Here is a 126,217-nt window from a genome sequence, read left to right as displayed (position 1 = left end):
ATTGAACATTTTGAAGCTAAAAAAGACTACATGGCAATAAAACACAACATGATCAGATCCACTGAAAATGCCTTTGATTTTGTTTAAGCATAACATGTACTGAAAGTACAACTATCATGACTGATCCAAAGCTTTCTTTGGTGCCATTTTGTCCAGTGCTGCTGCAATTCTCGTTTTACCCTCAGCTAGAAGAGACCCTCCACTTTCGACATAACTGAAGCTCTTGGAATTTATGCCGTGGCAAAATAGATACTCCGCATTTGCCAGCATTTTTTTTTTTTTTTTGTGGTTTCCACATTTCGCTAGTCTGTCTCGGCCATCGTGAGTAGGACGAGCCTTGGCTGGGTCAAGACACTGCTGCTCAGCTGCCTGAGCTTCCTCACCAGCAATGCGCTCTTGGTAGTTTTTGTTCGACGCTCGTACTGCTCTGAAAACCTCTGGTGTCACATTGAAGCAACTTCCATCTCTTTCAAAGCACTTGGAGAACGAAACAATGTGCCTGATGACATTAACATGTTGCATCATCAACTGAGCCCTTTCATTAAGGTGCTGGCGGTTCTCTCTGAAGCCACTTTTCACATCTGCATTTCTATGTGGAATGCAAAGCAATGCCTTCACTAGCCTGGCCAAGAGAGGGAATTTGGTTTTGTTGTCACCCTCCTTCTGCTCAAATGCTGCCAATACTCGCCAATCCGTGTAGACGGATCTGATTCGACATGTTCCAGCTGGAGGCGCATGTATTCATCCATCAAAGTAAAGACATCGCAGGGTTTGATCACTTGCGGCAGCCTGCTAGCACCCTAAAATGAGAGCAAGAGGACTCCTCTTCCCTCAGCTGTGGGCTTAAGAAGTGCATGCAGGCTCTGCAAAATGACGTCGAACGGCAGCTGCGACAGGAGGTACTCAGTGCATTTTATGTAAAAGCTTAGCAACCAACCTAAATGTCAGTTTCTCTCCGGGTTCCCAAGACGAAATTGCACGCTCTGTGGCATCTCCGACTTCTACTCTCGCTTTCCAATTTGCAGGGGACTACGTTTGCAACATCAGCAACTCTCTGGCTTTCTTCGCGCAGTAGGACTCTCTCTAAATGAAGCGTCCACCCAGCTTGTGAACGAGGGCAACCCTCTCATCATAGAGTAGGTGGGCCAACTGCTCACTTCTTTGAAACAGACAAAAAATCAGTGGATCTTCGACCACATTCTTCACAGAGTAGCTTTGCAAAGAAGGTTTTATCAAAAAAAGCCCGCATCTTCCCACGGGGGGAACTCGAGTAAATGCGTCGCATCTACTCGAGTCAAGCAAAGCGTCACGTCAAGCGAAAGCCAAGCATGGACGCCCTTGAATGAATTCCGAACGCGCGCTCCGCCGCTTATATACGTTGAGGGGACTGCGTAAGCCGGTCCCAGTCGACGACGTTGGCGTACTTGTAAAGCGGCGTGGACTCTAGGTGTTTGAGCCAAGCGCGGATGTTGCTTCGCCGGAGAACGGCACACCGGTTATATGCGCCGCGCTAGAAGGAGAGGAAATCGCGGAATAGAGAGTACAGCACATGCGCCGGCCCCAGCGCGTCTGCCGCGGCTATGACGCAACGTGCCGCAGCTATGACGCAACACAATCCAACACAATCCACTTTAATCCAATCCAAATCCAATCCAAGCCAATCTAATCCAAGCCAATCCAATCGAATCCAATCCAATGCCCCTCGTGAGAGAGTTCGCTATCGCCTCGACTCGACGCGCATGCGCAGTGAGCGTGCGGACTACGGACGCCAACGCGGGTGACATCGTGAGTTACTGAAATGCTCTGCATTTAAAATGCTTTCCTGAAGTGCTCCCTTAGCTGTCCTCCTAAACAACATGTTGTCAGACAAGATCACTTTCTTCAAAGACGCAAAGCCGGTCCTAAAGTAAGCCATGTTGAACTTTCGTCCCCTTTCCCGCTAGCTACCCTTTCAATTCCCTCTCCATCTCGACCCCTCGGAGCTAGTCACGTGAACTTCTTCCAAGCTTTATTGCAAAGGAGATAGTAAGAGATTCCCTCCTCTTCAACGCCCATGGCGTAAAGAGGACTCCTCAGACCAGACCGCGCCACATCGAAGAAACCCGTCAAAACAAAGCTTCGGCACAAGATTGGCGCAGATTGCTCGAAATGTAGCAGGATGTAGCAGGATTTACCTTTCGTCGCAGTTAAGCGCTATTAGCGCAGCTATCACATCACTGCTACAATGACAATCTTGGTATATTGCTATCGATAATTGACTGCTGTCGATCTATTAATGAAACGCTACCGTTTATTGGCTCTCACAAAATTGGCAGCAGTTATTGATATCACAGCGCTAAGGTTACCAATATTAATGTTGATTGGCTAAAAGAGACGTGACTTAGCTCCCATCAAATCTTCTCATAGAAATGCTGAAGCCAAAACCATCCTCATAATTAACAAGTGATATTCTGAAAAATTAATGCTGGTGCATGCTTAATCACATTCCTGGTAGATTTTCAGATTTTATTAAACTGCTATTAGACTGCTGCCAAGTTAGCATATTATTTCCAGGAGTGGAGTGCAATGAATGAAATGAAGCATCTTTCACCTCTTGCAAGTAGCTATATGCATCCAGAGTAGGAAGGTTGCCTGAACATAATGCCAATGCCACCAACAGTGATCAATTTCCTACTAGACTTGACTTCACAAGCTTAAGGAATTGCTAAGCATGCTTTCTGGTAAATGCTACTAGAATGAATGAAAAAAAAAACCATGCTACTTTTCTGCCAAACTGTGGCAAAGATGATGGTAGCAGAGGATGGATTGTAGTTTGCATGATAGGACGGCTGCAGTTGAACAAGATGTTTCGCAGCATTTTCATAAGGCATCTGCTTTAGACTGCTCTGTTGGTTCTATGGCCGGTATTCAATGGCGTGGAATGCATGCAGGCAACCATGCGAGTGCGCCGCCATATCTGTGGCCAAGTGTCTGTTGCTAGGCGACATTGTGCACACGGCCCCCAGATCAGGCACCCCTCTTCTCCTCCATGCAACCGTGTGAGTGCGCCGTCACTCGTTACGTCGGGCTCCGCAGGATGGCGGTACTTGTTCTTGTCCGTGGCGCATCGGCCATGTCTGTGGCCGTTTTGAGTGTTGCCAAGCGAAGAAATAGACCGCGAAACTTCTCAACGAATACCGTCTATAGCTAGACGGTGCTATAGGCAGCGGGCGTATTGATAGGACAAGTTATGCACACAATTGCGCAATTGTGGCATTGCTCCCGCTGATAAGCTTTGATATTCATAAATCGGCATCTGCAGTAAAATGTCTTGCTTCTTTTCCCAAAAGACAAGTGCAATGCATCCATCCTACTTCCAAGCTTTCCTTCATAACGAACTGATGTTTCCCCAAATGTTAGTACAATGCGTACAATTCTCAGTTCTTTATTCCCTCTTCTCACTGTTGTTATGCCCAGCTGACACAGGCCTTGAAGGAGGTTAGACTGGGTTTCATTCCGAGCACCTAATTCAGAGGTAACCCATTGGGATGTGTTGCAATTTAAGTGGGGATCGGCTGATTTGTGGATGTTGAGGGGAGGAATTACTTGGTTAATTACGGCAATGAAGATCTGCCCAGGTGTTAGCCTCCCTCGCTTTGTTCTGACCAGTCCAAAATGACCAAAAGTCTCTGGCTGCTCTGCAAGGAAGCACAAAGCATGTACACTACACGCAGTCAGAAAATATGTGGACGGCCAAAGTTTACCTTAATTAAACATGCGCGTACTTCCAATTGCAGGTTACCAACTTTCAGCCAACTCGTAACGCTGGTAGTCAGCTTTGCTGAAAGTCTGAGCAAGCAACTTAAAATTAGTCACGCACTGTCACAACAAGTGCCTTCCTGAACTTTTCCACACTTGCCCCTGCGTTCAACCATAAGCTCTTCTATTAGTGGACCACACCTCCTGGAGTGCTACACAGAATCTCCCTCGTACACCACCAGCCCTTGTTTACAGCACCTTATAATCACATTGCCATACCTGCAAATGTTACCGCTGCTATGCATACCTTGACACTGCCAAAAGATGCTGCCAATTAAGTCAGCAGACAGCAGTATCTACAAATCTGCTTACGAAATGCCAGTGCAAGACCAGATATTCAGAACAGACAAAATTGGAGAACAGCACGAGTAAAGCGTAGCTGGGGCACTGCCCCATGCCTGTGTGTGCCCTTTTTTTTTTGAGGGGGGAATAGCATGCCTCACAACACCCCTTATATCATTCAGGCAGTAATGTGCAACAAATTGCCGTGGTTGAGTACAATAACTGCATTAGGTGCGTTACTTCATACCGTGGCGACAGCAGAGAACAAAAACGTCGACCAGAATATCCAAGGGAATCAGACACCTTGGCTCCACATAGGAGGAGCCTTGTTCATGATGAAACAGTCAGTACACAGAGGCATGTTTATGCAAGTACAGGACCTAGGCATCGCGAATAAATCAGAGGCACATAGCGCTTGATTTGGTTCAAAGTTAGCTTCATTTCTTTGTATTATCAATGATCGCAAATAAGGGCTCAGATTCACTTTCCTCTCTTTCTCAAGCATGTGCACAGTGCTCCAGTTTATCTAGTTTTTCGAGGTTCCTGCAACCTCAGCCAGAGTGTTTGAAGTCCTGATGTTCCCCAACATTGTAGTCGTGCTGTGCAATTTGTTTCTTGAAGTTGACACAGTCACCACTGCTCACACCATGCCAGCTGAGATACGAACGCAACAAGGAGACCGTTTTGCCAACTGTGTCCACACATCCAAACACCCCTCTCCTGCCACATGCTCACAAGCCTAATACAAAAATAATTGGAACAGTGAGGAATATTGTTTGAAGTAAAACTTGACTGCTGGTTCTATTGCCAGGTTTTTCTCACCAAGCCTTCAGCTAGATTGGACTTTCCCCCAGCCACTGCTAAAAACCTTAGCTACCCAAAATGTAAAATTAATGACGTAGGCCACAGCATCTTTTTCAGGGTGCTCTAAGGCCCGCACCAAACTCCAGGGAAGAGCATTAGAAATTTCACAGGCCAGGCCTATTTTGTGGAAACTCATCCTTTATTTGCAGCGTTCCATAACTAAATGCTGCGGCTCCTGTTCCAGACTCCTGCTTGAAATGTGCAGAATTTTGTCAAAACGGCAGCTGCTGCCTGCGTTTCTTGAACCGTGCTCGTTTTTCGCTTCCCCCGCGAACCACCAGTGGCCAGCAGTACGGCAATCCTGATGAATATATTCAGGGTGTCCAGATACAGTGGACCTGCAAAAACGAGGCGTGCAGGAAATGAGCATCGCTCAAAGCACATTAAGTTCACGCAGTAGAAACCCCCCAAAATAAAACTGACACAATATGTATTGACATTTCACCATACCCATAACCTGTTGCAGCTTGCCCCCTTGGTGATGAAGCTTGTACACCATAACAGGTGGAGCAGTGGTGGAAGGTGGGCCGGCAACTGCTCCACCTGAGCAGCACCTTTTTAAAACTACTGTCGGCAAATCAAGAATCACAAAAGTTTGTGTCCCCAAAAAATGGGAGGACTAGGCACAAGATGTTTCATCCAAGTTCCAGCGTCTGTTTGGGTACAGCAGGAGCATGTCCCACAAAGGAGGAATGTGGGGCGGCTCTCCTTTAAAGTTCCTGAAACATTACTGACTGCCCAGAACATGCCATGGAGTCATTGCATGTTCTGGCCAGTCCACAAAAAAATGTCCCAATATCATCTGTCACTCCCCACGTGGGACACAGGCGATAAGTTACACAATGCTGGAAATGTGCAGCCCAAATGGACCTAAAAAAATGTTCAGCAATGGTCTGCTTTAGAATCACCATTTCTCTGGCAGCACTTGCTGGGCCAACCTGTCAGCGGCTTCGTTTCCTAGCACTCCTACAAGTAAACAGGGCTACTGGAAGCGAGCACTAAGGCCATTTTCATTTAGCCGCTGGAAGAGGTGGATGGAGTATTGGCATGCTCCGTCTATGGGAGCTCCATGCTGCCAACAGTTGTAGACCACATGCCGCACTCAAAGTTGCTTAATCACTCTAATCATCTGTGCAAACACAGACTATGTAGTACTTTCATCTTTCTCCTTCCCCCCATCTCTTAATGTTTCATTTGCAAGCCTTGTAAGGCCATTCGTAAGACTAGTCACCAGACGCCTTTGCCTTGTCTTGGAAGCACGGAGCAAGAACAATACAGGAGGGGAAACGAGGCTTCCTAGTGCGGCCAGATAATGTCACAAGCGCTCATCATAGGTTAAGCTAGAGGCATCTGCTGCAGGTGAAGAAGCTGCGCGGTCGCTGCGCGGTCGCTGCGCTCGGCATTTCACTGCGCAGCCACAGAATGAATTACGGCTGCTATCATTTCGTCCATCAGGTGCCGCTATCCTCTCCTTTGCCGTCGCAGCAACAAAGCTTTGCAGTCACCTTGATTTGCATTGTGAAATTTTCTGGTCGCTCGCCCGCACTTGCCGCAATGGGCCATTCCTCCTTTTATATATTCTTGCTCTGCGGTGGGAACACAAAAAAGCTACTGTACTGTCTGCACCACAGGCATTGTGAATTTACACTTCAGCGTGTTGAAATATTCACGGAATCTCTGGGCGGCGGCATGTCTGCGAAAGATGCTCGCTGAGCTAGCCTGTCCCTTGTGACACAAGCCCCTCCGAGTTTGGGTAATTCGCAGGGGGAGGGACAAACACTTTATTGCCGTCACTAGCTCAACGACCATTATACATCGCCCCACCACAGTCCACGTGCCATGTGACCGCTTCCCATCCAGAAAGGCAACGTTTGTCAGTCGGTCATCTTTGTGCTGATCATGCTGTGGCAAGAGAGTTTCACTGCGCATGGTGTCTTGCCTGCCACCCTCCCCTCCCCCCTTTCCTCCACCCCCGGAGTTGGCGAGTTTCCTCGATTGATTGATTGCAGGATTGAACGCACCGATGCTACACAGGCAATGAGGCGCGCCATAGTGGAGGGCTTAGGATTAATTTTGACCACCTGGGGACCTTTGATGTGCACCGAAATCTCGAACACATGGGCGTTGCCTCCATGAGAAAAGCGGACACCGCGGCTGGGAATTTAACCCACGCCCTTGTGTTCAGTAGCACAAGGCACGTGTTCTCAGAACTGCTTGTTCCCTTGCGCATGTAAGGTACATGCATTACGCCCGTACACTGTGAGAGGTAATTGACTGGCAGGTGACTATGAGCAACAGCTATCCACACAAGCCTAGGCCCTCCCCTATGCAGGTAGAGAAGTCTCTGAGAGGGAAAGATGCCGAGGTTTTATAAGGCCGAACTTTGGCAAAAATAGGCATTCTTGTCTGAGCATCCGAGCTAGGCATATGCTGGAGAGACATAGGGGTGCTCATCCAATTGCTAGGGGGATACATGGGCCCCCCTAGCTAGACAACAAGGGTTCATGTCAGAAGTTAGGGGTGCGATTGCATACTGGGCAACTAGACTAATCCCATGGCAAGAACAGAGTTCCTTCCGGCCATTACTCAAATGGACTATGTACATTTGAAGCAAAAGAAAGTTGAACTTTGAGTTTCAGGTGCCTAAGTGATCTGTATGCACTTAGACCCACAGTTTGCAGTTTCGAGTCTTTCTTTTCTTACTAATGTGCTTAGTTTTTAACAATGTAAATTAATGTATAAAGTCTTCACTTCTCATCGTATCAAACCACATCTCGAATTCGTCAATCAGCCTTATCTTCAAAACTTCCCCATAGTCCTACTATGCCTTCTGCCAAATCACCTGAAGCCCAGAAGGTTGGGTTCCCGATTGCCACCAGAGGAAAAAAAACCCTACTCTCACACTGAATGTCCAGTAGCGCAAAAAATGGCCAAATAGTGCCAATGGTCAAACACCTAGGAGCAATGATTGGTGGCTCACTCCAATGTGGTCACTGCAACATATACAGCCATGGAATGGGAGGGAAAATATTCAACAGCCACACGTGTTTATCGGAACCCCTGTTCACAAATTCCCATGCAGAAAGAGGAGCTGCTGCACGTGTTCTGGAGGCAGCGTCGAGCTGTGACAATGTTTTCAGCAGTGGAGAGCTTCTCACTCAGCACTTGCGTGGCCAGGGTGCTCACGCTGCAGTGCTCCTGTTTCGCACTTGTTCGCCAATACGCCAGTGGATCTTCACTCCTGCTGCAAATCGGCTCTTGAAAGTACTACCAGAACTCCCTGCTGCTACTAGAGGCATGAAGCTGCTTCTGTCCCGATGGCATTGCCAGCTTTTCAATCATTTCCCATATGGGGGGGCGGGTTAGTGCACTTTTTAATGGGTTTTGAACGTACATAACACTGAAACAGCCTTTCAATGAAGTATTTTCTACTAGAGTATCACACGGCACGAACTGTACTACCTTTTTACAAGCCATTTATAAATTCTTAGGCTGTATGCATAGATAGCATGGAGTGCTGTTGACAACATCGAATCGAAAAACTAAGCAATCGTAAGGCATTTTCATTATCATGTGAATGCTGAAATTATTATTTTTGTAATCCCAGAAAGTTGCGCAAAGCGAAGTAACAGTCGTCGCACCTCACCAGCCCTCCCATTTCAATTCCCAAGGTGCGCATTCATTATGATCGCAATTTGAATAACCTTGGTATGTTTAGCCACCTCCCTCTTGGCATGAAATTTCACTTCAGATAGATAAACCATTATTACTAGCGTGCAATAATAGCCCGTACCGCTGTCGGCCACTGCGTGAACATTTTGCGGCGATGTAGCCTGCGCCGCCACTTCTGCAGTGTCAATCGTCCCATTTCCGCCACTCGCAAGCTCGCTGTCAAAGGCAGCAATAACTCAGCGTTTTATTATAACACCGCAGAGTCCCACCGTGCCTCTCACTCGAGGCCGAAACACGGCAAATTCACGGGCCCCACGTTGTTTTTGATGAACTCCCATTCTTCGAGTCACGCAACTTCCCTCAACAGATCAAACGACTAAATGAAAACCCAGCCACCCCCATAACCAAAACCACAGTAGAAATCGGTGAAATCTGCCTGAACCACGAGCAACTGCTTCGCCCGATGGCCATGTTTTCCAATATTCACCACACCAAGATGGCGGCGCCCAGTAATGTCGTTGCCTTCTTCTCATCAATTTTCACCAGTAGTTTGTCACCAGAGTACACATACGTATTTTTTCTACAGGACTTTGCAATTGTTTTCCATGGGAAAACTTAAAAAAAAACTCACAGAATATAACATGTGCAACCCGACATGGTGACCTTCAAAAAACTATATTGGGGACAATTTTATGCGGGTTTTTTATTGAATGATCAATCAATTAAACCTTTACAAACAGGATCACCTTGGGGCTGCTGGGAAAGTATGCCGCCAGTAAGCATTTTTCCCCACTGAAACTGGCGGGAGCGTTAAAATCCTTGGCTCTCAAACTGTTTTCGAGCAGTTTGGCGCAATTTTTGCAATTTTCAAGCTTTTGGAGCAGCCTGGCGCAGGAAAGCAGATTTGTATCAAAAGTGCGCAATATGCGCAGCTGTCTCACCCCTGCATATGCCAGTGCTGCACTCATTTGTTTATGGCACAGCTGTTAAGGGTTCCGGACAATCACAGGGTGCTGGGGTTGACTTCTGCAGCTCAGTCTGCACAATTTCCAAACGAACCATTCCTTGGGCAGCTCCAGTGAAAAAGATGTTCTTGAACCTTGGGTCGCAATCAGTGGCCATTTGTTGACTGCAGCCAGCGAACCTTGCTCTCATGGCTTTGAGCATGTTGTTTGCAAACAGATTTGCTCTAGACTCAGTCCTTCAGTATCATTTCTGTTCCATACGGAAGCGGGACTGCAGAAGACAGTAGCATATTTTTGCCGATTAAAGTATGTTGCTGCTGATGCAATCGGATCAAGGGCCTGCTGCACGGTCTTGCAAACGGGGAGCATGGCTTCAACTTACTTTGTGTTGATGTTTCGAGGAAGCACTGTGCTTTTCTTAGCATTAAGAATGGATGCCACAGGGAGGGGAAAGGCCCGGCTCATGCTGACCAGACAAAGTGATAAGTTAACCAGAGCTTGAAATGGGGCTAGTTGGTTTCTTACTCGGAACATTGCTGGCGCTAGGCGGGACAAGGACGACGAATTACAGACAACTGGTAGTGTGCGCTCCAGTTGTCTGTAATTCGTCGTCCTTGTCCCGCCTAGCGCCAGCAATGTTCCGAGAAAGTGATAAGAACGCAAGCCAAACTTTTTTTTACAGTGTTCAAGATGAAGAAGCCCGGTGCACAGCACAATGTACAGGTCCGCGCAGAAGTAAATGGAGCACGGGAGCGGTGGCCGAACTGCATCGCTGCGCCGCGTGTGGGCGCCGACGGAAACTAAGGAGCGCCAGTTTAAGAGTGCGCTCGCACTGCCCCCGCCGCCCTATCTGATATGTTTGATCGTCGCTCTGCTGGCGGGTCGTACCGGGCGTGACGGTTTTCAAAAGGCAGCGCTGGGCTATAGAGGGGCGCTGGTTGCATTGCCGCTCGCATGTATCAGCGGCGGCCGAATCGGCCGCTGTTGAGCGGGACGAAGCTACGCGCGCTCGGAAACGTGCCTTGTGGCGCGCTCTAAAGGGATGAATAAAACTGTAGCCGGCTGCGGTTTCCCATAGGATGTTTGTGATATATTTCATTGTAGGCCAACAATAAGATCTCCCTGGACAATATAGAAAGCGCATTCGCTGAAATGTTTGTAATCCGAAAAAAAAAAAAATCCGCTTCGATACATTGTTTTTCTTAATTTGGTTTTCTCTAAAGCATTGCTGGCACTTAGTTCAGGCCTGTTTTGAAGAAGGGAAATGATAAAATGCCGATACGGCGGAAATTTCCTCTGCGGGAAGCATGCTGCCTATATATATTTTTAACGAGTGAAGAAGGAGCTGCAGCTTTCAATCAACTCCTTTGCGCTATTATATCGATAGTAAGGCAAACAAATTATTGTTATTCTGAGGCTTCGACACGCGTCTTTAAAACAATAACTGCGTCCTTTCACTCTGTGAAGGAGGATGACCAGCGGAGCTGTGGTGCCCGTAGTGTTAGAGTCGTCTTAGCGGCGAAGTGTCACGTAATTCGTTTCCGGGTAGTTCTTGTAAAACAAAAGTTACAACCGTTTTCTGTAACCGTGCTCCCTTCGTAGATGGGCATGTATTGACAGCAGACCGTAATTCTGTATCGTTTACAACTCCACTGTGAACTCAGGATCACGTTAGAGCCGTTTTCTGTAATCATGCTCCCTCGAGGCGGCCATCAATGCAGCCCGATAACGTGCGCTCGCTCCCGCTCTCCAACACGGCGCTATATCGGCCCGCGATGGAATGATTTCTCAATAAGGAGTCACGCAGTATTACCTAAGTCTCTCCTGCCGCCGCTACCCCTCTGGCCACATATCTCTCGTCGGTCGCTCCCTCCCATTGGACCACAGATATCCGTAGGACATCCGTTTTACAGCCGAACGTCCAAGTCCCGCGCTCGACGTCTCGTGGATGTACTTCAGATATATTTTTCTGGGAAACGTGAACATCCGTCCAATTTGGTTAGACGGACGTCCTTGCTACGTTTGTGCTATGGTCCTAATAACGTCCGCTGGACGCCCGTCGTACGTCTGAATGGTTGCAGCAATATTACTCGATCATGTTTGTAACTCATCGTAATTAGCCTCGCATTAATTATGTTAGGGAGGCAATCAATTTGTAAGCTCAGAAAACAATTGTAGTAGCTGTAACCCTCGCGCCTTTCGCGCACAAATAAATCGTTGCGGCCCGAACCCGAACGAGTCAACTTTACATAGTTATGTTCGAATTAAAAAAAAATGACAGCAGATCTCGTAAAGTTTTATAAAAACAGTTGGTTTGATATGCAATGTTGTATTGTTTGATTTGCTGCTAATTAGGCTAAAAAGTTTTTTTTTTGTGACTAAAGTTTTTCATCGTTTTTCTTTTGTGCGATGCAAAGCCAACACTGGTCAAAACACGTCAAGCCTTATAGCCATAGCCATAGCCATAGCCATTCGCGTTTGTGTGCGATTTGTGAAGCGCCAACGAACTTCGAGAAAGAAACCCCGCTGCTTTCTTCTAGACATCTTTTTCCGTCCTCAACGGAGGGTAAGACATTTTTATAAGTGTCGATAAGTGGGGAGGGGGCTGGGAAATCGTCTTTAGCTTTCCGTGTACTGCAAACGCCGTACTAACTGTACGCTGTGCCGAAGTTAGGCATAATTGGCTTAGCGCGTTTTCAATGACAGTGTAAAAATGCGCTCAGGGAATCACCTTTTCTTCGCAAACATAGGCGCGATAAATAAGTTATACCGTTTTCTTAAAGCTATCAGCGGTACGTGCCCGTACTCTTGTTGAAAGAAAGTCGTTGAGCATGCCCGCGTTCGCATTCAGCCCGGCGCTACCTACGACGTGGTGTGCGCAGTGGCTACTTTTTTTTACGTTCACTCTGGTTTACGTTGCGGAGATGCTTTATGCGTTGGCCTTGAGGTGAAATGTGGCACGGTGTCACGAAACGTGTAAGAAGCCGTACGGTGCGTTTAAGGTTTAAGGTAGCGGGGGGGAATAGACCCATAATTGATAGACGCCGTCAATGCGCGTAGGTGAAAAGCATGCATCGTATCGAAACGCACCCCACTGACTCTGCCAAGTTCGGAGTTGGGCCACTTGGTATATTAAAAATACTAAAATATGATGGGTGGGGGGAGGCATTTAGCCTGGCCAATCAGGCTTTCGGTGAGTATAGTTACGTCCCTCCGCAACTGCCAGTCACCGTGTGAATGTATTGTGTATTGGCCGCGAGGCCCACCACTGGAGAGGCTGCCGCTGCGATCGTTTTGACGTCACTTGTAGGATCACCGTTCCTATCTTGCTGCACAGTTTGCTTGCAGCGCGTGACCCTTCGCTTAAGAAGCGCGTACTAAAAGTATTTTCGTCTTAATTTCCGTCGTTTGAAGTTAATTCTCAGTGCGTCAAGCACAGTTTGACGTCATGGGGATTTTATAACTCTATCAACTGTGGTACATTCTCCGGAAACAACTTAAGCGTGGTGGCGTATGACGTATGCGACCGAAGCGTAAGCTGCGGCTCGTTTCTCCGATCAACAATGTCGACTGCGATGATCGCCAAGCTAAGTTTCTAGATTTCCCTTGTTTGCAACAAATGTATAAAGCAGGAAATCATGAAGCGTCTACTGCTCGCAGAAGCACACGCACCCGCCGTGCCTGCCCGCACGGCCAACGGAGCAGCTCGAACCGACGCAGGTCGCGGCAGCAACAACTTGTCGCCGCTTCTTAAAATCACACTAGTTGTGGAAAAGCAATTCCACAGCGGTGAATGTGGATGTTAGAGCGGTGAAAAATTGTGCTAGGTAGTGTCATCAGCTGTGGTTTTCAAAGCGATGCACGAATATCTGCTGCGATCTACGCGGTCCGTTCCCGGAGGTGCCGGGACCGACCTCCGGGCCGCGGTGCGGCGAGCGGCCGAAGGATATGATGCCTGCACGCAAGCATCGGCCGAGGCCGTGGCAGGTGTCTTGATCATCGATTGCTTGAAACGGCATTTACCGCGGATACAAAGTTACACATACAAGAAAGGGGGTGACAGTGAAGTGAAAAGTTGTATTAGGGACTCTCATTCGCAACTGTAACGATAGCGGCGATGAAATATCTGCCGCAACGTTAAGCCTAAAGTTCCCAACATTCGATTACGTGCATCCGAAGCCGGAGGCATGCGGTTCGAGAAGACTCTCTCGTCGCGGGCGTGCGTGTTGCGTTTGGGTTCCCCAATTACTTTGGGGGGCCCCCACCGATCGGTTCTCCTGCTTTAAAACTCCCAATTACCCCAAATCATTAACGACTTGTTTCGCCATACGCAGCCTCGCCTTCTGTGAGCAATCGTGAGTTTCGAAATTGATGCTAGAGGAAGGCAGGCTCACTGTAAACAGACGAGAGCCCACGTTGCAATTATACATTCCCACGCCGAAGTCCCAATGAAAACTAAATACAGCCATGTCCAAACTCGCTCGAAGGCATTAAAAACTCGCGTTCATACCATTCATACATTGTGGACAAGTTGTCGTGAAAAGTAAGCATATCAGTCGTGCAGAGTACAGGTTACGGCAGTTAATCAAATCCGGGAGTAATCATGAAAAACATTGTAGGGGAAATATGCACTGCTTAAGCCAAACTGCGCATTATAGCAACACTTTTAACCATGGGCGGCGAAGCAATCCGATCACCGTTCTCACGTAGTCATTCATTTACCAGGCAAGGCGAGCAGTACGCGCGGTCAGATCACAAGTGAGCGACGCGCTTCCGTCACTGTTACAAGGTGTTTCCTTTCACACACAGTCTCGTACATGTCATGTCACTATTTCATAATGAATTTACAGCGTACTTTTCTCGGCATCAGTTGCATCGTCCTTGGCGTTAGCTGGCTGCGTACGAGCTGTTGGGCGCGGCGGCGTCGCCAGGAAAAAGCGAGTCGCTGATTGCTCGCCCAGAATTATTCGGGTTGCACACAACTTTTTTGGGTAATTTGCACATCAAATCCACGAGGAGGGGTGGGTGGGGACGGTGACCACCGACACACACACACAAAAACACGCGGCCGCATACGCACAGGAAATGGGTTGTAGGCTTATAGCAGACGACAACCCGACCCGGCGTCCAACAAGTGACGTCATTCGTAGGTGGCGCCACGGTATGTCCTCGAGGCCAATAAAGGCCCATTCACACTTGCGACAGGAGCAACAAAAGCGGTGCTGATTTCTTTTCTTGTTGCTGCGATCTACATTAGCTGTAGATTCTAGCCAACCAAAATAGTTCAAGAGCAGGCTAAAATTCTCTTTGTGTGTCTAATAATGTAGCCATATATAGGACTACATAAACCATGAAGTTTGAATTTACATGTATTTGACTTCTGTCGTGTGGCTCCAAAAAGAAACCTGTAATTGTTGCTTTTGGTTTTGCAGGCGCCGACCGAGGAGTTGGGGAAAAGTTTGAGCCAAGATGTTCCTGGCATGAAGCGTGATGGGCACATGAAAGGTTGTACTTACTTTGGCAGTAAAGCATTAAATAAAGAATTTTCAAGCTTTGTGACATTGTCTCATCTGTTTAGCATGCCGTACTTTGCAACATGTAATCTATTTCATTCAATATATTTGTTTTAGCAGCCTGCTTAACTGTTCAATACTTCATTTTCAAGCTAACTCTTTGTTCTTTAGTGTGCATTGATGGAAGTTTTGTCTTTAGCAATTTAATGAAAATATCCCAAACATACTCGGTATTGATTCATAAAGCTTAATAGTGTAGGTTTCAGTTTTCTAGTAAACTTGAGAACCTGTACTTGCTGTAAATTTCAGTGCTTTATTGATAACATGCCTTGAAGTACTACTCCAGCTTTAAGAATACTCAATACAAAAGCCCCTTCTGTAGCTTGTTTTGGCAAAACCCTAATTATAAGTGCTTGTACCACACGCGGTGTGGACCGACAGCTCCACACCGTCCATATTTTTCTTGGCAAGAGTGGGAGCAGGAGGAGGAGGATTGACAGCATCGTAATGTGGTGTGGGGCCCTCAGAAGAGTGGGAGCAGTGATGCTTGCAGTATCATAATACAGTGGAAAGTTGCGAGCTTATTGTAACTCCTTTTCAATACAGAACCATGTGTACACTGTGGGCTGCCATGTTGAAGCATCCTGTTCACCGAGGTAACTGCCTACTACAACTTATTCATATTTATGTTGACACAACAGCCTGCAGTGTATGTATAGTCCTTACTGAAAAGTCGTGACGATAAGCTTGCAACGTTTCACTGTATTATGCTTCTGTAACATCCCTGTTCGAGCTCTTGGCAAGAGAAATATGAATAGGCTGTGGAGTTCTGTCCACAGAGTGCATGGGGCAAGCATTTATAATTAGGGTTGTGCCAAAACAAGCTACAGAACAGGATTTTGTACCAAGTATTCTTAAAGCTGGAGTAGTGCTTCAGGGCATGTTTACGAACAAAGCACTGAAGTTTACAGCGAGTACAGGTTCTCCCTGATTCGAAAAATTTAGGACTAGAAGGGGACGTCCGGCGGACATCCAATATCCGCATTTTGTTATCCCCTGGACGTTCCCTGTACATCTCGGTTTGGAAATGTCCGATTTTGAATATCCGCTGGATGTCGGGAAATCCGTCTAGGACGTCTGTCGGACGTTCGTAGGATGAGCAATTCCTTTGCATCGGACCATCCCACGGACGTCCCTAAAACGTCCGCTGGCTTTCTGCGGATGTCTAAAGGACATCCAAATGTCCGACACCGGATGTCCAACGGATGTTTTATGGACGTCTGTGGTCCACTAGTCTCCTCCACAAGATACATCCCTCCCAGTTCCCTTCCCCTAACTGTCCCCTCTGTGACTGCCCTGACCCTCTCACTCACGCCATGAGGGCCTGTACTCTCAATCCCCATCTCCAGCATCGCACATTGGGAGAACGCGCTGGGCAGCTCGCAACCGGGGATGCAGCTATTAATTGTTGACTCAGCCGCCACCGCCACCACCAGCCTTCGGCCGCCGGCCAACATGCGTTCCTAAACTAACTTCCTTGGAAAAATGAAGTGATTTTTCTCTGTATCTCTGGCTCCACAGATGGCCATGCTTCCCTGTGCAAGAGATATGTGGGAAAGCAAGCTTACAAAGACCAAGCTTACACCGATCTTCTCAAAGACGGTTCTACGTCTAATCACAAATGCATTGTTTGAGGACATTTTTGCAGGGACAATACAGCCGTATTTTATGAAATCTCAATACCCTAAAACCGTGTTTATGCTTTTGTGATTTTTTTTACACTGGGAACCAGTTACTCTGAGGCGTGAACGCCTGCTTCGGAAAAGGTGACGCGATATTACACACGACTGTCGTAAAGCCCAGCCCTAGAACAGCTGCGCTGTTAAAAACACCCTACCTTACTCTGTAGCAGTGCGGGAATTGTTTCAATTAGGCCCGCATCTGGGGGGGTTCTGGAACAAAAAGGAACAATTCCGGAGTCTTACTTTTTTGGATAACGTTAGTTTAGATTTCTAAGTAAGGTCACATGATGAAGCTTGCATTGCGATCTCGTAACTAATGGGTTTTTTTCTTTACTGTTATTTTTAATTTGGTATTCTTTAAATACCTTTCCTAGTTTTTAAGATTTCTCATCATTATTTTTGTCCACTATCACTCGTCCGCGACTTCAACACGGGATTTCTGCACACTCAATATGCAGAGTTTAATTTACTTTTTATTCATGCGTTGTTCGCGACGATGGTGAAAGTGTTACAGAATTCTCTTCTGCTACCAGCACATGGCCGTCTACACAAGGGAAACGGACAGCCCCATGTTTTTTCGCTAGAATAAAGCTTGAGTCCTTCCAAGTTTCATTCAGCTAATGATCCATGAAGCTAATTTCATTTTCCATGAAGAAAGTTTCATTCAGCTAATGATCCTAATCAAAAATTACAAACATAGGTATTTTATTCGTCTACTACTTAAAATGCGCCCACCTTCGTTAGTTATCTTTCTTCACAGAATGGAAGGGCCTATCTTTCTTCACAGAATGGAAGGGCCCTAGTTTTTTTTCAGTCGCTTTTCGAGGCGCTGTTGCCTTAAAGTGACCCCCCTTTTCGCGATATATTCGCCTTACATATTTGTACCTAGGGGCAGGAAAGACGCAACGCTTTGAGCCGATTTTTTTTTTTTTTTCTGGGAGCGATTTGGAGCAAACTGCGACTAGAACTGTTGATAAAGAAGCAATTTTCTTCGGTGGTCCGAACGATGTTCCACTGATAGGTACAGATGCGATACGATAACTGAGCTTGAGGTATAAAAAGGCAAGGAAAGTTAACCTGCAGTGCGAAGACAATGCTGCTGAGAGTACCGCACAGCGCCAGGCTGGAAATTATAAAATACTGTAGTGAGGGTGTTCCCCAACGAGAGATATGCCGAAGGACCGAAAGATCTATGACAGCGGTCAACCGTATAATACAAGCATATCGGCAAGAGAACGGCCGAATCGACGACGCCCCACGGTCCGGAAGACCCCGCTGCACTTCCGAAGAACAAGATCTGCTCATCATTGCCGCCATCACGGATGATCCCTTTCAAACAGCTAGGAAGATTCGCGACAACGTGTCGTTGGACATCAGCGAAGCCACAATTAGGCGGCGCCTGAATGAGGCTGGTTTGAATGGCTGTATTGCAGCCCAGAAACCTTTCATCACCGAGCGGCAGAGGGTGCAGCGCCTGGCATTCGCTCGGGCACACGAAGCCTGGAGTCTCGACGACTGGGGAGAAGTGGTTTTCAGCGATGAATCCACATTTTCCTCCAGGTGGGACCAGCAGCGCCGCGTCTGGAGGCCATACAACTGCAGGTATGCCCTTACTTCCTTCTGGGAGGCTTTTTCAAACCGAATTGTTGTTTCTCATGCGGCGAAAAACAACACTCTTCATGTGATGAGATTAGGGCACGGGTTAAAGACCCCCAAGCGGACGAATTATTTGTAACTCTCCACGGCCGGGCACTCCATTGCACTGAGCGGGAGTTAAAGCCCCCATTTTTATGTTCATTTGAAACCGAAGTTCTTTGCCAGACCTTTCACAGCGAGTAAATGGCTGCGCCAGAAACTGTATGTAAAATTAGGAAAAACGTAGTATGAAGAAGTTCAAGGGTGAACAACAGCTTCTCAAGGACCCGTTCTAAGGAAAAAGGGGACTCTATCAACATTATAGGTAATTTCGGAAAGAGATGTTACGAGGCACAAATAGAGATCCCCGTTTTAGCCAGGGAAACAGAAAATGCCAGCTTCTTTCTGAGATACGCGAATGCGTGCAGGCCAGTGCACCTAGTGCCGTGGCATTTGTAGGTGCAGTGTCATCGCGGTGCCAAAAAGGAAGAAACTGCGCCATTTACCACTGCAATCCAGTAACCCGTGGTCGCGGTTGCACATTGTTGCGCTACTGAACTAATTTTTGGTGAAGGCGAAAGCGAAGAGCGAAAGTGTGTCGAGATCAGGAAGCACGTAATTGATCGCTCGGAAGAAAAATATTAAATGCAATGTAAAGGAGGGGCCCATGAGGCTCATTTCCGATTTGAATTTTGCGGTAGCCAGCATTAAGGAAGCCTCGATATTGCTTTTTTTCGGCAACATGCCTTCCGGCCCGGTAAATGCATTTGGCCTTATTTTAGCAGACCTCCGCATAAGGAAGTTTTCTATCGACAATATTCACAATTTGTTTGTTCGATTTGTTTAGATACACTCCTTCAATAGACTTCTTATTTGCGCGACTTTACGGAAAATTCATATTCAAAAGAACATAACACGCTTTACCTCTTAAACAAATTATGGTAATTTGTACCGTGAACCAGTGTGTTCCATGCAATGGTATTAGGCTTGTTTGCGCGTGACTATTACATTTTTTATTACCACTACAAATTCATCCTAAGTAATACGAAATACAGCGTACTCGCACGAAAAAGAAACCATTCCTGAAAGCGCAGCTAAACTATTGTTGATCTTTTTTTCATTTCCCATCTCTAGCCCTCCTTACAACGTGCCCTCATCCATGTTCACGACTGAAAACAATTTATTGCATGCATTTCAAAACTTTTCATTGGCCAACAAACCTTCATTGTTAGTGCCCATATGTTTTCTGCAAGGTTGCATTTTACAACAATGGCTTTCCAATGCTTTTTCTTGTTTCTTGCCAGATACCAGCCTGGATATGTGTCCAATGTCCTTAGCAGCGGTCGGTGTGCTGTGAATGTGTGGGGAGCCATCACCAGGGACGGCCTTGGCCCACTCGTTAGGCTTCCAGAGCCCTTCAATTCGGCTGCCTTCTGCGACGTAATAGACCATACGCTCATCCCTTATGCCCTGGACAGGCCCTTCAAGGAGGGCTGCTACGTTTTGCAACAAGATCAAAGCCCCGTCCACACTTCAAAGGCCGTCCAGCGGCTACTGGAAGGGCGCTGTGTGCGTTTACTCGAGTGGCCCCCGAATGGGGCCGATTTGAACCCTATAGAGAACGTGTGGGGGGCCATGAATCACAACCTTGCTCATCTTAACCTCACCACAGTGACCGCCGACGATTTGTGGATGGCTGTGCAAGCGCAATGGGAAACTCTCCGCCAGAAGGCTGGCTACGCTGAACAACTGTACGCCTCGCTGCCCCGCAGGATTCGAGACACCATTAGGGTGGACGGCGCCTTCACCGGCTACTGAAAGTGCGAACTGAATGAACGTAAATTAATTTGTAACATGTCGGTTACTTTCATTTTAATTGTTCATGTGAAATATTTTCATGCATTGTTTTCAAAACATTAAATTATTTCATTTATTCAAGTTGTGAATAAATTCAAAAGTCGAGATTGGGGCGTTGCCCATTTCTGTTCACACACCATCCCGAATACGGGTCTAATTGCAACTACCTTTGCGCTGCTACAGAGTTACACAAGGTGTTTGTAACAGCGGATCTGCTCTAGGGCTGGGCTTTACGACAGTCAGGTGTGGTATCGCATCATGCTCCTTCCGGATCACGTTTTCCCACCCCGTAAAAGCCAATTCCCAGTATGAAAAAAAAATCGTAAAAGTATCAAAAAGCTACTAGGCCTCGTATTTAGAGAGGCCTTTATTCGCCCCGAGCGCGAACACAGTCGGCCCCTGGCGGCGGCGGGACGAACCGCTCCTAGTGTGGATGGCGCTCTCGCGTCGTCTGCTTTTTCACGTTGCTCGGGCGCAAGATGCTTGCTGCACCCGACAAAACAACCAATATGTGTGCTCGTTTGGCAGTAAGCAATGACATAGTTACCTCTGCTTGCGCATTTCCTCTAGAAACGCAATAATCAGCGGCCGTTGCGGGTTAATGCGCTGGTTTAATTCCAAGAAACATCTTTGCCGTGGTCACCGCTTGAGTGTGAAACGTGTTATAAACATTGCTTCCACACATTGCACTTTTCGTATTGTTGAGTGCAGTCGTCTGCCGTTTCGGGGACGTCGAAGGGTGCTTTTTGAAGGTGGCGTGGAGATTATTTAAAGAATAAAAGTTTAGTACGCAAAACGGCTAAGAAGCAACAAGACCTGTGCATACGCGTGCAAATTCCACACCCTTGTAAAATTGCGCTGTGTCCTTATAGAAAGAAAGGAACAAAAACATTTACACTGCACACGACCCGTGCGCTATCGCCCATACACCCGCAAGCGCCTGTGTGATCGTGTCCTTCCCGTACCTTTTCTAAAACAAATACCATTTTTGGGCAGTCGTTGTTTATACTGAGGAGGAGGAATAAACATTTATTCAACTGTATGGAGTTGCTAATTTTACGTATTATTTAAAATACGTTTCTATGGATGCGCAAGAGTATTTAGGAGGGATTTTTAAGTAAAATTAAGCAGTTGTGAGTTTGCGTCTGTCATGTGGCATTTCGTGTGTCATTTTCATATATATCATTTTCAAATCCGGCATGAATCACCTTGTCCAGAAACGTGTCTCACTCAGCATAAGGACCGGGCGGCCGTTGTATGGCACCACCGTCGTTTCAGCGAACAGCGCCGCCCGTGGCGAACCGCTCGTCAGTGGAATGCCGGTGGCGGTCAGCGCAGCGTAGTTGTGCATGGCTTTGTCGTTTTTCGGCGGTGCGGCTTGCAAAGCGTACGTAACCCCGCGGGCATTTTTCAGATCGGTAAATCTTGAGCGTGGATGTGACGTTTTAGAGGCATGCCATGTGTGTTATTTACGCCCATACTCAGTATTTACAAATAGCAGACGACGCTCAATGCTCCAAGCTGGAAGTGAAAATTCGTTGCTTCATGCAATTTTTTCATGCCTGCATGCAGTTTCGCGAATCGAGAAGTATATTGCCGCTAAATGCTCCCACAAAGCCGGTGTGTGCAACCGATCTAGGAATGCTGCGGCACTGGCCTTGGGCAGTTGACGAAACGGAGTCGACGTCGTGCACAAGCGACAGACAAAGTTGGGGGGTGTCTTCCAAGATTTACCTCAAAACAGAAATTGTGACGGACGACGCTTCCGTAACCATTACCTACGGCTGAAACGTGTTTAATTTCACAGAAATGCTCTTACTACAGTCATCGGGAATCGTTGATAGAATAAATACCGCATGATAGTAGAACGTTATTGCTTGTCGTGGAGAAGCATTGCTTTACAAGAATTGCAATGGTTGCTGGCTAGTTGGTAAATGCTTTTTCAAAAACCAATTCCTGCGTGGCTGAAGGACGCAAGACAGGAGGGTGCCCGAAACCTGTACTCAGCTTGACAACTGATTGCTGCGGTCGGTTTACAAGCTGTCACCTACGATTGAAAAATCATGCACACCTCTGTCTAACGACGATGATGGTTTATCGCTAAGCTCTATCGTATCGGTTTCCTTGGTAGCATTCTGGATTTATACTTTGACTATTTAAGCGTCGAATTTCACCAGCACGCAGTTTGCTCTTTTGATCGCAGCGTCTTTGACTATGACCATTTCCCATTCGATTTCGCACGAAGAAAGCTTTGTGTTCAACCATCATAATCATTATATACGGAGGGCTAGATGATTTTTCTGTTTAATTTTGAACCTCCATGCCCCCTCTCCAAATCTAAACTTTTTCCATCGTGTCGGAAATGTGTCTGTGGTGGAGGACTCGGGCTCATGCACCCATATTTGAGGCAACTAATCGCGCATTTTTGGTGTCTTCACCAGGCATTACACGATTTTTTTAGGTACTCTGTAAATAATACTTAAGCATTAAAAAACACCGTCTGACGTTAACACTGCCACATTTTTTTAACTATCGGTACCAGCCTTTATTCTACGCAGGGGGTAAAACGGGAAGGGGAGGAGGGATGGTTTGTAGCTTGGGCTTTTGAGTTGGTGAATAACTTTGGCTCTTGATAAAATGACCACCACAAACGTGGGATTTCCACTTGGGCTTTCAGGCTCCCATGCTGTCACAGTGTCGCTCACCAAAACCGAAGGTACAAACCTTACGGTTACAGAAAGTGTAAACTACCGCAACATTTCTGCCTTTCTATTTAAAGCACACGTATCGAGGTATCCCAGCGCTAAGCTGGCGTGGAAACCGTAGTCATTGAAACCGTAGTCATTGAATTCTAATATTGTTAATAGTTTTATTCCTACTCAGATCGCGCGGAGCCAGGCGCAGAGCGCTGCGAAAAGCGCTCGTGTCAATGTAACCCTTCCCCAACTTTACAAGCATCCAATAAGTTTGCGTAGCCATTTAGTGCGTTTAAGAAGAAAATAATACTAATAATAGTAGTTTTATTCGTACTCAGAACGGGTGGAGCCAAGCGCATATCGCTGCAAAAAGCGCTCATGCCATTGCAGCCTATACCCAAGTTTAGACGCGTCCGACAAGTTTACGTAGTCATTACTGCATCTAGGAACCCAACACACCTGTCTAGACTTCGTTTCATCTCACATGTCTGCTCACAACGCCACCAAAACATACAAAGCACCGAAGCAAACACGACAAAAACAACGGGAGGCTGTGTAGTCCAATGCACCGGCTCATTCCACTGACGAGCGGAGCGCCGAGTGGTGGCGCCACCCGTCCAGCTGCCCGGTCCCTATAACCAAATGCCTAATACGGTCACGTCTTAACCTCTTAAAGGAGCCATGAAGAGAAAACAAAAGTTTGTTTTATTCGAAAGATTAGGTGTTTCATAGTACCCCAAGCGCTTTCCCGGAAGCAAATGATGCTTTATTCACTGAGAAATAAGGCAATTTAAGCCAAAATTTTAAATCTCCCGCTAAAATTGAACATTCCGTGACGTGTACAATGGCGTCATAGAGCCGGTCCACGAAACAGATACTTAGTATGTCGACTCCGTATTGGCGGTGAGCGCGAGCACAGGCGGCGCTGCGAAGCGCGCCTCCGTGACGTCAGCTTAGGGATTCTCGCATTTGTCGTCTGCTTCACTCAGGATCGCTCTCCCTGCTGTTTCTTTGCGCTCGGTCAACGTCTGATGCTTGTCCGCACCAGAATTGGCATGTGGGTAACTTTTTATCATAATAATAGGCTTAAACTCGCATACACTAGCTCATGGTGTCAATTAAAGTATAGTTTTGAATACCGCTACGGGAGAAACATTGCCGGCGCCACCCCATTCCTTGCGAAGCCAGTCCTGTGCAGAGCGCGAAGAGTCGGAGCTAGGCGTCAGCTTCTCATGTAAGCATTCGAACAAAAGGAACAGTCAGCTGCTAATAACCGACAACAGCGAAAATGGAAGACCAAAACAAATTCTAGGCATTCAGGGCTGTCGGCTTTGGCAGAAGGCATCACGATTCCCGGTAATCATATGTAAGGTAAAACAGTTATTGCAACCTTGCCGAACGCTCGAACGCGTTTTGTCACATCGCTTTACGTTGTCAAGGCATGAAAGTTTGCCGACATGCACTATAGACTGCAAAAACTGTAGGTTGAGTTCCAAATAACCCAGTGTGTATATACGCGCGTGCTGATTCTATACCAGGCATCTAACCAGTATGGAGGTTCATTGAGCAAAACGGGTCACGTCTTCGTTAAATTTATAGTAACACATATTGTTTGTTAAGACCTGGAGGTATAGTTCGGAACATTTTGCACAGCCATATCTTCCCGATATTCGGATATGCGTTATAGGAAAACTGCAGTCAAGAGGAGGAGGAGGAGTAAGGGGAGGAGGGGAAAACTTTGTTTAACAATTAAATCGATCTGGTTAGTGGGCCGGGTCCTCAGTCCAGGACAAGAGAGTAAAAGTAATTTTCTTCAAATCATAGAACGCCATCCCGAGTAGAATAGGATTTGTTCTTCGTGCCTGGAAGGGTTGAAAAGCAATAAAGAGCTACTTGGAATTCTTCTTCGGTTTTGAGTCTTGTAATATAGGCAGGTATACTATTTATTACGTTAGTTAGCGAGTATATCATGCCTTCAACACCGTAATCATGTCATCATTGTTCGAGTTGAGAGTCAGTTCGTTATGATAACGATATAATTACGATAGAAATTCGGAGCACAAAAGCCGCCTTCGAGTTCTGTGGACCACGTTGTTTAGGGCGCGATCACGGTGGCGTAGCACAAACCTTCTCATTGTATTTGCATGTGAATAAACAAAGCACGCTGCGGATATGCACCTTCTTGCACGCAGCCGTAATGAAAGCCAATTTGTGAAGAAGGGAATGTATGCCATACAAAATGAAGGAAATATCCACACGACCTTTGTGAGGCTCCCAAACATCCCGAAACCTCCTAATAAGAAGTTGGTGACGGTGCAGAAAAATTAATGCGTTGGGCAGAAAAAAAAAGCAAGAAACATTAATCCGATACAGACAACAACGAAAGAAACAGAAGAAAGCCGCTTTATTTCCTGCTGTGCGATGAGCGTGCAGAGGCCGCTGCTGGGTACGTAGTATTAGACTGTTGAGTCTTCATAGGAGCATCTCAAAAATACTGCAGGGAAGCCTACGCATTTTGAATACTTATCGAGAAGCTCTGATCGCTGATCCTCGCGAATAAGATAGAAAGGACGAGTTACACACGATCTTCTGACTGATACTCTGAAAAAATTTGTTCTCTATCTCTTCGTGTGTTGCAAACTTTTGGGGATACAGATTCAAATTATTCAGATGCGTCAGAAGCTGGCAAAATAACTGAGTCGCTAGAAATACGCTTTTTAACGCACTACAGCAACGAAGCGGGCGATTTCTAGACCAGGCACTGTTGCCCCTCACAAGCAGAGTGTAGCAGACGACAGCGGCGCGAATCCCTAAGCCGACGTCAGAGCCAGGGGGCGCCACTCGAAGATCTCACCGCCAATAGCACCCACACGCGGGAGTCGATCGAGACGGCGGCCATTTTAAAAATACTAGTAAAACCTAGTGCACCTGCAGCCTTAGTCATGGAATCGCCTGATCCGGAGAACAAAACTCTCGCCGAGGAGCTCGGGCTTGCATTTAACAACCTCACACCACAAAAACGCTCAATGCTTCTAAGTGCACGAGCGGCAAGAGTTGTGGGATACGCGGTGGACGGGAAAGCGACCATTCCGCGATAGCCACAACAGACGAACGCCCAGCCGTCGGCACCGCTGCCTCATCAGCCCCGTCGCGACGGACGAATATAGACTGGTACGTATGTGCCGTATTTTGATTACGGTTAATAATAGTTCAATTTCAGTAGCAGTATCACTTATGCCAGTTGGCCGGTGTCGTGTATGGAAAGCCGTTCGCGCGAGCTCTCTGCTTCGACCAGAAAGATACGAGCGTCAATGCGCGGTGTTTACGGAATTTTTTTTCCCAAGGTCAGAGCGATTTGACGAAGTCGGCGACGAGCGCCAGCATGTCCCAGCAGTGAGCTAACGTAAGGGTCCCTGCCGTAACTGAACAAACTTAAGGTTTCAGTGGTTGTAAACTGGAAACGAGCTCGTAACGACAGCAGCAAGCCAACACCATTCGAAACTTACGCAACGACTGGCACTATCTCGTCACTTCTTGCTGTTCCTTACTCCCCTCGTTTCTATTTTTACCTTTGCTGGTTGGCGATATGACGGCCAACCTCCTGTGAAGGGATTACGATACGAAGCAAGGTCGCGGCTGTGCGTGCTGGAACGGTTCGTTGGCCCCGAAGAGCCTCGAACCCGAAAATTCGTCTGCGCGACGGCGAGATGTCGAGCTCGGCCGGCGCTAGTTTTGTATTGGCGCACACGCTTGCGAGTTCGTTCGAACCTTCAACCGTTTACTCCACCGTTCTTTGTCATAAAAAGAATGTGCAGTATGTTTCGCGGGCATTTAGCTCGCTATGCAAGCTGTAAGCCCTGCCTAACATGCGTTTGCTCTTGCCGGCCTCCGCCAATCGCAGAGCATTCCCAAGTGACATCACAGGTTCTGTTGCGGAAAATGAGCTGGTGGGTCGCATGGTCATTTCCTTTTTTCCTAATTATGTAGCTTATTTGAGCAAAGTTTGCGTTATAAGTGGTGTCGTTATGGTTCTAACGAGGCAATCTTTCGAATGAACCAAACTTGTGTTTTCTCTTCATGGCTCCTTCAAGGTGGACCTAATATTAAAGAAAGAGGAGAAAACGCGTAATATAATGCACGTTGTTGCCCACGTGTGTGAGGGGCGTGTGCCATGACTCGCTGTTTTTATTTTTTATTTTTTCCCACAATGCTTGCTTTCAATACAATTTTGAAAAAGGCGAGCCACAATTCCTGGACAATCCCGGACCAAAGGAGGGTTAATCAGTTTTGAAAATACGTACTGCTTTTTCACTGCTACAGAATACGACGCCTAGTGTAGTTTCGATTGTAAGTAATACTGATAACCATAGTTTGGCTTTTCGCGTTACATGCGTTCTCTTCTCGCTGCTCTTGCAACGTTAGCAGGACCCCCCCCCCCTTCCCGAAAAAAAAAAAACGAAATGCACAGAATTTCTTTTTTTAACCAATCCTCAAGAATTAAATGCCAAGACAAAGGCGATATTCAGTTTACAAAACAAGGTAGTTACCGGGAACCGTTGCGCTGATTCGCAACGAGAAATAAAAAGGAAATGTTTTACTACATCTGCAACAGCGCAACTTCATTTATTGCCATCTTAAGGGTTCGTAAGCAGCCTTAAACGCAAGAATGCAAACACATCTCGCTGTTGCAGGCACCTGTTAGATTTTAAAAGGAACGCAAATGGTCAAGAGAGCAGCCGTAACGGAAAATTTGTGCTCACTGTGAGGTCCGAAAAGCTTGGTTTGCACACTGTAAACCTGCTTGTCACTTTGCGAAAACCTAGCTAAACATGAGATGTTGAGTGTACTGCGTGCGTTGACAATTCAATTTGCAAGTTCACTTGCGACGAAAGCCGTAAATAAGTGATCCGAAACCGTTATTGATCAAACCTTCCTTCAGAGTCACTAAAATTTCATTTAAAAGACCCGTTAGAGCGGTTACATTTATATCTCTGCGCTGATCAAAATTCAGTAATTTCATGTTGCCTTTTGAACACACAAAAAATATCGTAAGCTCTTAGAAAGAATTTCGGGGCAGTTAAGTAGTGTTACCATTTCAGGGCATCCCACAAATGCAAGAATGCGATGCTACCAGTGAAAGCAATTGAGACTGCCGTTGTAAACTGAATTTCAGAGATCGAGGCTTCTTGATTTGTTTCCATTTATTTATTATTATTTGTTTCTTCCTAATTTGTTTCTATTGAAGGCTCAAAGCCATAGTCTGGAAAGATCGAGCTTGCTACGAGCCACAGCGTAAAAGTTCATTGTCACAATTACGGCCATTCTGATATCCCCGATGAGTCGTCGCTTTTTTTTGGCATAGTAATGAAAACTGACTGCCGCTTCTATGCTATACATTGAATGTTGAGGAACCGAACTACAGCATACCACTCTTGTTTGCACCTTTCGTGCGCACATACGGCGGGACAAAGGCACGAAGTGCGCCCACAGTGTGCATTCTTACGGGCCGCTCAGCGGAGCATCCACACTAGCAGCGCGACGCTGTTGCCACCTACATGTCGAGCTCGCTGCGAATTGGCCTCTAGAAATTGCTGCCAGCAATGCAAGTGTGCGTAGCGGTGAAGCCAAATTACAAAACACGGTGGCAGGCTTTTTTACATTGCCGGATATGCAGTGAAGCATGCCCGTTTACGGCGGGAGCATGGTTACAGAAAACGGCTCTAACGTGATCCTGAGTTCACAGTGGAGTTGTAAACGATACAGAATTACGGTGTGCTGTCAATACATGCCGATCTACGAAGGGAGCACGGTTACAGAAAACGGTTGTAACTCTTGTTTTACAAGAACTACCCGGAAACAAATTACGTGACACTTCGCCGCTAAGACGACTCTAACACTACGGGCACCGCAGCTCCGCTGGTCATCCTCCTTCACAGAGTGAAAGGACACAGTTGTTGTTTTAAAGACGCGTGTCAAAGCCTCAGAATAACAATAATTTGTTTGCCTTACTATCGACATAACAGCGCAAAGGAGTTGATTGAAAGCTGTAGCTCCTTCTTCACTCGTTAAAAATATAGGCAGCATGCTTCCCGCAGAGGAAATTTCCGCCGTATCGGCATTTTATCATTTCCCTTCTTCAAAACAGGCCTCAACTGAGTGACAGCAATGCTTTAGAGAAAACCAAATTAAGAAAAACAATGTATCGAAGCGGGATTTTTTTTTTTTTCGGATAACAAACATTTCAGCGAATGCGCTTTCTATATTGTCCAGGGAGATCTTATTGTTGGCCTACAATGAAAATATCACAGACATCCTATGGGAAACCGCAGCCGGCGACAGTTTTATTCATCCCTTCACAGCGCGCCACAAGGCACGTTTCCGAGCGCGCGTAGCTTCGTCCCGCTCAACAGCGGCCGATTCGGCCGCCGCTGATACATGCGAGCGGCAATGCAACCAGCGCCCCTCTATAGCCCAGCGCTGCCTTTTGAAAACCGTCACGCCCGGTACGACCCGCCAGCAGAGCGACGATCAAACATATCAGATAGGGCGGCGGGGGCAGTGCGAGTGCACTGTTAAACCGGCGCTCCTTAGTTCCCATCGGCGCCCACACGTGGCGCAGCGATGCAGTTCGGCCACTGCTCCCGTGCTCCGTTTACTTCTGCGCGGACCTGTACACTGGAAACCCTCAGCATTGCAGCTCGCTATCTCCAGATGTTTGAAAAGGGAAAGGGCTGTTGCACAAAGTTCGAATAGGTGTGCGAGGGTTCCCTATCTTCAAAGGTGCCCCAAGAGCAAGGGCAGTTGTGGTTATTACGTGAGTGCAAAGGGAACATGCAAACAAGAAGGTGCCTATTTTTCCTTTTCTGTGTCTAAGTTAGGTGAGAACAGGGACCACCTACTGCATAGGATGGCTAATTCTGTCTTTTTTTTTTTTTCTTTTTTTCTTTTTGCCGACACGTATACGTCTAAGAGAAGAGCAGGGAGCACCTGCTACATAGGATGGCTAAATAAACTGTAAGCAAATAACTTGCACGGCCTATAAACCAAGCATAAAAATAATATGAGAGGAAGTAGTGCAAGGTGCCAATCATAATATGTCATGACCTTCTCAAATTGCCCACCTGATCGCACCCTTTTCAAGGAATGGCTAAAATGTGAGAGACCAGTACCACTTTCAGAACAATGTGCTCCTTTCCAAAGTGTAACATCTGTACGACAGTAACTCCCCACGCAGCGGAGAAGCATTACACCTGTGCCAAAGGGGACGAAGCATCACTGCATGCTGCATGAAGAGCTGCGAGTAAGCGATGGCGGTTCACAGCAACGCAGTAACCGCACTGTTCAACACAATGCGGCGCTGACTGGCTGGCTACTCAGCCCAAAGTGTACTATCCTTACATGCGTCACACTGACCGCAGCACTCTCCCTCCCCTCCTCCTTTCATTTTACGATCTCAAGTTTTGTACCCTTTTTCCCTTTGCTAATTTTTTCCATTTTCAACAGGCACTGGACTGAGCATGCATTGCAGAGGTGTTCCCAGCCTCTGTCAGCTGGAATGTGTCTACAACAGATTACAACACAAATCCAACAGATTATACTAGGATTGTTTCAAAAAGATTACACTGAGACTGTTTTTCAGCCCACAGCATCTGGATGGAAGCAAGCTGCTGACGGCAATGAATTGTCTTAAACCTTTGGGGGTCAAATCTTTTTGCCAAATGTGACCCCCCAGGGTCGATGTTTTTTAATGCTGATTTAAATTCTTCGGACGAATATATTTTGAGAAAAAATTGTAATATTTTTTAGGGTGACCATACAGTGACAAGAAAAATTCTAAAACGTTTAGCGGGCACAAGAAGGGGCAGAAGCGCACAAATTGGATCAGTTTCGTGGCCGCAAGCAGCGGGAAGCGCCCAGAGGACGAAACAAACTAGCCGCTGTGAGCCCGCGTGTCACCGGATGAGCAAGCGGTAGCCAGCACACCCCTGTAGTAAAGCATAAAAAAAGAAGAAAAGAAAAGAGGAGCCACAGGTGCAAGGAAGAAATTTCAAGGAATTCCACAGTGTGGCAGCACATGCAAGCGAAAGAAACGATCGAAACAGGCGCTTTTTAAAGATAGAAGCGATGACGTACATGTACGTCATTGACCCTGAAAGGGTTGAGATACATGCATGGGGTTGCGGTCTGCAACATCAGTTTCAGGTAAGTTCGCAAACTGAGGTGAAGGCGAAAGCATCGAGTCAGCTCAGTGCGACAGACCGTTTGCATCTAATGCCATCAGTGGTGGGGGAAAACAACTCAGAGGCAATGAGGCTTTTACTTACAAAGCAACAATACTGAATCCTGAGATGGAATGAGGGCATGGCTAAGAAAGCTATAGCAACACCACGCAGCTTGCTACCAGTATTTGGTCATAATCTGCTCGACATTAGCAGGTATCCCGCAACATGTGTGAACAGTCGTTTGAAGCAGGATGCATAGAGTTAAGCATCATACACCCTGAACTTTTAACTTCTCTGCCGTGTGCTCATTGTATGCATCTAGTCAAGCAAGTCACTACCAAGTTTTAGTTCCTTTCATTCCAAGCTAGCAATAAACGGAATAGCCCTGTTGAGCCTTCAATGTGCAGTTACCAAGTGGTGTCACCATTTGGTGCAGCTCAGTTTTAACAAGCTGGCTATTTGGCTGAAGAATGCAAGCTTTCTTATATCCATGCAACGAAAGCATTGCTCAGGAGTGCAGTTGACTTAAAGGCCAACTGCACTCAAATTTTCATCAATGTAATTACAATGTCACCTAACAGTACAAATAAAAAAATTAGCAGTGGCTTAGCTCGGCTATGCCAGGATATACGTAGTGTGAGCTAAGGTTCAGTTGGTTATTGTTAGCTTTCCTGGTTGTCTAGGATTAGCATGATTATCATGCTCACTGCTGCTTCAATGACACACACACGGTATACGCATTATGTGAGACATGTATATTTATCAAGCGGCTCCAGCGCAGCGTCACCAATCGCCCCAGAGCTAAGCTGGAACAGGCGCATGCCGGTGTTGCTGCGACGCACGAGTCATCGGTTCCACACCCGGCCACCCCTCGCATTATCATCAAGTAGACCGGGCCGCCACGTGCGGAACGGAGGTCGGCAAAGACGTTGGACACGTGGGATGTGTGAGAGACACAGGGCAGCGAGCAACTTTCTGTGCGCCGTGTGACGTCACTGCTCCTCGCACATGCGCAACACGGCTCTCCAGGAGCCACGCGAAGCTACTCAACCTCTGCCAGTGTAGCTCCCGCTATAAAAGACTGCTAACCGCAAAACACTATGTTTCAAACAAGGACACGGGTGATGCAAACGGCTCATGAAGGTTGGCATTTTCCAAAAGCCAATACGGCGGCCGGATGTGACGTAGGTGGTGGAACGGAAGCGGGCATGCCTGTGCCACTGGCCGATTGCAGAAGCCTCCCAATGTGCGTGGTACTGTCACGTTTTGCACTGTTATTTCCACAGACAAATTTCAACTAACATTTTGCTGGGGTAATAAAGTTAGGCGCAATTCCGACTTCACGGTGCTATCAACTGAGATGAAGTAGGCTGTCAGCAGTTATTTTTTGCCTTAGAATATTTGCCAGAGTAGCATCGTTGACACTGTGAGTAAAAAAGCAGGTCCAGATTTACAAGGCTGTTTGCTAGTACCAAAAAGCAGCTTTGGTTAGCCGGCCACTTGGCTATCAGCCCGTTTTTTTTCTTCTTCTATTCAGTAGGAACAAACTGAGCAGGTGGAAATAAATCAAAACTGGTTTTGCTGTGTATTTACGCACAGGCAGCTTTGTGAATATATGTTCGGTATCTCATACCGCACTACAGATCGAGGATCGAATTATAAAATCGGTTTGCAACCCCATGGTAGCTTCCGAATTATCTCCAATCACGCTATTGTAACTATTAAAGCCGTTATTTCCTCCAAATCTGCATTTTTGTGGAAATGCAGGTCATAACACAGTCCTTGCTGTGGGGGTACCCAGCAAAGAATGCTACACATGCGGGCATTAACATGCGCGGCAAGTCGTTGATTGCCACCGCACCTTGCTTAACCGACATGCGTCGCATTGGCGCTTTGGGGGGCCGAGTCCCTCGCTTTCCTTTGTGAGACATCCCGAGCCAAGAAGAGCCAGAACATGCACATGTGCCTTGTGGTGGCAATCATCTACCCGGCTGCCTCATCGGTGCGTCGGCACTTCAAGCTAGCATTGTCACCCAAAGAAGCAAGCCAGGAGATGTTAAACTGAGAGAGGGTATAGAAAGCAGGCGGCATGGCTTAAACAGAACAAAAAGCAAGGGATGTCTTTTCAGCTATGAAAACAAATCTAACGAGACATACATGCCAGAGTATTGCGATATACTCGATACACCGTAAAAGTATTTAACTAATGAGATACAAATACATTTTTCAAAAGTATTTCGATACTGAAATACAGATACACAAAAGTATCTCTGAGATACTATTGCGATCCTAGTGCAGAGAAACCCCGCTATGTCCCTCGGACTTACGATGACCCGCTTCTTATGACGGATCACCGCGGTCCTGGCAAACTGATGATGATGATCGTTGGATGTTTATGGCGCAAGGCCAACTGGGGCAAAGAGCGCCAAAACAATAGTCGATGATAGGGGTGGAACCTTAAACACTAAGTAAAATCAGCAAAAACAAAAGTAAAATCACAACACGACAATGAGCATGGCTGGTGTATAGGGCCAGATTTCATGATGCGTGATAGGAAATGAGGTTTAAAAACTTGACGTCGGACAAATACTCAAACACACGTTTCACGGAAACAATGGCATCATCACCTAGGAAAAACGATGGATGTAGGGGAATATGTTGTCTGTAGAGTTCTCTGAAGTGTTTGTGTCGTGTTGTGTGAAGTGCCTTGCATGTGATTAGTATGTGCACTACGGATAGGGCCTCTCCGCACCTGCTGCACTGGGGTCTAGAAGATCCCGTCAGCAGATACGAGTGCGTCGCATGGGTGTGCCCTATCCGCAGCCTACCCAAGGCGACTTCAGTGTGTCTGTTGTGTGAGTCAGATGTGTACCGTCCCAAGTGTGGCTTTATTACATGTAGTTTGTTGTCTGTCTGTTCGTCCCAGTGTGTTTGCCATGTTCTGCGCAGGTGTTGTCTTATGTGTGGCTTGAGGTCTGTGTAGGGTACCGTTGTAATGTCCACCTGTGTTCCTGAATGCAGCAGCACCGGCCCTCTCGTCTGCCAACTCGTTCCCAGCGATCCCTGCATGTCCTGGGACCCAGCAGAGGACCAGCTCATGCTTTTGTGCATACACGGACATGATAGTGCTGAATACAAGATTAACTATGTGGTTTTTGGGGGGCTTGTGCGATGACAGTGCACGAACAACACTCAATGAATCTGTATAGATGATGGAATTGGGAATTTGAGTTTCAAGAATGTGTCGTACAATCAGTAAAATCCCATACGCTTCTGCTGAAAAAATTGATGTGTGCACGTTCATGGTTCTGGCTGCATTGAAATTAGGACCATGAGCAGCGCACGACACCATACTGGAGGATTTAGAAGCGTCACTATAAAATTCTGCACATGTGTATTTAAACTGCAAAGACAGAAAGTGCTGCAGTATTGCAGCTCGGGGTACACGATTTTTGTCAAGTCTCATAAAAGAAAGGTCGCACGACACCGGGCGAACTTGCCAAGGCGGTAAACTGTTAGAAAAGGATGACCTGTACACATCTAAAAACGAAGCACTTAGATCCGAGGCTCGCTCTCTCACTCTAAGTGAAAAGGGCAGAGGAACGGATGGGCGATTTGCAAAGAGCAGAGATGTTGATGTATCGTTAAAGACAGGATAAAAAGGATGATTATTCAGTGATGAAATTTTAAAAGCATATAGCAAGTCCATGTACGTTCGTTGGTTCTCAAGGCTCCACTTATCACACTCGACATACAGACTCTCGACAGGGCTAGTGCGAAAAGCACCCGAGGCGAGACGAAGCCCCAAGTGTAGCACTGGGTCAAGCATTCGCAACGCTGTTTTAGTCGCCGACCCATATACCACACTGCCATAGTCTAAACGAGACCCAACCAAAGCAGTATAGAGCCGTAGTAGGAGTTCTTTGTCGGAACCATAAGATTGATGGGAGAGAACCTTAAGTATATTCATTGTTTTCAGACATTTATGTTTAAGTTCCTTGATGTGTGGAATGAATGTGAGTTTCTGGTCAAACACAACACCTAAGAACTTGTGCTCCTTGTTCACAGGAAGCGACACGCCATTAAGAGTAATGTCTGGGTCCATATGGACCCCACGCTTCCTGGAGAACACAACGCAGGAGCTTTTTACAGGATTTAATTTAAAACCATTCTTGTCTGCCCAGCCGGCAAGTTTCTTTACACCAAGCTGGACTTGACGTTCGCAGATTGACAGATTGCATGATTTATAGGATATCTGCACGTCATCTACATACATGGAATAAGAGATTGTAGGTGGCAGTGCCTTACCAAGAGAGTTCATTTTTACTATGAAGAGAGTGCAGCTCAACACGCCACCCTGCGGTACGCCATTTTCTTGCACGTAAACGTTTGAGAGTGCACAACCAACTCTTACTCGAAACGTTCTGTCTGACAAGTAACTAACAAGAGTGTTTAACATGTTACCCGATACACCGAATGACTTGAGGTCCCTAAGGATCCCATAACGCCAAGCGGTGTCGTATGCCTTTTCAAGGTCGAAGAAGACAGTTAAACAATACTGCTTATGCGCGAAGGCATCCTTGATGTACGAGTCAAGAGCTACCAGTTGATCGTTCGTCGATCGCCCCACCCTAAAGCCTGCCTGGCAGCTCTCGAGAAGACCGTTGTACTCGAGGAAGTACACGAGCCTGCGATTTACCATCTTCTCGAAGAGCTTGCACAGGCAGCTCGTCAGGGCTATAGGACGGTAGCTTGAGGGGGACGACGAGTCCTTTCCCTCCTTCAGGAAAGCTACAACTATAGCCTCCTTCCAAGAGTTTGGAATGTGCCCCGAAAGCCAGATCTTGTTATAGAGGTGTAAGAGTGTTAGAAGTGTGTCAGCGTGCAGGTGTTGTATCATTGTGTATGTGATGTTGTCTGGGCCTGGAGCTGAGGGTTTACACGTGCTTAGAGCAGCCCTCAGCTCATGTAGTGAAAACAGGGAGTTGTAAGAAGTCTGTGATTTGTTGCTGTCGCGTAGGGACTTCTTTTCACAACAGGCTTTATGTTTCAGGAAAGTGTTTGTGTAGTGTGCTGAACTGGACACGTGTTGGAAGTGTTGTGCGAGTGTGTCAGCCTGGTCTTCGAGTGTGTCCCCTGTAGTGCTGACCAGAGGCAGGCTGTGTGTTTGTTGTCCCTTGAGTTTACGTATTCGTGTCCATACTTTCCTTGTGTCTGTGTAAGAGTTTATTGATGTTATGAATGTACGCCAACTCTCTCGTTTTGCCCCACGGCGCACACGTTTTCCTAACGCCTTGGCCCGTTTGAACAAGAGGAGGTTTCCCGACGTGGGGTACCGACAGAGGATACCCCACGCCTTGTTCTGGGCCTCTCGCGCCTGCCTACAGTCCTCATTCCACCCCGGCCTCCGCTGGTTGCGCGGGGCACCAGAGGCGTGGGGAATGGACCTTTCGGCGGCGGCGAGGATGTGCGCCGTGAGGAGTTGTGCGGCTTCATCTACGTGTAGGTGTCCTATGGATGTGTGGTGTAGTTTGGATGTCTCTGTAAATGTATTCCAGTTAGCTCGTGCTTCATTGAACCTATTATGGGAAGATGGACTGCATGGGCCTTTACCTATGTATGTAAGTGAGGTGGGGAAGTGGTCACTACCGTATGGGTCAGTTCCCACACCCCACTCGAGAAGAGGAAAGAGAACTGCGGAGCCAATAGCCAAGTCAAGACATGAGTATGTGTTGTGTCCTATGTTATGATATGTAGGCTGTTTATTGTTGAAAAGGCATGCTCCTGAAGATGTAAGGAATTTCTCTATAAGGCGACCTCGGGCATCCGTGCGAGAAGAGCCCCAAAGAGTGTTGTGAGCATTAAGGTCGCCTGTCAGGATGTATGGTTCGGGCAGCTGGTCAACCAGCGCCTCGAAGTCAGAGCTTAAAAGTGAAACATCAGGAGGAATGTATATGGAGCATACCGTTATCAACCTATTAAATATTATCAAGCGTATTGCTACAGCCTCAAGGATAGTGTTCAGAGTGACAGGGTGGCATGCTAAAGATTTCCGGGCGATTATGGCCACACCCCCAGAAGAGTGTGTGCAGCCATCCCTGTCTTTCCTGTATACCAGGTAACTATTCAAGAAATTTGTGTGTTTAGAATTCAAATGTGTTTCCTGAACACACATTACACTTGGCTGATTGGTATGCAGGATCTCATACACGTCGTCAAGATTATTCATAAGGCCTCTGCAGTTCCATTGAACAATATTTTCTCTTCCCATTATTTAGTGTGAGAGCTACTGGAGTGTGTATGTTTATGTATCGTCTTTCGGGGCTGTGACTCTTGGATTGGGCTTTTTGGGCGGCCTATCTGTAGGCTTGGACGACGGAGGCCGCTCCTTGCGCTGCGTTGCAGGCAAGAACGGCACGACGTCCATCTCGTCGTCCGATGTCCTGGGTGTGCCCGTCGAACCGGGCCCCCCAGACTTGGCCCCCCTTCGGGAGCCCTTCGTTTGACCCGCCACCGCCGCTGGTGTCGGGGGCACCAGAAGTGGCACGGGCGGTGCGGTGGAGGTGGGAGCCGGTCCGGGGCCCGTGGTGTCCATGGCACCCTCCAACGCACTGGACGATGGGGAGGCACGGACGGGAGCGGCACCGCTTCCCGACGGAAGAGGTTGCCACCACAACCGCTGCTGGCTCAGCGAGCGGCGTGGAGGCGGGCTGGGCTGCCAGAGGCAACCCAGGGGGGGGCGGGGGCAGGACCAAGTCCGACTCGCGGTACTGGGTCCCCGCCGAAACCAGACGCCGCTCCGCCCCCCGGCGAGCTGCGTCGGCATACCTCCCCAGGGGGAAAGAGGCGAACCTCTTTCGCGCCTCTGTGAAGGTAAGATTCTCAGTCACTTTTACCTTGATGATCTCCTTCTCCTGTTTGAATTTCTCACATGTTCTAGAGTAGGCCCCGTGGGGTCCCTTGCAGTTAGCACAGATGAGGGTTTGTGATGGGCAGTTGTCAGATGCGTGATCATGTTGTGCACACTTGGCGCATGTTAGTCGACCACGACAAGCATTAGTGCCATGTCCAAACCGCTGACACTTGTAGCAGCGGCGTGGGTTCGGCACGTAGGGTCGGACCGGACATCTCAGGAAACCTGCGCTGACCGATTCGGGAAGTGTTGAGCGGTCAAATGTCAAGATTATGTGTTTAGTAGGTATTATTTGGTCATTTCGGCGTATCGTGATTCGCCGCACAGCTGTTACGCCCTGATCGCTAAGCCCTTCTAGCAGATCTGCTTCAGTCTCATTTATTAGATCTCTATCAGAGATCACGCCCTGGCAGCTATTAAAGGAGCCATGAAGAGAAAATACAAGTTGGGTTTATTAGAAAGACTGCTTAGTCCCGATAACAATGATACCAATATCATCGCAATCTTCGAAAAAATAACGGAGATATTAACGAAAACGTGTGAAGCCGTGGCGACCCCATAGTCAATTTCCCGCAACTTTTCTATGACGTCACGGAACCTTGTTTGTGCAATTGGCGCCCCCCTAACTGACCTGTCGCGACGGCACATGACTGGACGTCTGTAATGGGGCCTCTACTTCCATTTTACCGCATCACTTGAATGCTAACGTGCAGTTAACGGACTGAAAATTACGTTTTATTGTTGGCCCGTATGACGTCATTCTCGCTCATAACACGTCACTGTGGCGCAAAATTTGAAAGTTATTAAATACTTTTTGCTTTTTTTTCGTTAAAAAACATCTTTTGGGGCTGCAATGGAGCTGAGTGAGATACTGTATCCTAGTTCTTTCAAATCAAACGAAGTTGTATTTTCTCTTCATGGCTCCTTTAAGACTGCGATGGGGCGTGATCTTGATGTCGACATCGACCATGCGCGTTTGCTTCAAGAGGTTACAAGATTGTTGCTTCTTTTGAACTTCAATTAGGACTTCTCCCGTTGTGAGCTTTTTAGCTTTGTACGATTTGCCTACAAGGCTTTCAAGGAACTTGGAGATGATAAAGACAGACTGGGAAGTGATGGGGTTTGATTTATCCAGGGATTCCATTACCAGGAAGCGCGAGAAATTATCGGGCTTTGGAATGGAGATCGAAGACAAAGGAGGAAAAGATACTTCGGTGCGGCCCCTTTTCAGGGACCGATCACGTTTGGAGGGGGGGTGTGAAAATGCCATATGATACATTGGAAAGCAGGGGACGGGGGTACTTTCTTCCACAACCTTACCCTGATAGCTGAGGAGGTCCCGGAGCTCCCTGCCTGGTGAACAGACAGGGAGCCCATCCGCCGGAGATTGACCTGGGCTCCGACGGCCACCGTTCGTGGTTTCTAACCCTCCACCTATAAACACATTGCCACGGTTGGATCCAGCGTATGTTTGGGGGCTCGGGGTCCGCGGTATCACCAGTACCGTCACCAAGATTGCTCAAGGTGCCCCGTGCGGGGGGTCCTGGCAAACTCCCCATAGGAAAAAAAAAAAATGCATTAAAAACCATGAATATACAACGCTCCGTGCATGCGGTCCGTTTCATCCGAGAGACCTCGACAGGGATAAACTGGCAACTTTCTTATCTTTTACACCACTTCGCCGCCTCGCCTCGACCTTTATTTATTCTTAACCCCCATTTGGTGCTGATTGATGTGCAAAGGTCCGAAGGCGGGCCTGACCACTTGCTGAACAGATGCAAGCAGGCAGGCGGGTACTGGCGGGTGGACGTTAAAGGGAAGCTGAAGCGCTTTCCAAAAAAATTGAGTTAGATTAACAGTTATATAGTTTCTTGCGCGCTGATTCCGAATATCACAGTGAAATTTATCGTACATGAGTCCAAGTGGCATTTATCTTGCAAAAAGCGCGGACCCGTTTGAATGACGCGCGCTTTTCGTCTTTTGACGCCCCTGATTGGTTGCGCCCGTCATGACGTCAAAGGAGGACACCCTTCAGCCACGCGGGTTGTCGGAAGCATTGTGAACGATCGCACGGTTGCCTTTGGGGCAATTTAGCTTGCAGTTTGATTTTCGCACATGACTGGAAGTTTGTTTTATAATTTCCCGTGCTGTTGGTTCAATTATCTTGGAGCTTAAATTTGCTTTACACGACAGAGAACCCCAAAGCAGTGACTGTGACGTCGACTAGTGGGTTCCATCAAAATATTTTTGAATTAGGCAACCAGCATAGGGGGATTTTATACCTTATGTTAATATTAGGTACTGCCTTAACTGTTTCTTATTATACACAAAACCATTTATGCCGAAGATTAATGGGCGTTTTATAAACAATCTACCAGCGAAAAGCGCGTACGTGCACTGCGCGAAAAAATAGCGTTCATGCGCTGTAAACGTAAATGCGAGACACATCTTGCCGGTACACGCATAAACCAACAAGCAGACTCTGCTTCCGCATTTCCTTTGTTCGTTGTCACCCACCCCAGCCCCGTTACTCATCCCCGTACACAGACCCACACGCGCGCGCCATTTCGGCAGCGGCGCTACGGCGCCTCCGCGATCGCTAGCTGCACTTCGATGAGTGGCGTCTTACTGCTTGACATGCATTTATTCTGAAAACACTGCAGCATACTAGTGCCTGCTCAGCATTATTGGCTGTAGTAGGGCTTGATTTTCGCTTGTGCGTTGCGCATTCTGCTACAATATTACGGCCATCTCGTTATAATTAACAGACCATTCGGACAAGGCAGTTACGTTGTAGTTACGTTACTTTAGGTAACAATCACCAAACGTTTGTGATAATAGACAGATTTAGTTGGGCGTTCCGGGCGTTAGCGTATTGCTGGGCGTAAAGCGGAGCGTACGCTCGTCGCGACGCGTCCATGGATAGTTTTAGTACAGCGTTTTTCGTAGCGTACGCTAACGCTTGTGGCGCCACCTGTTGAACCCAACGCGAAGTACCCAAATTTAACCTTGCGGCGCCACCTGTTGAACCCAACGCGAAATACCCAAATTTAACTTTTTTACGTGGCTAACCAAGGCAAACTGTAGCTGGACGGAGTTTTTTTTTTTTTTTTTTTCAATGCGTTAATGCCGGTTTCGATTGTAAAAATCTTGCAAGTACGATAAAAAATGCCCTCTTACCTTGATTCAGTATTAGGGAAAAATATGATACACCCGTCGCGATTGTTTTGCTCAACCGCGCGACGCCGAAGTTTTGAAGCAACACGCAGTGCTCGGGATACTCACTTTATTAAGCTCTGAAATATGGCAGGACCATGCGACAAATACAACTGAGCATGGCATGCGACGCTACTGCAACACGCAAAATGAAACAGCGGGTAGACTGGCACGGCGGTTTAGTGATACACTTCACCCGGGTGTAGCAACTCAATAAGATACACGATGCGTTCCTATTACTCACTTCCTCTTATTCGTGGAGTCCAACTACAAATCCTTCCCGTTTCACACGGTAGCGCGATGACGGCGCAGGCGAAAATTCTTGAATTCCCTAAATGGAGGCCGCCGATCTGCACCAACACTGCGCGCATTCCACCGCCGCGACACGCACACAAACACCGCCGCCCGCTTCGGGAGCCATCCAGGTTGTCCTTGGTCGCTCATTTCTGGTCTGCATGCCTGTTGGAACTGAAACGTTGTCGCCTAACGAGAAAAACACGCGACGGTCCGCGTTTTCAGTCGGGGAACCTCCTGCCACGACCGGCCGCCGACATCGCCGAGGCAGCAGCCATTTTGAAAGCAAGGGGCCTCCCAGCAGGTCCGCAGCGCCCCGCAAGCGCCCCGGAGCATACGCTCCCAGCCGTTGCGTGCGTAGCACCGCATCGCCGGGGCGTTTACGTAGCGTACTGCGCATGCGCAGTCGCGAGCCGCCCCGCCGGGGCGTACGCTCGTCCGGAGCGCGCGCCCAACTAAATCTGTCTAATGAATCGTTGGCCTGTTTCAGCATTTCTAGATTTAAGCATTTACCGTGCTAGTCGGACAGAGGCCGTATATTTACTCTTCGCTCTTAATTTTTTGAGTATCATCATTATATATATCACCGACTATCACTGGAGCACACTTGAGGTTCAGTGACAACAAGTGCTTGCCAGGTTATAATATGCAGCCACACGGAATCTTGGGCAAAAAATTAGGCCCCCGCAGTCAACACAAATTATGGCACGGTGGTGGTTCGGAGTGGTGTTTTTTTTAATTCCAGACAAACTACACCGTGATCGGGACATGTATACTTGCAAAATAAGTAATCTGGTTGTCTTGGTTCTTTAACTTTGTAGGAATACTGTTTACCTCTTAGCCGGGAGATAACTTCTATCAGGATTGGCCCCTTGTTTTAGTTTCGCCAAAAAATTGTTTTTTTTAACACTGTCCTGAGCCCATAGGGAAAGAAAACCGACGCGTTTAACGAAACAAGTATTTCCTGAACAAATGTGACTTGGTTTCTGGAATGGAACGAAACATCCCTGGCCAAAGTACAGCAGTATTCCCCATCCTTCCTAAATCTAGAATATAATGTGAACATTCACGTCCGTCGCATAAAACAAACCGCATTGGAGCGGTTTACAAAGTATTTAACGTAGTGTAGTATATTCTCTGTCATCAAGCACAGCCACCTCGGCTGTCGCTTCCGTATGTTATCAAGCATCCCGGCGTGGCATTATTCTGCTTAGGAATACGGCATGATAACGTATGCCTCGTTTGGCGTTCGTGCATACTTTTTGAACACGAAAATTGTAAAAATGAGTGCTATCAACCACAACAACAACAAGTATCATTCACAAAGAAACACGGCGAAAAGAGCATGGCCGAGGCGGCCGATCCGGCCGGAAGTCCAGGTATGACGTTTTTCAACCGGTTTTCGCCCGCGCTCTTCGGTCTTCCGGCATCGCGCGGCGAGATGGGGGCGGGGCATCGGGCCACTTTTGTTTGCTCATTGCGCCGCTTCTATTGCATGTATTGCGAAAATATTTCGTACACATGAACTATTCAATGTGTACTTGCTGCTAGTCAACTTTTCTTTTAATTCTAAAACCGCTTCACCTTCCCTTTAACCTTCAACGGCCCCATGCGGCAGCAGAATGCCAGTGCACCAACCGCGAAAAGTCAAAGTCCAGGTGGCTGGCGGACCGTGACTTTGAAGCCGACAGATGCGAAAACACATACAACACAACCTTACAGAGATGGCAGAACACCACTTTTTCTCACCCGCCCAATCCAAGTTTCTTCCTTTTACAACTCTCTCTCTCCCCGTCTCTCTGCTCTCTGCTTATCAGTATCTTTCAAAGCCGTGTTGGAGCTCCGCTCTTTTCATGGCCGCCATTTTTTCCGTGGAAGCGTTGTACTGTCGTTCGTTTCACTTGGCCGTGGCCCTTTCACACTATCGCCCCCTCCCCTCTCAACCTGCTCGACCGCGTCAGCTTTATCTTGCGCGCATGAGGCACAGGGCTGGCAGGTTATAAATAGCACCACACAGCGCGGGGGCCGCAACGCGCATGGCGCATGGTTGGTGGGATAACGCAGACGCCATGGTGGGGAGGACGGCACAAAATATAGGTGTTTTAATTTTAGAAACTTTACGTTTCAGTGAGGGGTTTGCTAATTATGCAAGAACACGCTAAATATAGTAGTTAAAACAAGTTCTTAGCCCACCTGGCACATGAGATACCCTACTAGGCCGGGCATTTACCCGTACCCGATTATATGATACCCCGGTCATACGATGCTTCCGCACGGTCTGTTGAAAGTCTTATTATCGGGGGTTCCACTGTATCGCGATACTGCCCAGCCCTGCTGTTCTGCATCCGGACCAACTCGGCATGGACATTGGCGTGGCTTTGTAAGCTGAGCCGTATCTCCTCACCTCTCTGCCCAGCATGCGGTGTAACAGGTGACAACGGACATTTTTTTATAGACTGCACCGAGCATGCGACGGAGCAGTCAGCTTTGTTTAAAAACTTTGAAGGAGACCTGCTCTGCATAACTCTTGGGACGATGTCAATTTCCCTAAAAGCCACTGGATCACAAGGAGACATTTTTCACCTAATCCTCCTGTTTTAAGGCACAAGCCTCAGTGACTCTTGGTAGTTTCTCACACATAGCAGTAAAAAGGTGCTGATTGGGGAGAAGTAGCCGGCATTCCCCGGGAGGTTAGGTCCGCCCATTGACATCACCCCCACCACCATCTGCTAGCAAATTACTGGTGGCACTTCAGTCTGCTCAAGTGGCTTCAATGTTAAAACGTAATGGCAATGGGATTTGATGGATTGGCCCTTAGCAGGTGGCACTTCAGTTTGCTCACATAATTTCAATGTAAAACAGTAATGGCAGTGGGATTTGATGGATTGGCCCTGAGCAGATGGCACTTCAGTTTGCTCACATAATTTCAATGTGAAACAGTAATGGCAATGGGATTTGATGGATTCGCCCTGAGCGGGTGGCACTTCAGTTTACTCACATAATTTCAATGTAAAACAGTAACGACAATGGGATTTGATGGATTGGCCCTGAGCAGGTGGTACTTCAGTTTGCTCACATAATTTCAATGTGAAACAGTAATGGCAATGGGATTTGATGGATTGGCCCTGAGCGGGTGGCACTTCAGTTTGCTCACATAATTTCAATGTGAAACAGGGGATTTGATGGATTGGCCCTGAGCAGATGGCACTTCAGTTTGCTTACATAATTTCAATGTGAAACAGTAATGGCAATGGGATTTGATGGATTCGCTCTGAGCGGGTGGCACTTCAGTTTACTCACATAATTTCAATGTGAAACAGTAATGGCAATGGGATTTGATGGATTGGCCCTGAGAGGGTGGCACTTCAGTTTGCTCACATAATTTCAGTGTGAAACAGGGGATTTGATGGATTGGCCCTGAGCAGATGGCACTTCAGTTTCCTCACATAATTTCAATGTGAAACAGTAATGCAATGGGATTTGATGGATTGGCCCTGAGCGGGTGGTACTTCAGTTTGCTCACATAATTTCAATGTGAAACAGTAACGGCAATGGGATTTGATGGATTGGCCCTTAGCAGGTGGCACTTTAGTTTGCTCACATAATTTCAATGTGAAACAGGGGATTTGGTGGATTGGCCCTGAGCAGATGGCACTTCAGTTTGCTCACATAATTTCAATGTGAAACAGTAATGGCAATGGGATTTGATGGATTCGCCATGAGCTGGTGGCACTTCAGTTTGCTCACATAATTTCAATGTGAAACAGTAAGTGAAACAGTAACGGCAATGGGATTTGATGAATTGGCCTTCAGCAGATGGCACTTCAGTTTGCTCACATAATTTCAATGTGAAACAGGGGATTTGATGGATTGGCCCTGAGCAGATGGCACTTCAGTTTGCTCACATAATTTCAATGTGAAACAGTAACGGCAATGGGATTTGATGGATTGGCCCTTAGCAAGTGGCACTTCAGTTTGCTCACATAATTTCAATGTGAAACAGGGGATTTGGTGGATTGGCCCTGAGCAGATGGCACTTCAGTTTGCTCACATAATTTCAATGTGAAACAGTAATGGCAATGGGATTTGATGGATTCGCCATGAGCTGGTGGCACTTCAGTTTGCTCACATAATTTCAATGTGAAACAGTAAGTGAAACAGTAACGGCAATGGGATTTGATGGATTGGCCCTGAGCAGATGGCACTTCAGTTTGCTCACATAATTTCAATGTGAAACAGGGGATTTGATGGATTGGCCCTGAGCAGATGGCACTTCAGTTTCCTCACATAATTTCAATGTGAAACAGTAATGCAATGGGATTTGATGGATTGGCCCTGAGCGGGTGGTACTTCAGTTTGCTCACATAATTTCAATGTGAAACAGTAACAGCAATGGGATTTGATGGATTGGCCCTGAGCAGATGGCACTTAAGTTTGCTCACATAATTTCAATGTGAAACAGTAATGGCAATGGGATTTGATGGATTCGCCATGAGCTGGTGGCACTTCAGTTTGCTCACATAATTTCAATGTGAAACAGTAAGTGAAACAGTAACGGCAATGGGATTTGATGGATTGGCCCTGAGCAGATGGCACTTCAGTTTGCTCACATAATTTCAATGTGAAACAGGGGATTTGATGGATTGGCCCTGAGCAGATGGCACTTCAGTTTGCTCACATAATTTCAATGTGAAACAGGGGATTTGATGGATTGGCCCTGAGCAGACGGCACTTCAGTTTGCTCACATAATTTCAATGTGAAACAGTAACGGCAATGGGATTTGATGGATTCGCCCTGAGCAGGTGGTACTTCAGTTTGCTCACATAATTTCAATGTGAAACAGTAATGGCAATGGGATTTGATGGATTGGCCCTGAGCGGGTGGCACTTCAGTTTGCTCACATAATTTCAGTTTGAAACAGGGGATTTGATGGATTGGCCCTGAGCAGATGGCACTTCAGTTTGCTCACATAATTTCAATGTGAAACAGGGGATTTGGTGGATTGGCCCTGAGCAGATGGCACTTAAGTTTGCTCACATAATTTCAATGTGAAACAGTAATGGCAATGGGATTTGATGGATTCGCCATGAGCTGGTGGCACTTCAGTTTGCTCACATAATTTCAATGTGAAACAGTAAGTGAAACAGTAACGGCAATGGGATTTGATGGATTGGCCCTGAGCAGATGGCACTTCAGTTTGCTCACATAATTTCAATGTGAAACAGGGGATTTGATGGATTGGCCCTGAGCAGATGGCACTTCAGTTTGCTCACATAATTTCAATGTGAAACAGGGGATTTGATGGATTGGCCCTGAGCAGATGGCACTTCAGTTTGCTCACATAATTTCAATGTGAAACAGTAACGGCAATGGGATTTGATGGATTCGCCCTGAGCAGGTGGTACTTCAGTTTGCTCACATAATTTCAATGTGAAACAGTAATGGCAATGGGATTTGATGGATTGGCCCTGAGCGGGTGGCACTTCAGTTTGCTCACATAATTTCAGTTTGAAACAGGGGATTTGATGGATTGGCCCTGAGCAGATGGCACTTCAGTTTGCTCACATAATTTCAATGTGAAACAGGGGATTTGGTGGATTGGCCCTGAGCAAATGGCACTTAAGTTTGCTCACATAATTTCAATGTGAAACAGTAATGGCAATGGGATTTGATGGATTCGCCATGAGCTGGTGGCACTTCAGTTTGCTCACATAATTTCAATGTGAAACAGTAAGTGAAACAGTAACGGCAATGGGATTTGATGGATTGGCCCTGAGCAGATGGCACTTCAAATTGCTCACATAATTTCAATGTGAAACAGGGGATTTGATGGATTGGCCCTGAGCAGATGGCACTTCAGTTTGCTCACATAATTTCAATGTGAAACAGTAACGGCAATGGGATTTGATGGATTCGCCCTGAGCAGGTGGTACTTCAGTTTGCTCACATAATTTCAATGTGAAACAGTAATGGCAATGGGATTTGATGGATTGGCCCTGAGCGGGTGGCACTTCAGTTTGCTCACATAATTTCAGTTTGAAACAGGGGATTTGATGGATTGGCCCTGAGCAGATGGCACTTCAGTTTGCTCACATAATTTCAATGTGAAACAGGGGATTTGGTGGATTGGCCCTGAGCAAATGGCACTTAAGTTTGCTCACATAATTTCAATGTGAAACAGTAATGGCAATGGGATTTGATGGATTCGCCATGAGCTGGTGGCACTTCAGTTTGCTCACATAATTTCAATGTGAAACAGTAAGTGAAACAGTAACGGCAATGGGATTTGATGGATTGGCCCTGAGCAGATGGCACTTCAGTTTGCTCACATAATTTCAATGTGAAACAGGGGATTTGATGGATTGGCCCTGAGCAGATGGCACTTCAGTTTGCTCACATAATTTCAATGTGAAACAGTAACGGCAATGGGATTTGATGGATTCGCCCTGAGCAGGTGGTACTTCGTTTGCTCACATAATTTCAATGTGAAACAGTAATGGCAATGGGATTTGATGGATTGGCCCTGAGCGGGTGGCACTTCAGTTTGCTCACATAATTTCAATGTGAAACAGGGGATTTGGTGGATTGGCCCTGAGCAGATGGCGCTTCAGTTTGCTCAGATAATTTCAATGTGAAACAGCAATGGCAATGGGATTTGATGGATTCGCCCTGCGCAGGTGGCACTTCAGTTTGCTCAGATAATTTCAATGTGAAACAGTAATGGCAGTGGGATTTGATGGATTCGCCCTGAGCAGGTGGTACTTCAGTTTGCTCACATAATTTCAATGTGAAACACTAATGGCAATGGGATTTGATGGATTGGCCCTGAGCAGGTGGCACTTCAGTTTGCTCACATAATTTCAATGTGAAACAGTAACGGCAATGGGATTTGATGGATTGGCCCTGCGCAGATGGCACTTCAGTTTGCTCACATAATTTCAATGTGAAACAGGGGATTTGATGGATTGGCCCTGAGCAGATGGCACTTCAGTTTGCTCACATAATTTCAATGTGAAACAGTAACGGCAATGGGATTTGATGGATTGGCCCTGAGCATTTCACGGCAGCTGACATCCCCACTGGCCAATCCCCCCAGTGGGGGATATGCTGACGTCGCAGCCAAATGAGAATTGGTGAATCAGACATGATCTTCATTCTCTCTCTCTGACAGCAGCCCATTGGCCAATCTTCTTCAGCGGGTATGGGACCATTCCAGAGACCACACGGAACCGCGTACTGAGACGCTATGCATCTCTACTGTGGTAGCTTCGTGGCACCAGCATAGCACAAACACAATTAAGCAGAAAAGTATCATGAAAGAAAGGCATAACACAGTCGTACACAGTCGTACAGAGTTTGGCATTTGTGTAGCGCAGTGGTTCCCCTGCCTTTTACCATGCATCTCTGGGTTCGATTCCCATTCCTGCCACTGTTCTTTCTTTTTAATTGAAGCCACAAAATTTAGGGCATTTAGGTGCTCAAAAAGCTGGCTCGTATGGTACTTTTTCCTAAGGCACATGCTTTTCAACTAATGAAGGGGTCCCGTTTTCCCTAGCAGAAACTGGCCCACAGCAACAATGTGCTGGTCATACCGTACGTGCATGTGCTGTAACATCGATAGATAAGGCAGCTAATGACTCAGACTGAAGGTTTTTTTTCTGCCAAGTGCAAGCTGGGCACAATGTACTTGATGAAAACATTGCCACACAAGGTTTTCCTATCAAAAGGATTGCCAGGTCTGGCAATTCGTCACCAGACGGGCGACTTTTGGAGACTCATGGCGACAGAAATTCCGGTGTGGACACTTGGCTACTTTCTAGCTTCCTTTAGCATTTGTGATTTTATATATTTCCGGGCCCTTCAGACACCCCACCTTCCACAAAAAGGGCCTTCTATGACATTTCAGTGCATTTCAGCCGCCGAGACAAACAAACAGAAAAGAACGAACTTTAAAGCAGATGACGGTGATATGGCAAAATCTAGAATAAGTTCCAAGGAATCAGTCACTCAAACACATCGCCTTACTGTGCTACTTACTGGCACAAATCAAAATTAGCCTTACTCTTTTTAACTCTTTCGCTACCGCGCCTATCAAAATCGATCAATTTGATCGATACTTTTGCGAGCGCCTTTTCATAGCGTTCCAGGGGTTTCTCGAACAAGTAAAGCTGTTCTGAGTTAGATAAGGAAATGGCCTTTCAAAATCAGTTTTGTTTTCATTTTTGCAACGGAAACGTGATTTTTGACACGCTTTTGAATCACCTGGGAGTGGAAAAGGGGCGTGGTCATCGCGCGTCACGGCTACCAACGAAGAATGCGTGCAACTCGTAATTACTCTGCACCAGCGCTTGTTTTTTGCTATCAGGGCGTGAATGGGGAACTAGCAAACGATTTTCACTCGTCAAGTTCGCGCTCTGACAGTAATAATCCCAGAAATCGGCTGAAAATGTCAAGCAGTGCCTGGTTGCAAAGCTACTTTATGATTTTAGGCAGTTTTATTGCCTTTGCGCAAGTTGTTCAAAGTACTGTGGTAGTTCTACGTACCCCAGGACCATTCGCAAACAGTTTACAACAGTTTCGGTTTCGTTTCTGCATCGCGAAATTCATATTTAGCGCTACTACGCAGTTACCCATCTTCAAGGCTACCTGCCATGGCGCCTCAGGCGTCCGCGACTGATCCTCGAACAAAGCACGCCGCTCCTGATTTCCCCCCACCCTAACCCGATTTCTCCGATAAGAACTTCAGATGCAAGTCAAAAGGTCACACCCAGTCGCCAGATATCTGTTCCGCCGAGGACAGCGCTTCAAACCGGCCTTACACTGCCAGCTGTTCGCCTTCCAGTTTCGTTTCCATGCAAGGGTATATCCGGGTGTCTAATATTGCTGCTTAGTTGAACTGTCTATTCGGACGGAGACTCTGATAAGTTTTTGTACTGTTTCATTTGAAAAATGTTAGGTGGCGCTGCAATAGACGAGGCTCGTTGTGCTGATCTTTTTCATCGCGCTCCTGCTACTCGGCCAAAGATCGCAGGGCACGATTCTAGCTCATCGTACCTATTTTTGCGAGCAAGGCTACAATTGCGAGTAAGAAGATGATAATAAAGCTCAGCTTTGTGTTTTGAGAGATAACTGACCGTGAACGACAACAAGCATCAGCCACGGCGTTCCGTTTTCAACTTCATGCATGTTTTTTTCCCTATCGCGTGCTTGTCCCAAATATTGTGCTCGCTTTAAATGCAAAGTCAGCCATTGACAAGATGTTTTTACGTTATGTGGGGGAAAATTGGTGCCTCTGATAACGTCAAACCGCCAGATTTATTCCAGGGAACCACCCGAAATTGCACCTTTTGAATTAGAGGTTGGGCTTCACCGCATGACATGAGCACCGTGCGTGCAAACATTTTTTTTTTATATCTGAAAAACTGTTCCGCGCAAGTCGACATTTCTTTAAGGGTGTGTTTTTGAAATGTTTCCCTACAAAATGTATATTGTAATTTTTTTCTACTACCGGTGGTTTGATATACACAACTCCTTTTTTATCATTTTTTTCGACAACTTGACAAAACTTTTGACTTTGATATTTTTTTTCACAACTATGATATATAAAAACCTTTAAAAAACTGGTGTTATTGGAAAGGCCGTTAAATAATCTGCATTTTGTGCTCCTGCAATTAGTGCCTAAATAATTTTTTAGCAGGAAAAAAAATGTTTTCTTGGACCCCTAAAAATTGGTCAATTTTCTGCGGTAGCGAAAGAGTTAATATTCGGCATCTCATGTCCTATGAATAATGGGAAAACCTCCAAGCAACGCCTCGGTTTAAAGTGTAATGCTTTTCATAGTTTACGCTAGCTTGACATTTCATGCAAGTAGTGCGAAGTGTGTATGACGATGTATAATTGCCATGGGAATGTAGAGAGACGGTGGAAGCGGTAAAACATGGTGTGCAGCAAGCGCCCTTTCTAAGTCATTCATTTTCTTTGAATGCTTTACCTAAGCCTGCATATTTTAGCTTCTTTGTAGACAGTAGCCAACCGCTGTCGCTGGCCCACGCGGCAGCAAACAAACTTGGCAATACTGTTTTCTTATACTCAGAATTTCTGCATTATTCCGCAATGGTAATTAAGAAATACCTACTAGCATCACCTTGCTGAAAATGGTGACATTTGTGGTTCTTGTTCAAACATTCACTTTATTTTGGTGACTTGTTTGGATACTTTTGGCAATTTTTCGGCGACTTTTCCTTCAGAGGACCTGGCAACCCTGACCAACAGGCACAGAATTCAATCCTTTCTACATAAGACGAACATTTTGTATTATATTCTAATATCCTGTGGCAATGTGGATGCGAGACAAACCAGTCGTTGTAGCACTGTGCATGTAAGGGAGCATGTTACCCTTTACCCTACACACTTGACCCTGAATTATGACCCTACATGCAGGTGACCCTGCTTTCTGCTGATTGCAGCAGTGAACCATGTTTTTCATACAAGAAGTGCTCTTCAAAAACTACAGTTGCTCAATAAGAGAGTTCGATGAAGCAGTTCATACCCAGACAAGGAGATCACAGTGCATCAGTCACCCTTCAATAGGCATTTCAAACAAAGAAATGTACCTCCTTTTGAGGAAAGGGATTAGAAAAGGGACTGGGGTGGTGCCCTGTTTCACCACTTAAGACCTGTGCACATGTGGCGGGCACATGTACCTGCTAGGAGGGTACATGTGCCCCCCCACTAGGTGGGCACATGCTTCATGGGTTGTTGGGAAACTTTGGTATTGTGTCGTTAATTACTTTTCCACACAGTTTTCGCTATGTGTCAGTGATGCAGTGAGCCTGTATTAATCCCCTCAGTTGTGCGCTTTGTTCAGTATGACTGCACGCAAACTGTGTCCGCCAACTGTGTCTGTCTAGACACTGCTAGGGCCCAACAGCACAGGAGGCATTCCCCTGTGTGCGTAGTTAATGGTAGTCTGACTCTTACATATATTAAACAAAGAGCGAGGGAGAGCTGTTCTCTGAAAACAAGGGTGGGCTTTGTTTTGTGAACCTGCAGAAACAACAGCTAAATTTGTCAAGTCATGCACTTGTCAGGCACTCACAGCACTCCTTCATTCTGCTTCTTTGCTGCTTTGAGGCTCTCCTGTTGGCAGCAAGCCTTGTGGTGCATCATTGGGAGTGTCTCTTGGAGGCAATGCCCCTATCTTCAGCAGCCCCTCTTGCAGTTCTGAAGAGGCCCAGCCCTCACTGGAGGTGCACAACACCCCTCCACCTGCACAACCATCAAATTTCGTGACAGGCAGGACTCATGGAAGCATAGACTGAACACACCTGCCCCCACAGTGAGCTGCTGTATGCCAGAAATCATTTGAGCACAAAACACAAGATCATGGTTTGAAAATCAACTCGTATAGGAGAGAAGTAGGAATTCATTGGGGTTTCAGGGGACAAAACTCGTGAGCCATTCATGAAACGTGCAATGAAGGTCTTAAGGTTCTATAAAGCTAGAAAAAACTCCTCAGCTTATTATGCGTCTTCCAGCCAACCAATGTCTATGGCAAACAGCCAAGTCCTAAACTGCACAAACTGGTTGTCACATTGATGACTGGCTCTGGGAACATACCATAGGTATGAAAAGGTGACTTGGCTTACTTGCCCACACAATGTGGGCCCTGCCCTTGTATTCCACAATTTAATGGAGCTCAGATTCGAAGTAGAAGACTGACCTTTCACATTAAGAAGAATGGTGATCACTTGGCACGCAATACTACTGTTTCACTTCACAAAGCAGACAAGGAATAACCCAAACTTTGGCTTGAGTGGTGCAGGTTGTTTTGCACTATCACGTGCATATGCTGTAGTCTGTTCTGGGGGTGGGGGGAGGCGTTATTGGTACAACATAGTGGCACAGGCAGATGTGAGTGGGTGAAATCCAACTCTTCCTGGAATGCTCACAAGCTTTGCATATGCCATGAGTTTTGGCGCGGGAATGGGCAACCCTGCTGAAACATTGAAGAATGTCTCCCGTAATAAAATCATGGATACAACAGTGGTGCGTGACAAACGAAATTTTAACGTGAATGCCACCACAGAATGGGGACGTATATGTATGCTGGTTATGCACTATAACCGTGAACATGCGTATTCTATTGTTTTGGCGCTGATGGTAGTACTTTCTCTTCAGTTGGAACAACTCCAGTCACACCAGCAGACCAGTTCTCGTCTTAATTCCTTCTTTAATAAGTTTCACGCAGCTTTTTGGCACCAGCACAAGAACCCATTGTGACGGTAGGAGACGCACAGTAACACTGATAGCGCGATTAATATAGACTCAAGTACTTTGAAGGCCACTTCAAATTCAAAACCTAATTGCTGAACTAACCTTACTAGCAGCCTTATCCGCCACACTAACTGATAATGCTTTCATTAATTAACTGCCCATTAGGCATAGCTGCTGGAGCTTACGACTCAAGTTCGAACCACCACCACCAATTTTCATCCCACGTAACAATTTACCGAGAGCGGTATGCAAACCTCGTTCCTTTGTCACCACATGAACAACAAAACTATGGAACAGCAGTACGTCAATTCACTTTGGCATTTTCCATGACAACAGTGTGGAATTCTCAATGCTCATGCATGCCCTAGCTTGTGCAATCCCAAAAGCCCGTCAGAATGTGTCTACATATATCTTGAGTACACCACTCTGTCCGTTCATGAACAAAGCTACCCTGAGCTATTATATAATGACTTCTGGCATTACAAAAAAAGATGCAACAGAGAATATGCATATGTATTCCTTAGATTTGAGCAATACAGAATAAATTTCTCGCCACACACGAGGCTCATGATGGAAATTGAAACACAATGAATACAAGCTAAAAATGATTTTTAAAAATTGAAACAATAACAAACATGTCGCACCAGACCATATTTCATAGGTACATATTTCATATTTCATAGCTACGCATGCATCTGCATGTCATAAAAGCTTATCGCAGCTTCTCTTTAACTTCTATAGTCCATTACAGTAAGAAATCTTCATTACACTGAAATAAAATTAGCTTCATAAGGCAATCTCGGCCCCTTGGGTGGCTATGAAGCAGCCATATCACTTGGTTAATACAGTCGAACACGGATATATCGAGCTCCAAGGGGATCGCGAAATAGTTCGATATATGAAAAATTCGATATAAAAAATATGGGCTCTCAGACCTCACCTATGGCGGACGATCACTTACCGATCGTCGCATTCAAGAATGACAACTAATTCAGCACTCACGACGCAACAGGACGCTTTATTTCCGTGAAAAAAAAAAATCGCTGATCTTGGCCTGCTTCTTCGTCCTGGAAATTAAATTAAATACGCTGGTCTCGATCTTCTCGAGGCTGCACAACTAGAAAATTCCAGCAGTACGCTGCGCCTTCGCACACCATGCACAACACGCACGCAAAAGAAGAACAGCGCGCACGTACCACAAGAACTTTGAAGGAAACAATTCCAAGGCTCGGTGTTGGGAAGACAGATTCAGAGAGAGAGAAAAAAAAAACTCTTTTTCGGCAAGCCGGGGAACGAACGCAACTGGAAAAAAAAAAAAAAAAAAAAAGGGGGGGGGGGGGGGGGGGGGGGGGGCGGGGACGTGCGCAGTCGGGGCATCCCTACCTCGCACTGTCACATTTTCCGAGCGTTCGGGCTTGTGTGCCTAGAGAGATTTAGCATACCGGGCTCCGTCCGCTAACGCTACGGCGGCCGGTAGCGGGGCCCGACTGGGCAAGCGCAAATTCGTTCCGGTAGGGAAGATTTGTTGCGTGAGCCAGTCTTCGCCATGCCCGCGCATTCCTCCACATCCTCCTCAACCTCAATCAGGGGTGCAGCGACCGCCGAAGAGCACCTTCCAGCTCGCACGGCGTTCGATATACCCAATGTCGGGAAAAATACGGTTCGATATAAACGTACACAGAATTTTCAAGGGGATAATTTATGAGTTCGATATACGCCTCGAGCGCGGCCTGTAGGGGCGCCACTGAAATCCCCCTAGCGGCCCGTTTCAAAAGCAGGCGCGGGAGTCCGCGCCCCGCTCCCCAGTGCCGCCGCTGCTTTTGCGGCACGTTCACGAGTGAGATTTACCGTTTGTGGGCGTTTGAAATCCATGTTTGTGTGGAGCAGTCCCTCTGTTCGCAAATGGGGTGTGTTTACGAGAGTGTAAATGTTTCCGACGCGATCTTAGTGTGGTATTTTCGGTTTGTATAAGCGCCAGGTGTGTGTCACAGGTCAGCGTCGCGGAACTGGCGTATGATGGAGCCGATTGTAGTTACACTGACCTGAATTTACTAGCCGTGTCTCCGTAACCACCAGTTCCTCAGATGTTCACGCTACGGCTATACACTACGATTTAAATCGGTTTTGCGCGCTTACATAACCAGCGGAGCACTCATACCTGACAGCACACCAGTTACGTTTGCCAATATTATACCTCAGATATTGATCACCACCATTTACAAGCCAGTCTGTGTTAATTTCGGCAATATTCAACAAAAGTACGATGGGCAATGCATAATTATACTCGGGGATCAGCACACGACAGAGTCGTCTTGTCGTGAGGTGCGCGCCCGCAGACCTTCATCTGCAACATGTATCCTCTGCGAGCAGCGCGGAGACGGGCTTACAATATAATCCGCCTCCGCGACTAAATGCTTCTTCGAAACATCGTCATATGGCACGGGGAGCCTGCAGAATAAAGCAGAAACTGAAATCAGGGGGCCTTATCACATACCACACTCTTCCAACGACACCTTTCATCGCTTGTTGAACAGCCTACCCTGTATACTTCCAAAAATGCGTCCGCCGTACGATCAGCTCTTCGTTGACGTAGAAAAACAAAAGGAAAGTGAACGCGAGATTTATGTGTGGGATTACTAAAACGTTCATCGCTTGATTCCGCTCCACATTTGTACACGGCGTCCCCCTCCCCGCACCCCCCCCCCCCCCCCCGATGTTTCGCGAAATAGCAGTGCATTTTGCGTATAGTTGGTCTAGTGAAACCTACCTGGCTTAAGTTTAGACGAACGTCTTTAGCATGCCAGAAGCTGCCCTGTCTTTTTTTTTTTCATTTCCGTTAGAGCTATTATGTTTCTAAATTCCGCATTGGCACAGCATTTATTTTTCCGTGGTTTCATTTCCTTGGTTCTTGCTATATGGCGTGTGTGGGCACATATTTAACGACGCACAGGCTTGGAATATACTTTACATTTTCGCATGGTTTATATTCTTATAAAAGGCATAAGTTATTGTCCGGGATTGGGTAATCCCATCCCAGAAACATGTTTTTCTGCGGCGTATAAATGCAAAACGAAGCCGCATTCGTTGTCCTCGCTGCAAAATGAAGCCAACCTCTCATTCTTCCAGTATCAGGTCTGAACTAGGCGTCAGTATAATTTATTTGTGCTTGATGTTTTGGAGGTGACACTGGTGATATATTGCTGCCATCGCCGATGCCCGGAAGAGCGGCGACGAAGCGCGCAGAACCGCGTCCCCGGGTAGCTCTTGCAGGCGATCGCGTACTCTACGAAGACGCAGCTGCTTTTTAAGTGTCCTAAACGTACTCTTTGCCTATAGTCGTCACCATAAGAAGTTTTTTTTAGGGCACGGAAAGGCGAAAAGAAGCGAAATAGAACCAAAACACTGCACGAAGCCCTATCAGCCACGCAGCGCAAATCCCGTCAACGCCGCGGAGAAGCGGCGGCAGGCGGCGCAGCGATCGCGAAGCTCGAGGCGTATAGACAATAATTCGATATACCTGTGTTCGATATATCCGTGTTCGACTGTAAATCAATATATCTGTCACGTTTAAAAACTGGAAGAGTCATGCCAATGTATAATGAAGGTGATCGATGCAACTTTGTAAATTTCACACCAATTTTAGCCCTTCTCGGAAGGTCATTCATCGTGTCGCAATGACCTCTGAGCCGCTGGGATGCAAGTGTCGCAGGTGTAACATCACGGCTACGTGATCCACTGCGGAGAGGCGGCACAGTTCCGCTCTCTGGGAGCCTCCCCAACGTGGTGCCACGTCAGTAGGTGAGGGTTTAACGTCTGCTTCACCAGCGCTTAGTCACTGTCATGCCATGGATGGCACGCTGGCAGAGCCGTCTGTGTGCGCTTCAGCACAAGCGACAGGCTGAACCCAATCATCCAGTAACTTAATTTTTATAAAACGCTGTGTGCATGTACTTTGCAAAACCACACCAAACAGACCTCTCGATCAGGATTATGTTTACAAGTTGCAAACCCGACCCTTTTTTTTTTCTTGGTATGCTTTTTAAGAATACTTTTTGGAGGAGTTCTTGCAAATGCAGCGATAACCCTATGCACGAAAACAACTTTTAATATTGCGGGTTTTACATGCCAAAGCAACACCTACATATGAGGCCCAAGGCCTCATAGCCGAGGCATAGCTCCCTCATCTTATATATGAATGGTCTTTCTCAGTGCCCTCATAGCCCTTATTTTATGTATGGGACCGGCCATATTAAAGGGCTATGGATTAATAATGACCACCAAGGCATCTATAATGTATGCCCAAATCTTGACACTCAGTCCACTCTGCAATGCAGACATCCCATCATACTTACTGCAGTCCTATCACTCACCTAGACAAACAATACGATGCTACAGAAACGCCACCTACCATCTGCTATCTTTCTAGATTAATAGAAAGCAGTGCAAATGCGAATTAAGCACCCATAAAAAATCATGTCACATGGCTTTTTAATGTTACCCCTAATTTTCTTATAAAATCATCATGACCATCATCCCACAGTCATTATGAATAACAATGCATCTCCACCACCATATCTACAGGCAGAAGACCAAGTGCAGTACAAACTTATTGATTCAAACCACAAATCGAGGTCATCTCCACAAATTAAGGAAAGTTCAAACTAACAAAAGTGAAGAATAACAACATTACACTGCAACTGGGAATTAGTAGGAAGTGCTAACAATTTGATGCTTGAAAAAGTCCGATTGCAGTTTGCTTTTTGTCATTAAAGGCAACAGCCAGCACTTTTTGCTCTAACAAGCAAATGTGATGGAAGGCCTTCCATCTACTTTCTTCAACTCTGAACAAGACACGGGTGGCTATCAATCTGGCCACAACTTCGCAGCGGAGGGCCGCCACACCGGTGCTTCGTCCTCTGCCTCCTTCTCGTCACTGGCAGCTGCAGGTTCTGCGCTTCTGACCGGAGAAATGGTGGCCTATAGGCCAGCGCACTATACACCACTGCGACTGCATGCACACCAGCGCAGTCTGCAAAGGAGACGTCTTCCAAAATGTCTGCTATGGGGGTAGTGACCCCACTTTCGACAGAGCTGACTGGTATCTTTGTGGTGGCAAATTTCCTTACAATTCTACATCAGGGGTGAGACAGCCCAAACAGATTTGGGAGCAGCTTTCGGAGCAGCAAAATTTCGATTTTGGAGCAGACGAGTCTTGAGCTGGAGCAGTTAGGGACATTTAATACATCGTCTTGTGAGCTTAAAAATCATTATTTCAGCAATTTGCAGGGTCAAGTGGGCATTTCTGACAGCCTTACCTGCCAAGTTTTTAAGAGTATCACAAAGTACTAACTGCACTACGTTTTTCCTAACTGGTGATATTGTGTTGCGGCTGCACGCAACACTGGCAACAAAACTGCCATTAACATTAGAGAATTTTAGCAGTCCGTCTGTTCTGTTGGTTACTTTGTTACCGGGTTGACCGGGACCGGTCAGTGCCTGCGCGCGTGGAAGGGCGAGGAGGCGCGGACAAGGCGAAGGCAGGCCCGCGGAACTAATCCCCCTACTGCTACGAATGCCCAAGTGCCCAGACGACTCCCGGTCAACACGGTAACTACGTACACGATGGAACAGACTGACTGCTAAAACTTATCAAATTTAAGGGCTCCGCAGTTGTGGCGTTTTTTGCCGTTTTCATGCTAAAATTATGGTTTTTGTAATCCCAGGCTGCATTGTACGAACGACTGTAGTCACGGCAACAGTTGAGCAACTTCGAGCTAACGTTCGCATAGCCCAACCTGCCTACCCGTTTCAGTCATCCTATGGTCATTTGAGTAGCGTTACTGTTTAGCCACCTAGATTTTGGCATTCAATTTCACTTTGCATACATCAAGTGTTATAGTCGCGTTCTATGGCAACCGTATAGTCGCGGCGCCGCAGCACAGCCCACAACTTTCGTGTCGACCGTTCCATCCCCGAGGCTCGCGATCGCGCTTCGAAGCACAGCAACACCTCAGCATTTTATAATACCACAACAAGTAAAAAAATTCACTTCACGAACCCGATTATATACGCGCGCACCGCGTTTCGCACTCAAGGACAAACCACGCCGAAGTCGTAGGCCCCACATTTCAATTAACTTTTTTCGAGCCGTGCAACTTCCCGTAATCTGGCACCAATCTCAAACCATATCCTCGAGGTAACGCACTGTTCAGAGCCACAACAGATAGAATGAATAGACTGGAACTCAGCTGATAGCGTAAAATAAACCAGGGAAAATATCGGCGATACGCACTGAGCGCGTTGGTAGCAGCCAGATCAGGCGGCGGCCATGTTTGTTGCCACAGCGATGCCTAATCGACAAGGCCGTTTTTGCGAACCCGGACGGAAAGCGAATCGAGTTTTAGAAGCTATCGCTTGCATCGTTTCAGTCTTTCTATTTGTGCCATTTCTGTGTTTGTGATTGACCGACAATAAAAGCGGTGACCGGGATGCGGGAGGCTTTCATCCCCGCCGAAACTGACATGAGCATCAAAATCCGTGCCGTTAAAGGAGCCATGAAGAGAAAATGCAACTTCGTTTAATTTGAAAGAACTAGGATTCAGTATCTCATTCAGCTCCATTACAGCCTCAAAAGATGTTTTTTTAACAAAAAAAAGCAAGAAGTATTTAAAAACTTTCAAATTTTGCGCCACAGTGACGTGTTATGAGCAACAATGACGTCACATGGACCAACAATAAAACATAATTTTCAGTGCATTAACTGCACGTTAGCATTCAAGTGATGCGGTCAAATGGAACTAGAGGCCCCATTACAGACGTCCAGTCATGTGTCGTCGCGACAGGTCAGTTAGGCGGCCGCCAATCGCACAAACAAGGTTCCGTGACGTCATAGAAAAGTTGCGGGAAATTGGCTAGGGGGTCGCGACTGCTTCACACGTTTTCTTTGATATCTCCGTTATTTGTTCGAAGATTGCGATGATACTGGTACCATTATTATCGGGACTAAGCAGTCTTTCTAATAAACCCAACTTGTATTTTGTCTTCATGGCTCCTTTAAGGCTCTTCTGGAGCAGTTTGGCGCAATTTTCGTAGTTTTGGAGCAGCTTGGCGCAGGGAAGTGAAATCGTATCAAAAAGGCGCAATATGCGCAGCTGTCTCACCCCTGCTACATTCTCCCTATTCTTTAATGCTCTGTTCTCGAGGTGACCCAGCCTAGTATGTACGCAGCGGGTGCACATCTCTGGCCGTGAGCCCAGTGCCAAGCCGATGGTGCAGTGGCACGTAGTTAGAATTATACTTGGCGCTACTACAGTGGCTAGAATAGGAAAGTGTGATTAGCGGCATGCAGCGCCTACGAGGTGCTTTGAAGCCGCCGATAGGGATCCGCGAGGGGGCGTGCGCAATCGTTTACATGTCGCCTGGTGAGGCGCGCACAGACTGCTGCAATGCGATTGCCGTTTTGCCCAGAGAGAAGCTCCGCTTGTTTCTTATGCCGTAGCAGGTTTAAGGGTGCATTAGTGCCGCAAAAGTAGATCCACAGTTTTGTGCCGGGCCGCTCTACAGTGTACAAGTCTTGCAAAAAGAAACTGTCACAGTTTGGCGTTCCGAAGGACGAGTGGCGACGAGAAATACCATGTACTGAGAAGTGGCTCAAGGAAAACACCGCTATGTGCGAGCTACACTTCGATGTAAGATGCATCTCCAGGCACATTGAACATACCGTGAATGAAAAAGTTGTCTCAATCTACATAGGCAGGCCTCGGTTGCCCGGGAAAATCTGCCCACGCAATTTCCAACTCCTCCAAAGTACCAGCCGAAACAACTTCCCGAGCAGGAAGTGTCAAGCGAGAAGCGCACTCGCAACCCCACTTAGCAATAAAAAAGCTAAGGATGGGGACTCCCCTGTGAGTGCAGAGTTTGAAGAACCCCATGCTTCTTTCCTGTCAAGAACCTTTGGCAACATGGGGGAAACCACACGCTGATCGAGTGTTTCCCCATTTGCTGTGGCTTAGAGCGTGTGTTGCACTGCACAGGATAAAGCCAAAGGCTGTACACATACAATTCCAGACATTGGAAGCATTTACGAAGCATCTGACTAGTCTGCCACTCTCCCCGTCCATGACTATCAAAGGCATTTTGGTCCTCTTCGTTTTGGCCTTGTCGTGAAAGAAAGAAGCACTTAAAGCTCAATTTCCTCACGTAACCGCAGAATCGAAGGTCGAAAACGCTTTTCCATATTGAAGACTAGCATCGAAAGACAAGGCCTGTTGAGCAAAGAAAGTTGATGGCTTCGAGACTGTAATTTTGAAGGAATCATGAGAAATTCACCAAAAGTGAGCAGTTTTGTCTGTCTGTAATGAGCACGTCGAAAATAAAATGCGTGTTTACCAGCTACCAGTCCCCAACTCTCTGATGTGTGTTTCATAAGTGTCAGAGCCAGCCGGCTATATCCGGCTGTCAAAGCGCATCCAGTCGGTTGTAAACTGCGATGACAGTAGTTCTTAGAAAATACGACATTCATTGCATCTCAATTTGCGCTAGCACGTAGAATAGCTTTCAAAGAGGCTTTCTCGATGTGGTGCTGCATGCGAATATATTTGTACTCCATAATCCGTCGCCGTCGCAGTGGGCACGGTCATCACACTTTTCTATTCTAGCCACTGTAGCGCTACATACTCACGCTCGATTTCATGGGCTATTTTATACATACACTTCCATGCAGTTTGGCGGGGCTGAATCGTGCTTTTCGAATTATCCATGAATCTGAGTTATTGAAGTTCAGATTAACGAGCTTTCACAAAACTTGGGCAATTTTTTTCCTTTCATGTTAACCACTTATTTATGCCTAATTGTTCTTCAATGGTAATGCGTGCTAATGAAACTCTTTCCAGTACCGGCCCCCATAGCAGCCATCAGGCGAACTGAAAATCACATGAAGGCATGCTCTCTAAAGATCTCAGAGAGAAAAAAAATCCGCTTAATTGAAACACCCTTATTGTTCAATCTATCCTCCCTCGTGGCACCTTCCATTCAGATGAAGGCCACAAAAGCCGGTGCACGTCCAGACTAATCTGCCATAAATGAAGCGCCTTTTTCTCTACTTTATTAGTCCTTTTTACTCCGCGACTGGTAGCCGCGTACTTGCAGCCTGGCCAGCCTCACACCTGTTTGCCTCTTTCCTTCAAAGCTTCTTTTTTGTGTGTGTGTGTGCACATAAGAACTTACTGCGAGCCGTCAGAAAAGCAGAGAACAAGAAAGGTGAGGCACTAAAAGCAGTAGCCGCTCTCCAAGCAACAAGCTGAGAATGTGCCCGCTTGTTTACATTGCCAAGAGCCCCTGCTGAGAACGACCGGCAGCACAAAAGTGCTTGGTATGAGAGCAGCACTTGCACAGATCACTACTGGGAAAAGGTCCATTACAAAATAGCATAATTACAGCTTGCAAACCCAAAATAGAACTACAAGTGTAAAGTGGCTCATGTCTAATGTTCTAACAATTAATGCCAACAAGATCCATTTCATGTTTCGCTCACGGAGAAGACCTTCTGCTGCCAACATTAAAATAACAATAGAGAACTTGCACAAGTGAAAGCGTCGTCATTTCAATACCTAGATATATCCATTTACACTAGCAAAGACCAGCTACATGATGCAGTGGGCTCGATACTCGCCTCTGCATGTCATAGTGAAAAACCGCACAAAATACAAATACTTTAGAAGAGGAAAAGGACAAAATACGTGCTTGTGTCATCCTTTTTTCTCTTCTAAAGTGTATGTGTCTTGCGCAGTAGAATACCAACCTGCTCAGTTTGGTGTCTTTCTAAGCTGTGTTTCATTGTTCTGCATCAAGCTTGTGAGCAATCTGACATACCCACACTTCAAATTTTGTACTTTCTTTCCACGCAGCATTCCATCTTCCAGTGTATGTATTAAATCTTGAGGAGAAACCTGCCTGCATTTGTATAAAGCGATCGCAAAATCCAGTAATAAGAATTACAAGTCATTCTAACCGCCTTTATACCAATAACCCACTGTTCAACAACTTTCAAATTCAGCCTTCATACCTTTACCGAATTCAAAATTATCAGTAAGGTCATCCACTTCCCGTCTGAAACCTGTTCCACACCATTGGAAGCTGCTCACTGGATGATTTGTACCTTCCCTAACTAACACTGTGCATGGTGCACAACATATGGAAATTGAGCGCCATTAAAGTAGGACACACTAAACCTCTTTTAACAAAACATGAGGTCAGTTTTCGTTGTAGATTAAAAAAAAATGTTTGTTAGGTCAAACTGAAGCACACATGGTCTATATTTTGTACTATCATGATAAATTGGAATTCGAACAACGGTGCGCGTGGTTTTCAGCACATGCTGCACCCCCTGGCGACGGGTAGTGTGTGTGCAGTAGGCATAAGGTTGGGAAAGCCCTCTGATAACTTATTCCTACTGTGCAGGCACAGCCTCTCGCTTAGAGTGTGGATCATGCACTAAAAACCACGCGCACCATTTTTCGTATTTCAATTTATCATGATAGTATGTCTTGTCATTAGTAGCATAAACACTATTAAATAAATTAGGGTTTAGTGCAGTGTTGTGTTTAATTAGTATGTGCATTTTTATACTATCAGCAGGTCAACATCCATCGGGGACTGAAACAGGGATGCCCTTTGAGCCCAATACTGTTCATGCTTTACATGGCAGGGTTAGAAAAGAAGCTGGAAGAAAGTCAAGTAGGGTTTAGCCTAACCCATATGCTGCAAGGCGAAGTGGTACAACAGCATATTCCGGGAATGTTATACGCAGACGACATTGTTCTTTTAGCTGATAACCAAAGCGATATGCAGCGGCTAATAAATATTTGCGGCCAGGAAGCCACTGACCTCGGATTAAATTTCAGTGCAGAAAAATCAGGAATAATGGTTTTCAATGACGCTACCACCGACGTAGTGTCTATCCAGCAAGGCGAATTACCTAAAGTGAAGGAATATAAATATTTGGGAGTGTGGATAAACGAAGGGGATAACTACTTAAGTACTCACGAGGAGCAACTTAAGGTTAAGGGAAAGCGAAACGCAGCTATAATGAAGCATAGAGCTCTGTGGGGGTATAACAAATATGAAGTAGTAAGAGGAATGTGGAAAGGAGTAATGGTTCCGGGTCTCACGTTTGCGAATGCTGTACTCTGCTTAAAATCAGACGTTCTATCAGGCCTTGAAGTAAACCAGAGAACGGTAGGACGTTTGGCCTTAGGCGCGCATGGAAAAACAACTAACGAAGCAGTTCAGGGGGATATGGGCTGGGCGTCGTTTGAAGTTAGAGAAGCTCAGAGTAAAATATGCTTTGAGATGAGGTTGAGGGCAATGGATCAACGAAGGTGGGCAGCTAAGGTATTTAGGTACCTATACTTGAAAAGCGTGGACACGCAGTGGTTAAGAAAGACTAGAAGGCTAACGATGAAATACGGAAAGAACAGTGGGGAATCCAAAACAGCCAAGGTAACCAAAAAAGAGGCAAGGCAGATTGAAACGAATAAATGGAGGGAAAAAATGGCAGCTAAAACGTCGTTAGAGAGGTACAGGGCTGAGAAGGTGAACATCAGAAAGGAAAATTTCTACGATAATTCCCAGGGCAGTGCTTTGCTTTTTGAGGCTAGAGCAGGTTGCCTGCGAACTAAGAGTTTTGTGGGGAAGTATTCACAAAATGATGGGGTATGCGTGGTCTGCGGAAAAGAAACAGAAACTATGCGGCACATCGTGTTAGAATGTGAGGGTATCCATCCAAATCTACATGAAGAGAATATTGGGCTTTCAGAAGCCCTAGGATTTAAGGGTATCACAGAGGAAGTTAACTTCAAGGCTGTCGAGGGGACGAAAAGAAGATTAGAATGCTGGTGGACGAAAAGCCGAGAGGGGAATATTGCCTAGGACAGTTACCACCTGTAACAGGAAAAAAAAAAGTATTTTGTGCCTAATAAGCTTTTTGTGCCTGCCCTAAGCAGCGCTAGTATTGAACCAAAAGTGTAAAACATAGGTATATTAGTCCTTTTTGGTCAGATGACATGTCATCACCCCGATACAAAGGGGAAACCAATAGAAATCATCAATCATCATCGGTGCAAAGGCAGCAAAAAAATTTGTTTGCACACTCCACGTCAACTGTAGCGTTTAATTATGTGAACTGATTAATGAAACTTTGAAAGACGCCAGATAGAGCGACACCACACCCTTGTGAGGAACAAACAACGACTACCTTTATTTCGATAGTGCTGCTGCCTACTGAGCGAGCTCGAGGCGGATATACAGTGTTGCCAGATGGCTAGAAGAAAGAAGTCGAAGTTGGGGGTTTCTACACTGATAATATGCCATGTTACTCTTACCTGTCTGATGCCCCAGCTGGTTTCATAACTTATACTTGTGTGCATTTGTGTGTGCATCAGGCTTTTTTTTCTTCCTCAACATACTGACAATCACGCATTTTGCATCAAGACAGGCCTACATGTATTTATACTGCCAGACTCACAACCAGCCTATTGGGGAAGAAATTTTAGAGTGGAGCCCCTAGCAGCGCCAACTAGAAACTGAATAGAGGGGAAACAAAGCAGACGACACAGGCTTTTTCACATGGCTGAAGATATACCTTATATTTCTGGAGAACGATATTTAGCCATTTATCCAATTCTAGGGAGCACTTTTGAGTATATGTTGATCTGAAAGAATTACTCCAACTGTACACATTTCCCGAGAAGATTTTGCTCGTTGTTTTACAGCGTTTTGTCCGAACTAAAACCCCACTTGCCTAACATTCAGCCGTCCCTCTACGAGAGCTGCCGCACTCAGTCATTCTTACCATGGCCATGAGAATCCGTACAACTGTTGCAGGGTTCGCACAGGCTTCAAATGCAAAAATCCGAGGGTTTTCAAGGACTTTCAAGGACCAAAAAACACATTTTCAAGGTCCCCATCTAATGTTTTATCTGAGATTATCTATAGCTTTTTCAACACAGTGCAACAGTTTTTTATTGCACAATACCTAAGCACAATATTGCACATTAAGATAGCCACTAACAGGTGTGTGAATGTTCCCCCAGCTTTATTTTTTATTTAATGGTTGGTATTTAGAGTTTTTTTTTTTTCATGTTGTTTTTGCTCAGGCTGTTTGATTTCAAAACTTCGTTAATGTTGCCCGCATGTCCTGCTTTGTCAGCAAGAGTATCAGTTGAAACTGAATCAGCACATGTTGCTCTAAGGCAGGACGAACTATGTACACGTCCACCATTTGCCCGTAAAAGCAAACACATATGGAGCGTATGAGGTACAGCAAACATGCAATGAGCAAACGTCCACAGACTTAAAAGATGCAAGATAGAGAACAGAAGCTGGCTTTCACTGGATTGCGTTGTGACAAGGATTGGATTGAGAAAAGCCTGCTCCCAATGTTGCCTCGTAATAATGAAAATCCACAAAATTTTTTGAAATTTCAAGCAATACACTGAAGCTTGATTGCTGCAATGTTTCTTTAGATTTGTTAACACCTAAAATCCATGACAAACGCTTTAAATTCTTGTGAAAAGACAGGGCCATTGATTCTCTCCATAAAAATCAAGGATATTCAAGGACCATATAAAATTCCAGGACTTTCCAGGCCTTGAAACTGACACTTCTGAATTCAAGGGTTTTCGAGGTTTTCGAGGACCTGTGCGAACCCTGTGTTGCATGAGAAAAGTTACTAAAAGAAGAAACAGAGGAGCAACCTCTCTAACGTTGTTTAGTTCTCTGCGTTCGAATGAAAGTCCAGTTTGGTAAGAAACTGCATTCGTGTCGGTGTACTGGTCCGCCAACAGGTGCAAAATTTTGTCTCCCCCACTGAACATAGTCCCACACAGTAGACGCTGAAGGCGGCAGAGTTATAATACCTTCACAGGCTTTTGCACACATTACACGTGCAAATACGCGCGACACTGACCTGGTTTTATTCGCATGAAAAGCTCCGCTAAGTTCGCATATATCGCGCGGCTGTAAGAGCCCCCGAACTGGCCTAACAGCTGCCCGCGCTTTGCGTGCTGTCGCTTAGGAGAGGGGAACAAAAACAGCAGTGACCTCCCAAATTTTTGTGTTTGTATTGATTCCGACCACCCAATAAGCGCAGAGTGCTGGGGAAAGAATAGAGGCGGGTGGTGGAGGCGGCGGCCAGATTCCCCCTCCGTATCGTTCCCTGCCTCAACGTCAACTTGTCTTTGTAGGCATTTATTTGCAGACAGCCCCGGGTCGCGTGATTGTTTAGACGAATGAGTGTTGGTGTCGCGGCGGCAACTTCTGTTTCAAACGTACTGGTTTTCTCGACGTGCTAAGGCTGCGTGGGAAACGTGCGCTTATCGCTCGTTGAGTTAGCTCGTCTGTGTCGGTGTGTGCCATAGAGTTATGAAACTCTGTGGTGTGTACATCTCGTGGTTTGCCTTCAATTACTTGTGCTTGTTCCATCACTGTCTGCGTGTCAGCTCGCCCGTCTTATATGCGCTGCCGGCTCTGCGTGCGACGACGTCTAGTGACCATTGGATACCGACTCGCACAACAGAGTGTGTGGTACGTGTACCGCTGCCTATTTTGTGTGGATTACGCGTAGTCCGAGCTAGGAGCGTGTTTTGCGTTGCTACCTGTAAGTACCGCGGTCCTGACTGTTGCGCAACAGGTGCAAAATTAAAAAGACATCGTTCTCTGTTACTGTGCTACGCTCGTTTTTTTGTTGTTCGTTCGCGGAGCCGTATCCTAACATTTCTTCATCAGCGCTTTCATCTTGGTAACAGCTTTTTTTAACGTTGGCCTGCGGCGTGAGTGTTGCATGTGACCAGCGCTAATGTTACTTGTACGCGTTTTTAATAAAATGAAGGCGTTTTTAGACCACTCTTGCAGCCGTTGTTTTGAAGTGAAGGTTGCTAGCAAAAAAAAAAATATTTTCAGAGCAGCTTTTAGCATGTTCAAGTTTCAATTCGGCGTAGCGTGGACTGTGGGGTATCAATCGTCTTCGCACGCGGGGTCTTATCAGGGGTGAGACAGCTGAATCAGATTTGGGAGCAGTTTTTGGAGCAGCGAAATCTTGGTTTTGGAGCAGACGAACCTTGATTTGGAGCAGAAGAACGACATTTATTATGTCACCTTAGGAGCTTAAAAAATCAATTTTTTGGCAACTCGGGAGGGGAGAGGGGAGTGCACTTTCTAATCGGTTTTGAACATACATAACACTGAAACAGCCTTTCAATAAAGTTTTTCTGCCAGATTATCACAAGGTACGAACTGCACTACCTTTTTACAACCCACTTTTAAATCTTATCCTCTATGCATAGATAGAGCGGAGGTCCATTGAAAATATCGAATTGAAAACGGAATCGTAAGGATGTTTTATTATGTGAATGCCAAAATTATTTTTGTTATCCCAGACTCGGCTTTACGCACAAGTGTAGACTCATCACGGCAAAAGTTGCGCAAAACGAGGTGACGTCGTCGCACCCCACATGCCCTCCTATTTCAATACCCAAGGTGCATGTTCAATACAATCGTAATTTGAGTAACGTTCGTATGTTTAGCCACCTCCCTTTTGGCATTACATTTCACTTCAGATAGATGAACCATTATTACTAGCATGCAATAATAGCCTGTCCCGCTATCGGACACTGCTTGAACATTTTCGGCGATGTAGCCTGTGCCGCCACTTCTGCAGTGTCGATTGTCCCATTCCCGGCGCTCGCAAGCTCGCTGTCAAAGGCAGCAATAACTTGGCGTTTTATAACACCGCAATGAGTCCGAAATTTTACTTCAAGCGCGCACCGCGCCTCGCACTCAATGCCGAAACACGGTGAATTCCCGGGCACCACGCTGTTTTGATGAACCCCCGTCTTTCTAGTCACGCAACTCCCCACAACAGATCAAACAACTAAATGTGAACCCAGCCACGCCCCTAATCAAAACCATAGAAGAAGTCGGAGAAGAGCACTCTGCCTGAACCACGAGCAACTGCTTTACCCAGCGGCCATGTATTCCAATCTGGATCACCCCAAGATGGCGGCGCCCAGTAATGTCGTTCAGGAGATACGGCGCTCCTGAAATTGCCGTTTTTTTTTTCATCACCTTGCACAAGTAGTGTGTCACATCAGTGCACCTAAGTATTTTTTCTACAAGACTTTGCAATGGTTTTCGATGGGATAACTTTAAAAACTCACGTGCAACCCGACCTTGCGACTTTCAAAATAATGCTGTATTCGGGTGGTCGCTCTGATACTCCGACTCGGAGTACGCCGATGCGCCGCTTCCCCCAATCCGAGCAAGAGTCACCGCTCCCCAACCGAACGCGTACCCGATCTTGGAGTAGCACGCGACCGTGGCGCCGCGGCGCGGCCAAAACGGCAACTGCAAACAGCCAGGCCGGCCAAGGTGTCTCAACAAATGGCGGCCTCCGTATCGGACGCGTTAGCTCCAAGCCAAAGTTCCCTGACATCAGCCGAGCGCCTGTTATTCGCAATGATTGAAGGTAAGAATAGGTGTGCACAACCTTGCGAACGTATTCCTGCACTTTGAACACTGGAAGTGGTTCGGCGAACTTCGCAGCGTAAACGTGCGAGTCGTCGTCGTCTGCTGCTGTCCTCCTCGGCGTCGATTTCGAGCTGCAGAAGTAGCGGAGACGGCTCCCCTACACTCAACAGGCGTCTCCGTTTCGACAAGATGCGGAGAATAGCACGAGAAGCAAACTCGTCGAAACACTCCCACAACTAACCGCTGTCGAGGCCTCAGCACAGAAAGGGAGGATTCAGCGAACGCCACCGACTGGGCAGGCGAGCGGGGCGAGCCAGAGGCGAGCCGCAGCGGCCGGGGTCACGTGACCCAATCGCCTCCGGATTTCGGCGGCACTCCTACTTCGGAGTCAGAGCAGTCGGAGGTGCTCGGAGTGGAGTACGACGCTCTGAGACGACCAACCGAACATACGTCGAGCGCTCGATTTCGACCACCCGAACACGGAGTCGCTTTTCGGAGTGCTCTAGAGCGCTCTAAAACGACCACCCGAATACAGCATAACTATCTGGGGTTTTTTTATTGAATGATCAATCAATTAAACCGTTACAAACAGCATCACCTTGCAGATGCTGGAAAAGTATGCCGCCAGTAAGCATTTTTCCCCACTGAAACTGACAGGAGCGTTAAAATCCTTGGCTCTCAGACCATTTTGGAGCAGTTTGGCGCAATTTTCAAAATTTTCAAGGTTTTGGAGCAGCCTGGCGCAGGAAAACAAATTTGTATCGAAACTGCGCAATATGCGCAGCTGTCTCACCCCTGCCTTATTAATTGCCGCACTGACTCGCAACTCAATCCGTAGGTATGGAACTTACTACACACACACAGCGTTCATCAAAAGTGACCCAAGCCAAACTTCTTTTGTGTCTGGTAAGGCGGAACATTCAATAGAAATTCTCGAAAAACTTGCAACTTTCGGTGGCTTGTCGTGTTCACCGCAAGTAAATTGTCCAACGGAACAGCTGTCCTTTTAAAAGGGTCACCATCTTTTCACCGCCGCGAATGATTGTAAAGCCTTTCGGGTTGGCTTTTCGTGTCTGTGGCAATTTCTGCGCTGTTATCATTTCCGTCTGTGATGTGCCTGAAACACTCTGCGGTGAAGTGTACTACAGACCAAGTCCGGTGTTCCTTCAAAATTTCAGCTTTGATATCCAGCGCTTGCGTTGGGTTTTCCGGCTGCGGAAAGCAATGCAGGCTAATTCCTGGTGTGTATTTCGTAATTTCCACAGCCCTAGTGCGCATAATTTCCCCGTGCATTAAAGGAATCTTGTTTGACCGACTAGTGCCCTATAGAACCCATGTATTCTTGTCGTTTGTTTCCCCTCTATTGAAATTTGACTGCGGCGCCCCCTAACTTAAGCAGCGCCACCTATAGGACGATCTCCTGGCCAATAGGTATGGATCTGCACATTGTTGTGCAAATCTTGGACTGCAATAGTGTGCACACTAAATGATTTGAACTGCACTGACATTTCCCAGCTCTATCTGCACCTACCTTGGAGATCCAACTTTCTCGGGAGAGTTGTCAGCTGCCGCCCCAGTAGTACATAGCACCAGGCACTCCTCCAAAACAGGCAGAGCCACTGGCTCTCTCCTTATGCAAAGCCTGCAGCAGGAAGTGCAACAGAGAACGGGCAAACCGAGGGAGACGTAACACTGCATCAGGGCACACGTTCAATGCTCCTGAAAGGCAGCTTTTCTAGATTAGCCTAACATCACCAGAATCATTTAAGAAATAGCAGCTTACACGAATGCAGCATTACTTTGTAAATAGGAAAAAATTTTTAAAGGGACCCTGCAACATTCTTTGAGCAGTGCAAGTAAACCTGCGTGACGTTTAGATTACACTGCCAGGAATACCTGAGCCAAATATTACACGTGCACGTGAAGCGGTGAGTGCGCAAATCGATGTGAAAGATGCGGAAAAACCAACCGCTCTCTCTTCAGTTGTCCTCATTATGCAACCCATGGCATGGCCTAAGGGACGTCACATAGGCCATGGCTGCCCGATTGGCTGTCACTGGTCAACTCCACGGCTAGATTCTCCCATTTCCGTCGTCGTCATCGCTGTGTACGAACCTCTTCTATGCCTGAACCTGTAGGCCCAGTTTTGCCGCTTCTTTTGTGTTTTGAGTGCGCGCGGAGCTTGAGTGATGAGCTCAATACTTCCCTTTCAACGGGACCACTCGACTACAAACGTTTATTGCTTCAAAAACGCCCTACCAGCCCGAGCGTGCAGTTGCGAGCAGGCACCCATGCCTGCTTTTTTGTGGCACCAGACCGGAAATAGGCCCCTCCGCGTTGCGGAGAAAACTACCCGGCATGTGATATATGGAAGGCCGCCGAAGAGAATGCCGCGAGCCGCCTCACCTTCGAGAGAGAGCGCGCAGCTTTCGTCGCGTTGTCCGCGGTCGGGTTGAGAGGGAACGATTATGCGCGATTTCTCATCGCGCGTAGTTTCGTTAATTGTGAACGGACTTTCATAATTCTTGTGGGAGGAGATTTCTGGGACAATAGACTTTATCCCAAAATACACTACTAGTAGTCGATGGCAAGTGTTGCAGGGTCCCTTTAATGTTGACTCCTCATTTTTTGCACACGTGGGATGGTTGCTTGTTACAAGCTTGCTAAAAAAAAGTGGTCCTGTCTAGAATGAGGACCTGCACATAAAGCATTCAGTTCAAACGTAGCTATCATGGCAGAGCAGAGACACAATAGAATAACCGGGCACAAGCAACAGCCATTCATTTCCATTGCTTTGTAATGTTAAACGAGACCACACTGCTTTAGACAGGTGAAAATACACGTGTTCATCATTCCAAAATGCCTAATACTCTTTCTGCCAAAGTTAACCAAAACAAAGCTTCCTTAATACGATAATCAACTATATTGCCACTCATCCACCATCCCTCCTTCGTGCTACAGTCACAATAGTACGAACCGGAGTACATACACTGTTGGCCTCAGATGCCAGCTACAATAGCATGAACGTTCTAAACGTGCTTTCATTGTCAATCCTCCTGAGATGCCTATCTCCCACAGGTCAATACAGTGGTTCACAGAGAGCATCATGCACTTACCCCAACTTGGCACAACACGCTCCTCTGCACATCCTCCCAGACCCATGGTGGCACTGCATGCCCCTGGAGCATGGGCACCACCACCTCCTTGCACCAACCCTGCACACATGGGCCCATGCCTGCAAAGTGCACATACCAATGCCACACCTGGGCTGTGGGGTGTGCCATAGTGGAGGGGCGCAAGATAATTATACCCTCCGGGTGTTGTTTCCAACACACACCAGTGGACAGACATCAATAATCAGCATCAAGTGACGTGCCCTCACAAGTGCCAGTTCAGGTGGAATGCAGCATCAACCTAGTACCAAATTTTGTCTCTCGCTGAATCATAAGAATATGTGCCACAAAAAATTACCTTGATAGTAGAGCGTACGTTGCGCTGGCAAATAACTGAATGTTAAAGTCTGGCAGCAATTTTATTTTGGAAAGTTAGCTACAAAACTATCGCCCAGGCCCGAAAATAAAATCACGGATTGCCGCCTACGCCATTGCGCCAAAATTCCAGCGCCAGGCCTGCCAGTTTGTTACCGCATATGAATTTCATCCACCGCAGCCTAAAAATAAGGTGCATCCCGCAATTAGGGTTTGCACGTAATGTCAATAATACACGGCTGGCAAGCCCGCCGTACGCTTTGCAACTGCTACTACAGCGTACAAAGCACGACACTGTTGAACTGAGAAAAAGGACTGTGTTGTGGTTATTTGCTTGATCCAACGCTTTCTGCACTGGCGATGTGCTAGTTCGCATATCTATTCATACTCTGGTAAAGCGCCAATGTAGAAACATTCCACGCACGCACACACGCTAAGCGTGAAGCATGAAATTGCAGGAGGGAATAACAGGTTAATGAAGGCGCAATCCTGATCATCAGAAAGCCATGGTATCGTTTTCTTTGCCAGCTCACGCAACCCAAGACGCAACACGAAAGCGAAGGCTGCGTTTGAATGCGGCAACCACACCACATTCGTCCGCGAACACAGCTCACGCCAGGATCCCTTCCAGAAAAACATTTGACAATGAATTCAGCTAGGTTTGGACCGTTCCGAACACTTCAACGGCATGTGACGACAACATACTGACACAGAACAGGGAGGATTACTGACGTAACTGTCCGGCGAAGTGACGGGCCAGTTCAGTCTCTGCGGGGATGTCATGGGTAAAGACGAATTCTGGGACGAAATAAATTTCTCAGTACCTCCTGTACGGCCTACCGGAATAGGATGGCCACCCAGTGCTCCACTTTTTAACCCAACTCCCTTCCCCTCTTTTCTTAATAAACGTTTTCAACAACAACAACTACCTCCTGCACGTAGCCCGCTCTGAACAACTCGCATCCGCGCGCGGGCAGTGCGAGCAGGGAAACGCAACAGGCTAGGGAAAATCTAGGGCTACGGTGGCGTTGGTGGTTGGGCACTCGCCTTTTGTCGCTGTCCCGTCTTGTCAACGCATTCTCGCTCGTACGATGAGCGCGACAAGCTTTGGTGATCAAGCAGGAACAAGAGGGGACTGGACTGGAAAGGACTTGAGACGGCCGGTGCACCTTCGGGTTCCCTTTAGATGAAGCACACAATGGCTGAAACAGCTGGCCGAACCCTGATTCCTGAGGGAGGGGACATTTTATTGGCTGAGGAAATGAGCCAAGGCTTTAATGAAGAAACACGCATGCAATATGTAGTGAATGTTACCTGCCGGAACTCCACAATGCCTACAATGACTGCATTATCTGCATATTTGAAACGCCTGAACATTTCAAACCGTCGACTTTTGTGTTGCCAGATTTTTAACAATCAAAACCATGCCATGGTGGCCGAACTTCTGCTGTTATAACAAAAAGTGCAATGTCGAGCTTTAGTTTAGTTAATCTGAACTTATAATTTTGTTAACATAATATGCACGTTATGAAATAAACCAACCAATATTTTGAGATAAATATTTGTATGTTGCCAGAACTTAATACAAGTATTTAACACAATGTTGCCGGATTTATGAAGCTAAACAAAACTAAGTTTTGTTTGTGGTAAAGTTAGGTTTACTTACAATTTTATATTACGGTTTACATTGTGCGACTCATGTTATGGTTGAGTTTATAGTGAACTAGAATGATCTAGTGGCGCGAACGGCGAGGAAGGGGTGTGCTCTTCTGTGTAGAAAACACCAGGTGGCGTTGCTGCGCTCTCTTCGAAAAGCGCCGCCGTGGCAGTCGCTGTACTTCAGGCGATCTGCAGTTGTTGTGGCTGTCGTTGTTCCGATGTTGGGTAGTAATTAACCTTTACAAAAAAAAAGCTACTCGCGTCTGGCATCCCCGTACCTTGCTAGGAACGTTTTATTGCAAATCTGCCCGTTTGAGCGGTAGGGAAACGGCTATAAATCGTGTTGTTTGGTGTCGTCTGCTACCTGCGCAGATGATCGATACGAGCGTACGCGTTCGATGTGCTGCCGGCGGACAACTGGTATGTTTAATTCTTTACGAATGGATTTACTTTTCTTGTATTTACTGTAATAAAGTCCCGGCATGAACCTACTCGTGAATTTGCCTCTACAGAAGCAAATCCCACATGAAAATGGACACAGTATTTCCAGCTGGAAACGGTTCTTTCCAGTGTTATATCCCGCTGGAATACGTGGTCCCAGCAGGAAATGGTAGTTCCCAGCTGGAAAGAACTTCCAGTCTAGCTGGGAATGTTGCATTCCAGCGGGGAACTCATTACCAGCTGGAGAAGATTTCCAGCCTGGGCTGGAAATTTCCAACATTTCCAGGCAACATTTCCAGCCTAGGCTGGAAATATTGCCTTCCCGCTGGAACTTAGAGTTTCCAGCTGGAAAGAATTTCCAGCCAAGCAGCACACGTTGGCTTCCAGCTGATAATGGCATTTTCCAGCTGGCGAGAATTTCCAGCCTAGCAGCACATGTACTCCAGCTGAGAAAAATTTCAGCTCCAACTGTACTTATCTTGGGAGGAAGTTGCCAATGTGTCAGTTCTTTTGGTCTTTGAAACGGCCAATCATTTAATTATTTTTCTTTTGTGTGATTTCAGTGAAAGATATACGATTCGGAACATGTCATGTGAAGCAGTTCCTGTTTCACACAAAGTCCTCAAAGCGTCTACCACATTATTTATTTATTAGCGGGGGGTTAAACAAGTTAGTGAGACTCGTTAGAACAAATTTCTTCTCTTTTATGCATACCTCAAAATCGCGACCGGTAAGGACCCCGATACAAAAAAAAAAAAAAACATTTTTACAGAAAAGACGTTGGCAACATTGTTCATCCGAAGTCTTTTTTAAAGCCAAGTCAAGACACGTCAAGCCAATCAAAGTTTGTGTAAAATGGCGGTCAAGTTAGCTAGCTGTCATTAGAGTGAACTAGAATTCTAGTTCACTCTACTGTCATGGAGGAAAGAAAAGCTTAGGAGAGGCCCTGACGTCACGGAGCGGCTAAAAGGAGGAAAGAAATCCTTGGGTCACGTGATCAAATCGTGACGTCACTTGACTTGTTTTTGAGCGCCTAGGCTGGCCTAGGGACAACGCCGAAGTAGGCGCAGCATTTCCCTGGGTCCCCCGAGTGAACGATTTGCGCTGTCAGTGCCCAGCGTGTGTTTGTGTTGATTGCTACTAGTACCAAATCAACCAAATGAAGCTGCAGATGCGTGAATATACCGTGAATGCTAGTATCGGTGCGATCTCCGTATCCGACATACCTACTGCGACATTTCAAGAGAGACTTGCAGCCTGAGCCATCGCCTCAGCGTAGATCAGCCATGCCGGTTTCCGGCGTTTGCTGTCACAGACACGGAAGAGCGGAAAAGAGGGCATCTATGCTCTCATTTTCCCAGCAAGGTCAGTAACATCGTTATTTTATGTTTGTTGTAGTTTTTGTGTTTATACCACTGTACTGTGTGCCCTAAAGCTGCGTGAATTCTTGCTTACGTGGCCGCCTAGCTCGGCCTCCTGGCTGTCATTCTCATTCCCGATCGTATTGTGATGTTAGCGATTTTTGTATAATCTTGAATCAAATTTAGCGTGCGCTGCATACTTGGGCGAGGAACAGACGCAATGGAAAACGACAAACCAGACGTTGGCGCGCAAACCAACACCTGCTTCGTGTATCCAACGTACGTGTGGATTCTTTTCCCACTCCCTGTTTCTCGCCCAAGTATGCAGCACACGCTAAATTCAAATGACGATGCTATGTCCTTTCACACTGCGGCCGCAGTTTCAAGCGTTTCATTGTTCCTTTTGTGTAGGAGCCCATAACATTGCTCAAGTTTGACCGAACCGGTGGTGGCGTGTACTCCCCGAATTGCTGTCCTGGATGTTTGAAGTGCAGTGCCTCGATCGTAAGTATGCATGTGTTTGATAGCGTTAATCTCGCGAGTATGCCGTGTGCACGCATCAACGTTCTAGGTCTTCGGGCAGTTAAGTTGCGTTGCGGGAGAGGAATTGGAAACGTCACTTCTGTACAGAGAACGTAAGGATATCGCGGTCAAAGGGGAAAAAAAAAAAAGCGTGAAACCGTGAGCCAAAAAAAAAAAAAAAACGGAAGAGGGGGAGAGAAAGGATAGACCAAATGACGGCGGCAGAATCAAATCACCCGAAGGGCTGTGAAGGTTACGCAACATTTTGAGCCCTTTATGAGGAGGCACCAGGAGCAACCGTCAGTGAAGTGTACATTGAAGGCGAATGGAAGAAGCGGCGTATGGGACAAATGGTATGTGGCAGGGCATAAAGCCATTGAAAATTTGAAAGCGCACAAATAACGTCTACAGGTAGGAGGGACACACACAAGCACTTACTGGCAACTGCCATTTTGTTGAAAAACATGAAGTTTATATACGAAAGAATTAATAGATTAAAGAAATATGGTGCTGATAAGCACGTGCTCCTGCCCGTGTAGAGTTATAGACGATTTGCTGACACACTTGTTACTATGTTCATCGATAAAGAAGGCCTGAACCCATTCCCTAAAAATCTGATAATTATGCCTGTGCAACATCACAGTCTCGTCAAACAAAGAACGACACCCACACTTTTTATAATGCGCAGGAAGATTTGCACCCGTTGAATTCGTGATCGTAAACAAATGCTCCCTGAGATGGACACTTAGACAGCGTCCTGTCTGGCCCATATACACGGACTTGCATGACAACGGAATACTGTAAATCATGCCAATCGCACAACGAACTAAAAGCTGCGCATGCTTAACACCGCACTCATTTCTCCCTTTCCTCGGATTATCCTTGTTATTAACAATGCAGCAGAGATTGCTGACTTGCTTTTCCAGAAAACAACAGGCAGGACGATGTGCTGTGTGTTCTTTTTCTTGTAGTGGGTTGTCCTGTGTGATCTTATTCCACGTCGCCATCTTTTACGCATTTTGTTTTTCAGAGATGTATTATTAGCCTACCCAACTTTCAGTTGTGCTGACACAGCATTTAATCCTGTTCCTGCAGCATCTACATAGGAGGGCTTCCAGTGGAAAAAACGAAGTGCTTGGACCTGGCCCCTACGATGTTGGTGCAGGGCCTGGAGGGCAAGCCTTGGTCTACATCCTTTCTGGGTACCCATGGAAAGCAGGTGAATGCCTCCACAAGTGGCTGTTTTTGTGGTACACTCGAAATTAGCAGCAGGCAGACTGCGTGTGCTCGCAGACCACCCTGGTAGTATGACAACCAAATATGTAGCTGTGGCCTAGTTACTGACGGGAAGACTTAATAATAAAAAATCAACTGCCCATCTGCTGAAACAACAAAAACGGGGGACGTGAAGCTTTGCAAAATCAAGTCCAACACCAAATTAACCAGCCCAGTACTGAGCACCTGTTCCTTATCGGGATGGTCTGCTGCACTGCAGTTGTGCTCTCTAGAGCTTTACTGATGCAAGCAATCAATGACCTACCGTAGCGTACAACCGTTGTTGTTAGATGGAGGTGTGCATTTTCTGTGTAATTTTCCATGTCCATGCAAATCCAAATTGCTTCGACTGTGCTGGAATGGCGCAATGGGATAGGCTTCAGCTTCATAACACGAGGGACCTAGGTTCAGTTCAGATCACGGGAAGTGTTTTAATGTTTTTTCACTTCACCCACGATCGTCATCAGAAAACGTTGGTTTTCCTGCTGTGCATTTTGGGTGGACTACAGACACATCAGGGAGAGGCTGGAAGCTTCGTTTTAGTAAATGAAACTGTACCAAGTACAGTATGTGCGTGAAGCTTAAGCATTGCACAGTCATGGACAATTCAAATGCGAACCGCGGAGCGCATTGATGAAGATACCGGTGCTGTCACCTGGCAGTGGCCGTGGAAAACGCACGGACATGTGCAGTTGAGATGACGGGAGCGAGGCTGCATGTCCCACTGCGATATGTTGCCCCCTCCTCGCTCGCATGCTTGCCTTGTCACCATGCCGCCAGAGCGCTGAAAACAATTGTTAGCGATGCGGCACGAGATAGTATTTGCGGTGACTGTGTGACTGTGTGCTCGGCTCACACGAGCGCCTGCTCCCCGTGTGTGCCGGCGTCACATTGCCGACATAGCTTTGCATATGGAAGGCAGTAACTTGATCAAATAACGATGGACACCTGGGTAACGCCTACACCATGCTCAGCAATGCCCGCTCCGTGGATTTCTACAAGAAGTGAGGTGCCTGCCAAAAAAAACGAAAAAAATCGGGCCGCCAAAATTGATGTGCAAGAGCAACTGGCCTATAGAATGGTTGGACCTGCATATCTTCTTAATTTTTGTGAATATTAGAATTCTGCCAGTGATTTTTCCAGCCCACACAATGCTTGCAGTTAATGTATATGATTCGATATGAATTCTCGTGGTATATCTAGTTGCTACAAGCACTGAATCTGCCAAGTGACTCAGCCTGGACTCCGTTGCACAAAGGCGCATTCTTGTTGGCGGCCAGCTCATTGTTCAATTCCCAAGCCACTGCACCACGAACGCAAAACAATGCGGTGCCATCAGAAGTTAGGCGGCATGCATTTATTTTTGTCTCCATTTATGCACGCTGGTTTTCTTCAAGAAAGCATGATGAGCTCAACAGTATGCCTTGCGAGAGCGTGCACGCGTTTCCCACGCAAGCAATTATGCGCCGCATTGCTCTCAACGTGACCAACACCCTCAGCTGCAGTGGCGGTAGTACATGCAGTGCTTGCAGCGCTCTGGCGGCATGGTGACAAGGCAGGCATGCGAGCGAGGAGGGGGCAACATATCGCACTGGGACACGCAGCCTCGCTCCCGTCATCTCAACTGCGCATGTCCATGTGTCTCCCACGGCCGTTGCCAGGTGATGGCACCGGTATCTTCGGCCATGCGCTCACCGGTTCGCATTTGAATTGTCCATGACTGTACATGAGCCAAGCCAGGGAGGAGTGGTTATAGGTTAAATCCTTGTAAAGAAAGATCACAAAAAGTTCAGCGTGAATCACTGAGCTTGCAAACTTGTCAAATCTTGACACTTTATTGTACCAGTCTTTCATGCTCAGCTGAGCAATGGTGGACAGATGGGGGCAACAACTGGCAGAAAGGGTCATTAGCTTGCAGTTCATTTGTCTATGTAAATATTCTAAAAAAGTACTGGTATGAAATTCTCGTGTTACATTTTTCCCATTTCTATGGGTGCCTACCAGCCCAGGAATCATAGATTGGAACATTAGATAGTCAACCTCAGTATATATAATTATTTTGAGCCTTGTTTATTCGTGTCAGTTTTGGCTTGGACAGAACGAACACCAAGGCGGCCGCCATGAGAGAATGACACTCTTGATGTCGCTATTCTCATTGCATCATGGTCAGACTGGATGCGCGCCCTAGAGTGGCCCAAGCTGGCCACGGTCGCACGCGTCTGGGCCGCACGATATCAGCCCCAAAACTGTGACATGATTCACAAGGCAGTGCAGCGTGCACCATCAGCAGCCAGTGTGTTGGCTAAGTCACTGGAGCCCTAATGTCGGCAGTTTGGGGCAAACTGCATGGCGAGGCACTCCACGTATCTTTTTTATGCCAGTGTCGAAAGGGTATTCATTCGGAGCTTTCTTGTGCATGCAGATATTAAAATTGATTTAAAATATGTTACCCTATACTGAATGGTTGCTACTAAAATCTGCAGCTACAAAGGAAACTTCTTGCATAGTTATCTGAGCTTTGATATTTCAAGTACTACTTTAAGTAGAGCCTAATCATGCTATGAACGTTTAATAGTGGTGGTACTCCTTTAAGGTATTTTTTACTTGTTTTAAGCTGACTTGTTTTTAGTTTGGAGTTAAGAGAGACCGTAACATTCTGGCTGCCCATTTCTGGCCATCAGTATTTCTGAGTTGTTCTTCAAAACTATTTTTGCTCGGCACTTCTCTGAAATGTCGAGGACACCTAACTGAACTTAGTCGTGATTAATGCATTATCGTGCAAAGGTGAAGCAATCTCCATCTTTGCCACTTCGGACCACTATAGAATTTGCTGCCCACATAGGGGTGCTCTCCAGCTGAATCAGCCTTAGGTATCACAGGAGTGAGAGTAAGAACTTTAAAATAGTGTTAGAAATAAGCACAATACAATAGCTTTCTTTTTTGTAACATGTTAACAGGTCGACCAACCTCATGGCGACTGTAGGATGTGACTTGTTTGTAGAAGGGAAAGATCAGAAAAATAGAGACGAGCAAGTAAGTCATCGTTGCACGACAGCTTCTGTGACACCTAAGTTAAGCTGCCTGCAATTTACGTGCAAATAAAATTGTTTTCAAGATGTTTACAGTATTATTGCCTGGTTCAAAGAGACTGGTATACAACATTTTGAGGAAAGCTGGAGTTGGCCGTGTTTTTATTTGTATTAGGAAATGTGCCATTTTATTATTTATTTTATAAATTTTTTAACTGCTACAGGAACTTTAATTTGTAGATGTAGCACCATGTATTTGGTGTTCTATGTTTATTTATTCAAGATACCCTTATGGCCCCACTGGCATTAATGAGGGGTGTGATACCTGAGCAGATTAAACGAAGAATAATAACCTAAGAGAATTCTGCCACGTGCGTACAAGAAAAAATAAAAAAAGATACAGCAGAAATGTCAGTGTCCACACGCAACTAAAAAACATACATGCAAGAAACACAATAATAGTGTACTGTGTTTAAGCTGTGTGTTCATTTGAATTGTGAATGGGAGGCTCCTAAGGAAACATATGTAGTGCTTGACCAGTTTTCAAAATGCTATTTCATTTTTACTTTTCAGTGACAGAGGTCTCAACAAGCATCTGGATACACCTACAACTTTTGTGCTGAGCACCTCTGATATCTTCTATGGCCGTGAAACTGGGAATAAATAAAACTAAAAACTGTCTCCTTCATTTGGTATATTCCTTTTACATTGTGCAGGAACGTGGAAATAACATGGAGGACAATGCACAAGCACTTGCACATCATCGTCCCCTGGTCACTTATCTGGTATTTATGCTGCAGTTTAACTGAACTGCCAGGTAGCCAACATTCACAATCATTTCAAGTTGTACCTCTCAAGCTAAAAAGTTATGTCATTTGTCCGAGGAGCATGTATAAGGTCTTCACAAAAAGACATTATTAAAGATTGAGATGCTATACTGCAGGTTCACTTACAACATCAGGTTCTAAAGATTTTGCATATTTTAATACTGGCCTTCACATCTGCTCTTGAAGCCTGTAAGTTGGAATCAATCTAATGCTTGCTTTACATCGGTTACTACAAAGGGCTAGTGTCATAGCAATCAAGAATCCTGCAATAACAAATTTGTTTAGACTTCGAGCCACTAAATAAACTACGCTACCATCTATTGCAAATAAATGCGCATTTTGGAATGACCACATCTGGAAACTGACTTGAAGGGGCAATATCTCATCCTACGTTTCTTTTTAGTTTAAAAGTGGCACACTGCACAAGTAAAACTGCTATTGCGATAACTCTTCTCCCGGGTACACGCGCGCTTGTAGGAAATCTCGCAGCCATGAACAGAATTTCTCTTTGATTTTCTCATCGTTCTTGAAGGAAGCAGAAACTTAAACGCAGAGGTAATTGAGTGTCGGAGAAATAATGAAGAAGACGTCCTCCAAGTCTGATGATTGGTTGGTGCGTGGCAGCAGTAATATTAGGGCCACACAGAGGAGATAGAAATGTTTAAGCGGTTTAAGTTTATAAGAATAAAGGAACCAGCGCAGGACAAACTCGGGACGATACCATAGACACGGTCAGGCAGGCACGCTCCGCATTAAAAAAAAAAATCGTTCAGTAAGACACCTGTAAAAATTGAAGTAATTACAAAAGGAAGCGTCAGTTCCAGCCGTTTCTTGCGTCGTCTGCTGCTAGACGCTGGCCATCGCCTCCTCTTTTTAGAGGAGGCGATGCGCTGCACCACGGCCGCTGGATGAGAGCGCACGCAAGGTGCGCCTCTCATCCAGCGGCCGTGGCTGCACTCAGCTTCTTGGAGGGAATTCCCTAGGAGGCGACGCGCGAAGCCACATCAAGCCTGCTCGCTGCAACAACAAATTCCCTAAATGTCCCTAACTTTTGTCCCCAACTGACAGTGGTTTCAGGAGCCAATCAAAACGTGGAATAATTTCCTCCTTTTAGCCGCATGCCTGACGTCACACCCAGCACAGCCGGAAACGCCATTTCTGTAAGTCGAATGGCGGACCATTGGCCCTCCATGCCATTGGCGGACTCTTTTTGCCTCTCTCTCTCTCTCGGTGCACCTTCTCCGCCTCCTCCTCTGTCCTGTATCGCCTCTCTTGTCGTCTGCATCTGCCAGCGCCGAGCCGGCGGAAATCAGCTGATAGGCAGGTAGAAGGCCGTTTTGCAGCGCGTGACCGTGAACCTAAACGCGCGGTTACACTGTTACACGTCTTCAGTGTGGCCGCAGCAGGTTTGCGAAGCGGCTCGCTCTAACAATGCCGCAATGCTCGGTGCCAGGAGGCTGCAAGTCGCGATCGGTACCCAAGGAATTGGGCGTCACTTTCCACCGGTTAGTGCATCATTCCGCTGACAAGTATTGCTGTACAGTCGCGTGCGATTTGAAGGTAATCGCGCGCACTTTGACCGATAACGACGATAACGACCCCGCGCGGCATTTTTCGGTGCGCCTGGGACCTAGTTTATGCATTCTCCTCTCCCTCGGTTGCTGTTCCTTCAAGCAGTTGTCACTCCCGCGGCCAGTAAACCACCCTTTTCGCTTTGTGGTGCTTTTTTGTGGTTGTAATCACGTGTGGGGTTTCTTCTTGGTTATCGTGAGCAGTGATAGCACCCATTGGTATAAATGTCCGGTATTTGCCGACAGTGTGTTTGTGCGCACCTTTCGAGAACTGCTGTAAGATATGACAATTGGGATGTCTTCTCTGGGTGCGCGATAACAAAAGAGGAAGGTTTTGCCGCGGGAGTGATGGCCGCTTGAATAAACAGCGACCGAGGGAGAGAAGAATGCTTAAACAAGGAACCAGACGCAGTAAAACAAGCCGCGCGGGGGCGTTATCGTCGTGGTCGGTCGACGCTCGCGCGATTACCTTCAAATCGCACGCGACTGTACATTGGTGTGCATTCATGCTTTGTTTGCAATCGCCGCCGTTTATAGGTTCCCAAGCGATGGAGAACGCCGCAAACAGTGGGCGAACGCCGTGCGGCTACCGGACTGGAAAGTGCCCAAGTTTGCGTTGTAGTTTCACTGGCAATCCCAGAGATGACTAGTCAATTAAACGGCCGTTCTATATATACAGGTAAGCAGTACTTCATGCAGATTTCACGCTAAAAATTGTGGAATGTTTTTACCGTTGTTCGCGTGCCTTCGATAGAATTTTTTGCGAAGGAGGAGGAGGAGGAGCAGGAGGAGGAGGCAAAACGTTTTATTGAGTAAAAAAAAAATGAGAGGGTGGGTGGCGTCAATAAACTTTTTTTCGCCAAGTTTCAACTTGTCTCAGTGTCAATAAATTCAAGGTGATATCAGTACACTAACCTCGCAGTATGAAGCGTTGAAAAGCGAAATCCAGAGCGAGACCACAAAAAGATCCAGATTCCAGATCCAGCACTCTTCCAGTCAACAGACGGACACCTACTAAGGTAATAGGACGATGGAATTATATCAACTGGGAATCTACCTTGTAACAGTTGCAAAAGCACTGCCGCGCGTTGCCGGCCTAGCAAACTATATATTGCAGCGGCGATAACCAAAAAATTGAGTTGCGAATCGTTCGGTTGCAAGTCGCCTACGTACTGCACACCGTGTATCACTTCCCGAAAATCTACCAGACGGGTGTCCGCGCGTACGACGGGACGGCGCGTTCACGATATCTGCACTTCAATAGGCGCGTCGTGATCGCGACCGGAGCAATAGCTTGACGCGGTACAAGGTGCACTTGCAAGTAGAAATTAAATGACATATTCACATCGGCGCAGCTTTCGCAACTCGCATCATCCTTTTCGAGTTCCGCAAGACCACAGCGCAGCAAAGCGAAGCAGCAATCTTCGCAATCGGACGACAAGGCAGGCGCTGCCTTTCCTCCATGACTGGCGAACGGCGGGCGGGCTGTTGCTAGGACGCCGTTGCTAACGCGACTTCCAATGGCCGCCGAAAACACGTGACTTCCTCCACACTTTTGCCAATGCGCGGGGATAGCTGGGGGCCTCTCCTAAGCTTTTTTTTCCTCCATGGCTAGCTGTACTTTAGACACATTTTTGAGCCAGCTTTACCCACCTGACGTTCAGGAACGGTGGACGAGCACTACTGCGCATGCGCCAACTAGACATCAAAAAACAAAGAAACCGATTTTTTTTTGCCGGATGTGACGTCATGGTTAAAAAAAAACAAAAAAAAAACGGCAGTTGTTGCGCGGTCATTTCGCTGGGCTCTTCTCGTCGTGATTTTTGCCTGCCGTTGCAGCCGTTGCAGCGGTGCATAGGTGTTTGGCTTACGATTGTGATGAAGGTGCTCTCGAAGAACTTCTGGAGAGCACTTACGGTGGTGTGCAGCGTGTGATCGGGACGCTGAGTGTGTGCGACTGCCTAATTTTCGCGTAGTACGTTGCGGCGGTGACGACGGGCGCTCTGCATCAGTTCTGCCGCCTCGATTTACGACAGTGATGAGTGCGTTCCCGTCGAATTTCTGCACTGTCTTTTATTAGAGCGCCGTGTTGAGGCTGCTGGGCGTTTCGCCGCCTACGTGCCGTGGCGAGAGGCAGCAACGCCGGTCAGACGAGGACACTGGGATGGCGCATGACCACTCCCATCGTAACCAAGCTAGCCACTGCAAACGTAGACCGCAGGACTGTGTTTTTGTCCCAGTACAACGGAGTTAACCTGTGCGAAGGTATAATTGTGTGTTCGGATCCGTCGTGAGGCAGGCAGGTAATGTTCACCATTGCGAAGGTGTAGTAACACCCATAATCTGTCTGCTAATCACTTTGTTGGTCTGAAACCTTAAGCCAGCTGATAATAGGACATGCAGCCCGGTGGGAGGTAGGGCTGCGCACAGGACAAAGGTTTTTTTTTTTTTTTTTTTTTGTTACCGGCTGTAGGAACCAAGCCTTAATCTACATCCAGGCCTCAAGTAGTGAATGAGAAAATATTAACTAGTTGCACTTAGCCCTGGTGCCAAGCATTTTTTTTTTTACGTGGGCCCTCTCAAGTTACCGTTTTTAAAATCCCGTCTAAGGCACGTTCAAGCTGGTATAATGCCATGCATTCAACAGATGCCGGACAGTTCACCCAATATGCCCTTGATGTGTGCTGTCACATGCCGAAGAACAATATTGTACTTCAGTTGGTACTTTTAGGAACAGATCTTATGATGTGCAATGCTTTCCAAGTTCATTTCTTCTGTGTTTAGCGTGACTGAGGACTTGCCTGCAGCAATCTTACCGCAAATAAGTGATTGCTTGTCGAACAGCACAAAAGTACCACTACAACTTAAAACTGAAATTAGTCAGGGATGAGGTTTTGCTTGTCAGTTTTCTCTCTCCAGCAGTGATGGCAATGGAAACTGAGCAGTGGCGTTGCTGGGTAAACTTGCACCCGGGGCCCAGAAAATTTGTCTCCCCCTCACATAGTCAAAACAATGATTAATAATAAAACTAGTGTTATTGTTATTATTGATAATATTAATGTCTTCTATTGTTAGCATATGAAGGCTGGTTCACACTTGCGACTGGAGCTACCAAAAGCTATTTCTGTCACTCTTGTCATTCGGCATTGCTCTCATCGCGCGACAAGAGCGATTGGTCTTGACAAATTTTGTGTCTTTCATTTAGATACCAATGTAAAAAAAACTTTTTACAGCTACTGAATGCATGGGCTTCGAAACGTCAATGCAAGCATGCATAATATGCGACATGCGATGCGAAATGAAGCCACAGGATACTTGATGTGTAGTTATTTATAAAGAACTGACAATATATTGGAAAAGTAAGCAGCAAGATAAGAACCCGTGTGTTATTTAGGCAATAATAGCTACACGAGCTTGGTTTAGAGTACCCCAGACGACGACTCTGGTGCAGATCTTGGTACACAACACTCACCTTTTCAGTGAATTAGACATCGATAAAAATCCTAACAGTAAGGAGCATTATGGTGTGTCACTCGTGAGCACGAAAACACCATTAGCAGCCGAGAAAGGAGTGGCCAAGAGCTACTTGCGGCAGCACAGGGTGTAATGCGCCAAACCAAAGTAGGTTAGGGGAAAAGTGAAGGCTGATATGCGGCAGTGTGAGAGTACCACATCTTACAGCCGATACCAAGCGAATGGATGCCTGCAAGAGCAATGGAGGTGTGAGAGAGTCTCGGGCCTCGTCAGAAAACGACACTTATTATAAGGTGGTCGCCAGAGGCGTTCGGAAAGCTTTGCAGCCCGCTGTGCCGATTAAATCATGCAGACGTCCCGCGGGCCTGGAGGAGGGTGGCCAGCAATGATAGGGCTGTTTAAAGGCAACACATGCAAGACAAATAGTCGCTTCATTCGCATCAATTTTCCTGTGTCTAGAAACACACCTTGAACAAATTATGCTTGAAGGACCACAGGCGGAGCCTGGTGAAAGAAGGCTGGGGGAGAAGTAGAAGTTGTCCCAGCAACAACAGCCGGACTTAAAAAAAAAGCTATTTCCAAGTATTGTGCAGGACAAGTGGTATAAAATGTGAAGGAAACGGCCGCCCCATAAATTAGGAAAAACCGCCTGCGCCTGCCCGTTTGTCACTAAAGGCAGCCTCTGTGGCAGCATGCGACTGCTGGAAATTTCTCTAAGTGAGAATTTCAGTACGTTTGAAATAGATACATTGTCGGGTCTCTATTTCTATGGTTATGTGATTACTGAGAATGGAAGCAGATAGAAAGGAAACATTTAGCAGGGAAAGAGATGACTGGCCGTAAATGAGTCGTCTAAGCGGCCAGTGCACGGCTAGTCGTGTGGATGTTTGTCTGTGACAATGTTGTCGTTTCCTTTCATACGTTGTAAAAAGATTCCACCACACATTTGCAAATAAGTTAATTGACATTGGCGTCTTGGGAAAACGAACACAGTATAAAGTATAAAATGTGAGGTTCGGGCTTACCAGTGAAGCAGCCACTAGTCAATGGAGGAAATCTGAATCGAAGGAGGTTACGAAGCGATAAAGAAAGAACTCTTGAGTAAAATATCAGATGTAAAATCAGATGTAAAATGTCACTACAAACGACAACTTACCTTTTGTATATATATTTAGAGGTGTGTGATTATCAACTTTGCGTCTGTGAATTGAACACAAGTTAAACTTGGCTGTGAATTCAATAAAATATCTTCAAACCACACTATCTTTGTTTTGGTGTTTCTAGAGTGTATAAAACATAACTACACCAAAAAAGACAGCTTAGGCAGTCAGAACTAGACACATCTCTGTTCGGGTACTTGCGCTTGACATACAAAAAATTTAATGTAACAGAGAAAATAAAACATAGACATGCAAACCAGTGCAACAAGAATTTTGCATATATTGAGATAAAGAAATATGGGTTCCTCAAAATACTGTGAACACAGTAAGCATATTAGGCATATTTAATATGATAGGCAGCAGTCCCCCCACTCTCCTCAATGATTGAAAGGAGGCTGCGCATGCTAGTTGCCGGTAGAACCTCACCAACAAGCCAGCAATAACGTTTTATTTCTCACTTCTGCTATTATATTTATAGGAAAGCTATTTTAGATTATAAATTTTGCTTTCGTAGTGTTGCACTTGACCTAACATACACCACAGTTAGTGAACACTTGCTTGGTGCAAGGCTTCTGCATTAGGCTTTTGGCATGGCTTCGGTGTCATGCAGAAAAACCAACCCGCAAGGTCTTACCATGTAGTGAAGCTTGAAAGTTTGCACGTCTTCAGATAGAGCAAACATTCGTTCCTCTACTATTTGTAAATTTCAAATATTTGAAACAGAGCTGCAAATCGAATATCAAAAAGTACTCGCACAGTATTCTAAGTTGCGAATGTTCACACACCTTCAAATATACTGCCTGGTCACTTCAGTATAAGTGTATAATTTACACAAATAATTTCATGAACGAGAGTTAAAAATGCAGTAAGGTGTTTCATGCAAGTTTGACGCATTTATTTGAAATCACTGATAAGCATTGGGTGCAGTGATTGGATGCTTAACTGCTCTGTCTTACTTTTACTATCTCCTACATACCCTCAAACTCAATGGGCATGGCTTCATTTCTCCTACTCCCTTCTTTAAACACTGCTATGCTTTCCTTTCTTCCTCCACCGGATTCGACCTCCCTCGAAGAATACGCCATTGCCCTTGCAATAGAGCATGCTACTCTTAATGTTCCTACCACCACGCCAGTATATATCTTCTCCGACTGTCAGTCAGCCCTTCGTAATTTCACTAACCATGAGACCCACCCACACACCACTGATTTCGTCACTTCGATACTTGCATCGAATCCTCGGCCACGCTTCACACGGGTTTGGGTTCCTGGCCACGCTGGCATGTGCGGAAACGCCTTAGCAGACGCGCTCACCCGAGTACCTTTCCCGGGTCCGCCCATGTCCTGGCCAACCTTGTACCACCCGCCGACGGTTCGTACTCAACACCGCGCTTCCCACCGTTACCAATTACACGCCCAATGCCTATCACGCACCCTGTACCCACCCCCCAGTTCCTGTCTAACTTGTGAGGCTGCGTGCCTCATTCGACAGGCTCAAACCTCTTCACTCCCCTCCCATCACATTCTTCACGGCATCTATCGGCGCCCTGGCCATCCTTCCTGCCCCAGGTGTTCTTCCTACCCATCCGTCTTTCATTCTAATTGGGACTTTACCCTACCATCTCTTACCCAATCCTTCACTTTCATCACTTCCTGGGAGCTCTGGCTGTCTCCCCCGCCGACAGTGAACATCCAGGCTGCCCAGGAAGCTCTCTGCAAACACGTGCACTGGATCCGCACGGACATTCTGGAGTACTACGTGGATCCGGTGAATTGAACTTTCAAATTAGGACCTGGACTTAGAAATAAGGGTTTGTTCTCTCTCTCTCTCCTTCCTTCCTTTACAGGGTGGGCATTCATAGGGGCACGTGTTGGGTAATATGTTGTGTTGTAGTATGTGTGGGTTTGTAGGCATCTGTAAAACGGCTTTGGACTTAGAGATTGGTGAGGGAATCTGGCAGGTCTTTTCTGCTTTCTACGAATCCGTGGCTAGTAAATTTGAGGGCAGCAGTGCGTGCCGCCTCATTCCCTTGTAGAAAGGCGTGATGTCCAGATGAGGTAGATGATCACTAGCTTTTGTATGCGTCGTAGTGTACTTGAGGTGTGATGCATCCTTCTTGATAAAGGGACATGCTTACTGGGAAGCACGGTGGAATCTGTAATAGCTGTGCTTGCATCTGTTTTTTGCAAAGTTGTGGAAGTGGTAGTGGTGAGTGTGGCAGGCATCAAGGGTTTCTTATGAGTGATTAATGGCAGACGTCCCAGGGATTTGTGCTTAAATATGCATCAAAACAGTGAACTGAATGAAGGTGGCTATGCAGGCTACACTCTAAGCTGGGTAACCCTTAATAGAGGTATACATTTTCGAATTTTTGTAACCTATAATTTATAAGTTACAAATGTAACATATATCTTCGTAACCTTTATATACGTATACACGTAAGGGTTACGCAGTTATGGGTTACTTTGCAGCTTTCAGCATGTATACCTTTATATAAGTTACATCTACCGCCGTCCAAGGCCACAGAAATTGGAAGGTGTGATGTTGCGCGCCAGGCGTGCTTTCGCCGGCGCCGCTGTGGCGACACCCCGAAGGCGCCTTTCCCGCGTGGTAAAGAAACATTGCGTTAGTGGAAGATATGTGCGACCATGCTGTTCATTGCGCTGTCTAAACTTTTGCGTCGGGTGTCTTTTCTTCGTCCCTTGAATAAACTGCCGGCCACACGGCTGGGGTTAAAAGAGAAGTTACTTTTATAATTCCTAAAACAGCAGTGCCAAAAAGCTTGAAAATGCTCTCTTAATATATATGCATTGCATTACCTGTTCGATAATCGTTACCCAGGTTGTCACCCAAAAATCTTCGTGAGTATTGGTAACGCTTAAGTCCTATAAATAGGCATAACTAAATTTGATGTTTGCATCAGTTTTGTGCCGTTTAAGAAACCAGTATCAAACATGCATGATAGGTCTTTTGCTAAATTGAGTTTTAGTTAAACAACATTAGGCTTTAGTGAAACCAAGCTTGAGTGGAAACATGCACTTGATAGCATACTTCAAAAGGACGCCAAAGTTATGATAACATAGCCTTAAGCCAAAAATTCTTGTCTGACAACCTAGGCCATGATTATCAAAAGAGAATTGCAGTACATGCACACATATTTGCGCATTTAACAGGAACACATTTCCAAAGGTTTGGCATCGGTAGTTTTGAACATTTACATTTATTATTATGAAACACCTGTGGGCTATTTATTAAAAAGCAAAGCTGCGAACCACCCCAACGTTATATCGTTCCTTAATGAGTATTAGACGAGTGCAGTTTCCTGGGCGAATTGGTGTTTCCTATATTGCTTTAGACTTCCAGGTAAAATTCGGTTTATTCATATATCCTTATTAAACCTATTTAATAAATGTTGCGTGAACAGCTTCACAAACATGGCCAAGTATACAAATTCTTTACCTCAATATTTGCACGGATGTATGCAAATACCCCTAGCATTCCAAATTGTTTGGATACTGCCATTGAACAATTTCAGACGAATTCGAGTTTGAGCTACATTTATAAGATGGTTCTCAGGGGTGCACTTTCCCAGTACAGCGTTGTTGTCATGGTTCCCCACAGAAAAAACGCAGAATGTGGGAAAGTAGAAAGAACATTTATTACAAATTCACTTTTTCATACAAAGCAGTGTTTATGGCTATGTTCCCTACATTCTCTGTTTCACTCAGTCTAATATTACACTTGGAATTCACTCTTCTTTACGAATCCATCTTTACACTTCCCTCTTAGGTTCGTCTTTACAGTTCCACCTGAGTTGTGATTCCCACGCCAAGTTATCGTTTTTTTATGCAGCACTAACAAGTTTCTAGGCCGATTGCAATCTGTCTTTTGGGCAAACTTTAAATGGTGTCTATAATTTCCTGCATGAAAAAAGGCGCTTGGAAAAATTCAGAGATAAGCTTCGCAATTTAGGTAGTACACAAGCAGGCACAAAATCAGGGCACGCTGAAGATTTCCCCAGGTCATCTGAATAACTTGTTCCCTGCTGCCGGAGATGGAGGTATATATGTGAGGGGCCGTCACTTGTATTTCTCCACCTTGAAGAGCCATCTACAGAAAATTTCAGAAAAAGAACAAAATCCAGTGCAACCATAAGCCCCTCACACCAAACCACACGCATGTGAAGTACGAAAAATATATTGCACGGAAATGAAGACGGAGACCAGAGAATGAAATGAAAGGCCACACCAATGGAGTGATTTACGGCCTTTCCTAATAATTTCACATCATTTCAGTAATCGTTACACATAGTAATTTGGCCGCATTGTTCAGAACAACGCGAAGCCACCGGCCAACCTTCCCGAATTTTAATCGTGCCGTGTTCCAGTTTATCTCGCGAAATGTGTCTGCATGCTCACCCAGAACAGGCAGAAACTTTGGGCTACGAGATAAACTGACATACATTTGCAAAAGAGAAAACGAAAACGTTTCCGCGCCTTCATGTGGAATCACTAGTACACGCAACAGAGCGAACGTCGCACTAAACCCAGGAAACGTGCTTTCACGATGCTGACGCCACCTGAGTCACATTTTTGGCTGTACTTAAACATCCTCCTCCCCCCCCCCCCCCCCTTGTACTGACAGTTTCATTTTGAACAAGGATCCCACGTGGAAGCCGAAACGTTTTTCATTTAAGTAAAGTGTTCTTATCGGTGGTTACTTCCTCGGCTATCAGTAAAAAGGAATCGCCAACTTACATTTTTTCTTCGTCCAGATGTGTTCTGGGAGAGGATACATCTAGAACTTGCACCGATCTTCAAGTGGCATTCCCAGGAGGTCTGTACCTGTAATGACTCGAAGGGTTATTTGGGTTAAAATGGAATAGGCTTTAGAGCTGGGCAGTTGGTATACATTCATAATGAAAGAACACCTCAAACTTGACAAGACGAAGAAAAGAACACAGCACAAGCACTCACTAACAACTGGAGATTTCTTACAGAGCTATTTTAGAAAAAGAGTTCTTGTTGGCTCTGCAAAACCACGCATCTTATAGAATAGCTAGAGTTGCTGAAAAACTACAAAGCTCCATGCTGAGGAAATCGTTATGTGAATTCATAACGTTCATGTAGTAACGAACTGATAGAAAGAGTCACTAAACATGAGGCAAAATAAGATACGAAATATAACATCATAACACTTGAAGAAAGGCCTCGCATTTTTACAAGTGAATCATACTTTTGTCTGTGCAGGCCTGGGTGCCATCTTTACAAAGAATATTTGAATGAATGGGTTTTAGTTATTGCATTCTCATACCGTTGTTTCCGCTGAAATCAGACTTCATTTCAACTTGTGTCATACGCAGGGGAGTCCTGGTTGTCAGCTCAAGGAACACTGCCTGCAAGAAAAAACAGTAGTGCTGATAAGTCATAGCATAGGTAGCCAGATGCAACCACACTTTTTGAACAGCCAGGATCCGATGAGGGTACAGAACCCATTTTTACACCTGCACCTGTCCCTGTGTAATTCGTCACAATTTCTGCATCATCAAAAAAACAACGACAATCAAGCAGCCTGCATGCTGGCTCATACATACCACCATTCTGTAAAGTCGCTTTACAGCACTACACTAGGATCACGCGAGACAATCATTTGCCCTGCAATACCACGCGAATAAACGACTGATTTGTGCGAATGAGAATAATAAACCACTTAACATGGTGGAAATGGCCCGCTGTCTCAAAATGACTAACGCCAAATTTACCCACTCAAGTAAAAAAATGAAAAAAATGAGGAGTGTTGTACATACGAAAACGTTTTATTGTGCCGTAAGGCAAACTTTCACAAAAAAGAGGTTGTGCTGGACAAAAGTGAGTTTAGAAATTTCGGGCAGCATTTAGTGGACTAGTTTTCTGCAGCACACACCTTGTTTTTATCCGGATATATTACTACAAGACCAATAAAATGGACACCATTCCGAATATATGCAGCGAGAAAAATGAACATTTCCCGAAGACTGAAACAAAATGATAATACCCAGAGAATAGCGCGATAATATAAGACTTTAATGGGAACAAATTCAATTATTCAAACAGAGCTACCTGAGAATTACATGGGCCAATTACTCGTCAAGTGCGCCCGATGCAGCGAACAGCGTAAACAAAACGCTCAACACATGACGAAGGCGCGCAAACAGAGCAGAAAGCAGGTCACGGGCGCCGTTATCTGTGCTTTCCCGATCGTCCCCTCTAGTCTGACGCAGCGAACGCAAGCCCGTGATTTCATTCAAATGCCGTCGCGGACAACAGAAAACGTCCAGCGCAGCAACCAGTCAGGTAACAAAAATCCCTCTCGAATGCTGCAATTTCAAATTGAAAAGCCCCCAGCGAAAAGATACATCAATGAAAACACCGAAACCGTCACGGGAATATACTGACCGAGTTCGCTTTCACTGGCGCCGGGGCATTGGTCCAACATGCGAACTTGATGCTGGTCGTAGAAGAACGGGCCGTGAAGCGCTGCCAGTCAGAAATGGGCTCACCGCAGCCTCCGCGATTCACGCCGACAAATAAGTCTTGTAACAGCAATCATCGCTTCATCGTAGGGGTATCACAGCGGTTAAAAGGCTCGAGTGGCGCGAAAACGCGGCCACCGGGCCTGCCGGCGCCGCCATTTCTCTATATCCCGTCATGCAACGGAGAAATCAACGGCCGCCGGGAGAGAAGGCACGACGAGCATCTCTTAGAGGTTACAGGGCGTTTTATAGGTTACAACGTAGAGGTTACATGTCAGATTTTGTTGATGTAACCTATAAATCATTATTGTAACCCATAAATCGCTTTTAACCTCACGCTTGTAACCCTTAGAACGGACTGGGATAAAGAAAACATCAAAATGAATCCATTGTAACCTTTATTTTATAGGTTACTTCCGTTTAGAAGTTACATTATGGGTTACCAGGATTAGAGTGTAGTTGAGACTTCATCTTGGAAATTTTGGTCAAATGTCAGGCATGACGCAAGGAAAGGATAGAGACAGGAATGAGCTTCATCAACGAAGCTTCATTTCCCTCTGAGAGTGATTACAAAGTAAACAAAACCCTCATGTGACACTGCTTTAACACCACATGTATAAAAAGCAATTACAGCTGCTGCACACTTCACACTAATTATTCAATATTCTATAGTGCATCTGTCTCCCACCTTTATCACATAGGCCTCAAAGATTTCCCGTTCCTGTTTTGTGCCATACAACTTCAGCACTCTCGTCGTATCAAATTCTGGCATGCAGCCACCTGGCGTGCATTGAGTCTTGGAGTGGAGCACCAAATCGGTTTCTGTTCAAGTCGTCACCAATGCGGCATGCTCCCACCACCGCCTGTTAGGGCCTTGTCTGCCCTATGTACCATCAAGATACATGAAATAGGAACAACAAACTACGTGACTTTCAGTATATGCTGTGCATCATGGTGACAGGCTGTGTAGCCACAGGAGGAACAAAGTTACAAGAATTCGTGTCCATCAGTGTTATGGAAATAGCATTTGAGAATGTTAATTTGGCCCACTGCCGCATGTCGTGCGGGGTCCCGCTACGGTTATCAAACTTTGTCACTGTGTACGCTCAAGCAGAACATGACGAAGGCTCATCGCAGAAGCACAAATGGGCACCAAATATGGTGGTGGGCGAAATAAATATTTTCACAGACCGAACAGTGCCCTCTCGATACCCACGTGCAAGTTGGTCGAACTGGAAGTACATAATACCTTAGATAAACTGCACGAAGCTTACCATCACTCCCAAACCTCCCGCCTCAACCACCTACCAGACGATACACCCTTGAACTCCTCGTATATCCAGCGCCCCAAGAAGGGCTACAAAGTGTGCCCATCCACATCCGTCAACACATTTGTACAGCTCCCATACCGCGATATACGCATCAATACGCTCGTCAGGAAAGCAACCCTCTGGAGACCAACGAAACTAACGTGGATAATTACAAACTTTTCATTTCTGCGCGCCAAGAGTCCTCTGCAATGATTTAACAAGAATATGCAGCAGGACCATGACCTCCTGAATATAATGTCAAGAGCTTATGACAGCACGCAGCGATTACAAGACACGGAGTTCGACGAACGCGACGCGAAGGAATCACCTTTGTAGCCTGTAGGTCGCAATAGTCTTGTTATTTCTTAGTCAACGACCGTGTGGTGAGCGACAAGAGTTTCGTGCGAACGATCGTTCGTGGCTGGCCGGTCGCAATAGTCTTGTCTTGATATTTCTTAGTCAATGACCGTGTGGTGAGCGACAAGAGTTTCGTGCGAACGATCGTTCGCGGCTGGCCATGATAGCACCGCCGTTTGATGTTGAAGGCATACGCGCACTCGCACGTCGGAGACGAAACGCCCAGCGGCCTCAACACGGTGCTCTAATGAAATGCAGCGCAGAAGCTTGTCGCGAGCGCACTCATCACTCTCGCAAATCGAGGCGGCACAACTGATGCAGAACGCCCGTGTTCACCGTCGTAACGCACTACGCGCAAATAAGGCGGCCGCACACACTCAGCGTCTCAATCACACGCTGCACACCACCGTGAATGCTCTCCAGAAGTTCTTCGAGAGCGCCCTTATCACAATCGCAAGCCGAACACCTATGCACCGCTGCAACGGCAGACAAAAATCACGGCGAGAAGATCGCAGCGAGGTAGCCGTACAACAGCTGCCATTTTTTTAAAATCATGACGTCACATCCGGCAAAAAAAAAAGTCGCTTTCTTTGTTTTTTTATGTCTAGTTGGCGCATGCGCAGTAGGGCTCGTCCGCCGTTCCTGAACGTCAGGTGCTTTACCCGCCTGGAGGCGAGCACTGGCCGGAAGCGCAGACGGCGGCGACGTTGGCGACGTCACGCGGCAAAAGTAAGCGCCCTAGTGAGTTCCGGCCGACTCCGCCGATTTCGGCCGCGGAGTGATCTCGGCTGCGACGGCGCTCCCGATCTACCATTGGAACAGGATTTGGTTGCTCCCGATCTGCCATTGGAACGCGTCTGCTCCACACAGAGCAGAAAAGTTGCTCCGAAAGTGCTCCGGATCTGCCTTTGGAATTCAACATAAGAGATGCATGCGAAGTGTGTCTTTGCGCGCCGACCGACCGGAAGAAGCGGCTGTTACAAGAGGAGCCATCGGCCCAGCTTCGGTTACAGCGCGGCAGCGGCGTTCCACACCCCCCGTGGCGTCGGCACTGGCTGGTTTCGGGCTCCGGGCGCTCGGTGGGGGTGTGCACGATTCCACCTAATCCCAACTCCCCCGTTTCTGTCCTACCCTGCCAATCCACTCGTGCTCTTTCCCCCTCCTTTTAACCTCCCCGCTTTCGAAACGTCTGTGCACGCTGCCCCCTTTCCTCTTCTCCCGTGAACGCGGGCGGGGAGAACAGGGAAGGGGATAGATGGGGGCCCTTGCCCCGCCGTGATGAATGGCGATGCGCTGAAAAGAAGAAGCAGAAGAAGAAAGTTGCTGTTGGAGGTTAGGGGAGGTAGAGATAGTGATCAACACACTAGGTGGTGTTGTAGTGATCTGCAACTGTCGGGCGAGGCAGAACAAGAGAGAGAGAGAGAAAATAGCGGGAAGTTGCGAGGGTTGGTAAACGAGGGAGATAGAGTGTAGAAGGTCACCTGGCTAAAATAAAAGAGTGGTAAACAGGCTGGTTCCCGAGTCTGTGTGAGGGGGTATTGTTATCGCCCTGTTCAATTTTCACAGCCTGCCTCCGCTCCCGTAAAGGGCCCCGCCAAGGTGTTCCACTGCTATCCATTACGTCGATGCTCCGGTACCCTTTCCGGCTGAGTCAATTTCTTCCTGGAAGCATTAGTGACGAGAATTGATTTTAGAGTGTGTAACGTCCAAAGATTCGTGTTTAAAAAAAAAACAATATATTAAAGTCACCAAGTAATTATAAATTAACTGTATGTGCTGTTAACCTCACAGCACTGAAGAAAATTGCAGAACTCTATCGAAATCATAACGTAACTCCCAGAAACTTAACGCTCATTGCAGCTACTTTTTGAAACACAGTTCGGAATATCAGACTGTTTGCGGACGTAATTACATCCGCTTCTGCCATTTGAATTTTCATTATAAAACATTACGATGATAGCAACCATTGCTTTAAAATATATGTAGAAATCCAGAGAAATGTGTATCATTCTTAAACCGCTTTTCCAGAGTGAGTTTTTGAGAGTCGAATACGGCAGCGAGTCGCAAAAAACGTTGTATTATTTTATTCTTTTAAAGTTTCTTTTGTTTCTTTTCGCCAATGATGTAAATATATACATACGATCATAGTGATGAAGGGCCTTTACTTCGCTAATGGTGTTTTCTTTTTCGGATGATGCAAGGTGTACTGCAGCGGTGGTGCATTTACGTTATTTTTTATTCGTACTATATTTCCACCTTTAATTTGCGGATTGGTTTGTTTGTTGTTTGCTTTTAGGGGGAAATGTATAGGATCCATATATTTTTGTTTTGTCAGATCATTTTTGTTAAAATTGTATTTTTTCTATTTTATTTTTGTGATATTTAAAACTTATGTCCGACCAATTATCTCCATTTAGGCCAATATAACCAGCCACTCAAGGTAAAACTTCCACCAAATCTGCATTTTTGTGGAAATGCAGGGCGTTACACGGTTCGCTATCTCGTCATTTTTATTGCGTATTTTGAGTGTTGTTCAGAGGACTTTGCTTCTCTATTCTTCGGTTTTGTAGGGTATAATATGCATGCATATTTTTAACTTGGTCAGATCATTTTCGTTAAAATGTTAGGTTTCCTGCTACTTAAGTGAGCTACTTAAATATCCCTAGAAAAAAAAAGAACTCATAATGAAAACAAGTGGCTGAAGAATGGAATGCAGAGCTATACAATTCTCTGAATGTCTGCGCATCTTTTCACCATTTAATAGTAATGTATGCTGATTGCAACATGAACAGGCTTCATTTTAATTACGGCGTGATTATGAACGGTGCCAACGGAGTCAAAATTGTACTGAGAGTCGCAAACTGTCATTGGCCAAATACACCGTCCTTTTGTCCTCGTTATGGATATGCATATTAAAGTTAGCTGTTCTGACTTCCACACTTCAGTTCTTTCCCCAGAGTGTACGTAGTCGTTCTGCAGTCAGTCCGTATTTATTTATTTATTTATTTATTTATTTATTTATTTATTTAGATTACTACATTCGTCCAAAGGGAATTTTTGTAGGAGATACATAGAAGAATGTGTACAGTACGAAAATGGACTGATCAATCTCACACTAAGGCAAAAATTATACGCATAAAAATATACAGGGACATTTATTAAAAGATTTCAACTAAGAGAGTTGCTCAACATGAAAGGAAGAGCAAAGACAAAGGGGAAAATTAAAAAAAAAAGGAAAGAAAGAAAAACGCGAAACAAGAAAAAGACGGACATCATATGACACTAATCAAAGGGGTGATAAAAACTTTGCAATAAGCAGCATTGTGAAGCAGTAACAAAATATATATGCACAAATAAAAACCGGAAAAAATTTATGACAACTGAAGTTATATATGCTGCGCTTTATGTATTACAACGTTGTTTGCTACAATATATCCCGTCCCTTAAAGTAATGAACTGGCGATTTTTTTGGATTAATTTTTTAAAGAAGAAAGATAGCGAGAAGAAAGGCACAACTTCAAAGAGAAAAGACAGTGAATGAAAATTATTCTGCACAACAGAAACAGAATGCAGTTTTACGCGCCCTAAGCCTGCTTTCTTTTGGCTCTTTTTTTCTTTCGTTTTGTGTTTTTCTCGGCAAAACAGGGGGCCAACTCCACTCACTAAATCTAAACTCAGAAACTAAAACTTGCAAACTAAAAAAAAAAAAAAGAGAGAGAGAGAGAGAGAGAGAGACGTCGCGGTAGCCCTCTTTCCTCTTGACAGGAAGCCCTCCGCCGTGCCCGCAAGGCCGTGCCCACGCAAGAGCCTTTCCCCCCCCCCCCTTCGCAGGGAGAGGGGCGAGCAGTTTCCACGGTGCTTGTGGCACGGGTAGAGTAGCACGCAGGGGAACGGAGAGGGGAACAATAGCGGGAATTTACCTAATATGTTTTCTGGTTGAAATGACATTCAATCACAGTTGTATTTTTGGGATGCCTGTGAAACGAGTAATCTTAGCGCTACTAACACGGTGACCTGACCAGCTGTAATATTGATTAGTTGAGCCTACTAATTGGGGTTATGGAAATCGGAAAAGGTTTAGGTTGCATTATTACTGGTGGACCAAAAAAACGCGTGCCATCACTGTCCGAAAACGTTCGTATCCCACATAGAAAAAAGCGTTTCTTGCGCCTATACCACCAAGAGATACGAAAACAAAGGGCCGACTGAAAAAAAGAAAAGTTTATGTCGGTTTTAGCTGAAGCAATGAACAGAAGCAACGCATTGACTTATTATAATAGCGAAAATAGAGATAGTTGGTGGAAAGACATTACAAAACATAAAAGGCAACAAAATATATAAAAGGGAACATACGAGATCAAAATTAGGCATCTTATATATCTCCCCCCAGATAAAGACAGAATAAAAAAAAGCCTATAAAAGAACTACCGGTTCACGAAAATAAAAATACAAAAACGGACCAAGCTCATAACATCCTGCGGTTGTGCGACATGTGTGATTGGCTGAGTTAGCACACTTAATCGTTATATTTAACTTAAGCGGAAATAATGGGTCGAACAAAATAATACGGGAAAATAAAAAATATATATATAACAGTATACTTGCGAAATATACCATATTTTTACCCCCTAAACACAGACTTAGAACAATAAAAAACCCTCAAAACAACGACGGAAACAGGAATAGAAAATTGTCAAAACTTACCGTAGAGTGCCGTGCATTTGCCCGAAAATGCGGAATCGGCGGACGTAACACATTTAATTGTTATAATAGCGTAGATAGCGATAATTAATCGCAGGGAATGTGAAAAGGCATGCATACAAAATCGCAAAAATCCTAAAATATGCACGAAGAGTACCAATGAAATAAAAAATGTTTACCTTATATGCCGCCATCAGGAAGCGACGACAAAATTAAAACAAGTCTTTTTTATCTTATAAGCCGCCCTCACGAACCGACGACAAGAATTAAACAATTCTTACAGGATGACGGAAACACGAATAAAAAATTATGAAAAGCACCATCGCCCAAAAGGCATTGTTGTAGGAGATGCATAAAAGAATGTGCACAGTCCAAAAATGGACTCACCAATCTCACGCTAAGGCAACAAATATACAAGCATAAAAATATACAGAGACATTTATTAAAAGATCGCAGCCAATAGTGTTGCTCTACACCAAAGGACCGTCGAAGAGAAAGGAAAAAAATAAAATAAAAGGAAGGAAGTTTGGAAAAGGCGAAGGAAGAGAAAAAAACGGGCATCGTATAAAACTAATCAAATGGGTAATAACAATATTGCAATAAGCAGAACTGGGCAGTAGTAATAAAATATACAAATAACAAATAAAAGACAGGAACAAATTCACGGCAATTGAAGTAATGCTGCGTTCTGCGTGTTACAACGTTATCTGCTACAATATCCGGTCACTAGAAGTTCTGCCTTGGCGAGATTTTCAGACTTATTTTTAAAGAACAAAGATAGAGAGAAGAAAAACCAAATTCAAGGAGAAAAGGCAGTAAATAACAATTAATCCGCACACAGGAACAGAATGCAGTTTACGCGCTCTGACTCCGCGTTCTTTTACCGCTTATGGTCACTAGATCCAACAGGTCATTAGATCCAACGAGTCAGGAGATCCACTAGGTCACGTGATGCCCGAGTCAGAAGATCCAACGGGTCAAGAGATCCAACCGTGTCACTAGATCCAACGCGTCAATAGATCCAACGCGTCACTAGATCCAACCGAGTCACTAGATCCAACGCGTCAATAGATCCAAAGCGTCACTAGATCCAACCGAGTCACTAGATCCAACGAGACTTTACATCCAACGAGAAAACCTGCTCTGCCCGTCTTTCTTGGGGTTCAAATCAATACAACATGATAGCGGAGCCATCTTTAATACACAATTACAAATCGTTTCGAAGAAATTGAGTGCCCTTATAATTATTAAAAATGAACATGAAAAAATCTAATTCATTGCGTGTAATGGTGTAATGGTATGTGCGTGTAATGGTATGTTGATGCACCGAAAATCCCTTATAAAAATGCCGCCAAAACAAGGGTGTTATTCTATTTTCTTTTTTTGTTGTTGTTGTTTTTGTTGTTGTATAGCAAATTTTGGATTCTGGATCCCGATGGCCGTTCTCCCCAAGGGTCAGCGACTTGTCCCTCCCCGAATTTCTCTCGGCAAGTGAGGCACAGGTTTTCTTTTTTTTCTCTCTTTGCGGCCCGTACCCTCTGGGAAAGTTCAGCAAAGAATGCAATCCAGAGTGGGCATGTAGGGTGGCGTGTGTTGATAACTTCCCACTTCACGGCCTCAATAAAATGTTTTTTACTCACTTACACTCAACTATCGACAGGAGTTCACAACCCTAGACAGAAAAGTGAGGCGGGGACGTAGCGTAATAAAGTTCTTGGAAGACGGGCTACAACGAAGAACGCGGGCCCCCCTTTTCTGTGTTTTCGGCCGGCTGCTTAGGGAGCGGCTATAATCTGCACGTTTTCTTTTTTTTTTCTCTTTGGACTCCTCGTGGTGGGTTCCTAGGTGCATACAATAATGGCTTTTTAAGAAAAGGGGCGAAGACGCTTGAGCTTGAGACTGACCATGCTCCAGTACATGGCTGCCATTGAGGGGGTTACGAAAATGAAAAAAAAAAAGGGGGGGGGGGGGCGCTTCGAACACGCCAGATTAGTCACGAGAACGTTCGCCTGCTACCGTAACATTCATGTGAAAGGTGCGGGTGACGGGTCAGTGCGGGAGCGGCAGCAGGACCAGGGTATTTTGTGCACGAGTTCTCCGAAAGCCAAAATTTCTTGGGGGTGTGCCTTACTGCCATTTTTACTTCGCCGTGGCGGCCGGTAAAGGGACCGGTACTGGAAAAAGGTCCATTGCGGGAATCACGTAATTTGTGAGAACAACACGTACAAATTAGTTACAATTACACTTTCTCACCCAGCAACCATTATGCAAGATGTACGAAAGATAATGAGTGATGCCTTATCACCACTTACGTCTAAAAACACACCGCAAATTTTGTTATACCGTTCCTGTGACGAACTTCCCTAAGTGACAAAATGTCCTATGACGAATGATCCTATGTGACCAAACGGCCTATTACGAACCGGCCTATGACGAAACGCCATGTGATGAATGGGCCTACACCCGGATGGATGGGATACGCAAGGGTGTAGGTGAAAATACTTCCCCGCGAGTGGACGAATATTTCAGTATTTTTGTGTAGGGTGGGCAGCCCAATCTACTTCGCCGAACGGGTTTGTTCCCGTGTCGTCAATCCGGATGATTTCCCCTCTTTTACCATCTTTCACAAATGTAAATAAGCATACGTAAATCTCGTTATTTTACTTCAAACTTCGTCTTCCTGGCCCTCATTTACTTTGGCAACGAGTTTGGCGCGCAAAGTCACCCCAACCTCCAGTTGGCGTGCAAGACGGAAGATCAACGAACAATAACTCATTTATAATTGATTCACCCCCAGCTTTCCTGCTCAAAAATATAACTGGGCAGGAGCTTAGTTAATCCGCAAGAGAAAAGTGATATTTCTCACTGAACAAGAAGTGGACCTGGATATGAAACTCCGAATAGTTTGCGTGTCATTAAATATCAAAAATTACTGTTCAGACACCTATAAGGGATATTTTAATGGCCATGAAGCCTGGTAGAACAAAGTTATAAACTTGAAACTGCGCAAAAAGCAAGCTTTTGTCCCCAATATAGGCTGCGCAAAATTTCATTGCACTGCGCTCAATAACTTCACAGTAATCACATCTGGAAGAACTGCGGTAAGCCGGAAAGCGTCACCTGGTCTTGCTTTATTCAACCATTTGTTATACCAAATTTTTTCCCGAGTAGGTGGCAATAAAGTTATTTATTTTACAGCGCAGCTCGAAGTCGCTCGCTCGTGTGCATTTCTACTTTACCGTGCTATGTCAGCAGGATCGTTCAGCAGAATACGCTTTGCGACAAAGCCCCAACTTCTCAGGAAGCTGCTGTAGCGTAGACATCCCGGGAAAAACTATAGTGCGGCTTGACAGGTATTTTATTACTGATTCATTTACTTGTCGTAATTAGGTAATCCACAGTGATATGGTTGAAGTCGAGGAATTGTCGTTTGTTGTAAGCATTTGGACATGTACGGGATAAGAATGGTTGCAGAAAATGGCTGTAACTTTTGTTTTGCTGAAGAGACCCCGAAACGGGATCCGGACAGTTTATCGAACGCCGTTTTATCGAGCGCCATTTTATCGAACCCAGAAACATAAAACTAACTCTGACTACTCGCGGGGAGTTTTATAGACTATATCACGGGTAATTACCAGGCGCAGTTTTAATACAAAGAACATGAAGCAGCTGCTCCTAGGACATTCCATTAGCGTCTCGAAAACAACGTAAAACAGGCAGCGTCATGTTCACCTGTTGGAATAAAACTGCAGCAGTTTCAGATTTGATTACTACATTGAACTGAAAAACAGCTTAAGTCGAAAATAACAATAGTGTCGTGTTCCTTGCGCTCGTTCGGACTACGTCCGGTCAATGCGCTCGCAAACAAGATTGAACCGACTCTCGATAATTAAAAGTGGCTTAATTAGAATTTTCGGTTAACTTGAAGTGATGTTCTGGTCCCGGCAAATATACGTGCAATTAGGTGAAAAAATTACCCGATAATTTGAAGCCAAAACCAAGCAAGTCGGTTAATTGGGAGACATTTTGAGTAAAAAACATATAGGGGGCCGTCATTTCTCGATGAAATTCGATTTTTTTCGGCGCCAAAACAGCACCGTGAACTGTGTTATGTCGGCGCCATCGCAACTGAGGCCACGCGCAGCCATTTCAGTTGAAACTCGCGCCAGCGAACGCATCTCTACGTACTTTCCACGTTTTTTGTTGCACACAACTCCATGTAAGCAGTTTACGTGCTTGGACGCTTCAGGCTTCAAATTTAACGATGAGTCTTGACACTCAGGACAAACCATGTCGTGCGCTTGAATTGGCGAGGAAAGATAAGGCTGTGACCAACATAAAAAATAAAGAAGTTTAGCGTAGTTATGGCAATGCCGTCTTTGTGCTATGTTTAATTGATTGATTGATTATGAGGTTTAACGCGCCGAAGCTACACAGGCGACGCGGCACGCTGCAGTGGAGGGCTTCGGATTAAGTTGAACCACCTGGAAATTTTTAATGTGCGCCGAAATCTCGAACACACGGGCGTTTTCGCTTTACGCCTCCATCCGAAAAGCGGCCGTCGCGGCCGGGAATCGAACCCTCGTCCTTGGACAACAGCCCAACGCCTTAACCACAGAGCTACCACAGTGGTATTCAGTTTATTTCAAAGTTGTGTTGGTTCCAAGCTTTTTACGGTCCCCATGGAGTTCGTATCAATAGGAGTCAACTATATTGTTAAATTGCAATTCAAAGCGCTTTTGTATTTCATTTCGTAACATCATTTTCATTGGTGTCTAACAGCTCCACTGTCCAATCAGCTGAGCAGGACTGATGCTCAGTTTTTATGCGAAGCTTCCGTATTTTGGTACAAACTGTGCGCATCGCTACTGAAGTAGTTTGTTTTGGCTTTCCGCGTTTTTAAAGCGAAGCTTCCGGAAGGTTCAAAGATTCCAGAAAAGATTCAACGAATAAACATATGTTTTTGCCGATGCCGCATAACCATCCGCTGGGCAAAAAATAACGCATAATTGCGAACAAGGACATCTGTAATGAATAGGTTTGATTAAATAGGTTCGAATCAAAACGTCCGCGCACCGCGTGTTTGGGACCCCCGCTTCAGAGGAATCGATCAGGAGCCCGGCGGGCCGGGAACGGCTAGCGGGGCTTCGGACGCGGTTGGGGTCAAGAAGACGACGTAGGCCACGTCTGAAGCCTGAATGCAGACTTTACTGTGGCACCAATAAATGTTTTTTTTTACAAGCCAATCGGAGATATTAAAAAAAAACGTAAAGAGAATAAAACGTGATCGAGGAACTATTCTCAATTAATAATTACACGAGAAATCGTTTCAATGAAGTCGAGGCTGTGGCTATATGCCGCCCCGCGGTATTATAAGCCCTTCACTAAAGCGACGCCCACCGGCGGTATTTTGATGAAAAATGGTCCGTCTGGCTGTAGTGCCTAGAATATACTAGGCACTGTAGTCTGGCACTACTTCGCCTTCCATTATGGTAACGTAAGGTTAACGAATCGAACACAACTTCACTACGAGAAAAAAAAAGAACAGCGAAAACTAACCTAAGCTGTGTATGAAAACGCAAAAGAAAAATAAAGGATGGCAACGAGCCGCACTCGACCCACTGCTTTATGTAGCAAAAAGCTAAGATGTAACCGCTAAACCACAACGGCAGATGTTCTGGCCTTTTTTAGGTGCGATTGTGCAAGCTCGAGCCAATACGGTATGGTTCGGATAAATGCAAACAAAGCGTGTAGTAGGGGGCGAAAAAAATATATGCCCAGCGAAATGAAACTAAAGAAATCGAGGCTCGCCCCTCGTGCAGCCAAACATCGAACGCCTGCCGTGGGTGCCGCGCAAATAAATTCGCTTCTTACCTTGTTCCATTCCCGCCACGCCTTGACTCAACACAGCATTAATAAAGCACATGGCGTTAAATACGATTTTGGGCGGCACACTCAGATTGAGGATGCGGTGGAGGCGGAGGCCTATTAAAAGCTGTTCTACTTTCCTAAAAAAACGACAACATGCCCGAAAATATTAAATTACTTGCATGCGAGAAACTTGTATGCCCTTTTTTAAAGTATGCGATGGGTACAATGGGTACAAGTTTATCTTATGAATAGAAAACAGTACGTTGATGTTAGTAATCGTATTTCAAATGTATGTGGTGTTTCTTCTGGAGTTCCGCAAGGAAGCGTACTCGGACCGCTGTTATTTTTAATTTACGTGAATTCTGGTATTCCGGCTGACGTTTCATGGCGGTTGTTCGTGGATGATTGTGTTGTTTTTAAACAGGTTTTATCTCCAGATGATCATAGTTCACTACGAGGTGCTGTTTCTGCTATTGACAGGTGGTGTGAGAAATGGGGCATGGAACTGAACAGGGGAAAACTGTACTGATGCGCATAACCAGGAAAAAGTTACCGAGCTCATATTTTTATAAAATTCAAGATTGTATTATTTCTGAGGTCAAAGAACACAAATACTTTGGCGCCACCTTCACAAGCGATTTAAAATGGTCAGCCCATATCTCGAAAACCTGTGCGTCCGCAATGCGTAAGCTTTATTTTCTCATAAGAAAACTCAGAAGCGCCCCGGACAGTTAAGATTTTAGCTTATAACACTTTTGTAAGAAGTAAATTAAAATATGCAGCGGTAATATGGGACCCGCATACGAAAAAAGATAAGATTCAACTAGAAAGAGTCAACCGCAAGGCCGTGCGATTTATATTTGGGAAGTACAAAAGGGAGGACTCTCCTACCCAGTTAATGCATGATAATCAATTTCAGACCTTGGAAACTCGCCGAAAGATTAGTCGCATTGCATTAATTCTTACACAACTGTTTCTCAGGAAAAATTAAACTAAACCTACCCGATTATGTAGAACCTCTAAAAACAAGGAGGACTCATCGCAATCACCAACATTCATTCGCTCCCATCTTGGCAAACATTAATAGCTATAAGTACAATTTCTTCCCTCAAACAATTGAAGATTGGAATTCACTCCCTGCACAATTATTTCTTTTTTCTAATTTCATCACCGAGGTAGAAAAACATTTGCCTTTTTAAATTTTCGGGACAAACATTTATTCATTCTGGTCAATGTGCAACCTTCATGTGAATAGTGTCGTGCATTTAGCGTTGTACCCTCTCCTGGTGGGGCCAAATTTATGGCCTGCAGTATTGTCAAATAATATATGCCTCTTCCATGCGGAGTCCTCATCAGCATTGACCGAGCAAAAGATTATGAAAAAAATAAACAATACCAGTGCGACTATACGTCGGGATAGTATCTGTCAGAAATATCTTAAAATCATATGATCTGGAACTGCTGCAAGTCAACTGACACAAGAAGAGACTGAAAAAAGTTTGAAATTATATATTAGGGGATAAACTAAAATAAACGAAGACGCGTATGAACAACCGGCCACCAAACGAGGTGCTCCGTTAAGTTATAACGAACCGATAAGGCCTTATCTGGCTCGTCTAGACGGGTTTAAAGATCTTTTTTTCTTAAGTGCGGAATAGGCTACCGGAGTACGGTGTTCCTAGTTTGATTGTTAGAGTTTGAGCATTCGCTAGGATTGTATTACCAGCAGCACGAATCCTAATGTTCTTCGTCTTATAGTATATTGGTTTCTCGTTTTATACTCCTACCTGTATACCCTGAAGTGAGGTTTGCAGTATAAAATAAGTAAATAAATAATTTAGCAAAGAAATGGACACGTTCGATCCCCGACCGCAGCGGCCGGTTTTCTGATGGAGGCGGAAAGCGAAAACGCCCTTATGTTCGAGATTTCGGCGCACGCTAAAGATCCCTAGGTGGTCAAAACTAATCCAGAGCCCTCCACTACGGCGCGCCTCATCACCTGTGTGGCGTCGACGTGTTAAAACATCATAATAAAAGCAATGATGCAATGAAAAAAGCAACCCGAGAAAAAGACCAGGCACAGCTCCGGGTCCGTGTTTCCTTCCTTGCGTTGCTTTTTTACGATGTTTCATTTACTTCTATTGGGCACAGAACCGACAAAAACCAGGAAATAAACCTTTTTCCTGTACCGGTCTTCCTAGCAACCGCCACGGCAAACTATAATTAGCAGTAAGGCACCCCCCCCCCCCCTCACCACCCATCTCCAAAGTAAGGTTTTCGGAGAACCTGTGCACATAATATCATCGTGGTCAATCTCAAACGTCTTTGCCCCTTTCCTTTGAAAGCCTTCTTTGTGTGCAGCACGAACTCACCACGAGCTGTCGACAAAGCGGAAATAAAGGTGTGCAGCGCTAGAAAGCATAGCCGCGCCCCAAGCAGTAAGCTGAGGGGCGCCCTTTTGTTCATTTTGTAAAGCCGGAATGGTAGGCGGTGGGGGAAGGTTTCTCCCCTAACTACCCTCCTCTCCCTCCCACCCCACCGAGTCACTAGATCCAACGAGTCGTAAGATCCAAAGGGTCAGTACATCCATCCGAGTCATTAGATCCAACGCGTCATTAGATCCAACGGGTCAGTAGATCCAACCGAGTCACTAGATCCAACGCGTCAATAGATCCACCGAGTCAGTAGATCCACGAATGGATGTAATGACTCGTTGGATCTACTGACGCGTTGGATCTGGTGACTCGGAATCTGGCCTCAGGCGCCAACAATACTGCTCATGTGTCCTCAATAGCTTTAAAGTTCGGGTGGCTTTTTGTTGCGGATTTGAGAGGTTGTGTGAGCTCATGGTGAACGTATATCTTTTTCTTGCATCAATACGATGACGCTTCGGAGGGCTGTAAGGTTTTCAGTGGAAACCGAAAATAATATGAGTGAAAAAGAAATCTGGGGGAGATTGAATCCTAAAGCCGAAGGTGGGGAGGAGGTTGGTGAAGGCTGGGACAAAGAATTAAAATGAGATGAAAGTACGTGTGCAAACAAAGCCCTAACACGGGTATAAGTGTTATTTGTACGCACAACCCGCAGGAGCTTTATGAGCTCTTTCAAAAAATGCTTGTTCTTCCTCCACGTGTAAAAGAGCTAGCGACAACAGTGTTTGCACATTCATTTTAGCGTGACAGCGCAGCCTACATAAAACTTTTCATAAGATTTTCTGCATTTTTGAGGGCAACCGAATGTTTGTAAAGCTGTTTTCTTTGGATAGTGAAGGTGTGCCTTTCATTTAGAGAAAACTACATAAAAATGCATTGCACCGCCGCAAACACTGGCTAATTGTCTTAGCTGATTTGCGTGCCACAAAAAGGGGCGAATAGAAATTAACGCCTTGCCATAAATTAAAAAAAAATCATATGTAAAATAATTCAATCACGTGGCTGCATAACAGGTGTTCTCAGAGCAAGGTAGCAAGCAAAAATATAGAAATGTTTAATTTCTAACAATGGTAAGAATCAAACAAGGCATCACTTTAAAAATGCAATCACTGCGCTAGATTATTGTTCATCACTCATGTTATGCGGAAATAAAAATATAACGGGTGTTTTAAACAAGCAAGCACCGTTAATTCCGTCACCGGAAAGTTTGCGACCGAAATGTCCGTGCACCCATATGTCCGAGCACCGAAATGTCCGAGCACCGAAATGTCCGTGCACCGATATGTCCGTGCACCGAAATGTCCATGCACCTAATTGTCTGTGCACCGTATTGTCTGCACCGAAATGTCCTGCAGCGAAATGTACTAGACCCCACTCAAATGATATTCTGTTCAAAGACATTCGGAACGCTCGCGTAGCATGGGCATTGCACCATCTGCAGTTCACTCCACATGGCCGTAAAAATAGCTCGTATTCTTACACGAGAGGCACCATAAACTTTGATGACCAGATTCTTCGCAACTTCGTGTGGTTGTCTCGGCCACAAGGAATTGCTGAATTTTTTGTTTTTGCTTTAAACCCCACATTTTTTTTCGAACGCCTCACGGAAAGAACGCCTCACTCTTCAAATACGTAACTTTTTGTTTGCATGCATGAAAAATACATAGGACACTATGTATTGAAATAAGCTTCACCAACAAAAATTTATTTGTCATGAGGCGGCTCGCTGTCATTGTTTGGGAAGTCGGTTCCGAAAAGGGAGAGTGTGGGTTATAAAGGCTCCATTCCGTAAAGCGGGGCTAAGGCGTTGCGTTGCTGAGCACGAGGTCGCGGGTTCGATTCCCGGCCGCGGCGGCCGCTTTTCTGGTGGAGGCGAAAAGCAAAAACGCCCGTGTATCCGAGATTTCGGTGCACTCTAAATATCCCCAGGTAGTCAAACTAAATCCGGAGCCCTCCACTATGGCGCGCCTCATCGCCTATGAAACGTCGGCGCGTTAAACCCCACAATCAATCAATCAAGCTTGAAGCGGGGATTTTCCCCTTTTGACCTGACGCTATAGCTCGCGATTCCCGGGTTTCTTTATGTGTATCCAACATGAATGTTTACCGATTCGCTCCATTTCGCGGATTGCATTCGGCCTTGTAACTGGAGTACACATATTCGGGGTGATTCAAATTCAAAACCTCCCTACAATACATTTCAGAGTTCATATACAGTGAGCACTCATGTTAGCGCAGTGGCCCCGTTATTCATATATCGCCGCAAATATTTTCCGCAGTGGTAAAGGGCACGTTGGCCACGGGAATTCTTATTTCTAGAAAAACAAGAAAAAAAGGAAAGATAAAGGTATATGTGAATACTTTTTAAACGAATAATTTGTAGGAGATCGACAATATAAATTAATGAAGCCACCTGAGGTTAGGCTAGCTACTTTGAGACTTCATGCGATCGACACCGTTAACAGGAAATGCAGTAAAATTTAATGTTCATCAGACGCGATATCCGTTCAGTGAACTGCAGTTTTGGTTCTGCCATGAGGTGAGATCCGCATTTATGTGTAGGTTTGTTTTGTGTTTCTTATGTTTAGCGTGTATTTTTATAGGCACTTGTCACACACGCTAGAACTTGTACTTGTGTCCTTGTTAGCTTATTTCACTCAGTGCCCTATCGAAGAAACTGAGAGATACTTGTAAATAAATAAATAAACATATGCACAATATTACTCTTAGGGAAGTTAAGCCCTTAGTTGAAGCACTAGTTACAACTCTTTATTTGTAGGGGTGTGTCCGTGAGTTCGCATCGTGCGAAAAGGTAATAATTGACAAAGGAATTCAAAAACTAATTGATACGTCACGATGTCTAAAAATGAATCAATTCCAGAACTTCATTGAAGTAGCTAAGGTGACGCACCGGGAATATCGCTCGCAGGTACTTTCATGCTTTCTGCTTACGTAATTAATGCGTCCCTGCAATTTGAATTTTCGCAAAAGTCAGGCAAGAATACCAAAATTCGGGAAAAAGCTACGGCGGCTGCTGCCGTTACATTTTTTGCTCGAAAATGTCGTTGCGCGGTTGTAGCTGTCCGAAATAAGTAATTATTATCAAATGTTTTTTTCTGGTGGTATGAAATGTGCGATAAACAGGAAAATAGAGTCGTAGATAGACAGAAGCCGTATATCTAGTAGTCGTCGTGAATTACTTCGCAGCGGACAACCTTCCCAAGCTCTACCAAAATCCCAACGCAGAGGGATTCCGCTTTCATAGTAGAGGGCAGCGCAATGAACGGGACGAAGCGAAGACGAGATAAGCACAAAGCACTTGTGTTTGTCTCGTCTTGGCTTCGTCCTGTTCATTGCGCTGCCAACTTATGCCAACCGGCTCAAGCTTCAACTCTTCTGAGGCATCCGCTTGCCACCTCACAACAGTCGCGGGGAACCCTATTGAAGAGACTCCCCGCTCACTGACGAACAATTGACTTGAGGAGCAGGAGTTGACCCCACCGTCGCCGCTGACAGTCAAACCGGTCTAACGCCGCGACTGCCCCGAGAAGAATGCGGCAAAAACAGCCTTGTAGGGAGGATTTGATTCGAGTATGCCACATGGTGGCCGCTTTGAAAACTAGAGGCGCTTGGGCAGGAATCCTGGACTCTTTTGTTATCAGCGCTAAATTTAAAAGCGGCGTTCAGATATTTGCCGCGATGGTAAGCCTACGCTGACCGGTAGCAGAGGTTCGGCGCTCCGACCCAGCACTACCGGCACCGCGGTGCGGCGAGCGGCCGAAAGATGGCGTCACCTGCGCGCTAGAATCAAAACAGGCCACGGCAGATGTCTTGGTCACCGATCGCTGAAAAGGAAATTATGGCCAAAATAAAGCTCAGTACGCGAAAAAGGGGATGATAGTGTGGTGAAAAGTTGTGTAAGGGATGGTCATTCGCAGTTGTACAGATACCGGCGATCAAATATTCGCCACAATACTAAGAGTTCCCAACACCCAAGCTGACGCGAGCAACGCCGAGCCCTCTGGCTTGGGCGACAGTTCTTGCGGCCGCCGCCGCGCACGAACTCAGTCCACGTTTAGCGCTGCATGTCGTCACGTGGAAAATAATGCATCTTGGCGTCGTCGTCGATTTGCTCGGACAGGCTTCCACGAGCAGTACTTCGCATTCCGCGAGCTTGCCATAGCACAACTTGGGCGAGCGTCGCCGCGGTGCGCGTAGACATCGCGCCCCGCGCGGTGCCGGCACCCCCCAGTTTTCGGCACCAGTGCAAGGGAACACCATGCGCTGGCCACGAACTCAAGAGCAAAGACGCCGAACACGCAAAGTGCGCAAAGTTTACAGCATTGCTCACACAGCTACACCCGTACGTCTCCTGCCCAAACGAATACCACCGACAACAGCAGCGCGGGATATCGTTTCCGGCACCGAAATCGACTATATGACGTCACCCTGAACCGGCCAGACACGCAGGCCAAAGTTTCGTCACGCCGAAAGCGATTTCGCTAGTGCTGCCGATTTGTGGAGCTCGCGGCCGGGACCATCAAAATCGATTTTAGGGGCCCTATTCTCGACTGCACAAATTGCCGGCAATTCAGGCAATTTTCCGGAAGTCTTTTCTGACTGGCTTTCAATTTTGGTCACGTGCTTCCGGTTGACAAAGCGGTTGTGTGTGCTGTCGTCATTTTGACGTTTCATGTCGTCTACGGACACCAGTTCTAAAGTTTGCCTTATTTCTCGTTACTAAAGGCGCATAATTCTTGGCCGGCAATGAAAAACCAGACTAAATGCAGCGGACATGACAACGTAAGCCTGCATTTGCTATTCAACAACAATACTGCTTGTAATACACACCCCCTCTGTGATTGGCTGAGAAGGCGTGACGTAATTTAAACAGTTGGCGGGAACGATTACGTCATGCTTGGTAACTTCAGCCTGCGTAAAAGTGACGTAACGCTACGTAACAGCTTGAAAATGGCGGCTGTTTTTGTCGCAAAATACAAGCAAAATAGGGCACAATATTGCCCCGGCTTACGGCGCCGCGAAATGGGCGGCAATTTGCAGTAGGCGCAGTTTCGCATGCGCGCTGTTTAAAGCGTGTTTCCTACCGGAACAAGTTATAGTTTCAACTGCTTCCAAGTCAGCGATCATGGAACATACAAATAACATGCAGTATTTTGCTTCTATGTTTGGCAATGAAATAAAAATTATTTGTTTGGCGTAACCGCAACATAAGAGGGCAGTACAAGCCTCTCCATGACAAAGAGAACCCAATGCATGGCATTTGTCCATACTTGTCCTAGTAAGCTGTTGGGTCACATGATCGAACTCAAGAGCAAAATAACAATGAAAAGTGACTATTTAGTTCATTACAGCGCTGATTGCAGTCGAGCTTGACGAATGAGTGAATCGGCAACATCGGTGCGCTCCGCGGTTATCAGGCGTAGCGCTTCGCTGCTCTTATGTGTCATAGAAGCGATGGTCGCGGCCGTCTTTTTCTGTGATCACGCCATAAACTTGTAACATAGCAGCAGACGATGGCGTGGCGGCGGTGGTGGCAGGGAAGGTGATAACGCAACAAAGCTTGAATTGAAGCAGAGAGCCCAGCTATGTTAATAAAAGCGATTGAAAGAAATAAATAGATACGATAAAAAAATGTGTGATGTTCTTTAGCTCGACATCCGCCTTTCACTCGCTTTTGGATCAACGTTACTCGATCGCCTTGTGGTGTTGGCGTCAAATTTGACCTCCAGAAATGTGTTTTTCTTGTCACCCTCAGCTACCGTCTTAATTTTTATAGTACATGCCAAGTGTTTTTATATCTTTCTTGCACAATATTTGATGCCTTGGTAGCGATCTTCATGAGTGACTCGTCAAATTACACTGCATGTCGTCATAGCTATAGGTGCAGCACGTCACTGATTGCTTACGTCGTGCTTACGCAAAAAAACATGGGCGAAATGCCGGCAATTTGTGCGGTCGAGAATAGGGCCCTAGATGTGATTCCGGCCTCGGATCGCTGCAAAAATTTCTGTGAGGCATCTGTACAAACTACTGAAGCCAATTATATCATTTTTTAGGCGTCATAATTTGGTGTCAGTACTCCTTTAATGTGCCGACAAAAGCAGCTCGAGAGAAAGCGGAACGCATAATTGAATGGGTTCAGCACCGCGGCAACCAGCTCTGTAACTTTTCGCTCCATTGCTTCAAACAGAACTGTCCATTTTTTTACAGTTGTAGTCTGTTACATGGGCGGAAGGCAAAAGTGATCCGAGGATGACAAACATGTTCAAATTGTTATCATTCAGGTGAAACTGGAAATTTACGAGTAAAAGATACTGTGAGGCTTTGCGGACAACCGTGGGAAGGGGTGGGGGAGGGGCTACGGACCAATTTATGACGCCTAATTGATTTGAACGTGCTCAATACTTGAGGTACATATACGCCTTTGCTTACGGTACTTTATCATTCTGTTGCCTTTTTTTACTTGATAGGAAAAGCGACTGTCATTGCCAGGAACCAAGGCGAAACTTCGTGTTCACTAGTGCAGTACTTTATTCATGCACTGAGCTGCCATATTCTAGACATAAAATGGTTTAAATTGAGATTGTTATATAAATGCATTTCTAATATCAATGTTTGCAAAGCCAGCAGTACCGTTACACTAATCTGAGCTCTGCGCCGAATCGTCACACCAATGTGTGACTTTCTCCCTTATTCGCCAATCATTGAGCTGCTTGGTGATAGTTGAGCCCACGAAGAGTACTGTGAACATACACGACAAGAAAAAAAATCGAGTTGGAATTTTAAGAATATTACACATCCGAGCTAATGGATACTAAGTAGCAAGCAAACGCTTTTGTTTATTTGTTTAACTTGTGATTGTGTTTGCATTGCATATACGGGCGCAGATAAACATGGCTTTCTTCGTTTGTGCAGTCGCTAATACAGTATTTAATTTTTATAAAGTCCGAAATAAGAAAAAATACCCAGCGAGGTCTGCGGCGGCCACAAACAACTGCAGCAGTAACGGGAAATGAAGCAAACCCTTCTTGCCATTTAATAGACGACGGCCAAGATTTTAGAGTTCATGCATGCGCACCTACGTTTGTGTAAATAATCTTTTTTTTTGGAAATACTTTAGTGCGATTCACAACCATTATGTGCCGGAATAAAGTTATTTCGGTTTATTTTCGGAGAGTTCGATCTAGTTTCAGTTTTGGTTTCACCGTGAAACACGCCAGTTTTTCCAACGATATCTGTGATCGTGCATTAGCCATACTTCAGGAGTCACCATGACCCCCTTAAGTCACATGTTTTGACTTAAGAGACGTACCGGATAAACTGGATGAAATAAAGAAATACGGGGGTAAACTGTGGACTCGAGCAGCGCAGGACAGGAGTGGTTAGAGGTCTATTGGAGAGGCCTTTGTACTGCAGTGAACCAGTCAACCTGAGTAGGCTAATGATGATGATGATGACCGTTTCTAGCAAGCAAGTACTGTTTCATATAATTGACGTACAACGCTTCGCTGCAGATGCCTCTGCGACGGGTACACCTGCAGAAAATCTAAAGCAAATAAAAAGCGAAGTAATATACGTGATAAGGAAATCAAATCAACTGAATTTTTTTTTGTCGCAAACCGTAAAACCATTCCGCAGGGTGAAACACTAGACCGGTCTTCAGCACGACCGCACATTTCCGTTCGATAATCCTGCCAGAAAAAGTGTAGTAGCTGCTCATCAGATATTTGCGGGGGCTAGGGTAAAGTCTACTGCACAAACGTTATTCAATCCATAGAGTTTCAAACATATACCAGAGGGAAATCTGGCGCTGCATTCGCGGGCCGCGTTGACGGCGCCATTGCAGCTAGCGACGTTCCTCGCCTCGTTGACTTGGTTAGCCACATCCATGGCTTCTATTTCTTTTTGAAGCCAAAATCAATAAAAACTGGGGCCCTCTTCTCGACTGCACAAATTGCCGGCAATTCAGGCAATTTGCCGGAAAGCTTTTCTGATTGGCTTTCAATTTTGGTCACGTGCTTCCTGCTGACAAAGCGGTTGTGTGTGCTGTCGTCATTTTGACGTTTCATGTCGTCTACGGACACCAGTTCTAAAGTTTGCCTTATTTCTCGTTACTAAAGGCGCCTAATTCTTGGCCGGCAGTGAAAAACCAGACTAAATGCAGCGGACATGACAACGTAAGCCTGTCTTTGCTATTCAACAACAATACTGCTTGTAATACACACCCCCTCTGTGATTGGCTGAGAATACGTGACGTAATTTAAACAGTTGGCGGGAACAATTACGTCATGCATTGGCAACTTCAGCCTGCGTAAAAGTGACGTATTGCTACATAACAGCTTGAAAATGGCGGTTGTTTTTGTCGCAAAATACAAGCAAAATAGGGCACAATATTGCCCCGGCTTACGCCGCCGCGAAATGTGCGGCAATTTGCAGCAGGTGCAGTTTCGCAGGCGCGCTGTTTAAAGCATGTTTCCTACCGAAACAAATTATAGTTTCAACTGCTTCCAAGTCAGCGATCATGGAACATACAAATAGCATGCAGTATTTTGCTTTTATGTTTGGCAATAAAATAAAAATTATTTGTTTGGCGTAACTGCAACATAAGAGGGCAGTACAAGCCTCTCCATGACAAAGAGAACCCAATGCATGGCATTTGTCCATACTTGACCAAGCTGCACTTTATCTGGCCTACGCAATGCCACCCGCAGTGTCGATTCTGCAAAGCACCCTGCACTCTATACCACATGGTGTGGGAGTGCCAGCTCAACCCCTCAGTTTCCGCGATTTCTAACCCCTCGGTTGAGCAGTGGGAAGGAGAACTGGCCAGCTCGAGCGCCGAAGAACAGCTTCGGCTGATTCACCGGGCTGAGACGGCTGGATGCTCCAACGGGGTCCTGGTCTGAGGAAACCGACCACTTGGCTCTTTTTCTTTAATAAAGTTTACTCTCTCTCTCTCTTGTCCTAGTAAGCTGTTGGGTCACATGATCGAACTCAAGAGAAAAATAACGATGAAAAGTGATTATTTAGTTCATTACAGCGCTAATTGCAGTCGAGCTTGACGAATGAGTGAATCGGCTACATCGGTGCGCTCCGCGGTTATCAGGCGTAGCGCTTCGCTGCTCTTATGTGTCATAGAAGCGATGGTCGCGGCCGTCTTTTTCTGTGATCACGCCATAAACTTGTAACATAGCAGCAGACGATGGCGTGGTGGCGGTGGCGGCAGGGAAGGTGATAAAGCAACAAAGCTTGCATTGAAGCAGAGAGCCCAGCTATGTTAATAAAAGCGATTGAAAGAAATAAATAGATACGGTAAAAAAATTGTGTGATGTTCTTTAGCTCGACTGCCGCCTTTCGCTCGCTTTTGGATCAACGTTACTCGATCGCCTTGTGGTGTTGGCGCCAAATTTGACCTCCAGAAATGTTTTTTTTTTTGCCAGCCTCAGCTACCGTCTTAATTTATATAGTACATGCCAAGTGTTTTTATATCTTTCTTGCACAATATTTCATACCTCGGTAGCGATCTTTATGAGTGACTCGTCAAATTACACTGCATGTCGTCATAGCTATAGGTGCAGCACGTCACTGAGTGCTTACTTTGTGCTTACGCAAAAAAAAAAAAAAAAAAAAAAACATGGGCGAGTTGCCTGAAATTTGTGCAGTCGAGAGTAGGGCCCCTGTAACATCATTTTTTTGTTCCCCTTGCATGAAGCTTCTAAATATTCCCGGACGAATAAATCTTTCTGGAGGTTTAGTTTTATAATAATAAAACAAATTCGATTAATTCTCTGCAGTAATATTGTTGCATTTTTGCAGCCAGAAGCAACTTTTCAGCCTGTTCGTGAGCCATGCCAAGGTCAAGTGAAACGTTCCTGCCCGGCAGGCAGGTAAAGCTAAAAATGTGTCTAAACACGAGCTGTAGTAGCCAGATCACTAGTTATGGCTAACAATGGCTAACAATTTTTCTTGAAAATGAGGCACAAGTTTAGGGCCCTAAGCTAAAACTAGGCAACTTTTACTGCAATAACTGAGTTTTTTTACGAGTTTGTATGCTTTTTATTAGTTTTCTCGAAGCATTCATGCTTGACGAACAAAAATAAATGAAATATTAAGCAAAAAGAGGACGTCGGGATGAGGCGCCAAATTCAGTTTCGGTATATTGTGAGGAGCGTCACTCATGTGGGGGTAATTTACAAAGGTTCACTCTAACACGCCTTAGTGTCTGCTGTGTCACTTCGTTGCTTGTGAAGACAAGCTTGCGAAGACTGCCGACGATACGGAATAAAGCCGCCGCTGCCTATCTTCAAGGACACCTTCAATACATGTCCGTAGTGGCTGCTGCCGATTTGAACTCGCCGTCAGCCGGTCATATGTAACGCGAGACATTGCCGGGCATATCGGCTCCTTTTGACCGTATATGATTCGTAAATTAAAAACAACCAAATGTACGAAACATTTTACCATGCCTAGCGTATAACAATAGGCTCTTGTTTACGAGTGCTGTTATACTTTCACTGAACGGTGTTTTACTTGAGTAGATAAAACAACCGCCAACTAATAATAATACTGGTAACAAATTTATTTGCACAATAAGGTGGTTTTCTAGAGGAGGACAAGGCGAAGCCGAAAGGTAATCCCGCATGTAGGTGCAGAAATCTCCTGTATGCGTGTGTGCGATTGGTGCATGCTCCTTCGATCGCTGAAACACGCAATCTGAAATTTTCGAGAATATATTTGATGCTTTGCATGACACATTTCTTAAAATCGGTGGATCAGCGACGTTGTTTAATTACGTATACTTGCACCTCTACTCTCATATGGCCCATGTATATACCTGCACAGAGGAGGAAGGCGAGGAGTAAACTTCATTCATGTGAGATTGGCACCCGTGTGGTGGGGCGTTAAGAAAAATTATTCAGTGTCCTTCCCTGGGTGCTTTCGCAAATGATCGGAAACCGGCCACTTCTGTTCACGCCCAATTATCAGGACCACCCCGCCTGCAGGCGGTTTTGCCTGAAATGCCTGCGGGTTCGGCCGGAAATCTGTCAACAGAAACCGCCTAGGAAGCATGTTGAGGTAACACACATATGCGCTTTCTCGGGTCGCAATGGGACCGTCATGTATTTTGTGCAAGGCGAAGTTGACGAAGGATATACGTCTCTCTTGAAAAGTAAATTAATTTGAGTGTACCCCTAAATTGTTATTGCCCCTCATTAGTTAAATCATAGTGGCTAATTTTGAAATAGCTATTGCAGGTGAATCAGAGTGCCTAGCATGAGACTATCAATCGCTAATATTTAGTATTCAGACATTTAATATGTATTGCATATGACAGTCATTAAGAAAGCGGACCATAAATTGAACTCTCAATTTTATTATTTGCGACCGTTACAGCTGCACGCATCGGTTCAGCCAGTGCCACCTGGAGACGTTCTTCAGTTGTATACACCAGATAAAAGGAAGGAATGCGATATGCGAATGCGATACAAGAAGGAAGGAATTCGATATGTGTAGCACAGCCTTCTCATTTATGCCAACATTAAACCGGTGGCCGCAAAGGTTTCACACCAGACCTTGTGGAATTTCCACGCTTCCATTCCAGCGTGCTCACAGCAACAAGGATGATGACGAAGTTGCATTACCGAAGCTGGGTTTCAGTAATGCTGTAGCTGATTATGAACGTTCTGGCTAATGCTCATTCAGATTGTGGTCACCAGCATTGTTATTTTCATCAAAAATAATGGGCCATTACAATGCCATCAGCCCGTGTATCATGTGCTTCACACCATAGAACATATTCCGTGTTGCAATTCCGGCAACGAAAAAAATAATTTGACATTGCCAGCCTTACCTTCTCATCCTTCCACCGCTTTTGTTTGAGGTGTGAGAATTTATTTGTGCAAGCTGAGCCCAATAAAATCTTGCGCACAAGTTACTTTTCATACATACATTACTCTTTGGCTGCCAGAACAAGCAAAAATAAACACAGAAAAAGCAAGAGGGTCATATGTACAAGCAATTCTCATCGAACAAATTTTATTTCAGCACCAGTAATACCACCAGACCTCTAGGGAAGTTTGTGATGGTAAGAGCAGGGCTAAGATGGCCTAATGTGCGACTTTAAAGAAAGGAAGAAACTGTAGAAGAAAGCTTGGGAGGTTAACCAAGGAAAGAAGAAGAACTGCCCAGCTGGCTGTGCTACATGTGGAAATGGGAACAGGAAACTTGAAAGGAAAGGAAAGGACTGGCATAAAATAAAGGATAAAAAATTGGGGAGAAAAAAAACATGGCGTGGAAACGACAGCAGCATGGGCGAAAAAAAAGAGAGGCATAAAACATGCAGGCAAAACAACAAAATGGGCAAACGAAGAATGTTGCATGCAGGTAACACCCCTTCAGCACCTGTGACTGTTTTTCTCTCTTATTCACTTCAATCTGCTTCTTCAAGGCAAGAACTCATTTGGCTACTTGAGCTCCATCTTGTCTAAAACCACTGAAATATGTCTGATTTTCTGTGTACATGATGTAAATACGGTAGATAATTTCTAATTTTTAAAAAATTCTCCTGAAGTGTCTGTTCCTTCGGGGCAAGCTTGCGTGATTAACTGCCTCATAGAATTGCATTTGCTTTGTTCATTTCTTGCTCTTTTATGCTGCCTCTGCTTGTATTTGTTTATTGCGTTCTTCTCCTCTTCTCCAGTGCTTAGGTTATTATCATGAAATTGTTTTTTCTTCAAAAAGGTTTTTTTGGCTTTTAACCCTGTCTGTTTATTGGCTTTAAACCTGCCATATATTTGCTGGAAATAGTTAGTTCCTCACACCATTTTCCTCTTTATTCTGGGAGATGGGGCATGAAATTTTAAAAGGTAAAGAGCCCTGCAGCGACTAATGAACACTTTCACTACTTTCTTCGTGGTTGGAAGTACTGAAAGCTATAGTTCCACAATCCCTTGAGTGAGTTTCATGATGCACATAACAGAGTAATATTAGGCTTGGGTATTTCACGGTTATTGAATCTAAGCTAATGCAAGGGCCACTACCTAAAAGCATTTACACTGGAGAAAAAAGTTGACACACGTCCTGCAGAGGCCTCGTAGACAGGCACAGACACAGGCACAGGCACAGAAAACGTGTTTGTTTAGCATAGAGTGTAGTCCAAACAGAGGTCGGCGAACTCACTCATGAGTCCACTCACTCAGACTCAATTGGACTCAAACTCACGCGTGAGTTTGAGTTTGAGTCAGCGCGAGGCTAGTGTGTCATGGTGAGTTTGAGCTTGAGTAAGTTTCAGCCGAGTGATCCCGACTGAGTTTGAATCCGATTGAGTTTGAGTACGCCTGAGACCTAGTGAGTTCTGAGTCCATTTTGAGTTCTGAGTCCATTTTGAGTTTGAGTCCATTTTGAGTTCTGAGTACATTTTGAGTTTGAGTCCATTTTGAGTTCTGAGTGCATTTTGAGTTTGAGTCCATTTTGAGTTCTGAGTACATTTTGAGTTTGAGTCCATTTTGAGTTCTGAGTGCATTTTGAGTTTGAGTCCATTTTGAGTTCTGAGTACACTTTGAGTTTGAGTCCATTTTGAGTTCTGAGTCCATTTTGAGTTTGAGTCCATTTTGAGTTTGAGTCCATTTTGAGTTCTGAGTACATTTTGAGTTTGAGTCCATTTTGAGTTCTGAGTACATTTTGAGTTTAAGTTCATTTTGAGTTTGAGTCCATTTTGAGTTGTGAGTACATTTTGAGTTCGAGTTCATTTTGAGTTTGAGTCCATTTTGAGTTCTGAGTGCATTTTGAGTTTGAGTACATTTTGAGTTTGATTACATATTGAGTTTTGAGTGCATTTTGAGTTCTGAGTACATAGGAGTTTTGAGTCCATTTTGAGTTTGAGCACATATGAGTAGCCTAGCAGGCAGCTATGGTTGGCTGTTAAGTTTCATGCGTCACTGTGGGCTCGGAATTCAGGTTACCTGCGGGTACGGCACCAATCGCGATCTGCATGATCGGTTGGGAGGGAGGGGGTGTCTGATTTTTTTTAGTTTCTTGTTGAATTTTCATGGCCATAAGCACTTGCTGTATACCTAATTTTCGCGGCTGGGCGCGTGAGTGATAATTGACTGGTGAGGTCATAAAAAAGGGTTGTCTTAACTTTTCCTCCTGACGGATCCACTAAGAGCGTGGGAAAGGGTGGTGGGAAAGCACACGGCGGCGCTGGCGTGCTGGGTGTTCACCTGCTACTGTTAACGGCTTGATATACTAGGGGTCACAAAGGAAAAGGTGAGAGCCGGGGGGAAATGGGGGCGGGGGCTGTCCTTTCTGCTGTTTCAAATGAATTAGCTGAATTGACTGGGCAGCGCCCCTTAAGACAGAATAATGACCACATTAGATTGGGTGAAAAGTGAAACTGATGAGGCTAAGGCGTGTAAGGTATCAAATGAAAGGTCCGGATTAACGGAATCAAGCGGGGTAAATTAAAAAAATGCTTCCTGATTGTAGTCATCAGGCAGTCATCATGAGTCATAGATTGGGTTAAAATTCAAAATGACGCTGCGAGAGCATGTGGGGAATCAAATTCAAGGTCTCGATGTGGGGAATCATTCGGGACGAAAATGAGTTATGGATATATCATGACGTAGTCATAGTAAGTAATAGATTCGGTTAACATTCAAGTTCGTGACGCTAGGGCGTGTGGCGTATCAAATTAAAGGTCTCGATAAGGGTAATCACGTGCTTCCTGATTATTATCATGATATGGTCAAAATGGGTCATAAATTAGGTTGAAATTCACAATGATGCCACTGGGTGTCCGGGGCATCAAATTAAAGGCTCCGATAAGGGAAATCACGTGGGACAAAAATGTGGTAGGGCTATATCATGAGATAGTCATGGTTAGTCATTGATTGGTTTAATTTCAAATTGATTCCGCTAGGATGTGATGGATATCAAATTAATGGTCTTGATGAGCGGAATCACGTGGGAGAAATACAAAAAAATGCTTCCTGGTTATAACCATTAGATTATCATGGCGAGTCTTATATTGGGGTAAAATTCGAAGTGACCCCGCTAGGGCGTGTAGGGTATCAAATTTACAGTCTTGACGAGGGGAATCTCGTGGTACAAATAAAAAAAAGGCTTCGTAGTTCGAATCATACGATAGTCATTATGAGTCATAGATTGGGTTAAATTCAAGGTGAGGCCGCTGAAGCATGTGGGGCGTCAAATTGAAGGTTCCAGTTAGGGGAATCACTGTCGGACACCTAAATAATGCGTCCTGGTTACAGTCATGAGAGTCATGGTTATTTTGACTGGTATGAATTCCATATGACCCTGATAGGGTGTGTGGGGTATCAAATTAAAGGTCTCGTCGAGGGGGATCACGTGGGACAAATATAAAAATGCTTTCGGGTTATAATTATGAGGATATAGCAAAAGGTATATAGCAAAAGGTACACACTCACACTCACACTCCCACGCTCACCACTCACACTCACTCACTCACTCACTCACTCACTCACACTCTCACTCTCACTCACACTCACTCACACTCACACTCTCACTCACACTCACACTCACACTCTCACACTCTCTCACTCACACTCACTCACACTCACACTCTCACTCACACTCACACTCTCACTCACACTCTCACTCTCACTCACACTCACACTCTCACTCTCACTCTCGCACTCTCACTCTCACACTCACTCTCACTCACATTCTCACACACTCACACTCACTCACACTCT

The 126,217-nt window shown here is 45.8% G+C and overlaps 1 protein-coding gene and 2 long non-coding RNA genes across 6 annotated transcripts; 1 reads left to right on the top strand and 2 right to left on the bottom strand.

Annotated features, from left to right (window-relative positions):
• Positions 1-5,148: 5,148 nt before the first annotated feature.
• LOC144143463 (uncharacterized) lies at positions 5,149-75,381 on the bottom strand. 2 transcript variants are annotated; one of them, XM_077675213.1, is made up of 6 exons: positions 75,273-75,381; positions 75,128-75,187; positions 73,587-73,705; positions 72,002-72,112; positions 52,769-52,938; positions 5,149-5,282 (listed from the first exon to the last, which is right to left on the bottom strand). In XM_077675213.1, exons 1-5 carry the CDS (start codon positions 75,333-75,335, stop codon positions 52,911-52,913), a joined length of 381 nt encoding a protein of 126 aa, XP_077531339.1. In that variant the 5' UTR covers positions 75,336-75,381; the 3' UTR covers positions 5,149-5,282; positions 52,769-52,910. The 2 variants fall into 2 exon arrangements, with proteins under 2 accessions (XP_077531339.1, XP_077531345.1); XM_077675219.1 differs by lacking the exons at positions 5,149-5,282; positions 52,769-52,938 and having other exon boundaries at positions 72,095-72,112; positions 75,006-75,187.
• On the top strand, positions 70,190-83,091 carry LOC144143478 (uncharacterized). Of its 3 annotated transcripts, XR_013317091.1 has the most exons (4): positions 77,110-77,423; positions 77,831-77,923; positions 79,037-79,160; positions 82,819-83,091. It is a non-coding gene; the product is annotated as an uncharacterized LOC144143478 (long non-coding RNA). The 3 variants fall into 3 exon arrangements; XR_013317092.1 differs by lacking the exons at positions 77,110-77,423; positions 77,831-77,923 and adding an exon at positions 70,190-70,468; XR_013317088.1 differs by lacking the exon at positions 82,819-83,091 and having other exon boundaries at positions 79,037-80,745.
• A 9,747-nt stretch (positions 83,092-92,838) lies between these two features.
• Positions 92,839-95,995, bottom strand: LOC144169026 (uncharacterized). Its single transcript, XR_013322346.1, has 4 exons — positions 95,712-95,995; positions 94,591-94,672; positions 94,035-94,121; positions 92,839-93,387 (listed from the first exon to the last, which is right to left on the bottom strand). It is a non-coding gene; the product is annotated as an uncharacterized LOC144169026 (long non-coding RNA).
• Positions 95,996-126,217: the final 30,222 nt, after the last annotated feature.

This window comes from Haemaphysalis longicornis, unplaced genomic scaffold (genome assembly GCF_048455015.1).
Source record: "Haemaphysalis longicornis isolate Haplotype H1 unplaced genomic scaffold, Haemaphysalis longicornis Haplotype H1 scaffold_1, whole genome shotgun sequence".
NCBI classification, from domain to species: Eukaryota; Metazoa; Arthropoda; class Arachnida; order Ixodida; family Ixodidae; genus Haemaphysalis; species Haemaphysalis longicornis.
Note: the sequence above shows the minus strand (reverse complement) of the source record. Positions and strands in the feature narration are given on the sequence as shown.

Excerpts from the sequence above, each read along its gene's own strand:
- LOC144143463 (XM_077675213.1), bottom strand. The coding sequence starts at position 75,335 with ATGTTCAGGCGTTTCAAATATGCAGATAATGCAGTCATTGTAGGCATT. Across the intron at positions 73,706-75,127 it reads CATCTAAAGGGAACCCGAAG|GCATGGGCCCATGTGTGCAG; the intron begins GTGCACCGGCCG and ends TGCACTTTGCAG. Across the intron at positions 72,113-73,586 it reads GCGTGTTGTGCCAAGTTGGG|GCTTTGCATAAGGAGAGAGC; the intron begins GTAAGTGCATGA and ends TTCCTGCTGCAG.